The sequence below is a fragment of the Cetorhinus maximus genome, chromosome 16 (genome assembly GCF_964194155.1).
Source record: "Cetorhinus maximus chromosome 16, sCetMax3.hap1.1, whole genome shotgun sequence".
In the NCBI taxonomy this organism is placed as follows: domain Eukaryota; kingdom Metazoa; phylum Chordata; class Chondrichthyes; order Lamniformes; family Cetorhinidae; genus Cetorhinus; species Cetorhinus maximus.
The window spans coordinates 81,145,183-81,270,342 of record NC_135894.1 but is presented as its reverse complement, the minus strand read 5'-3'; the positions used below and the strand labels follow the sequence as shown (position 1 = coordinate 81,270,342).

Here is a 125,160-nt window from a genome sequence, read left to right as displayed (position 1 = left end):
AAAATTTATGCAGAGAAACACCTTTGACCACAAGTCCATCAGGCAGTGGTCTGCACGTAATGTCTTAGAGGCCCTGCGGGAAAAGGAGAGGGTGGATCCTGTGGGATGGTTCCCCGAGCAGACTGTCAAAGTCTGAGAATGCTTCATCGCCAGAACTTTCCAACAAGCACCAAGACGTAGCTTGGCTGGTGGTGAGAAAGGCCCTCCTCGTCAGATCCTTCCAACACGCCAGGAGTCTCACCCCCTCTGCACGTTGCCCTCGAGGTGGCTGTGGTGGGGACGAAACCGTTGTTCACCTCCTTGTGGATTGTGCCTTTGCAAAGAAGGTCTGGAGAGAGATACAGTGATTTCTGTCGAGGTTCATCCCGAGCAGTTCTGTGACACAGGACTCTGTGCTCTACGGGCTGTTCCCAGGGACACACACCGAGACAAACATCAACTGCAGCTGGAGGATCATCAACTTGGTGAAAGACGCTCTTTGGTCTGCCCGAAACTTGTTGGTCTTCCAGCGGGAAGAGTAGTCCCCGACCGAGTGTTGCAGACTGGCACATTCCAAGGTCCAGGACTATGTGCTGAGGGACGCACTAAAGCTTGGGGCAGCTGCCGCAAAGGCGCAATGGGGAAAGGTCGCTGTCTAAGACCTTTCTGCCACTGTGCACCGAGGGACTGGGAACTGTTGAGAGCCCCTCGGGCTGCACAGCTCAAAATGAATGTATGCAGTGAATACTAATTGTATTATAATTGTATTGAAGCACCTCAGAGTGCAACATGATGTATGTTGATAACTCCAATACCATTGTCTGATTGTCTGCATTGACCAGATTGAAATGATTGTAATATTCATTGATTGTATTGATGCACCTCGTGATCCATGTGTAAAAGTTGAATCTGATTGTACTTATGTGATGGTGATTTATAAATGGTTTGGAATGTTCTTCCAGATATTTTATGAATAAAGTATATTTTTCAAAAAAAAAAGCTGATGGAATTTAAACTAAATTAATACGTCTGGACATAGAAGCTGTTCTCAGTAACGGTGACCACTGTCAATTGTTGTAAAAACCCATCTGGCTCACTAATGCCAATCTGCCATCCTTACCCCAGTCTGGTCAACATATGACTCCAGACCCACAGCAGTGTGGTTGACTCTTGGATGCCCTCTGCAATGGTCTGGTAAGCTACTCAGTTCAAGGGCAACTAGGGATGAGCAACAAATACTGGCACTGCCAGTGATGCCCACATCCCATGAAAGAATACATAAAACATCGCCGTATCCTTGAAAAAAACTGAAAATATTGGAAACGCTCAGTTGGCCAGTCAGCTGTGATGGAAAGGGGAAGGTTAATGTTCCAGGTTATCTATTTTTTTCCTTCCCACGGTTCTCTCTGACCTGTTGAATGTTTCCAGCATTCTCAGTTTTTATTTCAGATAAGCGGAGTTATCTAAAAGGGAAATTTTCCTTTAAGGGAGCTGCCAGTCATGATAAACAAAAGTGAAAGCCTTTGCAATCTCTAACATATGCATTTACTTTTTTTATAATAAAAACAAAGCACCGGAAAAGCTCAGCAGGTTTGGCAGCTTCCAAAGAAGAGTCATGTTGGACTCGAAACGTTAACACTGTTTCTCTTTCCACAGATGCTTCCAGACCTGCTGAGGTTTTCCAGAACTTTCTGTTTTTATTTCAGATCACCAGCATCCACAGAATTTTTATAATTTTCTTTAAGTCAGCCAGGTCAGAGATATTGGGCGGAATCTTCCATTCTGGAGACTAAGTCTGGTGGCGGGCTGGAAAGCCGGTGTGATTCCCACTGTGCTGCAAGGTGGCTGAACACATGTGACCTTCTGCTTTACAGCTCATTAATTATGCATCCGTGAGGAGCTCGGTGAATCTCGTGGCAGGGCAGGCAGGAAGTTGCCTGCCCCGCCTTTACCTCATGGGGTCAAAGGTCCGGGCACTATTTTTAAATGGCACCCAGACAACCATTCACTCACTGCAGGAGCTCCAGATTCTGCATTAATCAGAATGTCTAAGAGGAGAAAGCAACCTTCGCCTCGCAGTTCAGTGATACCCCCCTGGAGACCCTCCCCCAGGCTGTTCAGGAAAGGCAGGAGGTGCTCCTTCCAAGGGATGGGAGCAGGATGCCTTTCCAACTAACTATGGTGGCCTGGGAGGAGGTTGCTGGAGTGGTTAGTGCCAGTGGGGTTCTAAAAGGACCGGCCTGCAATGCAGGAAGAGAATGAATGGATCGGGTAAGCGAAACATTGATTCACTTCAAACTCACATTCTCATAAGGGCATCAGGCAGCAGAAGGGTTAGAGTGCACAGGGATGTCACACATGACCAGCGGATGGGACATTAGCACTGAATGTGTGCTAGCCACTTTAAGCTCTCCATCCCATATTAGTGCCTGGACAAACGGATTCTTAAGCACTTACTGGGCATGGATCAGCAGTGGCAATTTGAGCCACTCATTCACCCAATGGCCTCACAATCAGTCCTTCTGTCTTTCTGTACGACAAGATATCTCATAACAAGAGAGATCATGCAAAGACGGGAGGTAGCACCCTGGAAATCAGTCCCCTCAGTACTTTCGAGGATCAGGCTGCAGAGCTGGTATGAGAGGAGAGAGACCTGCCAGCGTGGAAGGCAAGATTGTCCTCCCCCAACAGCCCAGTGAGAATGCATCCAGTATCCATCTGCAATATGTGGGCAATGATGTGAATATTCCTGTTCTCACTCTTGTTCCCTTCAATGTGGATGTTCCTAAATCCATCGTTAATCTGACCCCTCTCCTTCTTGTGGCCACATACACCTTTACTTTCAGAGACCCCCTTACTAGACCACCCAATACTATCTCCACCATGACCTTAGAATTAACACTGTACCAGATCCAAATGCCTCCCCTGAATGTGACTTTTTCCTATGTGCCCCAGTATTATGCACCAAACCCCCAGGACCAAATCCTTAGATGACTGACCACACAATTCTGTGCATGACCATCACTGCCCAGCGAGGCCTTCCTGCACCCAAAGCCACAACCAAGGCATGTGTGCCATGGAGAGCCCTCTAACATGGCCCAAACAGTGTGGCCCCATTTCCTGGACAGTCTTTCACCCTTCCCCAGTCATTCTCTTAAACATGCACCCTGGGCATTCTTTTACCCTTCCCCTCTGGTCCTTACCCCCAGTCCTGCCTCCATCTCACCCCTCACCATTGGCTATGCCTCCCGTGCCCAGCCTTGGTGCAGCTTGTGCTGCAGGTACCAGATCTGTATCAGTGATGGGATAAAAGGAAGGCAAAAGCAGCACCTAGAGGACTCCAAGTCGAGGATGAAGTGAAGCTCGCCAGGTGCATGCAACTTATATACAGTCGAAAAATGGAATGTTCTAATTAGCCACTGTCAGGGAACTTAATTTGGAGAGGGGTGTGATTCCAGTGAGTTGGCCTTTTAATGAGCATTCATGACATGCTAATGATGCAAATGTGGTTCCCGACATTAGTCAGCCGGAAACTCGACCCACCTTTAACTCGCCTTGAAAATTGGGAAAACAAAATTCCAAACTATTTTCCCACCATCAGGGAACTGATTTTTTGATTCACGCCAAATTAAGTGCCCCCACCTGTCACAATTCCCACTGCTGGTGGGGGCGGAAGATTCCACCCATTGAGCATGATATAAAAATACAATTTCTCCCCTCCATTCTTTAAGGCATTGTATTATGCTTATGTAAGCTGGACAATTTACAGTAGCGGTTTTCTATGTGGGCAATAGACCCTAGCCATGTTGACACCCTCTCGAATTAGTCATACACCCTGAAGATCCCCATCATAACCTAATTATGCCTCATCTGAAAGGCCACACCTGTGAGTTGAAGCTGCTTCTGACAGTGCAGCATTCCCTCAGTACTGCACTGAAATGTCAACCTAGATTAAGTGCTCAATTCTCTGAAATGGTGCTTGAAACCATGTCCTTGTGCCTCAGGAGGCAAGATGGCTACTACTGAGCCAAAACTAACACCTTCTATCGACCTTGGAGACCCTAGGATCCCTCATAAATGCCCTAAGGATCCAGGGATCCTACTTTGAAAATGTGTGCCCTGCAGTAGAGGTGTCCAACGTGTAGCTCCATTTATCTGGTCTACAAAGCCCTTGCTGATCTCTATATCTTTAAATGTTTGCATGCAAAGTCAGTTTAGACTTCAGCTCAGCTTCAGTTCTTTAAAATTAGACTGGAGGCAAGGGAAAAAGGGAAATGTGTGAAAATAGCAGAACTGGGTTGACACAGCAGAAAGTAATTTCACAGAGGAACTTTATTGGCATGGGTAGAGAATGAAAATTTTCATTGTATCAGCTTGGTTTGGATTTTAAATGTTTTCTGATTGTCAGTATTCTCTGTTCTTTTCATCCCCAATGCAGCCATACCTTGCCCCATTTTTAATGGTGTCTGTAGCTGTACTAGTGGGTTGTTTAAAGTGTGAGATAAATGAAAACATATTAACTATATTTTGGAACAGAACATAAATAAGTCTCATGTAAAAAGAATGAATCTTGGCAGATGTGCTCAGAAACAAAATAGCTTCTCCTGGCAATATTTGATGTTGGTTTTGGAGGGAAAAGAGCCTCCATTTTAATTTCACTAAGCTAAGCAATAAACCGTGCATTTGTGAGGTGTGTTTCATTTGTGAAGAGTGAATTTGTTCCATCTGACTGGGTTGTATAAACTTGCCTCTTAAATTAGCAATTGTCCTCTTACTTTGTCAGGAGTGGTACGATTGTCATGCTGAATTGAATGGACAATAAACCATTTGATATTCAACAATCATACAATGACATAGAATTTACAGCACAGAAACAGGCCGATCAGGCCCAACACTTTACTACTGTTTACGCCAGGTTATTGATAATGGGCCAGTTATATTAAAATTATTTCTCCCCCTCCATTCCTTAACGCATTGTTTCAGGCAGGGGTATCCTTTGCAATTTCTAGTAGGGTTACAAAGTACTGCGAAGTAATTATAGCAGAGAAATGGACCATTTGGCCCAACAGCTCCATGCTGGTGTTTATGCTCCACATATGGCCTCCATCCACTTCATCTCACCCCATCAACATATTCTATTCCTTTCTCCTTATGGACCAATCTGGCTTACAATGCAGACTGTCCCAACACCATTAATGCTGACATTGCAAGGCAGCAAACCTCATGTAGGGCAGAATTTTCTCCTGCCGGGCGGGCAGAGCTGGAGCGGGCGCGGACCTGATCGGCGCCCGCGATTGTGTCTGTGCTGCCATTTTACCTGGGCGGGCCAATTAAGGCCCACCCAGCGCATTTGCGACTCCCGTGGATAGCGGAGTGTGTGGGCGGCGGCGGGTGTGCACGGACTGCCGGGTCCAATGGTGACCCGACAGTCTGTTTAAGGGAAGGTCTGGCAGCCTCCTGTAGGCTGCTCACAATGGCCACTTCGAGGTCACATTGCAGGGGGTTGGCTGAGCAGGCCAGGCTGGAGAGAAGGGCAGAGGAGCAGGCCAGGCTGCAGGGTCTGCCACAGGAGCAGGGCAGGCTGCAGGGTCTGCCACAGGAGCAGGGCAGGCTGCAGGGTCTGCCACAGGAGCAGGGCAGGCTGCAGGGTAGGCCAGCAGGGGGGCCAATGCACCCCTCACCTTTCAGATGAATGTCTTGCTGCCCTCCTCGAGGAGGTAGCAGCATGGTGGGAGGTGTTGGTCCCCCAGGATGGGAGGAGGAGGCCCCCCCCACATGACCAAACGTGCTTGGAGGAGGTGGCGGAGGTGGTGAGCTCCCGTGTTGTGGTGCGGCGCACCTCGATCCAGTGCCGCAAGCGCTTCAATGATTTGTTGCACTCTGGAAGGGTGAGTGCCATGTTGGCGTTGGGCATTTAACCCAGCAGGTAGCCTTAGCCTTTAAGGACCGCCCCCCTCAAGTCTTACTGTCGTGACTGCATTGAATCATGTTGGGCATTTTTCCAATGCTGGTTGGGCAAGCAGATAGTGCCCATGCTTAGATCAGCCATGAGGAGATGAGTTCTCCCCCGCACCATGTGTTGCTCTTAGTCACAAATGACTAGTCTGGGGGCAACCTGCAGGAGATGCAGCTAGGTACATACTTAGAACTCCAACACATGTCCTATTCACAGTGATGAGATAGTGGAAGGGGAGCCTTAAGGTGCCGTGGCCAAGAACCACCTGCTGCCCTTGACGCTGCTATGGGAACAAAGACCATGTGTTTCCTAAAGTGATGTATGCAGAATGTGTCCAAGGTGGCCGTTGGCGGGGGGGGGTTGGGAGCAGGCATACTATCTTTGTGTGACTGATCATCAGGGGAAAGGAGGCACTGGAGGCCTGATATGTGCCACTGTGGTTGAGGTTCAGCATGTGCGAGTAGAGTCCGTGTGCAATGAATGATGTTCTCTGTTTCTCAGAAGAAGAATGCTCATAATGCGGCTGAGTGTTCGAGGACTGGAGGTGGCCAGACCCACCTCATGATGTTAAACTGCTGCAAACAGGAGGCCCTGGAGCTTGAGAGGCACCACGCACCCAGTTCAACTGGTGTTGGTGAGGCTCGGGTGGAACGGCCAGGTATTTGAGGCCAACAGTGAGATCTGCAATGTCCTCCCAACATCCATAGCACCGATGATTGTTTAATTTGTTATTGCTGCAACATTGCTCGGTCACAGAGTGATAGAGGTGTGGATCATAGAATAAGGACCTTTGGCCCTTCAAGGATATGTGCGTCAAACACGTTCCTAAGTCTCTTGATCCCATTTCCCAGCACTTATGCCCATGTTCTTGTATGCCATGGCATCGTAACTGCACATCCAAATACTTATTACATGTTGGGAGGGTTTCTGCGTCCACCACCCTTTGAGGCAGTGAGTCCCACATTTCCAACACCCTCTGTGTGCAAAAGTTGCTCATCATGTCCCCTGTCAACCTCATGCCCTTTACCTTAAATCTATGCCACCTGGTTACTGATCCCTCCGTCAAGCAGAAAAGTTCCTTTCTGTCAACCCTATCTATGCCCCTCATAAGTTTATACCCCTCAATCATATCACTCCTCAATCTCCTCTGCTCCAGGGGAAATAACCCCAGTCTATGTTATCTCTCCTCATAAGTCAAACTCTCCAGCCCAACCAGCATCCTGGTCAACAACCTCTGCACTCTCTCCACACCAATCAAGTCCTTCCCATGAAGCACATTTCAGAACTGCATGCAGAACTATAGCTGTGGCCCAGGCAGTGTTTTCTGCACTTGGAACATTACCTCCCTGCTCCTATGTTCTATGCCTCAGCTAATAAAGGCAAGTATGGCATTTGCCTTCTTAAACACCTTATCTACCTGTCCCGCTACCTTAAGGGACCTGTTGACATGCACAGCAAGGTCCCTCTGATCCTCCTTGCTTTCCATGGTCCTACCATTCATCGTGTATTCCTGTGCCTTGTTTGTCCTGCCCAAGTGCATGACCTCACACTTATTCACATTACATTCCATTTGGCATTCATCAGCCCATCTGCCCAGCCCGTCTATATCTGCCTGTAATGTAAGGCTATCCTCCTCACTATTTGCCATCCCACCATTGTTCGTGTCCATTGGTTCTGGGAGGTTGAGCGCATAATGAGCCGGGGGAAAGGGATTAAGTGTGTCACTGTGTGTGCGCTAACTGATCCGCTGTCCTTGTTGTTCATTTCAGTATCATCAGAGCATGGCTGCCTGATGGGACTGCAAATGCCTCCTCTCAAACCTGAGAGCCCTCAAATGTCACCTGCATCACACCATTTTTGCGAGGCAGGCACCAGCGCAGATACTAGCACCTCGGTGGGCATTGGAACATCAGCTAGTGCCCTGGGGCACAGCTGGAGGAGCTGGCAGAGACAGAGAGTGCCGATGGCACCAGCAGTCAGAGGACCAGGCATATGCTCAGTCGGTGTGTGATGATGTGCCTCTGGAGTCGTCCATGGCACAGCAGCTGCAGGAAATGCGGCCGGGTGTGCGGGAGCATCTGGGAGTGATACACGAGGCTGTGCTTTGCTTGGTGTCCGTGGTGGAGGAGTCCACGCGGAGCATCACTGATGCAATAAGCCTCAGGGCAGAAATGTTAATTGTCCATCCAGCGGTGGGGGCCTGATCGCGGGCGGCCGACCATTTCGCAGTCTGCCTGCCGCGCCCGCCCGTACACCCGACAAGGGAAAATGCTCCCCCAAGTCCCTGAGGTGCTCTTCTCGTACGGCTAGAGCGATGTAGCTCTACCACTGGAGGTTCCTGAACAGGATCGGCAGGATCTGGAGTTGCACTATGAGACTCATCATTGGAACCAGGCAGTTCAGGATTTAGCAACGCTCCTGAAACACCTGGAATGTCTGTTCTAGGTTGATCACAAACCTCAGAAGTCGACGGTTCAGCGTTAATCACAAGTTGATCAGTTAATTGTTGGAAAGTCTCTCTGGCACGGATATGATCTATGTGCTTATGGATGATCCTATCTCCCACTTGTACTTGGAAAGATAATGGACCAGTCTCTGAAACAATGGCTCCCGGAGCACAGACAATCCTTCCAGAACACATTCTGTCATGTTCCGAGGAGCAGTACTGTCACTTGCTTTAGGATTCAGTGCTTTTATTCTAGTTCAGTGAGCTTCAGTGTTGGATTTACATTTTCCAATCTTATTTCTGTCTTTTCTTTCTCTGTCTGCAGCAGAGCTTGTCCTTGTCCTTCACTTTGGTTGGCCAAGTCTCTCTCCGGTGAAGTCTTAGCTTGCTTCAGTTCTGTAATTGTGCTAGTCATGGCTTCATTATCCACTCACATCTTGGAAAGTTCCATGACTTTTCCTTCCAAGGCCTCTTTTGTTTCATTCAGCTGGTTCTTCAGTCTCTTTCTTGTATCTCTTTGCCTCCTCCTGGACTAAAGAACATTGCTGAGTCTTCTCTGTCAACTGTTTCTTCAGTTTGTTCAGAGTGGCATTAAATTCATCTTGTTTCTCTTCATAATTTTCCAGAGGAACAAACTTAGACCTGAGAGATCCTTGTAGCATGTGAAGGCTCTTCTGTTTTCCTAACTTACCCCGAGAACCCATGTTGTATCTTCTTAGAAGTTCTGGGATTCCATCTGATTTTGAGGCGAAACATCCCAGATGAGTTTGATCTTCTGTAGCCAATCCCAACCTAAAAAGACTGGGTCCCTCTCGGGACATTGTGTTGGGAACCTGACATAATCCCACCCACTTCCAGTTTGACCCAGTTGGGTTTGCAGACCACTCGGGAACTACTATGCAGCTTTAATAATTAAAATATTCAAAAAGGCAATTAACTGGGAATTTGAGCCAGTACATGGATTTCCTGAGCTGTCAGCAACTCACTTACAGGAATGCTGAGAAAGCACACACATTTCCCATTGGTGCTCCACTTTCCCTTTTATAGATAACTCCTCAGGCTCAACATTTACGTTCATCTGAGCAGAGTTTAGAGTATCCTGCGCCCTCCAAAGGGGACTCTCCACTGCTGTCTCTGTCTTCAACATCTGCTCCTGCTCATATGTGATGTGCTCCTCACCATTTGACAACCTAGCTCTCCCTACTGCACTGCACTGATGAAGGATGCACATGAGTCATGTGACAATGTATCCTGAGAGCGTTTGCCCTCCACTGAGGACTCCTTGGCCTAGTCCCTCGTAAGGTCGTCCATCACCCTTTAACCAACTGTGAGAGGTTAAAAACATGACTTAGTGCTGATTAAGGGTACAGAGTCAGCATAGTGCATATCATGACATTTCTATAACTGGTGACATCAAATCAACATGGGTGACCATTAAGTGCCAAGTGGCAGTGATTATCTAATAATCAACAGGTCTCTTGGTCATCTCTGTCTCTTCATCACTGAAGCCTACTGTGTGTGCCGCCCTGCCTATCTCTAAGGCATCCTCCTCCATTGCGGTCAGGTTGGTTATGGTTGCAAGTCCACCCTGGTTTTCTGACCCTTTCTGGAGTTGTGGGCTCTCCTCCTGCAATGAGAGAAAGCAGAGAGTTACAAGTGTGAGAAATAGAGGAATGTGTGTTGAGGATAGAATGGGAACATTTGAGGAGGGAGACTGTGAACGATGGATGTGAAAGGCCCATAGGATGAGGGTTTGTGTGAGTGTTGACTATTCAGCTGGAGATTTGAGGAGGTGCCTGGAGAGAAAGGAATGCATAGAATGGCAGGGTGTGTTGGTGAAGTGTGCTGTGCAGAGAATGCTAGGGAGGTCAGAGAGTGTTGGATGCCACTTGAAAGTGGTATTCCACTCACCTTTCTTGATCTAATGAGGTTATTAAACCTTTTCCAGCAATGAATTCAGGTCCTAGGCACTGTACACCTGCCACCCAGTTCTGCTACTTTCAGTCACAACTGCTTTGTTTGGTTGGCTGGCCTCGTTCTGCTGTTCATACAGAAGAGAACCTTTGTTCTGGTCCTCACTGTCCCCAGCATGATCATCATGGGTCAGAGAATCAGGACGCAGCCTTCCCACACCTTCCTTCCATTTTCATGCCTCCAGGTCCTTCAGAAACAATGTTTCCTGAAGCTATTCTGGTCCCTAGCAGCATCTCTTTAAATGGATAGCCCTCATTGACAGCTAGTGTGGGTCATGACACCTGGAAGGCAGGGTGCTAATGCGGTGTCTGAGGGCTACAGCAAAACCCGCTTCAATTAGAAAACGGGTACCTGACCTTCTACTGGCCTCCCTGCTGCATGTGGCTGGATTCAGTTAAGATTCCGGCCTTGGTTTATGTTTATTAACCAAGAAATTGGAGTTTTTAATTGGAATTAGGAGGTCCTTTTACAGAAACTGGACTGTGGGGTATGACTATGTCACCTGTTGTAATTCAGAATGGTTCTATGCATTTTTACCCTTCAAAACTCCTGTTTATTTCCTCACCTGCTATAGATCACCTCTGCTCAGAGCTGTAGACCCTACGTATGAGATTTTCAGCCAAATGCCAGATACCTGAAGCAAATTCGCAAGCAGCCTTTCTCCAAATATATAATTCATTTTCTGTGACCAGTGTTTTATGCTCTTCCCCGTGGCGAGTTTGGAGGAGGGGAGGACATTTCATCGGGCACCACCTTCATTAAGCCCATGGCAGGAAGGCCCATGGATAGCCTTTCCACATCACTGCCAATTGAGGTTCTAAAGTGGACAATGTCATGATATGGCAGGTGGTAATTGCTGGGCTGACCAAATACCAAAGGGAAACTTGGCCAAGCTATCACAATGATTTGCAATTTGTATTTTTATTATGAGAAGGTATTTTCACTGAAGTCAGAAGTAAAGATTCCACTACCACTTTTGGAGATTTTAAATATTAATTTAAAACATTATTAACAAAAGAAAAGAAAAATTAAACACACAAGATTATAGTTACACAGTTAAATTTAGTCTTACAACATTTTCTAAAAGACTTCTACTTAACTAGACTTCCAAAGTAAACACCCTGTTTCAGGCAACAGTCCAAATAGATTCTTAATCTATAAAACACCCAGTAATATTACCGCAAGGCACCGACTGTTGTGATAAGGGAGGTATTTCACAGGGCTTCCCTGTCACTCGACAATTGAAATCCAAGGCTTGTAACAAGACCTTGCTTTCTGGAACAAACAAACACTTATCTGGGGTGGCTAGAGGCTGCATTCCACAGGTCTGTCTTCGCACAGTCCACCCTCAATATCTCACAAAGCCACTCATCTCATACAGCTTTCAGGAAAAATAAACTTAATAACTTGCCTTATTTATTTATGATTTTTCAGTTGTAAAACTTCCTGTTTTACCTCTTTGAAATTCAACAGCTAACAATTGACCCCTCACTTTCCTCCTAATGCAAATTCCCATTCATATTGTACCTACAGGGATCTCATCTTAGCTCGTCCATCTCTATTTCAAAATGCCTGCTTTTACACCTAACCCCTTTGATGATTTAAGTCTTGCAGTCTGACTGTATTCAGTTTAATTAAATTAACCACACACCCCCAACACACACAGGCTCCACAAGCCTGCTTCACAGTATCCCACAGTAATATTGGAAGAGATTTATATTTTCGTTACAATAATTCATGCCCAATTAAGGGCCTCATACCACTGCTACTGATATTAAACCAGCAGCGAGTGGGCCTGTTGCCACACAGGCAGCATGACAAGCAAATCTGTGTGGTCTTCTGGCGAGGTGGGGGGGGTGGGGTGGAGGTGGAGGGGGGGCAGAGGCTCCCTCGTTAAAAGGCATTCAATGCCTGATCAAGTGATCACGCATCGGGAGTGGTGGGGTGGTGGAGAGTGGTGGTGGTGGTCACTGAGAGCCAACCTGTTGCCTTGCTGATGAGCTCCCTCCTCCATGACCCCTGCCAAGCGAAACCCCTCCTGCCATCATTCACCTGAGTCCAGGGAGCCAGTGAAAATCCAGGCCCCTGTTGGGTGCCTTTCCTGCAGCATCCACCGCCTTCCCGACTTTGTGGCTGAGCAAAAGAGCTGCTGACCTCTGATTGGCCAGCATCTCTCGGTGGGCTGGACTTTCCGCCTCCAGGGTCCTGATCCTGTGTAAGGGTCGCCAGTGGCCTCTCCACTACCTGATTGGCACGTAATACCGGTGGACCTTCCTAGGAGGAGGAAGCATGTCTCTCTCACTGGCTCCTCAGCTGGCAGCTGGGACATCCATAAAATTCCACCCCCCCCCACTGCCCCCCCAGTATATTTCATCTGTTTGCCTCTCTTGATTTCTTTTTTCCTCGCCTTAGAATCCTCTGCTGTTGATAGGCCTTTCTGAATGTTAATTTCTCTTTTTGGTAATTTGAAGCCTTTTTTCTTTCTCCATAAGGCATTTTTTTCAGCCCACCTTCCTATTTTGTGCATCATGTTGCTCTTTTACTGCTGTCAAGTATCTCTTTTAATTACTATTTATTGCTGAAAAAGGAGACATGTCGAAGCTTTTCATCTTGCACTTATCAGGGCACTTCGCAAGAATACCATAATAAGGGGAAAACAGCAATCTGTACTGTGTACGAAGAGAGTGCTAATTGGTTGGAAAGTGGACTCTGATTGGTAGAGGCATTGCCATGGGGAATGTACTAGTGATGGTGACTGACAGTTAATTGCCAAGCATTGTTTGAAATTTAAATCAGGCAGCTTGGCCCTGATTGGTCAAGGCACTGCCCTGAGGAATGAGTCAGCGAAAGGCTGTCACTTACTTTGTTTAGCTGAAACAGGCACAATGCATGTACAGGTTCTTTTTGTATCCAAAGAACAGGGCCCTGTGCACTTATATATGTAGCTTGCATGCATATGTGCCACACTGCGATCCCGACTGTCAATCTTAAATTGGTTGTCAGCATAATTTTTAGCACATTGAAGATTATTTAGCAAATGTTGTCTAACCGCTGAATCACATTTAATGTTGGACACTGTGTTTTGAGTTTTGCAAGCATGGGCTGGTTGGATACGGTCTGTACCCTGCTTGTTGCAAACAGTGGCTGGGACATGCTATTTGCTACAATCCACCATTCTTTGGGACTTACACCCTACATACCTAGCATCACACTGGCACTGAAATTCATATACCACATTACTCATTTGTGTGATAGGCAGAATGTGTTTTTTGCCTGACGTCAGCATCCTGTTAGTGGCGAATACCACTTGTGTTGTGATTGTATAGTAGCTAGCTTCACCCATTGCTCATATTTTTTAGATATGGCTTCCAGGGTAATCTGGGCCAAAAGTGACGGCTTTAGGCCCGTTCATACATTTGCGTGATATACAGCGCCAAATGATCTGATCAGGGTAGCCATTATTTCACAGGATGCCTTTGATGCCCTATTTCAGCATCAAGCTTGTATGGTGAGCAAATAGATCAGGCCTTATTTACAAGGGTGCCAATAAGACCAATCTTATAGCGTGTGGAACTGTAAGAATCCCAATGCATATATTGATCAGTAAAGGTAGGCTTGCGGTAGACCGTGGTAGAGAAGCCCCTGGCAGATTTCTCAATTAGTACTTTAAGGAAAGGGAGTTCATTTGACTGCCCCATTTCAAAGGTGAACTTGAGTGCAGGATGGAGCCCATTAAGACATGTAAGGAAATTATTACAGATTTAACTATAGCGAACGTATCATCCACATGTCGTAAATATGTGAGGAGTAGGAAGTTAGGTGTCATTCCATCGAAGAGACGTTTCTCATGGAACTCAACAAAGTTGTTTTGCAAGAGCTGGGCCTAGAGTAATACTCAAACTCTGTACTACCAAATTACTATTTAATTTCTCCAAATTATTATTAAGCAAGATAATAAACATCTACTAGTATCAATGAGGAAAAACATTTTCTCCTGTGCTTTCCAATGTTATCACAGGACTTTTTGTCTTTATTGTATAATTAGCTACAGTTAAAATGGACACTGCTTTGCTCACCCTGGCGTAAAGTGGAAGACTGGAGGCATCCACTGTGTGAAAAGAAACAACATTGTTTTGGTTTGACATCAATTTAAGGTAAAGACATTGTACTTTTAAGCCCCAAAGAATTCAGGATATTATCAGAAAAAGTGCAATTTCCTGTTACTGTCAGTAATATCCAAGTGAGCTATCATATTATCAGGAAGTCAGTTGTTTTGAGAAATTGGGTGGAATCTGCCACTGCTGCCAGCAGCAGGAATCATTGTGTGTGGGGGCACATTTGGCATGAAGGAAAAGTCAGTTTCCTGCCGATGAGAGATTAGTTTGGAATTTTGTTCTCCTAACTTTCATGGTGGGTTAAAGGCAGGTTGACTTTCCCGCTGATTTATGTTCGGAACCACATTTGCATCTCATGAATGCTCATTAAATGGCTAACTGGCCAGAATTACATTCTCCCTTAAGTGCCCCGCCAGTGGATAATTAGAACGGTCTGTTTCCCGATCATATATAAATGGTGTGCTTCACTTCATCAGCTTGATGCTTCTTTCACCTACCTTTAACTGTGTTGCTGCGAGATTTCGGGTGCTTGTTTCACAAGCTGTGCCAAGGCTGGGCACAGGAGGCAAGACCAGAGGGGAGGGGAAAGACGGAGGTAGGATTAGCAGGGGGTGGTGGAACATGGGAAGAAAGGGGGAAGATGGGGGCAGGACTCGCCGGGGGGGGGTGTGGTTTGGTGGGAGGGGAGAGCATGGTGGTGGCGGGGTAAAAGGAACAGAGTGGAGTAGTGAAAGACTGACCTGGGGCAAGAGTTATAAGACTGTCCAAGGTGGAATCAGAGACTGTTCTGGGGTTGAGGTCATGCTGTCGTGGGCATATTGAACAGACTGTCCTAGGGCTGTCTGGGCCAAGTTAGAGGGCTATGCATGGCATACTGGTTTTGGTCCCAGTCTTGGGCATGGGTAGGCCTCTCTGGCCATTGGTGGCCTAGGCTGTGGTCAGTCATCTATGGAATTTAGTCCTGAGGGTAGGTATGGTACATGCTAGAGCCACAGTTATGGTCAGGGGAGGCACCTGCATCCTGTAAGCTGGGAGCTGACAAATTATGGTGTGGGGGCATGGGGACATCAACATTAAAAGCTTCAGGGGGGAAGGACAGGAATATCAACATTAATAATGATGGGGTCAAAGATAATAAGGGGAGGTTGGAGAGTGATAGGAGGAAGGAGAATTAGGAGGCGGTGAGGATGGAGGAGAATGGGAGGGACCTGGTGGGTGATAGAGGGAGGTTGGAAGCTGGTCTTCCACGTGACTATTAGTAGCACTATTTTTGGCTTTACCTTCCAATGATTCAGTTTGAAAATCAAGTTAGAAAAATATTGGTCAGGGAGGGGTCTCGGGGCGTGTGAGAGGAGTTCAGCACAGCAAATCTTGGCCAATTGAAGGGGTATCCTGTAACTGTCCTGCTCAAACCATGAGAGCATGGCTCAGTTGAGTGCTGGTCTCGAGGACCTCATGCATAATGAATGACCTTGGCTCCTCTTCTAATGATGCGCATTCAGGTGAGAATCCACTAAGTTTAGGTACTGTGCTACATATGGTCTTAATTGGCATCTGATCCTCACAGAGGCATGTCAGAATGGATGCAGAACCAATGGTCATGTCTGCTACATGGGGGCAGCATGGGCCCTACAAGCCTACATCTTCTCAGTGCATTGGTTATGGCATTCAAGGCACCATGCTTGCAATCTGGACAGAAGTGCAAGGATTGGGTATTCATAGTCGTTGTAAAGGCCACTGGAGGACAGCCAACACAGCGCTGACTGGGGCTCCTAGGTTTTGGGTCTTTTAACCCTAATTAAGACGCTCATGTGAATGCGCAGTCACGTCTGAGGGGAAATCTCAGCCATGTGTGGTCTTCCAGGATGATATTATCCTGCAAGGGTTGGCTTTGGTATGTGATGTGCAGACTGAGGGAAAGTCAAGGGCTGGAGAATGCATAGCTGCCTTGTATATGGAGGAAGACAAACCAACGAGAACTAACATTGATTACACAATTGCATCGATTCACAGAAACCAGGAGGAGTTGAGAATGCAGGCTGCAGGCAACGCTGCCTTCTTGATACCTTTGCTGCAAATGAGGAGAAGAAGGGCCTGTTGCTGTTTGGCACAGCTCAGGGAAGACAATCGCCCTGAGGAACAAGAGCCAGTATGATGCAGTTCAAAAATCAAGGTAGAAAAATATCGGTCAGGGAGGCGTCTGAGGGCATGTGAGAGGAGTTCAGCACAGTAAATCTTGGCCGATTGAAGGTGCACCCTATAACTGTCTTGCTCAGACAATGGGGAGCGTCACCCAGCTGAGTGCTGGACTCAAGGATCTCATGCGGAGCCCCAGAAAGACCCAGGTGCTGTTGAGGGACCAAGTCCATGAAAATTTATGTCAAGGGTCAACGGAAGACGTTGCTCACACATGGAGATGGGAAAAAGACAGTTCCATTGACATCTTCGCTTGTCTAGAGATGTGGTAGCTCATATTTGCCACATTCTCCATGAGGAACTCAAGTCGCACAGACTGGGAGGGCGTCCAGTGCCAGTTGCATTTAAGGTTACTGCCACACTCTACTTTCTTGTCAATGGATCCTTCCAGGGCTCCAATGGGGACGTCTGCGGAATCTCACAGTCCGTGATACATAAGCGCATAAGGGAAGTGACCAATGCCCTTTACAATAAAAGCTCACCATTACATGTAGTTCCGCATGGATGAAGCAAGGTTGGCTACCAGAGCTGTGGGATTTGCATCAATCTCAGGCTTGCTGCAAGTGCAGGGTGCCATCGACTACACACATATGGCCTTGGGAACCCTGGCAGCAGCCTCTGAGATTCATTAATAGGAAAGGATTTCACTCTCTAAATTTCCAGCTTATTGATCACAAAAAGCAGATCATACATGTTGGTGCTAGCTATCAGGGACCTCTCACGACCTTTACATTTTGAGTCACTCGCAGGTGCCACAGATCTTTGAGAACCCTCAGTGCATAGAAGGTTGGCTGCTCAGTCATAAGGGGTGCCCACTAAAGACATGGCTAATGATGCCTGTTTGTCATCCACAGAGTGCATCTGAGGAGTGATACAAATGCTGCACATTCAGCCACAAAGTCCTTAGTAGCACAGACTATTGGCCTCCTAAAGATGCGTTTCAAGGAGGTTCAGCAGTTCAAGAAGGCAGCTCGCCACCACCTTCTCAAGGCCAATTAGGTAAGGGCAATAAATGCTGGCCTACCCAGCAATGCCTATATCCCGTAAAATGAACAAAAAATAGGATGTTTGGACTGATCAGTTGGGGGTCTCCAATACTCACCACAGAGGTCCTGCATCATTGTTGTTTGCTGCGCCCTGCACAACCTAGCGTTGCAAAGGGGGCGCAGTGCCAAAGAGAAGGACGTTAAACATGATGAATTTGCAGACAGCCAAGATTCAGACGAGCCACATGAGAATGCCATTGGATGTGAACGATATGGAAGATGTGCCCATTACAATCTCATACCTACAAGATTCCAGAAGGAATAAGGTGAAGAAGACAAGTTTATATGAATGCAGTTCTCCTCATGCTTCATGCAGAGAAGATAATAAGACCTTCGTTGTCATCTTCAACACCTCATGAAAGGTTATCAATCTGAAAATGATAAAGGAAGAAGCATAAGTCACCTTGAGCCCTAACCATGAGGGCATCCTTGGAAGCACAGTATCCTAGGGAGCATATGGCTGCTGTGTAATGTGATAAGCACTCCACTAGCGGACACCCTTAAGCAACTACATATAGTGCAGTCCTTTCAACCATGGAGCACAAAAGTTAGTGCCCATGGCATCCTTCAAGAGGCAGAAATACGATTGCACACATCAATGCACTCATGCAAGTGTGACAGGAGCTTAGCAATGTGGCTCTGAGAGGAAAAACTGCTTATTGCTTGACCATTTGAAGATGGAGTTACATCCGGACAGCAGCATCTCTCCAAACTCCAGCTGTCACGCATGATTAATGCAGAGGCCGCATCTCGATAGTAAGCCCTAAGATGCCATTGGGCATCAGGACACAGTGATCTGTAACATGACAGATGGACGCAAACCTACAAGTTAAGTTAGTATTGTACTCACACAGAATGGTTCAGCAGGACCATTGTGTGATTACTGTCAATCACTCATGAACCTGCACTCATTGGAAACCTGCCAAGTTTACATCCTGCATTGCCTTGGCATCTGGGAGGGATGTTGCCCACTCAGTTTTGACATGGCAGTCAATGATAATTTACTCACTTCATATATATTGATGAGCACTCAGGAGGCGTCCTGGAGGATTGCTTTCATACCATTACAGTTCTCAAAACAGTCGATCTCACAAAGGTCAATCCTTGCTATTGAACCCTAAAACATTGCACAGTCATACAATGAAATCCCATGTCGATTGGCGTTCTGTTACCTCACAGAGGGATTCCATCAAGCAACGCTAGGCAGCCATTCAGGGCAAAGTAACATCCTCACGGGCTATTGGACGATTTCATCAGGATGCACATTAGTGGGTATGCTCTTACTGAAAGCTCTCTGAAGGCACAGAGCTGCCAGGGAGCTGAAAGATTTTAAAATGAAAAATAAAGATTTTTAAAATAAGGGAAATGTCCCCAGATGTGAATCAGTCACATGAAGAGGGACATGTTAAAAACGAGTTTAAAAATTTTTAATTGTGTTTTTATTCAGTTGGAAACCTCGCCCCGCTCGTGGATGAGGTCTCGCAAAAAATGCAAAGGCTACCTGGCCTATTCGCCTGCCCACCAACCATAAGGTTGAACTGGCAGCGAACAATTCAAAATAATTAATTGATTAATGGGCTTAATAGCCCTCTTAAATGTCGGCGGGTGCTCTGCCAACTCTCGCGTGCGCCCACTGACCAAAATATTGCACGAGTGCGCAATGGCATTGGGACGCTCGCCCCACGTCATCGCACGCTATTTCACATTCAGGCGTGTCGGGCATGAGCCCACACGCCAAGTTGAAAATCCTGCCCTTGATTTATAATCATCTGAAATTGTATATATGTTAGTGGATTCTTTAAATGTTTTTCTGTAAAAAGTAATTGTAAAAAACTAAAGGCAGAAGTGTGGTAACTGGATGTATAGTCACTCCCTTCTGTCAATCACAGCTCACGTGATGTAATGTAAGTGTTCCGGCCAGTGAGCCCTCAGCGCAGTCAATCCGCGGGGCGAGGCTGTGCCGATGAGAGCTCTGGTTGAGCATGCAAGCACTGAAAATATCTCTGTAATAAAGTTTAACTGTTTCTTGATGAAACCTGCCTGCTCCATAGAGTCATCACAAACCTTGTCAGCCTTTCTGAGCTTCTTCTTTCCAATTCCCACTGGTGCATATTTCTACTGCAATATTATGGCATTAATTACATTTTGATTCTGATTGATAATTGCAAAATTATGTAATCTTGCTTCATGTAGACAAAGATGGCTTCTGCAAACTTTTCTGTTCTTGCAGTCGCACAGTGGTTTGTATGCAAATTAGCATTTCCAGTTAAAAGATACAACTATACATCGTTTGAAGTATTTCAATAGGTGTGCACCAGCATCGTTGAAGAATGTTAGAGATAGCCAATAGATTATGTTAGATTCAATTCTTTTTTTTTATTCATTCACGAGATGTTGGCTTTGCTGGCTGGGCCAGCATTTATTGCCCATACCTAATTGCCCCTTGAGAAGGTGGTGGTGAGCTGCCTTCTTGAACTGCTGCAGTCCATCTGATGTAGGTACGCCCACAGTGCTGTTAGGGAGTGAGTTCCAGGATTTTGACCCAGCGACAGTGAAGGAACGGCGATATATTCCCAAGTTAGGATGGCGAGTGACTTGGAGGGGAACTTCCAGGTGGTGGTGCTCCCATCTTCTAATATTTCAGAAAGATTTGCGGGCTGAACAATAGTCCAAACGCCCATGATGTGAACTCTTCTTACATTATCATTACACCAGCTGATTGTATGGATTTGTGGAATCCCGCTCTATGAGAGGGAGCTATGCACACCCACCGGACAGAAGCATCGCCATGGAATTCAGCCCAGAATTGAAAGTTGGAGTTTTGGGTTTGAATGCTGCACTTTTCTAGTTCAAAGGGAAGAATGTTTTCACTAAAGGCCCACTGCTGCTTTAGGGAGTTGAAGGGAGACATACACAAAGGACAATTTCAATTTCTCATAAATGGTTACATGATAGCATTACCAGAAACGTAAGAGCAAGTTACCTGTCCTCTAGATTTGGCTATTGTAAACTTTGAGAATCCAATATCAACATGACTTGAAGCTCCAAATGCTTCATATTATTGAAAACTCTGTGTACATACATTTCAATATAAACTGTTATCTGAACTAATATTGCAAAGACTGAAATGTAACTCTGTTAGTTACTTTTCTTTGTTTTGGATCTTGTTTTGTTTTATGAAGTTCTGATTCTCATGGTATTGTGGGTGATAACTGAGCAAACCTCCCAGAGAGGAACATTAACATATTAAATGCAACAGGTCAAGACCATTTAGCTAAATACCTTAAGCTTTCCAAAGTTGCAGAAATGCAAGTGGGGTAACTGAGGAAGCAGACAGAGGTTGCTATCGATTGATTTGATCTACAAGGAGATCTCCAACAAGAAGACTTATGTCTCAACATTAACATCTTGATATAGAAGGCTTTGATTCCAGCCTGAGCTATTAAGCATTGATATGGCAACAATTCACCTCACCCTCTGCTTAAATGCTAGAACTAATTACTGATCCATATTTTGCTAGAGCATCATCGCATGATGTGCGCCATTAGTTAGACTTTTCCCTCACCCTTCAGTGGAAGAAAATTTTGTCCTCCAAGTTGCTGGGAGTACAAACTCATAACATCTGGGACCTTGGTGAACAAGAGGACTAACATTCTATCACCTTAATCAATGATATTTAAAGATTGAGAAAGAAACAGAGGTAAGGTGGAGAAGGAAACAGAATGAATTAGGTCAAATCAGGTGCAAAAAGAGAAATAAAGAGAGGAAAGAAATATTGGATGAAGTGAGGGAAAAAGATGCAGAAAAAAAAACCAATTTGCAACACCTTTAACAACAATTTCCTGCCTGTAGGGACTGAGACTCTAAAATTTAAATTGTTCCCTTTCTGGCCCAGAGCAGTTGCATGGCATTGCAGGAACATAAATCTCATCATTAAAAAAGGTGAGCATGTTGTTAGGGGACAGCCCAAACATTCTGCAGTGAGCTTAATTGGCAATTAATGAGGGCGAGCAGCCATTTTCATTCTGACAGCACACACTCGTGCCTGATGAGTAGACATTTAAATTGTAACTGAGTGTAACAACTTGCACCACTCAGCGTCATGCATGGAGAAGGTGGGAACTAATAAAGTAGTAATGTTGGGTCTTAAAAACGGAGATGAAATAATGCTGCAGGAGACATGAAAGGCTATAGAGCTCCATGATGATGAATAATTTTACGAAAACCTCACGGTCATAAAATAAAGGCTATTGCAAAATGCACTTAGGTGAAAAGACTCCAACGTGTGCCGTGATAAATACTTATAGCATTCACAAAGAACAGACTTCAGTGTGGTGACATCAGGATAATCATTAACCTTCCATGAACAATTCTCATGAAGTCATGTTAGGTTTACATGCATATTATCCAGCCATTATTTTCATAAAGGAAGTGCCTTTTTTGATGTCACTGATGTGGAACTAAAGATGACTGACTTTGATGAGATTGCTTGAGACCTCGTGGAACTGAGGGACAAGATGTGGGATAATTGGGGGGAGTGCGCATTTGGCACCCTTGAATGAACGCAGGACACTGCATCACATCCATGAGTCATTCAATACCTGAGACTTGGAGAGGGATAAAAGTGAAATATATTTACAAAAATGAGAAGTATATACAGTGATTCAAAACCTGTGCCACCATTGTGCATTCACAACTTCTTAATTTTCCTATCTCTACCTCCATGTCTTGGTGCAGTCCTGACATCTGCAACAGAGGTGGAGGTAGCCTGCTGACTGCTATTTCCTGTTGTCTGAGATTACTTTGGCATGCGTCCTCTGGTGCCCCAAGCCCTGGAGGGCCCTGGCCTGCTAAGGGTCTCCTGCTCTGGGCAGGTGGGCCCTTCTCAGCCTGACCCACTGGAGTTGATAGGGTCACAGGCAGAAGGAAGTTGGAGTGGCAGAACACCCTTGAAAATTCCTGGGTGGATTCTCCTAGGGTGTCTGGTTGGTGCTCCTCCTTCTTTGGGTGCTCGAGGGCCCCTCCCTGACTTCCTGAGGAGAAGGGGCACCTGGAGGGAGGTCAAGGTGCCCCATTCCCCTCTTGCCTAGCTACTGTTGGAGTGACGGAGTGCAGGTCTGAGCGCAAATCCAGCAGGAACTGTGCGTTCTGCTGGACCTGGGTCTCCAAGGTGGCCGCCACTCTTCGCATGGATACTTTGGTGCGCTCGCATGCTGGAGCCATAACATCAAACAGAACGTGGACAGGCTCCTCCATCGGTCTTTCCAGTCTGCTGACAGACTTTGACAACCCTACCTATCTTTGCATCTCCAGCATTTCTTTCAGGGCCGATTGCAGAGGCTCATCATCAGACTTGGGTTCTGCAGGGCCTGGTCTCCAGCAGTCCTCTGAGTGTCAGAGACCTTACCTGACACTGTCTCCACCTGCTGTGCACATGTGTCCGTGAGGTGATCACCAGATTGTGAACCTGAGCCAAACCAAGAACGAGGATCTCCTGAGGTGTGTGTAACTGCGCTGGTGGAGGTTGCAGGTGAACGCAGTGATGTGTCTTCCTCGGATGCTTCTTCAGAATTCTCATCTGGGGTGGTCTAGTGGCTGGGGCTGAGGTGCTTGCTGGAACTCTCTTTATCACCCTTTTCTTGCTGGTGGCTGGAATAGAAAGAAGAGATAATTAGTGATTGACTAGGCATTATAGGTCACTCATAGTCATTTTCCAGATGTTGTCAATGTATACTCGATGGACTCTCACTGGCTCGTTGGGGGAAGCCGATCTCACCTTCTGTGTAGGAACAATCTCGGTCCTCTCCAGCCAGTTCTCCGCTGGTTCCTTGTACAGGAGAGTGCCCTTAACTCTGGCACCCTCTGATCATTGATCTTTCCCTATTGTGGGAAATCTTTTCCTGCATAAAGACAGATGGATTTCCTGTTAGCACCATGGATGAAAGAGCAGTTCAGAAGTGTGCATGCATGTTGTGTATGCTGAGCCTTCCCCAGTTTGCCCAGGATCATGCATGAAATGGTGATCTTAAAGTGGCTGGCAGACATTCAGTGCTGATTTCCCATCTGTGTTGACATCCCTGTGGACTATAACCCTTAAACTGCCTGATGCCCATGTGAGAGTGTGAGTTTGGAGTGAAGAGAAGATTCACTTACCCTGGCGGAGTGGATCAGATCTTTCATCCCTTTCCCGCAGTGCAGGACAGTCCTTTTTTTTGAGTGGTACGGGTGCTGATCTCCCTGGTGACCTCCTCCCAGGCCGGCATGATTAGGTTGGACCTCCTGCTCCCATCCCTCAGAAAGAGGACCTCCCACGTTTCCTGGATGCTCTGGAGGAGAATCCCCTGGGAGGTCTCGCTGAACTATGGAGTGGAGGGTTTTGTTCTTTTGGTTGCCACTGAGAAGCAGAAGTTCACAACACACCTGGGCTGCAGTGAATGAATATCCGCCTGGGTGCCATTTAAATATAAATAGGGGAGATGGTGGTGTAGTCACTGGACGATTGGTCCAAAGACCCAGGGTAATGGTCTGGGCACCTGGGTTCAAATCCCACTGTGGCAAATAATGAAGTTTGAGCCACAGAAAAGTTATGGTGCAGAAAGAGGCCATTCAGCCCACTGTGTCTGTGCTGGCTATGAAAAGAGGGAAAAAAAAAACTAGCTGCTCATTTTTAATCCCCCTTTCCAGCACCTGGTCTGTAGCCTTGCAGGTTATAGCATTTCAGGTGCATATCCAGGTACCTTTTAAATGAGTTGAGTGTTTCAGCCTCAATCACCAACTTAGGCAGTGAATTCCAAATGCCCACCACCCTCAAAAAGTTTTTCCTCATGTCCCGTCTAATCCTTCTACCAATCACTTTAAATTTATGCCCCCTGGTAATTAACCCTCATCCAGGGGAAACAGATTTTCCCTGTCTACCCTATCTAGGCCCCTCATAATTTTGTACATCTCAATTAAGTCACCCCTCAGCCTCCTCTGTTCTAAGGAAAACAAACCTTGCCTATCCATTCTTTCATCATAGCTTCAAATTTCAAGCCCTGGCACCATTCTTGTAAATCTTCTCTGTACTCTCTCAAGAGCAATTATGTCCTTCCTGTAATGTGGTGACCAGAACTGTACACAAAATTCCAGCTGTGGCCTAACCAGCATTTTATACAGTTCCATCATTACATCCCTGCTTTTGTATTCAGTATCTCATCCAATAAAGGAAAGCATTCCACATGCTTCCTTTACCACCTTATCCACTCTCCTGCCACATTCAGGGACCTGTGGACATGCACTCCAAGGTCTCTCACTTTCTCAACATCCTCTCATTTATTGAGTATTCCCTTGCTTTATTTGTCCTCCCCAAATGCATTACCTCACACTTTTCGGGATTGAATTCCATTTGCCACTTTTCCACCCACTCAGCCAAACCATTGATATCATTCTGTAACGGTTCAAGAAGGCAGCTCACCACCACCTTCTCAAAGGAAATTATGGATGGGCAATAAATGCTATGCTAGCCAGTGATGCTGCATCCTGTAAATGGTAAATGAATATTAAAAAATAATAATTCTGGAGACAACAGCTGTCCTCTTCACTATCAATTACATGGCCAATTTTTGTGTCATCTGCAAATTTCCCAATCATGCCTCCTGCATTTATGTCCAAATCATTAATATATACAACAAACAGCATGTGCCTCAACACTGAGCCCTGTGGAACATCACTGGAAACTACTTTCCACTCGCAGAAACATCCATTGAGTATTACCCTCTGTTTCCCTTCACTGAGCTAATTTTCGTCCAACTTGCCACCTTCCCCTGTATCCCATGGGATCTCACTTTTCTGACCAGCCTGCCATTTGGGACCTTGTCAAATGTCTTGCTAAAATCCATGTAGACAACATTGACTACACTACCCTCATCAATCTTCCTCAAAAAATTCTATTAAGTTAGTAAGTTAGTAAGACACAATCTTCCCCTAACAATGCAAACTCAGCCCTGTTGACCCTGCAAAGTTCTCCTTATTAACATCTCGGGGCTAGTGCCAAAATTGGGAGAGCTGTCTCATAGACTAATCAAGCAATGGCCTGACATAGTCATACTCACAGAATCATACCTGACAGATAATGTCCCAGACACTATCTCTTTGTCCCATCCCTGGGTATGTCCTATCCCACCGGCAGGACAGACCCAAGCAGGTCATCATCCTGAAGCATTTTAGTGCAACAAGTGGGTGTCAGAAAGTCTACTTGATCCCTGCCAGGAGGTGGTGGCCAGACTGAACGATGCCCACTGCACCTGGAAACAAATACAGGAGAAGACAGCACACTTTAAGGGATCTGACAATGTAACACAATCATTTACCAGGTAGATGGCACATTCCGCAAAATGTAACCAACCTATCCACGTTTACTACTTGCCCATACCATGAGACTCCCATTCAATGTCTACATTGCTTTCTGTTGCCACACTAATGCGTCTAGAAAACAGTTATGGTGATCTGTCACCTAAATGCAAAAATCACATGCTTCTGTTAGGTCCTTTGGTATTAGCTGAAAACAGCTCTTTCCTTAACAGCTCACAAAGAAAGAACATGTATTTATGTAGCGCAACTCACAGCCTTAGCATTTCCCAAATCACTTTACAGACAATTAAGGGCTTTTGAATTGAAGCCAATGTTGAAATCTGGTGGTTAGTCATACGAACAAGGAGCAGGAATAGCCCATTCGGCCCCTCGAGCATGCTCCGCCATTCAATAAGATCATTGCTGATCTGATAGTAACCTCAAATCTGCATCCCGCCTACCCCCGATAACCTATCACGCCCTTGCTTACCAAGAATATATCCACTTCTGTCTTAAAAATATTCAAGGACTCTGCTTCCACCGCCTTTTCAGGAAGAGAGTTCCAAAGACTCACGACCCTCTGAGAGAAAAAATTTCACCTTACCTCCATTTTAAATGGATGACACCCTATTTTTAAACAGTGACACCTAGTTCTAGATTCTCCCACAAGAGGAAACATCCTCTCCACATCCACCCTATCAAGACCCCAAGACCCCTCAGGATCTTACATGTTTTAATCAAATCACCTCTTACTCTTCTAAACTCCAGCAGATACAAGCCTAGCCTGTCCAACCTTTCCTCATAAAACAACCTGCTTATTCCAGGTATTAGTTTGGTAAACCTTCTCTAAACTGCTTCCAATGCATTTATATCTTTCCTTAAATACGGTGACCAATACTGTACACAGTACTCCAGATGTGATCTCACTAGTGCTCTGTATAACTGAAGCATAACCTCCCTACTTTTGTAAGCAATTCCCCTCACAATAAATAGTAACATTCTATTAGCTTTCCTAATTACTTGCTGTACCTGCATACTAGCCTTTTGCAATTCATGCACTAAAACACCCAAATCCCTCTGCATCTCAGAGCTCTGCAATCTCACACCATTTAGATAATATGCTTCTCTTTTATTCTTCTTGTCAAACCAAGGAAACATCATTGAGGTCAATATAAACACAAAAGCTAATTGCCTTATTTTTCTATTCTATCTATGCATCACAATTGAGAGATTAAGTTTCATTGGAGTCTAGCTAATTATGTATTGTCCCCACTGGCTCTGCCACAATATATTAGTGTCCATATTTTATGTTGGAATAAGAATTGCACATGGTGTGCAAACATATTATTTATGTCCGCTGAGCTGTAACAACTAAAATGGCTGTTGACAATGTGAAAATGTACATGGACAATGCTAAGTGTATGAGTAATTTCATATTATCCTCTGTTACAGGTTTTGAGTCTGCCTCAGATATTCTTTCAAGTATAGGAACAATGGTTACTTCTGTAAGCAGTTTGCAGAAGCGTGCCCGTATCACTTAATAACTAATTGTAGCGTAACCCAAGTGTGTAACAATAGGAGCCCCTGGTGTTCTGAAGTGGGTTTTGGCCTCTATTTTACTGTAAAAATAATAGCGAGGCTAGCAGCACTTGGCATTATTACAGGGTGAATCTGAGTGACTTCTAGTGTTTGCAAATGCTCAGTTAAATGCATAAACCGGAAGTTGTCAGAGATATCCTACTATCCCTCAAGATGCATTGTTGCAGTGCCCTATTGATGGACTCAAAATTGACATGATTGCAATGGTGTGAACTTGGATGCTGAACCATTCGTTCAACAACAAAGGTGGTTGCAAAAGTTGTGATAACAACTGAAAAACCTTCCTCACCCTGAAAAATTAATTTTACAAGTGCCGGTCCTCATTGCCTCAGAAGAAATCAATGTTGCAAATTTAAAACATGTATTTTTTTTAACAAGTTTTTCTGTCTGTCTGTTTTATCTCTCTCTTAATTCTACCTGTCATTCCCAATGTTTACCTTGCTTTCCGTACTTGATATGAACCTAATTTATATTTCCGGCATGAGACTTCCTGGTTTGGGCTCTGTGAGGAACTTGAATCTGGTTGGTTAAAGAGCATCACTGTTGCTTACCTTGTTCACAGATGCCACAGATCCCCTGTAGAAAGCATTGTATTGAAACAGATACTGGATTTATAGAAGTCTCTACTGACAAGTCCGTGTTAGTGAGTTGAATGGTGAAAGCCGTACTTTTGCTGCTGAAAGTAAAATTCAGACCATTGGGTCTTTCTCATGTGTCCTCATAGGTGTTTCTCCAATTTTTCTGATGGTGCATCGGAGCATTTCGGTCAGAGGAGTCCAAATATGAATCATTAAGCTGCTTTATTTTATAGGCAGCAAGTGAACCTACAAGGTCACAGATGTATCAAGTCTCAACCGATTACAAAATCTTCCCCGAGAACAGTTAAACTAAATTATATCAGCAGTTTTGCTTAATCTTCTCTGATCAGTCTTTCTGATTTTGGGCTTAGGGTTCAAGAGGGGTGAGATTCCCCTTGCTAGGACAGGCTGCCTCCCCTGGCTTGTTTGACTGGCTGCCCATGTTTCTTTGTCTTTTTTGCCTGTGTATCCAGCCTGTGAAAGGGCCATTATTTTAATCATTCCCTGATCAATCATATGACAATAAAGCCAGCTGCCTATACCACCTCAGTTCAGGTGTGAGTTTAAAGAAAACATCCTCTGTTCTCAAAATGAGTAAGGGACATCCTGATTTAAAAGACCTGGGATTAACCTTCATTTTATCAGTTTGAAATAGGTTGTAAACTGTGATATTCTACATGGTAAAAGTCTTTCACTTCCTTGAAAAAAATTGTGTGGATTGAGTTTGTTTTAAATAACAACTCTTAAACATAGCTTGTTTGAAATTTGCTTTCTGTGAGGAGAACAATTATGAAAAATCTTAAACAATGACTTTCACTGAAGAAAAACGATGACTTTGTGATGTATAGTGCTCAGGTATTTTGCACAAATAAAACAATTGCCTGAATTCTACCAGCAAACAAAACAGAGAATATATATACTAGCAATGATATTGGAGATACATCACTGTTTACCTTTGGAATATAGCTGAAGTATTGTGATTATATTTACATAACAAGGATTCCACAAAACTGTTTCTAACCACAGGTATTACAATTATTTGTTTTTAACTTGTGTTGACAAAACGTGAAGGAGTTTTGCATGCTCATGGTGAATTATTTATTGAATTCTTCCATAATGGTCACAGCAGGGAAAGTACTAAATCACAAAGTCATCTCTTTAGTTTCAAATATACCTTAAATAATAACATTTTAAATGATTGGAAGAGCTGAAACAATTTGATGTGCGTACACATATGTTAGTAAAGGTGGCAGCACAAATATGTAAAGCTGTAAAAAAACAGAGTTCTTGCTTTTGTATCTGGAGGCATAGAATACAAAGAAGAAGAAATGTTGAAAAGAAGCAAAATACTGCAAACGCTGGAGATCAGAAATAAAAACAGAAAGTGCTGGAAAAACTCAGCAGGTCTGGCAGCATCGGGAGAGAGAAACGGAGTTAACATTTTGAGTCCAATGTGACTCTTCTTTGGAACTGAAAAAAATGAAGTTGGAGAAGATGTCAGTTAGGCTACAGTTAAAGTACTGTGTACAGCTTTGGTTCCCATTATACGAAAGATAACAAAACAATAGAAAAAGATAGACTAATTGACTACCCGCTGCTGTTGGGTGGGTAGCTGTTGCCACTGCAACCTGCACTGGCAAGATTGCTTGGAGGCAGGAATGCACCAAGGAGCGTTCAAATTTTGCTCCCAGTCCCACCTCCAAGCCCACCTTCATGGGGCTGGGAAGATTCTGCCCAGAGCTTCAATTTAAGATAGTTAAAAGGATAATTATAATGACTATGAAGACAATAGTTTAAAATGACTACTGCTGATACTACTGATGAACATTTAGTAGGGATAATTTTAACTTTTATCACTGTGTGAAAAATGCATGAGTGACAATGAACTAGAAGTCCATTTTATAGCCCGCATGATTTTGTTTTTCATTGATTTCAGCAGGCTGCCTATCACATGTGTTTCACCCAATATAAGTTAAAATCACCCACTATGTGTTTGTGTAACATTCCTCCATCTCCTATTTTAATGCATGAGTTAACCCATGTATTTTCATAAAATAACCAATGAAGGAATGTCATACAAATGCGTTGAGCATTCATCTGCTAATATCCTGGAAGTGTACGAAAGAGATGGAAGTCCTTTGGCCCATTTCTCTGTTATCTCATACCTTCATACCTTCCATTGCTTTAAATATTTATCTGATTTAACCCTAAAAGAAACAATATTCTCTGCCTCAACCACTCTTGGTTGCTTATATGAGAATGTTATTTGGTCAAGTGTGTTATGTTTGCAGTTTATCAGCTAATACCATGGTTTATGCTTTTCAGTTTACAAAAGAAAAAGTTGGCTGTCCAATGCACAGCGGTGCTGCAATGTGAAATGGTGAAATTTAAAAAAAATGTTCTTGGTCCTGCCCCCCCCCCCCCCCCCCCCCACCCCCCCAATTGGTGGGAGGTGTGATGTTTTCATGCAAATTTGATAGGAGAGAAATTGTTTTTACAATATCTCAAGTCTGTGCTACTCTTCTGCACTCTTCATGGCGTTGGGAATAGTAAATGGTGTGTGAGGACCTGGGAAATTAAAAAAGAGGGGAAAAATTAAAGCAAAGAAAATGTATAATATTTTAAAACTCCTTAAGGCAATCTATAGGGAAAATTAATGTGATTGTACACTTGACTCCAACCACATTGTCTCAAGTTTGAGTCATGGGGCTGCCAATCATTGGAAAACACTGCAAATGCATAATTTTGCATTGTTCTCTGCGTAGCCACTGGATAAAGTAGAATTTGACAACAAACTCTTGAATTGCAAGTAAAGGGGCAGGTAGTAGGCAAAGATGCCATTCATCTCATCGTGCCAGTTGTTCATGGAGTGACATTGGGAACAGTGATGGTGCTGATACATTAAGTAGCTGCAGAACTACCAAGGCTTGGGGAGATTCAAGTATGTGTAGGAGTACTGCTGGAGTTTAACCAGTGAAAACTGTGCAGCTTATCAGAGTTAGTTCTCATTGTTTGTCCAGGTAGGATTACCCTACACTTGGAGCTTTGGCTTGCAGGGTTACTGAGAACCAAGTTGAAAGTCCCTGGTCTCCAGTGATAGGTCTATTTCTCAGGCTCCCCTAATAAGCCAGGCTGGCTAGTCAATCATCAATACTATGTACTGTAGACCAGTTGGGTTTAATATCTACCATTGCAATGTGTGTCATTTTGGATTCTAAAGAGGCCTTGCTAATGTTCTCCTCTGACTCCACTGCTTGCCTCTCAAGTTGAACAGTCACTCAGTGTAGGGCATTCATCTACTCAGTCACCAGGAGAAATTTAAAAACAATGGCAGGAATTTTCCGGCCCCATTGGCATTGGGTGTCCTGGTGGGCATGAATGGACAATATGGCGAGAAGGCCAAAAATCTGTTTCACACTGTTGTGAAACCGGTTTGCAATCATCCGCTCCACCTGTCAATCGTGGGCCGCCTTTCCCACCATCGAACGTTGGGAACCTAAATTCAATGCATTTGCATCTCTTCATCTTGCCAGCCCTCCAGAGTCAGCCCCCAACTCTGGATCATCTGGGCTCATGCCAATGTGTTTCACAACTAAAGGCATCAAGGGGTATGGGGAGCGAGCAGAAGTATGGCGTTGAGACAAAGGCTCAACCATGATCATATTGAATGGCAGAGCAAGACAAAGGGCCAAATGATCTACTCCTGTTCCTATTTTCAATGTTTATATGTTTCTATGAACATAAGTGACGTGCACCTGATGAGCTGCACTTCACTCGGTACTTTGAGGTTTGGTTGCCTACCTTGCATCGGGCAGCACTCACGGTCATCAGCACCAGGCTTTGCAGGCAGCACCACATCACTTTTAGGGGGGCTCACGGGCAGGTCTTTACCTACCAGACCAGCCATAAGGCAGGGGTGGTTTTTCAATGGTTGCAGGGCTAGGGCAGTACTGGGGAAGGGGGGATATCCCAGGGTGTGTGTGGAGGCACATGTTGATCTGTGCAAATGGCCTCAAGAGGGTGAGGGCTGATGGGGCAGTCTTCAGAGGAGATGAGGTCAGATGGAGATGTGAGGGTGTGTGTGAGAGAGTGAGTGGTGATGTCCCTTGAGCTGGCAGTGAGTGAGATGCCGGTGAATATGTGATGGGCTTGTGAGGGTGTGAGTATGGAGTGATGAGATGGTTGCCTTACCTTGGCTGCATGGATGAGATCATTCATCCTCTTTCTGCACTGGATGTCCGAGCTCTTCTGTGCAGTGTTGGCACTGAGCACCATTGCTACTGCCTCCCAAGCCGGAGTGGTGACACTGATGGGCCTCCTCAGGCCACAGCGGGGGTAGAAGACTTTGTGGTGACCCTCCATGACGTCCAAAACTTTTTCTAGGGCCGCTTCAGAAAAATGGTGGGCTGCAGTCTTCATGCCTTTTGGGCCATGTCTTCTGTGCAGCAATCTAGTGCTGCAAGCATTGAGAACTGTGTGCACAGCTGCAGTTCAAATATGGCACCTGACGTGAGGAAGTAGCGAGGTGACAGTATGGCGGGTGAATCGGAGGAAGCCCGCCAGCAAAACGGTGTGTTTCCCGTGACTGCATATATTATGAGGCGGGAAGGGGACGATACGGCGTGAAAACCCGCCATTGCGGCTGGTGGGTAAAATGTTGTTTTGCACGCCTGCTACCTCACAGTGCAATTCTGAGACGATTTCGCCCAATGTTTTGGGTGTTGCCCTTGGTTTGGTGGTAGTAATACTGCCTGTGGGCCAGAAACCTGTACGTTCAAACTCCAATCCAGAGACAAGAACACACAATCTTGGCCTGCAAAGTAAGAGGTGTCATCTTTTGGATGGGATATTAAACCGAGACCCTGCGTGTATTCTCTCATATAAAAGATCCCATGGTCCTGTCCAAAGAAGAGCAGGGGAGTTCTCCCTGTGACCTGGCCAACATTTATCCCTCAACAAACACCAGTAAGATAGATTATTTGGAATTAATTTCATTGCTGTGTTTGTGGAGCCTTGCTGTCCACAACTTGGCTGCTGTATTTCCCTACATTACAAGAGTGAATACACTTCAAAATACATCACTGGCTTTGAAGCACTGTGGGACATTTTGAGGGCATGAAAGGTGCATATTAAAATAAAGCTCTTTCATAACACATAAAAGTCAGATTGAATTTGTGTATTGTTAGAATTATATATTAATATGTAAAATAACACATTTTCTGTATGGACAGGTCATTAGAATTCCAGTGTCAGGCCTTCACTACACTGTTACCAAACTATACCGTCAGTGCAAAATCTAGCGTTGTCAACAGAAACAACATGTTTGTGTACAAGACTAGGAATTTAGGGGTTGAAAGTAGTGGGTGATCTTATATGCAAATGATCACACAAATATTTTTACTCTGAAGAGTACATTTGCCACTAGTCCAATCTTGCTCTCTCTACTTTGGAAATTTCAGTGCTGCTCACCTCTCAGAGCCTCCCAGTCATTTGTTCTCTTCTCTCTCAGTCTCCAGATTTTCTGCTCATCTATCTCAGGTTCCCTGATTCCTGCTCCCTCTCTGTGAGCTGCAGTGGAACAGTTGCTATGCATTAAATCAAATTCCCTTTGCAAAGCGTGGTGAATGAGGGGGCACTTAGATTATAGCTTATTTCAGGGCTTTGGCTGGAAAGAAGTGAGGTGATCTCACACATGTGTCAACTTACATACCAGTACAGTATATATGCTATTGTTAATAATCTTTTTCACGTGACATTAAAATGAGTTCACTTGTCCCAAAAACCTCTATAGGAATAAGGTGCAGAAAGGCACAGAAATCTTGCAAACCTGGTAGAAATAGAATTGAATATGTTACAATCATGTAAGTGTTATATATTTTGCTAATAGTCATTTGGTGGTACAAAACTTCAGTGTTGCTGAAAATAGAGACATGTTGTTGAAGCTTTTCATCTTGAACTTATCCGGACAGATGCAAGAATGCCAAATTTCAAAGGAACAACAATTTATACTGCATGAGACAAGGGGTGCTGATTAGTTGGCAAGCTAGTTGGCTCCGATTAGTCAAGACATTGTCATGGGGAATGCACTAGGGAGCTATTGTCCCCTATACTTTTGTTTATTCAGAAAAGGTGCAATGTCTGGACATATTCCTTTTGCTTTCATTGGACAGGTCCCTCCATATGAAATTATGTAACTTCTAGCAAGTGTAAGTGCGATCCTGGCTGATAATTTTACTTTGGTTGTTAGTGTCATTCTTAGCACAGTCGGGATTGTTCAACAAATGCTGCCCAATCATGGAATCACATCTAACGTTAGACATTATGTTCTGAGCATGGATTGGTTGAGTATGGTCAATACTCTGCCTATTGCGAACAGCCGGAGGGACGGGCTGTTGGGATTCTTGTGCCTGTCCTGATGAGTGCAAGACAAAAAGCTTTGACAGCATTTCCCTTTTGTTCAACAATATATGTCACTGTTAATGCCATTTTGAGGTGCTGTAAATTGAAAAAAATACCCTGATTTTTGTAATGTGATATTTTCATGCATGAAGCCTTGAAAGTTACTATCATGGACTAACATTCTCTTTCAAGCTATATTCCTAACCAAACATTTGCAGTGAAGCCACTTGATTGTCCATGGTTTGGTGAGGTCACATTTTTCCTCGTCCATATTTGAAGTTTCTACGTAAAGATAGCATTAAAACAGAAATAAAAGTTACTGAAATGAATAAGGGAACTTCTGGGCTTGAACATTCCCCAAACATGTGCATAAATAGATAATTGCAAACACAGCATCTGAGTTGCACTTTTTGACTGTCCAAAAGCGAGTTTGCTGCATGGCTCCTAAACATAGATGAATGTAACAAAAGAACTGTTGGCCTCAGAAGGTAGAGAAGTGATGTCATATTGAAGATCGGGAAAATATTCTGCAATGTTTGTGACATTTGGCACCGAGTATGCTTTTAATTTAGAATCGCCATTTAACAGAGCCATATTTAAGAATGAAATGTAAAATGAAAATCCAGTGTTATTCTGCAAGGATGACTTGACAGCTGTCCCAGCCGTGCTGTATATTGTAATGTTTTGCAGTGGATAGGCATTCGCCTCAGGATTTGTCACACAGAGCTTTTTCAGGCCAAAGATTATGAGATATTCTGTGAGTACAGCATTGCGGCTGCACAAAGAAAGCCTGAGGTTTGGAATCGATGAGTAGTTCAGCAGCAGCCCCACTGTAGCGGTATCTGACACCCACACGACTAATTCATTGCCATAGCTGAAGTTTGGGCTGGCTTTGTTGATATCTTTAGAGTAGACAGTCTTACAGTTGCACGCAAGGTTGGCAAGAGCAATACTGCAGTCTGGGATGCTGGAGAAGCAACTGCAATTGCGGAAGTTGCTCTCTTTTTGAAAGATGAGTGTGTGGTTATTGCTTCTTACCACAGTCACACATACACAGCACCACAGTGCAGCAAAGAACACCAGCTGGTTTGACACAGCACCAGTCACCTTCATGTTTGCAACATAACGTTATACAACCTGACAGAGATTTTCCATTCTTTCACAGTGCCTGAAACAAACAAGAAAATAAATTGTTGGTAACTATTTCTTCATCATTGTACATTTAAGAATAAAACAGAAAAAAAAATCCTCTGTCATATGGTTGGAGGTGTGCAATCAAGCAGTTCTTTAAAGGATTTATCTTACCAATCATTCAACTCCTAACTCAACCCCATCCTCCAAATTAACTCTCCAAAACTTGTGCATTTCCAGACCTCTGCAAATAACACTCCTTAGGCTACTTCTGTGTGGGAGAGACAAGGGTAATTGATTCCTTGAGCCCCATTCCCTTCCATTGCAAAATATACGGACTGCCCAGTACCTTCCCTGTGGCTCACTCAAACCTGTGAACCATGTGAGGACTATTGGGTACAAGATGTGTTGTCATCAGTTTATTTCTTTAAAAATCTAACTTTTCATCTTCAATCTCAATTCTGCTTTGAATTATATGATCTTAGTGGAGGTGGTGATGGGGCAACAATTGACTTCAATGCCCTGAGAGGAAATCTCAGGCAGGGCTCCTCTTCCTGATCATAAACCACTAACCTATGGTAGGAAATGGACTTGGGCATAGTGTTATGATTAGAAGACAGGAAGGAAAATATGTATATCTATATCATCCTAGCTCCTTTATAAACATTATTTTTTTTAAAATGGACAAAATGGCTGGACTGATAAAATGGCCACATGTTCTTGTAATTCTGGAAGCTTCTGAGCAGTTTAAACATGGACAAAGGCTAACTAATCAAACTCTGGAATGTAACACTTCTTGCATTGTATCAACATTCCAGCCAAGCCAACACAAAGTGCTAGTAGATGAGGTGTCTGCACTGCCAGTGCTGGATAAAGGCAGAGCTATTGGGATCCTCCTCTCACACATTGTGATAGTGGTTTTACAGTTACCTGCTCAAAACACAATAGGTTGTAACAAGGGCCTCAGCTGAATAATTGGCTCGACCTGAAACCACCCTGTCACGTGACCGAGACTTGAGCTGTTTGAATTCCTTTCATTATACAGCTTTTGAATTTTATCTTCAGTTGTGATTTAACCTCAGAAATGAAAAGCGGCCTGTCTCTGACCTCCATCTCTCCCCATGTCTGATTTCCAGAAAGAACACTGTATTTCGCCTACAAAATGAACTAATACCCAGGACATAAGAATACTTTGCTGCATCTAGAATGGACTCAACCTGCAACTGAGTTCCTAGGACCAAGATGGGGAATTCTGCTAGACAAAGCCACATGAAAGAACTTTCCATGGTCATTGATTTTGGACTCTGGACTCACATGAAACCATAATTTTTATTTTTAATCGTAGTCTATGCCCTGAATCCCTTTCTTTCTCTTATCCCTCTTTCATTATTTGAATGCAAAAGGGGCAGATGTTGAGAAACTCCTTCCCGCGTTTTGTGTGTGTGTGTAAAATAAACTGCCCCTCTTATTTTACCTTATCTCGAGTTTGCTGTGGGGTTATTAATAGAGGATTGAATCACTCCAAAACCGAAGGTTTGGGGAAAATTTGCCACCACTTACAAAGGGGGAAATCAAAAATCAAAAACATCTTTCTGTTTATGGATGGGTAGTGAGTGTAGAAATCATGGCTGTTTAAATTAATACCCCTCCTGCCTGTAACAATAGATTCAGGCTTGGCTGTCGGTGACACCCTATCTACACAGTTGTATAGTGTGATGACAGGCACTGTTTGTTGTAAAGTTGTCACACTGGCTCCTGTGTCTAATTTAAAATTTGTGAGATATGCCAGTGTTCCAAAATGTGAATCTGGGATCCTTAATTTCTCCCAAGAAGCATTGTTGGACTTCTTCTTGGTGTGGCTCATCTCTCTCATGGATTGGGATGTTCTGCACGTCTCGAGGTTTTGGACTTACACATTTTCTCCAAGGTTTCCCAGGCGGTTGCTGTGATTACTAGACACTGCTCGTGCCTATGAGTTCTTTTGGTGCTGACATGATCTGCCACCATCTTGTGTTTTGCTTGGGTATTGCTTTCCTTGCCCTAGAGTCTCCTTGCCCTTATGTTGCTTTACAATCTGGACTGTTGGGGTTACTCTGTACCACTTTTAACTTCACCACACAAAATGGATTGGTTTTGCTGGTGAACCTTTGATTGTCTGATGATTTGGATGGCTTTTTCTAAAGTCAGATCTTCTTTAGACTGGAGTACATCTGAAGGAGCATTATCGGCCACTCCCACTACTATTTGGTCTTTTATGAGCTCCGACTTAAGGTCACCATAGTCACAGCCTTCAGCCAATCTGTATAACTCATTTATGAAAAGAGTCTACGGGTTCCCTGGACTTTTGGACTCTCTTGTTAAATTTTGCTTGCTCCAAAATTTTATTGCTTCTTAGGTTCAAGTATGTGTGAAAGGACTTCATGACCTCTTCAAAGTTATTGGAAAATTAATTTATTCCTTGTCTGTCAATTATGACATCAGCTATTGGACCTACTGAATATAATAGTATATTCACTTGTTCAGTCTCTGTTTTCCTATTCAAGCCTGAATCTATAATATATTTTGAAAATATTCTTCTCCATAATGCCCAATCTTGTGCCAGGTTTGGCCTTTCTGTATGCCTTAATTGGCCTGGCAGTGTTGATGTAATCCATTGCTGTTTTCAGTACAGGGGAGTACAGCTTTAACTTTTTGTTTTAAATGGCAATGCAATAGGCATTTTTTTCTTCCTAAACTTGTCAGGATTTGGTGGGCTCCTATCATGGTTATGGAGCTTCGGCGATTCTGCAGAAAATCTTTTGAACAAATTGTTTTGGCCAGCTGGTTGCTTTCCTGAACTTCTGCTTTTCCTTTTGCTCTGACTTCTCTTTAAAATTTATTCTTTTGTTCACATGTGGTTGCCACGTGCTATGGTGCCGACTTTGGATCCTGGCTGCAGTGTTCTTCAAGCTGTGCTCATTAAAACAATCGGTCTGCCAGTGCTGCCTGATTATTGTGCTGATTTTAGAAGCTTATTTCAGCCTTTGCTCACCCTTTTGTGATCTGGCTAGGTCCTTTGACTCTGCTTTCAATCAGGTCTTGAAATGGACCTCCACGTGCTCTGGTTGAGTCATTTTACTCTGCACAGTGGGTATTTCTTCTGCCCCTCACCTCCACACCTGTAATGGAGCTTCTTAGGAGATCTCCAGCTGTGTATTCAAGGTCTTCAAGTTAGGTGCACTTCTCTCAGGTCAGATTGCAGCTTCTTTACTTCATTCTTAGGGATTTTTGTGTCATTCACCTGCTGCCACCATGTTCTATCATGAAGAGTTCTAGAGGTTTGTATGGTTGAACAATAACATTTATTAATAACCCATAGCTATATAAATATATACAGGATAGAGTCTTGACTAGGTGCTATCTTCATGCCGACTCCTACCAGACTCAACACTGCACTCTACTACTCCCATGTGACTCTCTACATCATAATGTGGGTGGTACTGTTTCCTCAGTCTTACGTTAACCCTTATAGTCCCGAGCACCCTAATACTCCACTGTTCAAGCTTATACATAAAGAATTAAAGGATGGGTAAACTATTAAATCAACACCACTATAAAATAGATTTGCTGGTCACTGTCATATTGCAGTTTGTGGGAGCTGAGGTCATGAGAGAAGTTATAAGGACATAAGAGTGTAAAAATAGGAGCAGCAGTGGAACGTTTGATCCTTCAAGCCCGCTTTGCCATTCAATAAGATTATGCTGATATTCTACCTCAACTCCACCTTTCTATCTACATGTCCCTTGATTTTTCTAGTATCCAGAAATCTATTGATTCCTGTTTTGAATATACTTGATGATTGAACATCCATAGCCCTCTGGGTAGAGAACTCCAATGATTCACCACCCTTTGGGTGAAGAAATTTCTCATCCCAAGTAGACCTAGTTCACTCAATCTCTCCTTATAAGGACAATCTCCCTTCCCAGGAACAAGTCTAGTGAATCTTTGCTGCACTCCATCCAATGCAAGCATATCTCTCTTTAGGTAAGGAGACCAAAGCTCTACACAGTGCTCCTGGTGTGGTCTCACCAAGCCTTGGCACAAAGAAAGCAGCCCACAAAGATATAGCAGTCTCTGTGATTTCTCCCTCCCCAACGTCAGTCTAAATCTGGTGCTAAGTCAAGGAGATCTACAGGCATCGAGCAACAGTGATGACAAGCAGAGTAAGCAGCCAATCACATTGAACTATTCTCACTGACAGCAAGCCAGGAAGTAAAATGTGCCTAATTTCTTTATTTTAATTAAAATTTTTACAGAGCAAAATAAATGATTGGGACAAAGATACAGGATTAAGATAGAAGCTAAAATACCTTAAGAAAACTTTAAAAGAAGATTTAAAAAGTGATTTTATCATAGTGAAGAAATTTGACATTCCACACATGTAAGTAAGGCTCTTCAGCAATAATTATGGACTTAGTGTGCTATTAAAAAGTCAGTTACACCTCACGCAGCAAGGTGTAACTTTTTTAAGGGCTGGATTTTACAGTCCCTTACCAATGGATTTGAAGATGGGGGCCTCGTAAAATCCAGCAAGTGGGCTTCCCCCCACACCTACCTGCCTGCCCCCGACCTGTATGAAATTTTATGGGGGCAGTGGAGGTGTCGGGCAGCCTGCTCACCCTTCAAGTGGCCGATTAAGGGCCTCATCCTACCCCACCACTATTTTACCCACAGCAGGTGAAGGCCCATGCCAAGTTGGTAGCCCAGCAGCTTTAGGTGTGTGAGCAGGGGGGGCTCCTTTGAAGGTCCCCTGTGCCCATTGGAGGCACTCCCCCACCCCCAAGATCACACTTCTGCCTATACCCTCCCCCACGGCCTCTGAAACCCAGCCTCCTATGCCCCTCACAGGAGCCTGCCGGCCAGATCCCAGCGAAATCCCTTCCACTTACCATGGTGTCCGACTCCAGTGATGATTACCATTGAGGACTGCCTGTGGTCCCAGCAGTGGCCATCACTTCTGCCTGGCATTGTTGTGATTATATCCAATTGACTGGTAGCTCCTTGAGTTGGGACTTCCTGTCCCTGATGGGTGGAAATCCTGCCTCCAACCTATTACTGGCCAATTGGCTGTTAAATGACAGCGGGTCAGCCATTCTTCCCGAGGGAGAGCTCCCCTCCAACCTTTTAGCCGGTGGGGTGGGGGTGGGGTGGGGGGGGGGGCGGTGTGGTGGTGGGAATTTGGGGACTGTGGTGCCCTGTAAAATCCAGCCCCAAGGCTTTTTACAGTGAGGCTAATAGTTTCAAAAGGCAGGTTTTCAAGTGTGCAGTAATTTCAATTTGAGTGCAGTCTGGGGTGATTACAACAGTACACCCTATGGGGTAGTGTAGAGTCACTGACAGCAGCTTCTGGATTTCAGTGTTTTACTGCACATGTGCAGACTTCAGGAGGGCTTTCAGTTTCAGAGAGGAATGATGACGAACGTTGACAATTTCAGATTTATTACTACTGCAAATTCCACACCTTTTATTTTTGGACAGGGGATAGTGTTGTTAAATGTGATCATAATCTTGCAGCTAATTCATGGGTTTTTAATTGGCTGGGTTGGGGAGGGGTTGCAGTAATTTTAACCTAACCTGCCTTGCAGAAAACTGATGGGATCAGATTGTCCCCTCGCTTTTATTGAAGTCAGTGGGAATTAGCCAGTTTTATTTATGTTTGGACAACTGTAGAAACACTAAATGTTAAATCCCTTTGTTTTCTCCTGCTTGGAACTGGGACATTAGGAACATAGCAACAGATTGCAGTCTGGGGCTCTTGGTAATCTGTTACAGCAGGACAAACTCAGGATGGAGTTGTCCCAGATTTGCACTAAGTGTGGCAGCGGGCGGGAAAAAATTCGCTTTACCCACCAGTTGCAATGGCGGATTTTCACACCATATTGTCTGCTTCCCACCTCATAAATTATGCAGTTTCAGGAAACACACCGGATCGCTGGCGGCCGGTCTCCAATTTGCCTGCCATGCCATTACCTCGCCACTTCCTCGCTCTGGGCAACATATTTAAAGTGCAGCCATGCGCATGCTTCTCATTGCTTGCAGCCCAGAAGGGCACCGGTGAAGACATGGCCCCGAAAGCCAAGAAGAGTGCAACCCCCCGATTCAGTGACGCACCCCTGGAACGCCGTCTGGACGCCGCGGAGGCCCGCTGCGATGTCCTCTACCCCAGCTCTGGCTGCAGGAGGCCCATCAGCCTCATCACTCTGGTTTGGGAGGTGGTGGCTGCGGTGGTCAGTGCCAGTGCTGCACACAAGAGGTCGGCCATCCAGTGTAGAAAATGGATGAACGATCTCATCCGTGCTGCCAGGGTAAGTCAACCACCTCATCACTCTCAACTCACACACTCACAAGCCCAGCATATATTCACTGGCATCTCACTCACTGCCAGCTCAAGGGACATCACTCACTCTCTCACACACACCCTCACATCTCCATCTGGCCTCATCTTCTCTGGAGATCGCCTCCTCATCCCATCCATGGCTCCACTCAGTACACATGCATGCCTGGCATCCTTCCTATTTGGCCTGGCATGCACCTTGCTCACACTCTCTCCATCTGTCTTTATGCAGGTCAAGATCGCACAATCACCAGGAGAGGTCCCAGACCTGGGGGTAGGGTGCCGGACATCAAGGTCCTCACTCCGTCCCAGAGCTGCACGTTGGAGCTGGCCACAGAGGACATGAACCGTTCCTGCGGTGACGGTGAGGTTGGCGGTGAACACCCATGTGAGGATCCTGCACCACATCATCCCTCTGTCAGCACTACCCTGGGTCCACTGTTTTATGTGTAACGCGGCTGCCAAGCACTTTCTCTCCTAAGGACATCTGCCACGTCGCCCTCAGGCAATCTTGAGCTCGACTCCAGTGCCGAGAGCACCTCAGATGAGGACCCTGAGGACAGCACCGTTGAAGACCCATCACGGCGCTCACCCACACCCTCCACCAGCGCAGCGACACACACCTTGGTGGGGCCTAGATGTAGAGCAGCCTCAGGATCACAATCTGGTGAGCACAGCACACAATCTGTTCCACAGCAGGCAGAGGCAGAGAGAGCCGAGTTCACCAGCACTCGGGGACTGCTGGAAACAAGGAATCTGCTGAGTCCGAGTCAGATGATGAGTCTCTGGACTCGGTCCACAATCAGTTGTTGCAGCTGCAAAGACAATCACAGGAACATCAGGAAGGGATGTCTGGTGCACTCCTCAGATTGCAAGGGATGATGGAGGTGATCATTCGAGGTGATAGCGCCGGCATGCTGATGCACTGAGGTCCATGGCAGACGCCGTTGGAGACCTTGGTCCAGGGAATTGGCCCCGCATTGCTGCGCAGGCTGAACTCTATCACTGATGCCATATTTGGCCTCCAACAGTGTCAGCGCGAGAGAGGTCTGGGTCAACTCGATCTCACTCCAGCTTCCCCTTCTCCTCAAGGAGTCAGCCAGGGGCCATCGGACACCCAGAGGGAGGAGGACCAGCAGCTCGACACCCCAGGGCCATCCACCCAAGTGACTCCGGAAGTGTCTGGCCGATCCAAATCCCCTCTTCCTATGACCCCATTATTTCCAGCTCCGCAGGCTGAGGAGGGTGCACCTGGCCCACAGCAGGATACCCAAAGCAGGCCGGGGCCCCTTCAGGTCTCGGCCCTCCAGAGGACTACATCCAACGTCATCACAGACAACAGAGTGTAGCAGTCAGTAGGCTGCCTCCACCTCCACTGTAGATGCTGGGGAGCACCGATATGTAGCGGCAGGGCTAGGAAGGTTAAGAAGATGTAATTGCACCGTGTGGGCACAGGTGTTAATAACTTGTATTGTAATTATTGTAAATAAACTGCCAAGAATGCCTCCTTGCCTATGGCTCCTTGTTCTGATGAGTAGTGTTCATGTCATTCAGATGTAAAACTTGGCTCCTGCACAAGATAAAGGCAGGTGTCTTGGTCCAGGGCCTCTTCCCCGTGCTCTGCACAGCCTTCAGACCAAAGTGATGGTTCAGCCTCACACTCACTGGACACATCAGTGATGCCTGCACCTCAATGGTGCTTGTCATTACTGCCAGAATGTCGTGGGCAGGCGTCACAGAGTTCCATCATTCTTTCTGTGTGCTCTCAGCACCTTTGAGGTGGGGCTGGCCCCCCCATCTCTTCAGCATCTGCGTGCTGGCCACTACTTGGATGGCCAGAGTTTAGGGCGCTCACTGGCTGTCTGAAACCCCACCCACCTCCGCCCCGCTCCATTTGCCAATTAGCGGCCGCTTTAGCCACTGGACTGCACGCTGTGATCTCAGCTCAGGCGCAGGCATTCTCATAAACAACACTGCAAGGCTGTGCTATTAGCTTGAACCATGAGGTTTACTGGTCCAAACCTTAATAAATACATTGCAAGGGGCTCTAAGCACCTCCACCAGTGACTGTTCCATGGCCACCTCTTGCAAGGGATTCTACAACTTGCCCAGTTGACTAATTGTCCTCCTGCCTCTAAAACATTAATTTGCAGTCTGCGTCCAAGGGTTGAAAAGCTCTGGAGCACTTGGTAGCACATTCATGCTTTTGCGTTGCTTGAGTGGGCAGAAATGCTTCAGAGACCTATCTCCAAGCATTCAAATGGAGCTGCTGCTGAACAGTCTCAGATGCGGAAGAATGCTCACATTTGACAAGCTTTTCCAAGTGTGTAGCCACTTCCCTCATCCTCACATCCCCCTCTGCCATTGTCTGCCACCCTGCACACCACCCCCCACCCCCCCACCCCCACAACCCCCCACCGGCATGTGCTTGTGTACTTCCTTCCGTCTGTGCTGCTTTGCCCCCACATACGGCCTAACCCACACTGGAGCCCTTGTCCCGGCACCTCACTGAAAGCAGCTGGGAAAAGGCAATTTGCCTGTGCCCCCCTCTGAGTGCACAAGGTTGTGTGCACTCGCCTCCAAGTTCCTCCCGACGTTCAGGTCGCCAGGTGCATGGCTTTTAAAAGCAGTCGTAAATCACGCCGTCCTGAAGTCACGCCAAAGTGGGAGGTAAATTTGACGTGGGGGATGATTCCAGCGTGCAGCCACAATGATGAGGTGTAAATGCATTAAAATTAAGTTCCCGACGTTGGACAGCGGGAAGCACCATTGATGGGCGGAGCAGACGATCACAAACTGGTTTCACGCCAGTTTAAAACTGATTGTTGGCCTTCTTGCCATAGTTTCCGCTCACGCCTGTCATGATGTCCGCCGCCAACGGAAGTGGACGATTCTGGCCTCAGATTTATCTCAGTGTGATTTGAACCTATTCATAGAAAGAACTATTCTCAGAATAAGGGGAAGGCCATTTAAGACTGAGATGAGGAGGAATTTCTTTACTTAGAGGACGGTGAATCTTCGGAATTCTCTACCCAGAGGGCTGCAGTGTAGGAGCTGAATCATCGAGCATGTTCAAAACAGAAATTGATAGATTTCTGGATACTAATGACATCAAGGGATATGGGGATAGCAGGGAAAAATAGCGTAGAGGTAAATAATCAGCCTTCAGCCTGTTTGAACGGCAGAGCAGGCTTGATGGACCGAATGGCCTACTCCTGCTCCTATGATCCTACAGTACAATTGCTTCTGGAATCAGTGGCGTGGGTGAGCTATCTTTACTTCGATCTAGATACCAACAGAATCCACCCACAACATTTGCTCTCCATATAGTTATCTGTTTCAACACAAATCTGAATTTTAACCAAAGGCGTGACTCCATCCCACTCCAGCAAAATATTAACCAGACTCAGAAAACATGCTGTTGACAGTTTCAAAGGTCATCCCCACCGTTACCTCAAACAGAAAATGCAGAGGTGTGATCACCATAGTAGCGACGTTTTATGAGCTGATATTTCAACCTTCAAGGACAGTGGCGAGAACCATTGTAATTGTTCCTTCGGACAGACTGAACTGTATCCACAAAATTACCTCAAGACAGTCATTTAATAACACTTGTTCCAGTCCAAAAATAAATGGATTAATAAATATAAATCTTTTGCAATTTCTATAATAAAACGTTTTGTGAGAAAATTTCAAAAACGATCTTGCCAGTTAAATTTATATTATAGTAGACTCACATGTGTCAAGGAGATACAACAGTAAGAAAAAACTCTTCATGCCATTTCTTTTTGTTTCTTCAACTAGTCATTTTTTACAACAAGATTCCAACTATATGCCATATGCCTCCTTGAAATATTCAAGAAAAGCATTGATGTGCATTAATTAAAGGCCACAGGGTTGATCATTTATAAATACATTGACAATTCTCTAACATACCCTGTGATATTTTCATAAGAAAGGACTGGCAATAAGGCTTCATATGGTGCCATTGGCAGCTGAGCTGTCCAGAAGGGGTCATAATTTTAGTTTTATCATTGTCAGGGATGAATTTTCATTTGGTTCCAATTCCTTCTCTTGCTCTCCTGAAAGTCAAGGCTTGTGTTGGGTTGTGGTTTCCTGCTGCCCTATGGTATCTAGGCCAAGTGGTCACTGTTGACACGTGAATTATATGAGAGATCTTTAACTGATTCTTGGCAGAGCATTTAGACATGAATGCTGAGCCCAGTCCTGTTCTCACCCAGAATCTGTACAGACAATCACATGTAGCGATTGTGACCTGTAAGACCATGCCCTAACTAACCCAACTGTCAAATTTCAGCTGCTGTCCTGGTTGAGGTCAGTCAGTTCAGCACAGATCATGGATACAACCTGGGACCTTCCCGATTGTCATGGCTTACTGCCCTACAATGCAGACTATTCACCTACTGAGCCGTCAGTATGAGTGGAGTGAAGACTTCACGCAAGTTAGGAGCTTTTCACTAAAGCTCCTAATCTTGTGTAAATGCTTTCCATTGGATAATTTTCAGAAAGGCAATATATTTTGATGAAAAAAATCAGCACACAAACAGGTGAAAAGGTGAATAGTTGTGAAACATCAATTTTGTCAAAAGCATTAACATCCAGTAAAGTCTGAAACAAACTGAAAGAAGGAGGTGTTACTTCTGAAGTTTGAATCAGCACACACCCCAGGCAGCAAGATTCACAAGCAGCACATGCATAATAGAGAAAAAGCATATGACTTACATTATGCAGATAATACATTGTTAAATTCTGAATCAGCCATCATCAGCATAGTCAAATAATATAAAAATATAGGTAGAGCAGCTTAGTTAACTCATCAGACGGAAGAATAATTTTCTCCAATTGCATCTGCTTCTTGTTGCATGATTATTTAATTACTGCTTCATAGCAACCTGCTGGCAGCTGGTTTATGTGTCTACTGTGAAATGTATAGGGATGGTTCCAATTACACTGTTTTCTGTCTTAATCCAGAAAGCAGACTACTGTACTGAAGCTGTCGTGGCTCATAGCTGTTGCAAATGTGTTTTTTTAATGGTATATAGGTGGGAGCCAAAGAAGACTATTTGTTTCTCCTTTTTTTTTTGCAGTTTCCTGCCAATAGGTTTCTACAGAGAGATTTTGGCAGTTGGGGTAAATTTCTGCAGTGTGCTGTTTGTGTACTCCTGCTGCTGATCAGCATTCTCTTATTCCTTGATTCTTGGCAATCACCAGGCCAAGACACAGGGGAAGAGCAGCAGTCAGCAGCATGAGCACACAAACTGGAACAGATCCACGTTGTGAGAATATGAATAACTTCAAAATGGATCAAGTTAGGAAAAACACTCTGAGAGATTGAGGCAGGCTTCCATAGCTCCCACTAATGTTCCAGAATGGGATAATATTTCAGCTTTAACGTTAAGGTTAAAGTTACCCATAGATTCTTAGAGGGCAGAATTTTGAGTTCGGCGGGCCCGGGACCGTCCGGGAATTGGACCACCGCCCGCGATTGGCCCCCCCACCCCCCTCCCCCCCGACCACAATTTCACGCTGGCAGGCCAATTAAGGCCCATCCAGCGTGAAACGCGGCTCCCCACTGGTCGGGAAGGGCCGAGCGGGCCGCCGGGTCCAATGGTGATCTGGCGGCCGGTTTAAGAACAGCCCAGAAAGCCCCTGGAAGGCTGCCATGGAAGAACGTCTGTTCTGCATTAGCTAAGTGATGGAGTTGAGTGCGGCTGGAGATGTTAGGCGGGAGGGCAGGTCTTGCGGGCACTAGGCCCCCCCCACCCCATAGACCTCAGTGGTGCTAAAGTCTGAGTACCAACTGTCAATGATGCCGGAGCTGGCCAAGGGGGTGAGCCCTAGCTCCTTGGACTGAGTGCCTTGCGGCTCGAGGGCCACGACTCGGATATGCCCTGTGAGGTGTTCCTCAGTTGGGGTTGGCCAGGCTGCAATGGCGCTGCAGGTAGAGAGTGGACTAATCATTGCTCCTCTATCCTTTCAGGAGAAGACAAGTTATAAGCAAGCAGAGAGGACATGTACAGGTGGAGGCCCGCCAAACCTACTGCTACTGACAAGTTTTGAGCAAGATGTCCTTGAGCTGGAGAGCCGGCATGCTCCAGATGCAACCAGGCATGGAGAGATGGGGATGCCAGACAAAGGTAAGAGTGCAGTGCACCGAGGTGAGAGTTGCAGATTGTGCAACCATTCTAGTGTAGTATCTTCATTGATGGGAGCCTCAAACCTGGAGCCCCCATTGAAAGATGATGGCACCATAAGCAGATCTCCATTGTCTCACCAGGGTACCTGGCATGTACAGTGACGGTGTGATGACTTTAACTAATGACATGTCCTTGTTCTTCCTTTTAGATTCGCCAGCATGCACTTGCTCTCTGGACCCCAACGGGCCACCTCTGATGCAAGAGGACCACCAGGCTTCGTTTGCACTGCGTATCACCTGCTCTCTGAACAAGGCACCAGCGCAGATACCAGCACATCGGTGGGCATTAGATCTGCAGCTAGAATGTCGATGCACATTGGTGAGGGTACTTCACACTCGCTTGAGGTGCAGGCAGACGCCGAGAGTGCCCGGGTCGACGGCAGTCGGAGGACTGGGGACCAGGACGATGCTCAGTCGAAGGCTGATGATGAGCCTCTGGAGTCGTCCATTAGACGGCAGATGCTGTATGTCCAGCGGGATGTGCGGGAGGATCTGCCGGAGATCCATGAGGGTCTGGGTTCCATGGTCTTCGTTGTGGAGGAGTCCATGCGGAGCATGAGCGCTGCATTGATCCTCATGGCTGAGTGCACTGCTTTGTCCATTGAGAGCGTGGTGAATCTCATGCTGAAGGAGCACTGGATCAAGGCACCCCTGATGTTCCTGCCTCCCTGGAGGTTACCAACATCTGCCTCCACACCCTCAGCGTTCTCCTCACCATGCTCCTCTTCTACTGGAGTCATCACCTGTGGCCTTTCCAACTGTGTCAAGATCCTCTTCCTCCAGTGGGTCTCCCCTTGCCAGTGCCAGATTGTGGAGAGCGCAGCATGCAAGCACTATCGGTGGCACCCTCTCCGGGAGGTATTGTAGTGCACCAGGCATCGGAGGCACATCTTGAGAAGACCTAGGGTACTGTCTACCACTGCCCTTGTGGAGGCATGACTCCTGTTGTAACGTTGCTCTGACTCTGTTCTTGGGTGGCGGAGAGGCATCATGAGCCACTTCTTCAACGGATAGCCCTTGTCCCCCAGCAACCATCCATCCAGCCAGGCTGGAGCACTAAAAAGCCTCAGCACCTGGGAGTGTATCAGGATGTACGCATCAAGGGAGCTGCCAGGCTACCTTGCACAGACTTGCAGAATATGCATCCTGTGGTCACAGACTATCTGCACGTTTATGGAGTGGAATCCATGTTGACAAAGGCACCCGGCTGACCCGATGGCGCCTTGACAGCCACGTGTGTGCAGTCAATTGCAGCCTGGACGCGGGGTAACCCAGCAATCGCTGCAAAGCCTCTGGCTCGCTCAGCCTGGCTGGCCTTGTCCGTATGGTAAAGAATAAAGCTCAGTACCCACCTGAACACCAATAAGTCCTGAAATGAAGCCTGGAAATGCTAACAATGAAGCCCTGAACAGAGATGAAGCTGCCAAGTACCAATAAGCAACCAGCAGCAACTATCTCCAAAACTCATCACTACTCATACTAGCAATGCTGACCCTTTTTGTCCTGCACTTGGATGGGGTTTAGCAAATTGTCGGCTGTCCGCCTGCCCGCTTTACCCATTTGACTAGTGCGAAATCGCACGGGCAACGTAAAATACAGCTCAGTTGCCTTTTTAATGGCCTTCTGGCCTCATAATTGATGGCGGGCGCGGTTCCAACTCCCAGACCGAAAAATCGCGCAAGTGTGCAATGACGTCAAGACGCTCACCTGACTGGATTACCAGTCCAGTGACAATGCCACCACCTCCCCCTGTAAATAGTTTAAATTTCAGAGTACACACCATTAGAATTAAAAGTACGCAAAAAATTGTACAATCTGGTTATTTTTGAGATGTCAATAAGCTTATAAACAGAGTCAACTATTTAAAGGGTCATCATCACCATTTTGGAGATGGATAGAGCCCAAAAAAGATTTATGGCCTAGGGCTATGCCCAGAACATGGTAGTTTCATCACATGCAAGTGATAGAAACAATATATTTGTGACTCATTTTCATAACACAAGTTCTGCCAATGTGACACAATGATATTATGTTGAATTTTTCCAAATAACTTGTGTAACAAGTTATAAGGTGTAACAGCATCCTTTAAAAAGCAACTGACTATGACAGTAAAATGGCCTTGTTCTGAATTTTCAGATTAAATTATGCTACTTTAACTTGCACATAGGAATAGGAGTAAAACATTCAACCCCTTGAGCCTGTACCACCATTCAATTAAATAATGGCCGATCTGTACCTCAGTCAATTCATTCATTTTATTCCACATCCCTTGATACCCTTATCCAACAAAAATCTTTTGATCTCAATAATGAACTATTTAAATTGACCCAGCATCTACAGCCTTTTTATTAACTGAATAGCAATTGTGATTAACTATGTGCAGGTGGAGGGCACTGATCGGGTTGTTACTTGAGCACATCTAGACACTTAATGACACTAGGGTGAAGGTTGAATTAGGAGCTATACTGGTACTTATAATGTTTCACTCTGTGAATAAATCTAAATTGAGTAAAGATTAGCTCTGGTTTCATCCTTCCCCAACTGGCTATCAGAAATTGAACACTTGAGGGAGAGACTTCCAAATTCCCATTACGCCTTGTGTGAAAAATTCCTTCCTAATTCCACACCTAAATGGCCTGCTTCTAATTTTAAAATTTTGCCCTCTTCTGGATTTCCCCCACCAAAGGAAATATCTCTCTTTACAGTAGCAGTTGTAGCTCAGAGGTTAGCATGTTGCCTATGAGTCAGAAGGCTGTGGGTTTAAGTCCTACTCTCAAAGACAAAGTTGGAGGTATCATCTTTAGAATGAGATGTTAAATCAAGGCCCTCTATCAGGTGGATGTACAAAATCCCATGGCAATATTTTGAAGAACAGTTCTCCTGGGTGTTCTGGACAATATCTATCCCACAGCCACTAAAAATAAATTAACTGTTCATTATCACATTGCTGCTTGAGAGACCCTGCTGTGTGCATTACAAAAGTGATAACACCTCAAAAGTATTTCATCAGCTATAGAGCACTTTGAGACATCTTAAGGTTGCAAAAGGCGCCATGTAAAATGCATTCTTTCTTTCCCTTTTACCCTATTGAATCCTTTTATCATTTTAAATATCTTGATTAGGCCACCCATAATCTTCTATATGCTCTATATGCTCTATATTTTACAACCTGTCCTCATAATGTAACCCTTTAAGTATAATTTTGGTGAATCTGCACTGCATCCCCTTTAGCCAATATCCTGAGGTACAGTGTTAAGATACTGAAGACTGTGCAATCATCAGCGAACATTCCCACTTCTAGCCTTATGTTGGAGAAAATGTCAGTGATGAAGCAGTTGCAGATGATTGGCCTGAGACACTACCCTGAGGAACTCTTTCAGTGATGTCCTGGGACAGAGATGACTGGCCTCCAGCAACTACAAGTATCTTCTTTCGTGCTAAGTATAACTTCAACCAATGGAGAATTTTCCCTTTGATTCCAATTGAGTTCAGTTTTACTAGGGATCCTTGCTGCCACACTCAGTCAAATGCTGCCTTGATGTCAAGGGCAATTACACTCACATCACCCCTGGAATTCAGCTCCTTTGTCCATGTTTGTACCAAGGCTGTAATGAGGTCAGGAGCAGTGGCACTGGTGAAACCCAAACTGTGCATTGGTGAGCAGGTTGTTGCTGAATATGTGCCACTTGATAGCCCTGTTGACATCACCTTTCATCACTTTCTTAATAATTGGGAATAGACTGATGGGGTGGTAATTGAGTGGATTGTATTTGTCCCTTTTTGTGGATAGAACATTCCTGGGCAATTTTCCACATTGTTTGGTTGATGGCAAAGTTGTACCTCCTCTTTTCCTAATAACTTGAAATCCTCATCCTTAATTTATCTTTCTTAATTTTCTTCATAACCTCAACCCGCGTACAATGTTTACAATCTCCACTCACCTTATAGCTCACTTTGAACATTCTGTTCCTCTGACTCCATCCTTTCTTCCTCCCTCTCCTTTGCACCAACATTTGTGGCATAGGGTTTCAGCTTTCTTAGTCTTACTCTCTAGAACCGTCTCCTCAAATTTTTTGACTTCACTTTTTCGTTAAAAACTTCCTTAAAACCCAGTTCTTCAATTAAGCTTTCCTCCTAATCTCTGCATTCCCCAATCAGCATCCATTTTTCTTAGGCTTACTTGTGTTGCCTTAGTACATTTTCTCAGATAAAGCAATATCTAAATAAAGCTTGTTGTTATTATGTCTGTAACTTTGTTTTCATGATGTGCTTTTCAGGCTTCTCTGTATCATATTCTTTTTCTTTACATGTCCATAAAGAGTGGAGGGAAAGCATCTCACAACACCTGGCATCACTCACTCCACCTGGTGCAAGCAGCAACATATCAGTTTACGCCAGGCGTTCTACCTAGGTTGCACTTTGGATTGATTCCACCATAAAAAGTGTGGAAAAGCACTCTGCTGATTGCAAGGCTAGTTGGCATCCATCCTCAGCTGCAGGGTCCTAAGATCAGGATCATCATGGACCTTGTGTTTAATACGAAGACACTGCTAACATTCTCTGGAATCATTAGACAGTGTGCCAAGAAAAATTTGACAGAAAAGTGGATGAGTCCACATGTCCACCTCAATGCAATGTGCACAAGGGTTTTCCATCACTGGGGTCCACCATGGAGTGTGTGCAAACTGCAGAGGTATAGGTAGCCGAGTCCCCAATGTCAGGAATCCTTTACATGGTGGGAGAATATCTGCTGAATAATTACACTGCTGTTATGAAGTCCCTGGGCTTCATTCTCTAAGGGACACTTATTTCACACCCCTTCGTGGATCGCCATCCTGATGTTGGTGGAGGGGCTGGTGCGCTCCAGCGATCCCTTGAGTGATGCAGCCGGATCTCCTTACTCTTGGTAGGGGCACCCGTGGCAGCAAGGTTGGGAGGAGGTGCCTGACAAGGTGCAATCCAAAAAGCTCTCAATGGCAGAATAAACATAAAAAGGCTGTGTGTCTCACTGGCTGAGAAGGCGGAAGAAGGCTACCGTGGTGAGGTGATCCTGGTCATCGTGGTTTGACACATCACCAAAATCTGATCAGCAACCCATTAAGATTGTGTGGACAATGATGGCGCCCCAAGGTCCCCACATTAAACTAAATCATGTACAAGCTTCTATTGGGGTCCATTTGCCAAGTCCTGTGACGATGGACGATGGCAACTGGGACAGGATTGCGACCTGGGAGTCCCTAGTCAAGAACCTGCAGACAGATGACAGATGCGTGAAGGTCGTTGAACACTTGTGTTGTGACTGAGGTGTCGTTGGGCAGTAGTATCTGTGACTGAGCAGCCGTTTTTAGGATACCCTCTGCTCACCCCAAATGGGAAGGGGGATAAAAAGACGTGACACTTTCCCATGACTGGGGAACCGCAACCTGCGGGATCACCATCTTTGTGGTCAAAGAAAGAAAGTTTTAAATTTTGCAACTTTGAATGTTAAAACACTCATGGATAATCTCAAGAGTGACCATCTAGGAAGATGAACTGCAATCGTACCACATGAACTATCAGCACTTCATCACGTCATCAGCACTTACGCCCTGACCCTCAACTCCGATGAAGACGCCAAGGAAAAGTTCTATTCTCATCTCGATAGATTCCTCATTGAAATCCCAAAAGAAGAAAAGATCATCCTTCTGGTGGGCTTTGATGTCCAGGTCGGCCATGACTCTGATGTCTGGATCGGAAAAATTGAGAAAAATGTGTTGGGAGAAGCTAATGGAAATGGTGTCCTCTGACCGACAAAGTGTGCTCAGCATGCTCTCATTATAACAAACACCCTCTTTCACCAGAAGGACAAATAAAAAACCACATGGAGAAGTCCTAGATCAAAGCATTGGCACTTTCTCAGATTATGTCACTGTTAGAGTCAAAGATAGAAGTGATGTCTTTCTCACTCGATCCATGTGGGGGACTGTTGCCTGCTGGAAAGATCATAGAGTTGCTCTATAGGTGATAAACATCCACCTAGCACCAAGTCATCTCAAGGCCCTAAAGTCCAAGATGAAGAAGGTCAATGTCTTAGCCCTAAAGCAGCCTGACCGGAGAGAGCAATTCCAAGTGCACCACACAACCAATCTGGAAAGTCTTCACATATTCAACTCAATTCCAGAGCAGTGGGATCAAATAAAATCAGCTGTACCAGATTCTTGTGCCCAGACTATTGGGTTCGAGCACCACCATCACCAGGACTGGTTCGATGAAAATGATGCTGAAATATGTGACCTCTAAGAACAAAAGCTTTCACTGATTGGCAGAGCAACCCAAGGTAATAAGTCAAGAAGGTGGCATTGTGATAGCTCAAGGCTGACACCCCAAAAAAAATCTGGAAGACATGGGACATATGGTGCAAAGAGAAAGCCTGAACGATCCAACAATATGCTGACCATCATGACATGTGAAGCTTTTTTGAAGCCACCCAGGCCACGTATATGCCAAGGTCAAATGGATAAAATCCTTTTCATTCACAGGATGGTGTTTCTCTTCATAAGGATGACAATGCCATCCGTCAATGCTGGAAAGAACATTTTCAACAACTCCTCAACCATGGACCCGCGCACAGTAGCAGCTGATACTCTCCAGCACCATGTGGTAGAATACATGAGTGAACCATCATCGATGGGAAGAGCTGCAACAAGTAATCAAACAGAGGAAAAACAACGAAGCCTGTGGTTATGATATATTTCAGCTGAGGTCTTCAAAGCTGGTGGGCTTTTTATTAACATCAAGACTCTTTTCATTCTTTGCACCCACCACCTCCCCTCATCTCCCAACCACCCACCCCACAACTTCAGGAATGCGACAATTGTAACAATCTTCAAAAAGGGAGATAAATTATTCTGTGGAAATTATAGAGATATTTCCCTCCTGACCATAGCAGGAAAAATCCTGACATATATTTTCCTGAATCACCTACTTCCTGTGGCTGAGGAAATCCTCTCTAAGTCATGGTGTAGCTTTAGACTTTCCAGAGGAACCTCTTTTTCTCGACTCTCAAATGGCCAATGATCCAGGGGAGGACAAAGAAAACACTTCTGCAAACACTCTGAAGCTCTCTCTCATTGACGCTGAGTGACAATGACATTAATGATTGCGAGGAGCTTGCTACCAGTTGTTCAAAATAGTGTCAACTTGACATTGAGCCTCATCGTGCTTTGAGTCACAAAGTCTTAATGATGAGGCAGAACGGTGGCAGAAAAGGAAAGAAAAAGAAGCAAATCCTGCACTCCAGAATGCACTATCTCATGGGACACCCTGCCCCATGTACCGAAAGATTGGTGGGTCAAGATTTGGCCTGTACAGTCACATGAAGACCCATGACAGAAACTCACGACCCTGAATAGACGTCATCCTCAAATCAAGGGAAAGCTGGTGGTGACTACTCCTCTCAAACTTCAACTTTCTGGAGGTATGGATTGAAAGACCCATTTCAAAGTCCGTCACCAGACTTCTTACTCAGAAAGCTGTTAGCATGCAGGATGGGACATTACTGGAGGTTGCTGACTCATAGGCCAACATGTTGAAAGACCTCTTTAGCCTAGCTGCTCAAGTGACATTAAATGTGCCTGAAAGCAATTAGGACCAACAGCCACCACCACCATTACCTAGGATTCAGTAGAAAGTACAGCACAGCAATAGTCCATTCAGTCCAACCGGTCTGTGTCATTGTTTATGCTCCACACAAGCCTCCTCTTCTAACCCTATCAGTTGAACCTTCTATTCCTTTCTCCCTCTTGTATTAATCTAGCTTCTCCTCAAATGCATCAATGTTAATCACCCCAATTACTCCTTGTGATAGTGACATCCATATTCTAATCACTCTCTGGGTAAAGAAGTTTTTCCTGAATTTCCCATTGGAATTATTAGTCTCAACCTTATATTTATGGGCTCTAGTTTTGGTCTCCTCCATGCATCCACTCTACCTCTAATCTAGTGAATCCTTTTGTAATCTGAAGGGTTTCTATCAGGTTGGTCTGCAGCCATCTCTTCTCAGACATGGCAGTAGCATTGCAAAGAAATCTCAATACAGAGAGGCAGAGGGCTATCTGAATGCCATGATGTTGAGACCCAGCAGCCAGCCATCTAAATTCCTCCTGTTACTAAGGAGCATCCAGTAGAAGAATAGGATTAGGTCCTGGAGCACACAAATCACACACCATTAGAAAAGTCAAACGAGGTTAAAAAGCATTCACCACATGTACCTAGCATAACATTTTATTGTACCGTACTTCAAGCATATTTGGAGACTTTTCTTAGGATGGTGGTTGAATTAGTCCTGGGGCTAATATGAAAAATTGTGTATTTGACTGGGAAATGTATATAATTACAAAAATGAGCCGACCAAGGACATAACATTGAGTGGCTGAATTTGGGCAGGATAGGGGTGCTGAGTGGGGTGGTGGTGGGAGGGGGTGGGGCTGTTAATGCATTGGATAGATGAGGCAAAGATATTGTCCATTACAATGTCTAGAAGAAGAGCCGAGCAGAAATATGGTGAAAGGACATCTGATATGGAGGCATGATACTCAGTTTGAAGGTAACTGACAGAGTTTGCAGCATGCCATTCCTTGCTATGCTATTTTAGGTAGGTGAAAGAACGGTTATCCTGATTTGACAGCAGTACAGTATATTTTCAATCAATCCAAAGGGCTGAAGTAACTAACACAACTATCAAGTCCGAATGACCCTTCAACAGAAGGTTCTGTTGAAGGGTCATTCGGACTCGAAGCGTTAACTGTGTTCCTCTCCACAGATGCTGCCAGACCTGCTGAGTTTTTCCAGGTATTTTTGTTTTTGTTTTGGATTTCCAGCATCCACAGTTTTTTTGCTTTTAACACAATTATCAATACTTGGTTTAAATTTCAGGTTGGTTGTAGCAGATGCAAAATTTGCAGCTGGCTCCCTGGTGGCCTGGGCCTATGGAGGCAGTTGTTCTCAGCCATCTTCAGGTAGTCATGTCATGATCTGGAGGATGGTTTATGGAATCATGATAGGTGCAGCCAAGCCACAGTAGCCTAGATATCTGCTGATCTCCCTTGTGCGTCTTCATTCAACTTGAGTCACTTCAGCTACAACATGTTGTATTTTGGGGCATATTGCAGCCAAGTCCCCATCATAAATTTTACTTTCATTTGTTGCTGCCATGGGACTCTTCAGCTTGCAACACAGTTATGTTATGACTGCCCAAGCTTCCGTGGTGGTTCATATTGAAAGATTTTTGTAAGCCATTTTTAAAATCTGTTCCTGTTCTGCAAAAGTCTTATAAATGATTCAATTAAAGCCAATTTTCCACTGACTTAGTGGGACATAAGGGACTTTTTTTTAGAGTCATTTAAAAAAAAACTTTCCAACCCAGCCCAAACTGCTGCCACCCATGCCAAATGTTGTTGTCCAAACCTGGGCCTTTCTGATCCCGAGGTACTTGAGGGTATCCTGCAGTTTCCTTCATTGAAAGTCAGCAGCCATCCCCAGCCTCTGATCCTCCAAGCTCTGCAAACCTCAGTTCATTGAAAACTCTTCTGCCTGTGTCCTATTCTTGCACAGGTCCTTATCCATGGTTTCTGTCATTGCTGACTTACTTTGGCTCCCTGTTCTCTAATGCTTCCAATTTAAAATTAATATATTAGTTCCTTCATGGCTTTTCCCCTCCCTATCTCTGTAACTTCCTGAGTTCAACAGCCTCCTCGAACTGCACTGGGTTAAAAACTCCAGCATCACAGCTACAAGACTACTGTAAATATCCTATTTTTCAAAGCAGTGGCTTGCAATTTGAATAAGGGAATAGAAAGTGGGTTGTTGCTTTCATGATCTGTTCAAACCCCAAACATGCAGCTTTTGTTAGTTCAGTGAATACTGGGCTTTATGGTTTGTTTTCTTTCAATTAATGAAGCCCTTGGTATGTTGTTTGTGGAATATATTTCATCACCATGGTGATCTTTTGCCGCTGGACCTCCTTCATTTGCTTTCCCAAGTGGAAATCTAATTTTCAGTTTGGTTCCTGCACTAAAAAACTCTGCATAATATTATCTGCTTGCTCATGACACCGCTTGTGGCTAGTCTGGAATCCGAAACATTGCTGCGGTGTTTAACATGGTCCCATTTCAAGACAGGGAGTGGAACTGAATGGAGGGCAGACAAGTGGAGCATGGGAGGGTGCTGGGGAGTGGAGCACAGGAAGCGGGGACCTGGGGAATGGAGCATAATGGGATTTAGGGGTGGAACAAAGCCAGGAGTGAGAAGTGGGGCACGGTAGAAGTGGTAAGGGGGAGAGACTGGAACAAAGAAGTGCAGACAGGGGATGAGACCTTGAAAGAAGTAGGAGCTTACCTATTCAAGCCAGCACATCACAGCTTCCAGTTTGTACCTGTTCATATAACTTAAGGAATTTTAAAAGATTTATAGCAAGACTAACCAGTCATTGAGCATGCTGAGACTTGCTTTTTAACCTTGGCCCTTTCAATGGAAAGCTATTGAGAATAAAAACCTTAGGGGAACCATTTTAGGAGTAATTAGATTTTTAGAAATTATATAAGACATCAGAACGAGTAAAAGCATGAATTCCAAAACTTCCTGAGGTAACATTGAAAGCAAAAATATTATATGAGCTGATAGCTTGGAACTGCAGCCAACAAGCACAGTATGTGAGCTAACACATGCATACAGCTGAGGAGAAAACTTGCAATGGCCTGCTTCTCCTGCCACCTCTTTACACATATATTCTTCATCCTTCAGCTGTGATTAATGAATCCCCTAAAAATATAATTCTCCCTAACACTTATGGACCCTGCCTCAAACCGAAGGACACAAAAGAAAACATGGCACAGCTCAAAATGTTGGACATGGAAATTCGGGCAATTTTAAATAACCTGACAATATTTGTTAAATAGCCAGTGTCGTTGGACAATTAACTGGTTCAGAACTCAGGCGGTATTGCCAGTGGGATAGTATCTTCATGTATGCCTACAACAACACATTTACAAAGATTCATCTAAAACAATACCTGTGTATTGCAGTGGGTTATCACAACATTTGGGATTGTTTAGAATGATGGCTCTACTAAGCAATAGTGCAATGAGTTTACGAACTGTGGATATCACAGTAAAATTTTGACCCTGAATAATAGGGAATGGGTAGAGGTAAGCAAACCCTCTGTTAAAAAGAAAATAAAATCACAACTAAAAGAAGTGAAACAACTGCACCTTATTTTGAGTTAGAAAGCATTTACATTCACAAGGAACTTTGAATTCATCTTTAATCCTAATTGAAAGCAAAAGCAGAAAAGTCATTGGTTCTTCTGATTTCATTAGTGATTCATTATAATTATAATAGAAATTGTCATGTCTTTTCAAGTGCTCTGACGTGAATTGCCATATTTCAATTGCATCAGCTGCAAGGGCGAAGAGGTTATTTAGGGTATGCTGACTTGGATGGGAGTTTACTAGGCTTTCCACTCTCCACTGATTTGTTGGCAAAGCCACCAGCTGTCATGACTTTATGTACGAAAATATTTTCCCTTTACATCCTTTCACCTTATGAAAACTCTTATAACTGTAAAACGTTTCCAAACCCATCGTGCTAACCCCACCTACTGTCACTTTGCCAGTCTTCCTTCAGCTGCTGCTCAGTATCCGATTCTGCCCACCCCTCATCCCTTGTAAAATTCCTTGGGACGTATCACTATATTGTTGTATAGTAATGCAAGGTCTGTCAGCAGAGGAATGGAGCCTGAGCTGTCAGATAATTGATTGTGAATATGTGTTCACTAGCATGTGCAAATCTCACCTGTATCCATGCAGAACCCTGACAATTTGGGCTAAATTGGATAGCCCTTGAAGTCAGGTGCAGAGATCGTGATGTGCGATTCCCACACATGTTCAAAGTGATGCAGGCAGCACATAAACTTTGTGCTGCGTGCTAATTATAATGATTTGTGACATGCAGCCCAGCACTGAACACATGACTGAGTGGTTGCATGGCTGAACATGGGCCCAGGTTCATGTGAGGCTAACATCACTTAAAGCTAGCCTGCTCTACTTAAAGTCAGACTGCACCCCTAAAAGGTGAGCAGCACTCTGGCTGCAGCGGGGACTGAAGTTGCTTGAAGAAGAGAGTAGAAGACCGGAAGGAAGCAGCAGAAATGGCACAAAACGACAGAGAGCGTGCCCTAAGGGTCTTGGAGGCTGCACTGTAGACATTGGGTGGAATCTTCTGCTCTCTCTGGTGGTGAGCTTGGAGGTGGGAAGGGCATTTAATTAGGCAGAATGGTGGCGTACTGGAACCCTGTCACCTTCCCATCTCTGCCAGAATTAAGTTCTGGATGGGAAGGCCCATGGTCAACCTTCCCCATCAGCAACTGATGCCCTTTAGGTCGCCAATTAATGACTAGTTAAGGGCCTCATTCTGCCATCACTGGTATTAACCCAGCTGCAGGCGGGCCTGTCACCATGCGATGTGCATGACAGCTAAAACTGTGCAGCCAGCTTGTCACCTCCAGGGGGACTGGGGTTCGGAGAGGGGGAGGGGTGTTCCTTTGATCGGAGGTACTCAGTGCGTGATTGAAGGACTGGACATCGAGAAGCGGGGGGGGCCTGAAAACCACCCCACTTCCCTTGATGCTGACCTCCCAGCAGCCCTCTCCCTGCAACCCCCACCCCACAAAACCCACTTCCCACCCAGCATTACTTAGCTGTGACCTGGGTCACTCCGTGATCCTGGGACTCCAGTAGGTTTTTTTCCAGCAGTAGCCACACTGCCCCCTCCCCCACCCCCCCCACCCCTCACCCAGTGGCGCTGCTGGGCACCAGAGCTGCCAGCCTCTGATTGGCCAGCAGCTCTCAGTAGTGAGACTTCCACCCCCAGAGTCTTGATTCCAGGGGAAGGCCAGCTGCTGGCCTTGCCACCACCTGATTGGCTTGTGGTTTGGTGGGCTTCCCCGAAATGATGCAGTGAGGTCTCTCACCAGCTCTCCAGCCAGCAGGTGGGACCTCCAATGCCTCTACAAGATTTTACCCTTTGGTCTATGATGTGGGCAGGGAGCTGGGAGTTCCTCATCCTACAGGGGCCGCGACGCCCTCCAGACAAGTGTTGAGAAGGTAGTGGGTGATGTGGTCTATGCCGGTGCGGGGCTCAGGATGCTGGACCAAAAGGAGTTCAATGAACCCCCACGAGTTGTCAAAGTCAGTAAATGCATCCTCACATTCCATATTCTACCAATTGCAGCACTGACCTCACACACTGCTCTGTTCGCCTGACCTACTTCATTCACCAACCAACAATTAATTTTAACCACAAGTGAAATCTAGCATTACGTCACCCTCCTTCACTTAGCACTGCTGGAAGCTGCACACTCACATCTTACAGCTTTCACACACTGCCAGCTCATCAACTGTGGCTGGCACATCACTCAAACACATAGCACCACACTCACTGATACACTCCCCTCTCTTTTGCAGAACAAGATGGCCCATAATAGACAGAAGCAGCAGCTAAACAATGTGGGGCAGGTATGACTGAGCGTTCTGGCCCCCTGGAGGAGACGGTGCTGGAGTAACTGGAGCTACTGTCACTGAGGCCGTGGCCAGCAATGCCACTGAGGCCATCGAGGATCATTCAATCTGACTCTCATACTGGCATTATACAAATTTTAGAGGGTAGAGTAGAGGCAGCATCTGCACATGGTGAGTATCTGGGCATGAGTGGGCAGCAGCCAGGGCAGGGGGAAAGGATCACGAGGCTGCCAGCTCCCCAGGGGGTGAGGTCACACGTGAGCTCTGTGCAGAGGACTTGGATGAGGAAATTGATTAGGTGTTTTATAGGAAAAAGCTGACGGACATGTACAATGAAATGCTTGTTGCTTTGGCTGGTCTTCCAAAAGATCTGTTGTCACTGTCAGGGAGCATGGAGGAGTCTGGATCCAACTTGGCACAGGGCTTCATGCAGAGCTTGGAGCCCATCCTTTTCAGTGTGGAAATGGTGACCAACACCATGACAGCATCTCCAGGCCCAACCATGATGTAGCCCCTGATGACTGATCTCTCAGCTTTCATTGCAGAACAGGCAATGAAAGCTGAGAGATCCACACAACATCTGAATGCTGCAGTGGAAGCTCAGACTGACGTCATGAAATCTCAGTTCAGTGCTATGCAGGGTAAGACTGCTGCCATCATGGCTGAAGATACCAGTGCTCAAAGGGGCTTTCACAGCAGCCCAGAAATCTGTGCTCCAGCAGGATTGCTAAGGGTCCACTCTGGCAGAGTGGTGGTGGCTCTGAGGAGCCTGAATCTGCTGCCGTCTCTCATGATGGCATTTTCTCCATCACTGCCACTCCACCAGTGCCATTGCTGTTGACTGTCAGCCAGTCAGCCCACAGTGCTGCCGCCCATGCTGAGGTGGAGAACCCTGAATCAGTGTCTTAAAGGTCCAGAGCTACTGAAGGTGTTCTGCAAGGCCATATGACTGTCCCTCACTGAAAATCAGTAGCTTTCTGCCAACCATGCTGCAGTCATTGGGTTAATACTGTATAGAGGCGCTAGATCAGGGAAAGGCTCTGCAAGACAATCACTAAGGGAATGCACAAGGGTAAATGGCTGAGTACTGAACTGAGCATTGGATGCTCTGTTGAATAAAATTGATATGGTATAGTTGTTTTTGTTTCAGAATTGTGATTGAAACGATGTTGTGATGGTCCATCACAGAGCGATGGTAATGTGTGAAACTGATGAATAACAGGGATCTGGAGTTTACTTCAGGGCAGCTAGAGTCTGATGACATATACACAGGCAGCCCTTCCAGAACGTGGATGTGTCAGCTTCCTCCTCCCTTTTTTCTCCTCCTTCTCTTCCCCCTTCTTCCTCCTCCTCTTTTTCTCCCTTCTCATGCACGCTCCTCCTGTTTCTGTCTATTTAGAGAAAAGGGAATGAAGTCCTGTATCCTGCCATACAAAGCATCTGTTATGTCCCGGATGTAATGATGGACAATGAACTGTAAGATGGGAAATCATGTTTAACCAATCTATTGGAGTTCTTTGAAGAAGTAACATGTGCTGTTAATAATGGGGAACCAGTGGATGTGCTATACTTAGATTTTCAGAGGGCATTTGATAAGATGCAACATCAAAGCTTATTATGGAAAATAAAAGCTCATGGTATAGGGGGTAACCTATTGGTATGGATAGAAGATTGGCTAGCTAACAGGAAACAGAAAGTCAGCATAAATGGGTCTTTCTCTGGTTGGCAAGATGTAATGAGTGGTGTGCCACATGGATCAGCACTGGGCCCTCAACTCTTCACAACTTACATAAATGCTTTGGGTGAAGGAACCGAAGGTATGGTTGCTAAATTTACTGATGACAAATGCAGGTAGGAAAGTAAGTTGTGAAGAGGACATAGGGAGGGTATAAAAGGATATAGATAGGTTAGGTGAGTAGGCAAAGATCAGGCAAATGGAGTATAATGTGGGAAAATGTAAAATTGTCCATTTTGGCAGGAAGAATAAAAAAGAAGCATATTTTCTAAATGTAAGAGATTGCAGAGCTCTGAGGTGCAGAGGGATCTGGGTGTTCTAGTGCATGAATCGAAAAAGATCAGTATGTAGGTACAGCAAGTAATTAGGGAAGCTAATAGAATGTTATTGTTTATTGTGAGGGCAATTGAATACAAGAGTAGGGAGTTTGTGCTTCAGTTGTACAGGGCACTGGTGAGACCAATACTGTCTACAGTATTGGTCTCCTTATTTAGGGAAGGATGTAAATGCATTGGAAGCAGTTTAGAGAAAGTTTACTAGGCTAATACCAGGAATGGGTAGGTTGTCTTATGAGGAAAGCCTGGACAGGCTAGGCTTGTATCTGCTGGAGGTTAGATGAGTAAGAGGCGAAGAAGGGAGTGGTACAGAAGGGAGGGACAATGATATCTGGGGTACTGGGACAAATTGGGATGAGCCGAAACTGTACAGAAGGCACAGTCTTCACCTGAACTGAAATGGCTTCAATGAATTTGTGGAAAGGATGAATTGGATAGTGGAGGAGGATTTAGACTTGTAAAACTGATACAGCAATTGTTTTACAATAAAGATGCATGAGTTTGCGAGGTCAATTAATTATTCAGTTCACCCACTGAGGACTGAAGCAAATGCAGATCATACAGGCCATGTGGATGGGATATCAGCAAATTGGGGGACTTTAAGAGCCAATGCTATACATTCAAGCAGCAGACACAGATCTCACCTCCTGACTCTTCAAAGCCTGTCCACCATCTTACATCTGGACTACTGTGTACTGTACTGATCTCCTTATTTAAGGAAGGATGTAAATGCACTGGAAGCAGTTCAGAGAAGGTTTACCACACTAATACCTGGAATGGGCGGGTTGTATTATGAGGAAAGCCTGGACAGGCTAGGCTTGTATCTGCTGGAGGTTAGATGAGTAAGGGGTGATTTGATTGCAGCATATAAGATCCTGAAAGGACTTGACAGGATGGATGTGAAGAGGATGTTTCCTCTTGTGGGAGAATCTAGAACTAGGGGTCACTGTTTAAAAATAAAGGGTCGCCCATTTAAGACAGAGATGAGGATTTTTTTTTCTCTTAGAGGGTTGAGAGTCTTTGGAACTCTCTTCCTCAAAAGGTGGTGGAAGCAAAACCTTTGAATATTTTTAAGGCAGAGGTAGATAGATTCCTGATAAGCAAGGAGGTGAAAGGTTATTGGGGGTAGGCAGGAGTATGGAGTTGAGGTTAAAATCAGGTCAGTCATGATCTATTGAATGGCGGAGCAGGCTTGAGGGGCCGAGTGGCCTACTTCTGTTCCTAACTCGTACGTTTGCTGTCACCTGGTCTAGCCTGGAAGGCTCCGAAAAAAGTCAGGACCATGATCACCTTGATGACCTCTGGCAGCGCCATCCTCTCCCTGCTCTGAGGTGCAGGTCCGGTTCCAAAAGGTGCCAGGGTTCTGTGATCACTGACCACTCCCTTGGTAAAACACAACAGTCAAACGCTCTTCTCCTGGCTCAGATTCAGGTAGAAGAAGCACTCCCTGAAGAGCATAGGGTCTTCCTCTTTGTTCTCCTCTGCCCACGTGCAACTTGTCTCCTTTCCTGCCTCTGCTCCATCTTCCTCTGATCCTGCAACCTAAGTGTGACCACAACAAAGCTCCATGACTGGGAGTAAATGGTGTAATCAGAGACCTTGCAGGTGCAACCAACTCCTTCCCAATATCCAGCAGCACTTTTTCCAGATTTTACCAACTTTTAAGAACTCCAAACACCCAGTACTTCCACAAACCCAGTAAGAGCCAGTAGAAATAATAAACAACTAACCTGTAATTTGGATGATGATGCCTTTAAATCATGCTCAGGGAGGCAAAGTGGGGGGAAGGGGTCTCTCGTGCTGCTAAACATTTTTTGAGCTGTGAGTGTGAGAGGTCAACGACTGGAGTGGTGAGGTCATAATGACAGGCCAGGCATCAGATCATCGTTAGATGCTGAGTAATGTAACGATCTGCCCGCTCTGCATACATTTGGCACATGCATGTATCGCATCCCATCCCGCAAAGGCCCTTAACAATATGATGTTCTGCGCGGTTTGCACTGGAAGTGGGTGGGAGCAGTGCAGATGCCAATTTTCTCCCATACCAGCAGCTGTAGTGCTGAAACTACCAGTACTCAGTGGGAGAGCCTTTTAAATTCTCCTCTGCAAAGAACATTAATTAAAATGCACTCATTCGAGGCCTGCGTTGATGCATCATGTGTTTTCTTTTATACGAAGAGTACATTGGACAGTTTAAGAAGTTTATGGGGTTTATTGCCTAATTTGCACATCATTGTAAGTATTGCCTCCTCCCAACATGTTGGAGAATTTTGAAAAGGAATTCTTCAATGTCTTATATGCAACTCTGTGCCCTGAGAAATTTAATTAAAAGAAAGCCAAAACACGAACGTCAATAGATTCACAGGTTTGTTTACTTCTGTTTGGGTATGTCTTCACTGTTTAGGATTTTACAGCTGCCTGTAATCCACCACCTTTGGCATTCAGTCAGTGTTGGCCTGTTGGTTTGACTGGCAGACTGCTCCCTGGGATGCAATTGGTTTTGCCAAGTTGTCCTTCCCTAAGTGAGGCAGACTACTGGCATATAGTTAAAAACAAAAAACTACTGCGGATGCTGGAAATCCAAAACAAAAACAGAATTACCTGGAAAAACTCAGCAGGTCTGGCAGCATCGGTGGAGAAGAAAAGAGTCGACGTTTCGAGTCCTCACGACCCTTCAACAGAACTGAAGGGTCTGTTGAAGGGTCGTGAGGACTCGAAACGTCGACTCTTTTCTTCTCCACCGATGCTGCCAGACCTGCTGAGTTTTTCCAGGTAATTCTGTTTTTGTACTGGCATATAGTGTTTTGTATGGCAATCTGGCCAACAACAGGTCAGCGGCCTGAGGATCGATGATACTGAACATCATCTGAGGCTGTTTCTTTTTAACTTGTGGCCATCAGAGGCTGGATCTCCATCACAGCACAAATATAGCTGAGACAGAGCTGCCTTTGTGCTTCTGATGTCTTATGCATAGCTGTTCTATTAATAACTGTTGCCTCTTTCATTTCCCTCTGTATTTTCCATGTAGTCATTCAGCTTTCCTGTGGTTTAACTCTTCACAAAGCCTGGTGTTGCTTAAACTTACACAAAACCTTTAGAATGAACGAGCATCTTCGTTGGAAACCTAAATTTGCTGGGATTCCATCCATTTTCACACCACTTCTCCTGGTGAGGGTCGTGATGGCAGTAGGTTGAGCAGGGCCAACCAGTCTTCCTGTTCCTCGGCCAGATTCCAGCTCCTCCTGGGGGATCTCCCAGGTCAGCTGAGAGATGTAATCCCTCCAGTGTGTCCTGAGTTGGCCTCAAGGCGTCAAGGCCTCAAGCCGTGCCCGGTACAGCTCTGGCGGGAACCAACCAGGGGGCATCCTTATCAGATGCCCAAACCACCTCAACTAGCCCCTCTTGATCCAGAGGAGAAGCGACTCTACTCTGAGGCTCCCCCAGATTGCCAAACTCCTCACCCTGTCCTGTGGAGAAACCTAATTTCCGCCACCTGTACCCGCAATCTTATTTTTTCGGTCATTATCCATAACTCATGACCATAGGTGAGGATGGGGACGTAGATTGACCAGTAAACTGAGAGCTTCATCCTAAAACTCAGCTCCCACTTCACCACCATGGACTGGTAGAGCACCTGCAAAACTGTAGCCGCCGCACTGACCTGCTGGTCAATCTCATGCTTCCCCCACCATCACTCACGACCAAAATGCTGAGATACTTGAACTCCCCTACTAAGGGAAGCTGTTCCCCATCACCTGGAGAGCGCAACCCACTCTTTTCCAGGAGTGAACCCTGACCTCAGAGTTGGCGGTGCTGATCCACATCCCAGCCGCATTGCACTCAGCAGCGAAACGCTCGAGTTTCACTGGAGATCACAAGAAAAGAAGCACAACATCATCTGCAAACAGCAGAGATGCCACCTTCAAGCCCCCAACTGTACCTCGGCTGTGCCTTGATATCGTGTCATGGGATTATTAGTCAATATAAATGCATATCATGTGAAATACTGACAATTACTTTATGCCATTCAAATTTGGAGTAAGGTTTTTGGATGCAGTATTATTTGAACCTCAATAAAAAAAGGGCTAATATTAGTCTTCTTAATACTGCGTAACTTCCAGATTCCATTCTATCTGTTTGCATGGGACATCGTGGGAGATAGTGACTGAAGGAATGCAGGACAATATCTTGGAAGCAGCACAACCTGACTGATTGCTTGGATGGGCAGAAGTCCCCGACATGAGGAGATCAGAAAAGAAAAGAGCGAAGTTTTTTTAAAAAGCTAAATCCCAAACACCTGACTATAAATCTCTAAAACCTTAACCTTTTAACTTTTTAAACCAAGGTTGTCCTAAAGCTCATGATTTTTTTCATTACAGACTTTAGAATATTCCCCGTTGTATTCATAAGGAAAAATCAGAAACACTGGGGCTAAAAAAATCTGCTCTTGTTTGCAGGATGCAAAGGGTCAGGAGGAAATTCAAGGGCTGAAGTGACATGGACCTACTGCCTGCGGTTTCTTTCCAGGCGGTGCAGTGAGAAGAGAGGAGGTTCTTATGAGAGGGCCTTACTATGAGGCCAAAATAGAAGTGACTAGTACCCATGCTGTTCCTTCTGCTTTTAGCACCATCATGTGCTTAGACACTTAAAAAAATGCACACAGAAGTCAGTAACAGTGCAGGTGCAGCAGAAAGCACTTCCTGTTATTCTTAAATCTGTCCATGTAGTGATTTGGTAGGCATTTCTCTTAGCTTTTTTCATTTTCTTTTGTTGCATTTTTACAACTGCGCTGCTTTTATTGAATTGTGTTTTAATTTGGACTTTCCCTCTTACCATCTACATACAAGGAAAGGTTTATTATGATATGCTACAATCTCCATTGGTATGACGGGCACTTTTCTAAACGCCTCTTGCCCACAAGAAGCTACAAAACAATTGGGGTTTCTAAAAAGTCAGGTCTTCATATACTTAACATGGTTTGCCCACAATGGTGGGTTCACAGATCCTTTTGGAGCCCCTTGAGCATTCTTTAGGTATCTACAATTAACCAAGGGTGCCTTTCTACAGGTTAGCATATTGCTTTCGAGGTGGCATCTGTCATATCAGCAGAAAAAGTTGCTGCGAGTGGCTAGACATTGAAGCTGCACATGCATTCTCAAGGGCAATTAGGGATGGGCAATAAATGCTGGCCTAGCCATCGATGCCCACATCCCACAAAAGAATAATAGAAAGAAAACAGTGACATTCACACAAATCGCATGCCAAACTGGGCAGCATTAAATGACTGTGGCCTCTCTCATTATGCCAGGAAACTGGTGTAGTCTGGCTGGTAGGGTTGACAAATATGTTAGGAACCCCATTACACCTTGGTTCCTGCCCTTTTTGCATCTATCAAAAATGACATGGGAACTGGTAGCATGTGCATAATCCTGGAACTCCCTTCCTAACAGCACTGTGGGTGTACCTACACCACATGGACTGCAGCGGTTCAAGAAGGCAGCTCACCACCACCTTCCTGCCTTTTCAATGGCAACTAGGGATGGGCAATAAGTTCTGGCCCAGCCAGCGAAGCCCACATCCCATGAATGAATAAAAAATGATACACCATGTATAAAATGCTATGCAACTAAAGGAAACACGTCATATATATTTCCTATCATTTGTGTCCGAGCAAATCTGGGTGTAAGAGATAACTGTGCATCCCTGAAGTCTTGCGTCAGGGATAGATACAGATTTTAAAATACCCAGTTTCCTGAAGGTGATTGCTTGCAACATGTACATCTAATTTTGTAAAAAGGGCCTCAGACCCTATCTACAATTGTTAAGTGTTTAATCCCTGCTTCACAGACTTGCCTTGAATGCCTATGAAGGAATGTTAATCAATAGCCCATTGAAACATCGAGTCATCGAGGTCTACAGCACCGAAAAAGGCCCTTCGGCCCATCGAGCCTGCGCTGGTCAAACAAGCACCTAACTATTCTAATCCCATTTTCCAGCACTAGGCCCATAACCTTGTATGCCATGACATTGCAAGTGCACATCTAAATTTTCTTAAATGTTATGAGGGTTTCTGTCTCTACCACGCTTTCAGGCAGTGAGTTCCAGATTCTCACCACCCCCTGGGTGAAAAAATTCTTCCTCACATCCCCTCTAATCCTCCTGCCTCTTACCTTAAATCTATGCCCCCTAGTTATTGATCACTCCACCAAGGGGAAAAGTTCCTTCCTGTTTACCCTATCTATGCCCCTCATAATTTTATACACCTCAATCATGTCCCCAGGGAAAATAACCCCAGTCTATCCAATCTCTCCGCATAACCGAAACTCCAGTCCAGGCAACATCCTGGTAAGTCTCCTCTGCACTCTCTCTAGTGCAATCACATCCTTGTTATAATGCAGATTCCAGAATAGATTCCAGGTTGGGCTCAGGCCCAACCATCTTCAGCTGCTTTATTAATGATTGTCCTTTCATCATAAAGTCAGAAGTGGGTATGTTCACTGATGATTGCAAAATGTTTAGCACCATTCACGACTCCTCAGATACTGAAGCAGTCCATGTCCAAATGCAGCAAGAGCTGGACGATTTACAGGCTTGGGCTGACAAGTGTCAAGTAACATTTGCGCCACAGAAGTGCCAGACAATGACCATTTCCAACAAGATAGAATCTAACCATTGCCTCTTGATATTCAATGGCATTATCTTCGCTGAATACCCCACCATCAACACCTTGGGGGTTATCATTGAACAAAAACTGAACTGGACTAGCCATATAAATACTGTGGCTACAAGAGCAGGTCAGAGGCTAGGAATCCTGCACTGTGTAACTCACCTCCTGACTCCCCAAAGCCTGTCCACCATCTACAAGGCACAAGTCAGGAGTGTGTTGGAATATTCTCCACTTGCTTGATTGAGTGCAGCTCCAACATCACTCAAGAAGCTTGTCACAATCCAGGACAAAGCAGCCTACTTGATTGGCACCTCAGCTACAAACATTCACTCCATCCACCACTGATGCACAGTAGCAGCAGAGTGTACCATCTACAAGATGCACTGTAGGAACTTACCAAGCCTCCTTAGACAGCACCTTCCAAAACCATGACCACTACCATCTAGAAGGACAAGGGCAACAGATACGTGGGAACACCACAACCTGGAAGTTTCCCTCCAAGTCACTCACCAACCTGACTTGGAAATATATCACCGTTCCTTCACTGTCGCTGGGTCAAAATCCTGGAACTCCCTCCTTAACAGCACTGTGGGTGTACCTACACCACATTGACTGCAGCTGTTTAAGAAGGCAGCTCACCACCACCTTCTCAAGGGCAATTAGGGATGGGCGATAAATGCTGACCTAGCCAGTGAATCCCACATCCCATGAATGAATAAAAAAATGTGAACTGTCTAAAATGGAAATTGCATGTTCCAGTTGCTAGACTACTTAACAACCGCTACCCTAGTAAGTTCAACCAAGTCAATTAAGCAAGATCTTCCTTTCAAGAAGCCATATTAAACTTTACTATTAACCCATTTTCAATCAGTGCCTAGTGTATTTCTCATGATTGCTTCAACATTTGTCTATAACTGAAGTCAAACTAACGGGCTTGTAATTCTCCATTTCTGAATTATTGCTTCTGTTAAATACTGGATCCCCTGTGAGTCCCTGGGAAACTAGACCCTATCTAATTGTCCCAGACCCTACCTAATTGTTAAATATATGAGCAAGGGGCTTCCAGGGCACCAATCACTCTTCTTTGAACACTGTTCAATGAGTGCCATTGAAGCCAGCAGCCAATCTGTTATGAGACCCCATTTTCTAGCCAGGGCTTTATCTGCACTGTTTGGACACTTTCAGCCTGTCAATGGGGATGGAGTACATGTCGAACAGGCAAGCTTTGTGAGAAGTAACCTTTACAACGTTGAAGAGATACCTGACACTGTGGGCTGTTATTGTGTTGCCAGATTCCTTTTAAGTATGTCATCTTCTTTTCCATCTGTTTCTGAGTCCTGTAGGTTGTGAGCACAGTGCTGACCTTGTTTACCACATGCGGCCAGGATTTGTGCAATGACCTCTTTTGGGGAAGGTGTCCTGTATCATCCATCAAAAATTGTACCAGTGCTGTTTTATGTTTTGTGCCTCAACACTGGATTTCCATTCACTTCTTATCTCCCTACCACTTGTAAGAAGTGACAGCTCAGCAAAGAATTCCCATTGATGTTAATGGAGAACACTCTGAGATGATGGCATAGTGGTATTGTTGCTGGACTAATAATCTAGAGACTCCAGGATAATGATCTGGAGACCTGGGTTTGAATCCTACCACAGCAAATGGTGGAATTTGAATTCAGTAAAAAATCTAGAATTAAAAATTTAATTGATGACCATGAAACCATTGTCAATTGTTGTAAAAACCCATCTGGCTCACTAATGTCCTTTAGGGAAGGAAATCTGCTGTACTCCTTACCTGGTCTGGCCTGCATGTGACTTCCAGACCACAGCAATGTGGTTGACTCTTAAATGCCCCGCTGAACAAGGGTAATTAGGGATGGGCAATAAATGCTCGCCTAGCCAGCGATGCCCACATCCCATGAATGAATAAAAATGCTGATGGAGCTGCATTTTCAGTGTAATCTTTCTGGAACAAGTAAATCTGACACGGAATTGAATATTGTGAGATGAGTTCCTGGAAAACCAGACTTCTTGGTCAACCTCTGTGTCCTACTTTTGCCTTGATTTTGCATTAGTCCCCATGTCTTGCTGATAATGATGAACCTGATGGGGCTCCGCTATAAGGTACTCTCAGCCTTCAAGATAACTTAAGCATGGCTTTGAGATGCTAATTTGAAGCTAGTAGCTGCATGGGCCTTTGCTTCTGTCTATGGCTGCTGCTAGGGGATTATCAGCAATGGCTGAAGATGGCAGCCTTCCTTGTTCTTGCCCATCCCCATTCATTATATCCAGTGAGAGGGGAATCATGAAGTGTAAGCCTTATAAGTTGCAATTGAATAGTAAAAAAAAATGATCAGGGCAACTTACTGTGATTTCTTCTCAATCGGACAAACCTGGTTGGCCTTTAGTGCCTTCTTTAAATGGTCTCAGCATACTTCTAAAGTATTGCCAGCAAACAGGAATGTTACTTATTGATTTCCTATTAACAGCTAATTTACACTGTATGTGAAAGAAGGCACTCATATTCTGTGCAAATCTGGATAAGAAAAAACCGCAATGGGCAGGAACTAATGGCTTCTTGAAATGATTTATTGTCCTCTATTTGCACAGTTCTTCCTGGTAAAGCCAATTTTGTTGCACTAACCTTCAAGTTTATATTGTTATAGGAAGAACTATCAGTGAGGACTGGGATATAGGTGGTCTCCCTAAACAGGAAAGATTGTTGCATCAATAACCTATCAATCTACTTTCTCTTTTTACTGACACGGCCAGCTCACTGCAACAATGGCTGCCACAATGCTTAAATCGGCTCATTCTGAGATCCTGTGCTCCCAGAGCTGGACTTGCAGGGAGTGCAGGTGGGATCATTCGGAATCCAATTTTGTAGCTCTTTCTCCAACCCCATTCCTTTTGAGTCCACTTGCCCCAGGCAGATTGTAAATTTAAATTTAAATTTTGATGTGATTGGTGCAAGATGTATACAATTAAATTGTTAATACCTATGAACTACTCTCCCATTGCAATATCAAAGTCCTTAAATTGTTCTACATTTTATGTTAAATACCAAAACCTCTTTCAGCCTTAACAAAATTAAACTCCTTAAACAGAAAGGTTAGAGTTCTGGCCATGTCCAGTGCTACAAATGCATTATTTTTATCTTTGTTTTAAGTAACAAACAATATTGAAAAGGTGCCATGGACATGGAATGTCAGTGTTGCCATAGTGAAGATAAATGCAGAACATGCTCTTCCAAGAAATGACGCTGCTTAAAAACTTCCAGCATTGCATAAGTGATATCTGAGAGGAGCTTATGTAGTGACTCAGACTGTTGATTTAGCTATGCATGAACAAACATTTGATTAAATACCGTAAAGAAATGTGATTGTGATCTAAAGTTACAAAAGAGTAGGTTGTATCTGATCTTTCCAGAGGGTGGAAATATTTTGTTAAACCTTTAATTTTCATAACTAATCTGGTGCAGATTTGAACCAGTTTGTCATGCGTTCCTTCAGATCAACTGGAGTGACCACTCCAAATAGAGATAAAAGCAAAAAACTGCGGATGCTGGAAATCCAAAACAAAAACAAAAACAAAAATACCTGGAAAAACTCAGCAGATCTGACAGCATTAGCGGAGAGGAGCACAGTTAATGTTTCGAGTCTGTATGACTCTTCAACAGAACTAAGGAAAAATAGAAAAGAGGTGAAATATAAGCTGGTTTAAGGGGGTGGGGGGGGGGGGTAGGACAGGTAGAGCTGGATAGAGGGCCAGTGATAGGTGGAGATAACCAAAAGATGTCATAGACAAAAGGACAAAGAGGTGTTGAAGTTGGTGATATTATCTAAGGAATGTGATAATAAAGGTACAGATGGCCTTAGTGGGGGTGGAGGGGGGGTGGAGGGGGGGAGTGGGGGTGTGGGGTGGGGGGGGAGGGATCGAAATAGGCTAAAAGGCAGAGATAAAACAATGGATCGAAATACATTTAAAAATAATGGAAATAGGTGGGAAAAGAAAAATCTATATAAATTATTGGAAAAAAGGGAGATCGGAAAGGGGGTGGGGATGGAGGAGAGAGTTCTTGATCTAAAATTGTTGAACTCAATATCAGTCCAGAAGACTGTAAAATGCCTAGTCGGAAGATGAGGTGCTGTTCCTCCAGTTTGCGTTGAGCTTCACTGGAACAATGCAGCAGGCCAAGGACGGACATGTGGGCATGAGAGCAGGGTGGAGTGTTGAAATGGCAAGCGACAGGGAGGTCTGGGTCATGCTTGCGGACAGACCGAAGGTGTTCCACAAAGCGGTCACCTAGTCTGCGTTTGGTCTCTCCAATGTAGAGGAAACCGCATTGGAAGCAGTGAATGCAGTAGACTAAATTGAGGGAAGTGCAAGTGAAATGCTGCTTCACTTGAAGGGAGTGTTTGGGCCCTTGGACGGTGAGGAGAGGGGAAGTAAAGGGGCAGGTGTTGCACCTTCTGTGGTTGCATGGGAAGGTGCCGTGGAAGGGGGTTGAGGTGTAGGGGGTGATGAAGGAGTGGACCAGGGTGTCCCGGAGGGAACGATCCCTGCGGAATGCCGCCGGGGGGGTGAAGGGAAGATGTGTTTGGTGGTGGCATCATGCTGGAGTTGGCAGAAATGGCAGAGGATGATCCTTTGAATGCGGAGGCTGGTGGGGTGATAAGTGAGGACAAGGGGGACCCTATCATGGTTCTGGGAGAGAGAGGAAGATGTGAGGGCGGATGCGCGGGAGATGGGCCGGACACGGTTAAGGGCCCTGTCAACCACCATGGGTGGAAAACCTCGGTTAAGGAAGAAGGAAAACATGTCAGAGGAACTGTTTTTGTAAGTGGCATCATCAGAACACATGCGACAGAGGCGAAGAAATTGAGAGAATGGGATGGAGTCCTTACAGGAAGCGGGGTGTGAGGAGCTGTAGTCGAGGTAACTATGGGAGTCGGTAGGCTTGTAATGAATATCTCCAAATAGAGAGGTGACTTAAGGTAAGCTACTGCACCCCTAGCAGTGATATTAGGGGCGTAATGCACCCTCCAGTTTGAGGTGATGACCTTAGTCTTGATTTAAGCACATAGTGGATGCTGGCATGTAGCTCCACACCCGCACCTAGAGGTAAACTATTGGGCTCCTTCCGCCATATCGAAGTTTAATTTGTGGATTGTTATTCTTAATGTTGCCATGCTAGCATGGAAACTGTGCAAAACCTTTACTTTAATGAGCCAGCCTACCAGTTTCACCAGACAAAATATTTCCTAATCTGTTTGCGCATTCATAGATTGATGGTTTCCTTCAGGAGTCAGAAGGTCAGTGGTGAAGGAACTCATTGGCAGCCTGTGCAAAGATTAAAACAGATCATTTAAATTTCTTATGCTCTACAGAACCATGGTAACTGATGGTACAACTCTCCAGAGCATAGTAACCCTGAAATGATGGTCTGACCTAAGTGCATAAGAAACAAGAGTAGGCTAGATGGCTCCTCAGGCCTAGTTTGCCATTCAATAAGATCAAAAAGAAAGAAAGACTTGCATTTATATAGCACTTTTCACCACCACCAGACATCTCAAAGTGCTCGACAGCTAATTAAGTGCTTTTGAAGTTTTGTCACTGGTGTAGTGTGGGTAATATAGCAGTCAATTTGTGCACAGCAGGAACATAATGATCAATTAATCTATTTTAGTGATGTTGATTGAAGGATAAATATTGACCAGGAGTCCAAGGATAACTCTCCTGCTCTTCTTTGAAATAGTGCCATGGGATCTTTTATATCTACCTGAGAGGCCAGATGAAGCTACAATTTTACATCTCATCCAAAAGACGACACCTCTGACAGCACAGCTTTCCCTCAGTACTGCACTGAAGATCATGGTTGAACTTTTACATCAACTCCACTTTCCTGCCCTATCCTTAGATGCATTGATTCTCTTTTAGCCCAAAAATCTATTGATCACAGTATTGAATATACTCAATGTCTGAGCATCCCTCTAAGGTAGAGAATTCCAAATATTCATCACCCTCTGAATGAAGAAATTTCTCCTCATCTCAATCCTAAATGTCTGACCGCTTATCTGATGAGACTCTGACCCCTCGTTCTAGACTCTCTGGACAGGGGAAACAGACTCTCAGTGTCTACCCTGCCAAGCCTTCTAAGCATTTTATACATTTCAATAAGGTCAACTCTCATTCTTTAAACTCCGAACAATATAGGCCTATTCTACTCAATTTCTCTTCACATAACACGTGACTCATCCCAGGAATAAATTTAATGGACCTTAATTGCACCTCATCTAAGACATATCTCTCCTTAGGCAAGGAGGCAAAAGCAGCACAGTATTCCAGGTATGGCTTCACCAAAGCCCTACATAATTGTAGCAAGACTTCCTTATGTTTACATTTCAACTCCCTTGCAATAAAGACTAACACACCATTTTCTTGCCTAATTGCTTTGCTGCACCCACATGCTAACTTTCAATAACTACTCTACGAGGCCATTCAGATCACTCTGAATACCAACGTTTACCAGTCTCTCACCTTTAAAAAAGATTCTGCTTTTTCATTCTTCCCACCAAAGTGGATAATTTCACACTTCACAATGCTATAATCCACCTGCCCACATGTCTATATTCCTTTGCAGCCTCTTTGCATCCTCCTTAGAGTTTACTTTCCCACCTAGCTGTCATCTTTATGTCAGCCATAGCTTGGTTGGTAGCACTGTCCCCTCTGACTCAGAATTTGTGGGTCAAGTCCCACACCAGTGCAGTACTGAGGAAGCTCTGCGCTGTCAGAGATGCTGTCTTTCGGATGACATGTTAATCCAATGTCCTCTCAGGTGGATGCAAAAGATCCCACTGCACTTTTTCAAAGCAAAGGAGTTATCCCTGGTATCCTACACAATATTTGTCTCTCAATTAACATCGGTAAAGCAGATTATCTGGCTATTATCACTTTACTGTTTGTAAGAACTTGCTGTGCGCAAATTGGCTGCTGTGTTTTGTACATTACAACAGTGACTACATTTCAAAAAATAATTAAGTGGCTGACAAACACTTTGTGACATCTGGTGGTAATGAAAGACACTATGGGTAGAATTTTCCACTCAGCATGTGGGCACGTGCTTGACATGCTTGAGCATGAAGTAGCACGTGATGGTGTCAGGTGAGTGTTCCGGCGTCATCGCGCACTCGCGCGATATTTCAGTCAGCAGGTGTGCGCGAGAGTCAGCAGCGTGCCCGCCGACAATTAAAAGGCCTATTAAGGCCATTAAAGTATCAATTAACAGGAATTTTTTGCTGCCCGTACAACCTTATGGTTGGCAGGTGGGCGAATCGGCCAGGCAGCTTTTTTTTTACATTTTTCAGGAAATCTCATCCAAGGGCGGGATGAGGTTTCCATAATTAAATTTTTAAAAAATCTATGCACGGAATTTTTATAACGTCCACGCACAGGTGACTCATTCTGATGCGTGGACATTTTTTCCAGGTTTTAAATTCTGTCTTTATTCATGTTAAATTTGTCAGCTTCCTGAGGCAGCTCTCTGCCTTCAGGGGGCTTTCCTTCTGAGCTCCCCCACACCTGCGCTGACTTCAGTGCCTACCTTCTTCCCACCCCCACCCTGGCAGCGCTGAGCCTTTCAGCGTACCTTTCATGCTGGCTGGCCGTTAATTGGCCAGCCAGCGTGAAATCATGGTCAGGGGCCGATCGCGGCCTGTTCCCCAGCCGTTCCCGGGCCTGCTGATCGCGGCCGCCGGCCAACCTGAAAATTCTACCCTATATAAATCCGAGTCTTTTTTTTTTAGCCTTACATTGTCAGCAAACTCAGTCCTCTCATCTAAGTCATTGATATACGGCAGGATTTTCTGGTCCCGCAAGTGGCAGGAATCGCTGTGGGAGGGACAGAAAATCTGGAGAGACAGCCAAATGTCCATTGACTTTCGGAGGGAATTTCCAGTCCTACCATGGGCGGGACAGGAAAATTCTGCCCATAGATTGAGTTCCAAGTACCGATCCTTGCAGCACAGCACTAGTCAGACTCTGTCGTCCTGAATGTGACCCATTTATTTCGACTCTTTGCTTTCCGTCCATTAACCAACCTCAGTCCATGCTAATATGTTACCCCAACCCTATGACCCCTAATCTTGTGTAATAACCTTTTGTGTGGTACCTTTTTGAATGCCTACTGGAAATCCAAATATACACATCTACACGTTCCCCCTAATCTACCCTGCTAGCTACACCCTCAAAAAACTCTAATAGATTTGTCACAAAACTGATTTCTCACTTTTCATAGAAGTGTTGACTTTCCCTAATCATACTGTGATTTTCCAAGTCCCTATTACCGTGTCCTTAATAATAGATGCTAATATTTTCCCTACTACTAATGTCAGGCTACCTGGTTATAGTTCCCTGTTTTCTCTCCCCCTCCTTGGACAGCAGGGTTATGTTTGCTACCTTTCAGTTGACTGGGAGTGTTCAAGAATCCAGGGAATCCTGGAAGATCAAAACCAATGCATCCACTATCTCTGTCGTCATTCTTACAAAACATTAGGGTGTAGGCCATCAGGTCCAGTGGATTTGTTCATCATTTAGTTTGATTACTTTCTCTCATACTTTTTATTAATTACTTCAAATTTCTCACTTTCACTAGACCCTTGGATTCCCAAAATTTCTGGCATGTTCTTTGTGTCTTCTACTGCGCAGGCAGACACAAAATATTTGTTTAACGTCTCTGCCGTTTCCTTATTCTCCATTATAATTTCTCTTATCTCTGCCTCGAAGTGACCCAAGCTTATTTGCTTCCTTTTTACATACTTATCATTGCTCTTGCAAGCTGATTTTATATTTCTTGTTAGCTTACTCTCAATTTCTATTTACTCCTTCTTTACAATTTCTTGGTCACCCCTTTGCTTATTTTTAAAACCCTACCAATCCTCAGGTTTACTGTTCTTTTTGGGAACATTGTAAGCCTCTTCTTTTAATCCAATACCGTACTTAACTTGTCCGATTAGCAATGGCTATACCAATTTTTCATTGTTTTTTTTTACTTCTCATGTAAATTAGTTGAAAACTATGAATAATTCTTTAAATGTTTGCCATTTCTTAGTTATCATATATTTTAATCTAATTTCTCAATCTATCTCAGCCAACTCACCTCTTGTACATCTGTAATTGGATTTGTTTAAATTTAAGACCTTGGGCCAAATCATTGCATGGGATTGGGAAAACCTAACCTGAGCATTTTTGCAGCTCTCAAACTGCACACCCGACTCATGTGTGACTTCATACGCCATTTTTGTCTTTTCATACAGGGGCTGAGTTCACAGTGCATTTTACGAGCCACGATGGCGTCCCTGAGTGTGAGTGCAGAGGCGGGCTGGGTAGCAGGCCTGGCTTGGTTCTCCAACACAGCAGCCAAGCTTCCAACATTGTTTAAAGGTCCCCTAAACTTCACCCCTCACCTCAAACCCCATGCCAGCCCATTCTCCCTCAGATCACCAATGCCACGCCATACCCCTTCTATGCTCCCCATCTGTCCTCCATGCCTCCTCAGCTCTCCTATGCCCCCTCTATGCCCCCCATGTATCCTCAATAGCCACTTTATATACATTGCTCAGGAGCCATGCAATAGAATGGAAATTATTTTGAAATCATTGGAAAAAATTAAACCTCTAACAATCTTAAAAACAAACCTGAAGGCAAACATAGTATTATGACATTGTGTTTTGAGGCATGGTTTGTATGCTGCCCATTCCAAACAGCGGCTGGGACATATTGTTTGATATGATCCACCAGTCTTTGGGATGTACGGCCCTTGTAAATAGGGCCCGAGCCATTTGCTCACCATGCAAGCTTGATGCTGAAGTAGGTCTGAATCAAAGGCATCCTGCAGGATAATGGCTAACCCGATCAGATCGTTTCGTGCAAACTCACGAATGGACCTAAGGCCGTCATTTTCGGCCCTGAAAAGTGCCCCGCCTACCTCAGGTTACCCTTGGAATTCCTTGGAAGGGCAAGGAATCTCAAAAATTTGAGCAACAGGTGAAGCTAGCTGTTTCAGGCTGCTACTATGCAGGAGCAACACGAGTGGTATTTGCCACTAACAAGATGCTGCCATCAAGCCAAAAAGACGTTCTCCCCATCACACAAACGAGTAATGTGGTATATGAATTTCAGTGTCAGTGTGGTGCTAGGTATGTAGGCCGTACGTCCCAAAGACTGGCAGATTGTATCAAACAGCATGTCCCAGCCGCTGTTCTGAACAGTATTATGAACCATACTTAACCAGCCTGTGCTTGCAAAACTTAAAACACAGAGTCCAAGATTAGATGTGATTCCGCAATTGGACAACATTTGCTAAATGAACCTCAATGTGCTAAGAGTTATGCTGACAACCAATTTAAGATTGTCAGTTGGGCTTGCAATATGGTACATTTGCGTGTACTGGAAACTACATATGTTAATACACAGGGCCCTATTCTTTGCAGACAGAAAGAACATGTACACATATTGTGCCTGCATCAGCTAAACAAAATAAATGACAGCCATTTGCTGACTCATTCCTCAGGGCAATGCCTTGACCAATCAGGGTCAAGCTGCCTGGTTTAAATTTCAAACAATGCTTGGCAGTTAATTGTCAGTCACCATCAGTTGTGCATTCTTCATGGCAATACCACTTGCCAACCAATCAGCACTCTGTTCACATACAGCATAAATTGTTGTTTTCCCCCTTATATTGGCATTCTTGCGAAGTGTCTTGAAGAGTGCAAGACGAAAAGCTTAAACTTGTCTCTTTTTTCAGCAATACGCATTAAGAACACTTCTACATTACAATACAGAACCTAATAGTGACACTTGAAGGTTTGAAAATATTTTACACTTATCTTCCAGATTGTTCCCAGTTCCTCTGCAGGTTTTCCATTATCTTCACGAGCTCTCAAACCTGGCATGTTTTTAACAGGCTTCCAAAACACTGCACCACCAGATAAAAATGGTGTGCAAAAGAAAATCCAATGTTCTTCCCCCATTTAAAATGGAGACCTGAGTTTGGGGGTTTGTGGGAGGGTTGGTGTACATCTTGTACACTAGGAATGCCTGACCCTCAAAGATGCCAGAGGAAAGTAGCACGGGGTTGGGAATGTGGGGGAAAATTGGATTTCCTTCAAAAAAGCTAATAGGTCATTCACACGTGGAAATATGTCTCCGCACCCAAATTAGAATTTGACTCTTTAATTTTGGACTTAACCACATCGTTCTAAAACTTAATATGAAATTCTATAATATTATCTTCCCTGGAAGATATTTTACAATAAGATTACTTATTAGCCATGTTTCATTATACAGTGCTTGATTCAAAATAATCTGTTTCGTAGTTGGTTCCTCAACATATTTTTGTAGAACACTGTCTTGAATGTATTCCAAGAACTTGTTCTCCAAGTTACTTTTGCCAATTTGGTTTGCCCACTCTATATGAAGATTCAAGTACCCCAGGATTATTGCATTACTTTAGTTATATGCAGGTCTAATTTGCTGACTTCCGCTTTGTTCAACATTATGATTACTGTTGGGCAGGGTCTACAAAATTATTCCCACCAGTGTTTTCTGCTCTTTGTTATTTCTTAGCTCCACCTATTTTAATTCTACATCCTGATTTTCTGGGCAAGATTCTTTCCCTCTCCTGCCATGGGAACATACAGGAGTAGGCCATTTAACCACTCAAGGCGGTTCAGCCATTCAATGAGATCATGGCGGACCTGTGACCTACCTCCATGTGCCTGTCTTTGCCCCATATCCTTTAATATCTTTGGATAACTGTTAGATCCTAATTGCCAGTTCGTTGGATCCTGTTTGCATGCTTGATATAAGGAGTGGCCGATTTGGTACTAATGATAGGGTTGAGTAGCAGACACTTCAAAGGTAGAAACTTGGTGTTTATTTACAAAGGTATTCAGCAGCAACTAAACATGTGCTAACACTTCAAACTCTATCTCTACACTACTCTTGCTACTAACTACTGACTACAGACTCCTAACCACAGAGGTGGCCTGCGCTACTCTGCTATTGGATACTAAGAACATGTGATCTTCCGTTATAACATTCTTCTTAAAGGTATCTTACACATCAGATTACCACAATAACAAAGATCCATCTATATCAGATTTAAAATTCACTATTGATCTCACGTTAATTGCTATTTGTGGAAAAGAGACCTCTACCACCCAATGTATGAAAAAGTATTTCCTAATTTCACTTCTGAAAGGCCTTGCTCTAATTTTTATACTATGCCATCTGGTACTAGATTCCCAACCAGTGCAAATCAGTTTTTCCTCCATCTACCCTAACTGTTCCTCTTAATATCTTGTGAACTTATCTCATCCTTCATTATAAGACCTACCCCACCTCTTTCCAACTTTACCTATCTTTTCTAAAAGTCATGATGGGCATGGACTCGATGGGCTGAATGGCCTCCTTATCTGCCTGAATGAGCCTATGGCTAGGATTTTTAGGATGGGGGAGTCTCTCTTCCTGCTATCTGAGGAGTCGGCGGTGACTGCATTGCTACTGGCAGCCCTGCAGCCAGTTAATGCTCTGATGTGTGTTAATTGACTGGAGATAGGACTTCCACCCCTCAGCCGTGAGGAAGTCCCACCTCTGAGAGCTGCTGGCCAATCTGATTGGCTGGCAGTTCCCAAGTCCCAGCAGCACCAGAAGCTGCAGTGGACAGGACTGGGACTGGGAGCAGTTCCCAGAGTCTAAGTCCCAGGAGTCTGGGACCAGGTAAAGCCGGGGTCTCAGGGCGGGGAGGGGAGGTGTTGTCCAGGGGTTGGGCCGACGGGAGGATGCTGTTGTTGGTGAAGAGGCCAGTGGGGAGAGAGCACTGCAGGGGCCAGACCTTTTTGGGGGGCTGGGGGGGCAACCGATGTTGAAAGGAAGCTGTTTATGGAGGTGCCCCTTCCTCCCAGAACCCCTTCCAGCACGAGGCCTGAGCAGGCTCACTTTTTGGGCTTCCCCTCTGCCCCTGAGCTCCTCCTGCTAACCTAAAATTGAGGTTGGGTAGGAAACAGCTCTTAAGTGGTCTTAAGGACCTCAATTGGGGAAAGGGCAGACAGGGCCAGGCCTTGCCCGCCCCATCGTAAATTGTGTAGAGATCGGGTGGGCGGGAGCCCGATGGAAGGCTATCTGAGGAAGTTTGCAGACCCAAACTGCCTGCCAACCCTCTGGTGGGGGAACATAAAATTCTGCCCTATGATTTTAAGGCTATGACTTATAAAAGACAAATCAAGTTTGCCATCTTAAATGCCTTAAGTTTCATGAATTTGGCAACAAACATGATATCCCCCGTTGATGTTTCGATGAACTGAAGAGTTTGCTTTCAGGGAGAAAATTGTTACAAATGGCAAGAGCTACTTTTGTCAGTGAATCTCAGTCAGTCCTGCTCTCTCAATATTTCACCATAAATTGGTTCTCTTTGCTGTGAAAGTGTTTGTTTATTGAATATGTCCCATGCATTCCTGGGAATGGATTCAGGCTGAGGCTGGCGTGAATTTGCTGCTGTAGTCTGCTAAACCCATCCATAGTCAAATGTTAATCATAACAGGATACTAAGAGTGCTACTGTATTGGAAATTACGAAATAAAATGGTGGATTGATGGCGATTGAAAAACAATGCCTTACCGCTCACTTGTTGGCTGACCAAATGGTTAAATATTGAAATGGTTTCAAACATGGAAACTGAAGATAACACATTGCATCTCCACAATGAGCCAAACCATCTGGACTACACAATGTGTTCAAACAACTACAGTGAGTGAAAATGTTCCCAAAATCTGGAGCACAAATGAGCCAAGAAGTAACCTGCTTGCCCTTATTTACACTCATTTTATTATCCCATAAGGATTTTCCACTTAGAATCTGTGATGATAGTAACACATTTCGTATTTTGTTATGCAACATAAAACACATAAATAAGTCATTTACTGTTTAAATAAGCAATTCCTCCATTCTGATGCAATGGAACCCAATTAAACAGTTTGCCTTCTTCTCCAAAAAGCGTTTTCTAATTTTTAACTCTGAAATGTTGATCATGAATGAAGCACAAGTAACATTAATGCATACAAAAGATCTAACAAAAGCATTAACACCTAAAATTTGAGGTAGTAGATTCGGGCAAAAAGATACTTCACTTACCTTTTGCTATGTTTCGTTTGCTCTAGTCAGCCTAAATCAGTTTTGTGAACTGTATTTTACCTCATGCCTCACACCAACTATCCCTTTTTGACAAGACTTGTAAATCTAGTAGTGAAGGAATGCGCTTTCTGATCTTGGACTTGCTTCTTTCAATGCTCACTGGAGGCCGTAACCCCCAGCTGTTGCCATAGCAACAGTTTGAAGAAGAAGGGCAGCCCAAGGCTCACAATTTAATTATTAACACAGCAGGGAGACAAGTATCCTTCATTTACTGTAACTGCTTCGAACTTCCTAATTTACATTGCCACAGACTATTAAAATTGTGAAGTTCATTTAGAGTTTACAGTACACAACAATTTTACTAATCGAGCTCAGTCAAAACACATATAGTCACAAAGACAAAGAGAACAGTAGCAATGAATTATATGAGCATGACTGAAATTAATTAACGTTGTCAAGGGTGGGTGTTAATTACAAGGTTAGGTTGGAAAAGCTGGGGTTGTTCTCCTTGGAGCAAAGGACATTGCCGGAGATTTGGGTGTAAAGATTAAGATAGGCTTAGATAAGGTAGACAAGGAAAATCTGTTCCTATTAGCTGATGGTGCAAGGACTAGGGGCCACAGATTTAAGATGTTGGGCAGGAGATGCAGGGTAAATATGGAAAAAAAAATTTTTAAGCAGCAAGTGGTAATGACCTGGATCACTCTGTCCACCAAGGTGGTGAAAGCAGAAACAGTGAGCAGGATTTTTCGCACTTGCCCGCTGCCGCGATCTTCCAGTCCTGCCGCAAGTCAATGGACTTCTGGCTGGGGCACCGCCTTGCCCGTGGTGGGCCCCACCCGCAAAGGGGCTGGAAAACCCCAGCCAATGATTTCAAAAGGAAATTGGATGGGCACTTGAAGGAAATAAATGTGCAGCACTATGGAGATCGAGCAGGGAAATGGGATTGACTTGATTGCTCTGCGGAGAGCCGGCATAGACTTGAGGGCCAAATGGCATCCTTCTGTGCTATAAATGACTCTATGACTAGGACTCTATGACTATGAAGGAACTAGTAAAATTGACATCAATGAGAGATTAGGGATAACTGTCCAGTGGCTGGAATAATACTTAGCATAAAGGTAAATTGGAGATCAATTATATCAGCCCAGGTACATTGCTGGAGGAGCTCCTCAAGGCAGCATTCAAGGCCCAACAATCTTTAACTGTTTCATCAATGACATTCCCTCCATCATGAGGTTGAAAGTGGGACAATTTGCTGATGCTTTCACACTGTTCGTCTCTATTTGCAATTCATCAGATGATAAAGCAGTCCATGTCTAGATGCAGCAAAACCTAGGCTAGATAAGTGACAAATAACATTCATGCCACACAAGTGCCAGGCAATGACAATCTACAACAAGAAAGAACCTAACCATATTGCTTTAGCATTCAGTGGCATTGCAATCACCAAATATTCCACCATCAACGCTTTGGGGTCATCATCGGCCAGAAACACAACTGAAACAGTCACATAAATGGCTACTACAGCAGGTCAGATGCTGGGTATTCTGTTGTGAGTGAGTCACTTCCAGACTGCCCCAAGCCTCTTCATTACCTACAAAGCACAAACCAGAAATGTGATGGAATGGTACCTACTTGCCTGGTTGAGTGTGAAGAAGAAAACACTGATAAAGATTAACAACATGCTGGACAAAGCAGCCTGCTTGATCTATCCATCCACCAGCTTAAACCTCTTAAAAGATTGAGGATCAGGGCCAGAGAGATTGGATGGTCAGGACAGAAGTTACGGTGGTCTGTTGTGGGGTGTGGGGATGTGAGAAATTGGTGGCAGATTAGGGGAGTGGTGGTGATTAATTTGTTTAATATAGATTCTGAAGGAGCATTCCTGTTCCTTCTGGCTCCACGATCAGGTAAGTTATTTATGTTAAAAGCAAAATACTGTGGATGCTGGAAATCTGAAACGAAAATAAAAATAGCTGGAAAAACTCAGCAGGTCTGACAGCATCTGCAGAGAGGAATACAGTTAATGTTTCGAGTCCGTATGACTCTTCTTCAGAACTGAGGAAATATAGAAATTAGTTGAAATATAAGCTGGTTGAGGGGGGTGGGACAAGTAGAGCTGGATAGAGGGCCAGTGATAGGTGGAGGCAAAGAAGAGATTGACAAAGATGTCATTGACAAAAGGACAAAGGGGTGTTGTTGGTGGTGATATTAGCTAAGGAATGTGCTAATGGTGATATTAAGGATAGAAAGCAGGATGAACAAGGTACAGATAGCCCTAGTGGGGGTGGGGTGGGGGGGAAGGGATCGAAATAGGCTAAAAGATGGAGATGAAACAATGGATGGAAATACATTTTATTTATTTTTAGTTATTTATGTTCTTGGTTAGGATCAGCAGGTGATCCCTAGCTTGGGTTTCTCTGAGTGCAGCTAGAGCTCATACCTGTTTCAGGCGTGGGTAAAGGATGCATTTTTGTCTTCATTTTTGTCATTATGATTGGTGGTGCACTTCTAATTTGGAACATGCATACACCTCCTGCCCATCAAACTGGGGCTTTAGTATCAAGTAGCACTCAAAAATTGGGTCAGTTTTGAGGCTAACATTTTAGGGTAATACCTTCTCGGTTACATTGTAAATAAATAATGATTAAGTGCAAGAGAATTCCGTGACCATCACTCTATTATTACATACTTTTAGGTATAATAAATTGTTTTTTTTTACACTATAATTTAGTGAGGAGACTAGGACAAATTAGGTACTAGATGTTGTTTTCAGTGGTATTCCTGATATAGCAAATTGCCAGGTTTCCTACATTAGAACAGCAACTACCTGTCACAAGTGCCTAATTGTCTGTAAAGTACTGGAATGTCCTGAGGTATTGTAATGTGTTATATAATACAGGACTTTCATTCTTTATAGCATCATGTGGAGGAACATGTGGGCACTAGTGACAATATTATAAGAATCAACATGATCAGCTAAACCAAATTTGTTGAGAATGCAATGCTCATCACAAATCCTAGATTTCAAAAGAGCTTGATTTACAAAGGTGCCAACGCCCAGTATCAAGGTCTTTTACAGCTATATTAGTAGCCAAGGAACATTAAGTATTCCTGAAGACAGAGTAATCTGGCTTCCAGGATATGGCAGAGGCTTTAGACAGTTATTTGCATCAATCTTCCCTGCAGCAGTCAATAGTGAACTACCATTGACATATTATAGTGTTGATGCTAAAGTTGACATTGTTAAAGTAATGCAGACATACTCCTGGCTAGAATAACGGGTCTCACAACACCCAGACAGCTAACTTTGATGGCATTCACCCAACAATGCTCAAAGAATTGAGAGGCAATAGGGATTCAATGGAGCTTCTTATTTCTGTATTGGAGAAATTTGAAGAGTTGAAATTTGATGAGTTGAAGTTGAGGAAACTTTACACTTAAAAGTACCTGAAAGCACGAAGGAAAATGACTGTCAGACCCATATCCTGCTTTGCCTTGCTACAGCTAGTGATCCATTTAAGTAACTCTGGAAATGCATGGCCATCTCCCAATTTGTACTGCTCATAATTTGTGAAGGGAAGTAGTGTTGACAGTGGAGATTGACATGAAAATCGTGTTGGAATCTAAACTGTATTATTTGGCTCCTTGTTCCACATATTCATTAGGGCTCTGCATTTTTCTGGTGGAAATGCTGACCATCTAATCAAAGTCAACCTGAAAATGAGAACAGACAGAAATCTAATAGTAAGTTGGTGGGCCTTTGTTTCGCAATTTCTGTTCCATCCAATTAAAGACAAGACTTGAATGTTTCATAGACTTTGAAAACAAATCTTTAAATAGTATTAAATTATTTGCCAAATTTCAAAGGGAGCAACAATTTATGTTGCATGAGAAAAGGGGTGCTGATTGGTTGGCAAGTCGGTTCTGATTGGTTGAGGTGTTGCCATGGAGAATGCACCAGGGAACAATTGACCTCACGCTTTTGTTTAATTCAAAAAAAGGCTCAAAGCCTGGACATGTTCCTTTTACCTGCAGAGGACAGGTCCCTGCATATGAATATATGTAGCTTCTAGCAAAAGTAAGCAAGCCTCACTGTGAGCCCAACTGATGATCTTAAATTGTTAGTGTAGTAGTTAGTGTAATTCTTAGCACACCTGAGATTATTCAGCAATTGTTGTCCAGTTGTGGAATCACATCTAATGTTATTGAAGAAAATGAGGAAATGTGAACCCATCATTGAAATGGAGCAGTCTAAAAATGTTCCTTTCCTCGATGTGCTAGTTGAGAAATTTGCTAATGGGTTCTCTACTCCTGTCTACCACAAGTCTTCACTGGTCAATATACATGTTGGCATTCCTACAGCTCCCTTGTGCATCCTCCATGGCAACCAGAGTCGACCAGAGTTGACTTGTCAACCAATCAGAACCCCTTTTATCATGCAGTATAAATTGTTACTGTTTGAAATTTGGCATTCTTGCATCTGTCCTGATGAGTGCAAGACAAAAAGCTTCGACAGCATGTCTTTTTTTTCAGCAATACTCAAATTCTGTACTGCTCCAGGCAACTACCTGTAAACTTTTAAGTGCTCATATATGTGAGTAAAGCTGCTTTTGGTTGAATTTGACACTGCTCTAGAACAATCAATTAGAAATTAAGAAGCAAATGGCATTGGTGAAATGCTTGCTGGAGTGTGAAGTTGGGTATTCAGCCAGTTGGAACAAGGATGAGTGTTGGCTCTTTACTGCCATAATTTTCTTATCTCCCTGTAAATCAGCTAAATGTCAATCCCTATAAATGAGATCAAAAGTTTCGAGTGTTTAAAAAGGACTCTGCTTTTGTAATAATAGTTTGTGCTATAATATCAAAACCAACACAATTATTAAACCCTTACTTCCTTAATTTCAAATTAATCTAAAGAACAAATTAATGTTTTAAATGAAAATATTACCCCTCGTTAAACCACTTTGGCAGTAAATACAGGAAACAATGCCATAGCCATAACGTTATTGTTGTGGTAATATAATCAGTTCAATGATATGGTAGATGAAATTCTGTTAATTTAGCATCTTAACCAGAAATGATCTTTCATTAATGTTTGTGGCTAATTTTCAGCTAACAACATGCAGCAAAGATAATCGGGCAGAACATAAAAAGTGGCCAATTTGCCACAGTCCTTTTTGCACTACAGTCCAATATCAACTTCACTCCCTAAGTTTCTCCAGTCTGTCTTTAAACCTCAAACCTCTGACAGTAGGGTATCAGCCTTGTGGCTCTTCTCTGCACTTCCCCCAGTTGTTGAATGTCTCCCTTGTGTCTCAATAACCAGGGCTGGACCATTTGAAGGTTTCATCTGACAAGGGCACCATACATTTTGATCCTAATGCCCTTTTGTTGTGAAAAATAAATCACCTGCATAATTCTGTTAGTATTGGGAGGTGGGGCAGCAGAGAACTTTTTTCAGTGCTTGGCATTGAATAAATTCACTACAACCAGTTCATTGGAAGAGGATATGGCAATTTTTACTACGTTAGAATTTGAACTCCAGTTTCTTTGAAGATACAAGAGAGCATATATCAACATGTGCTTTGTAGCTCAAAAACCCTGTGATCTCTTGTACATAGAATTCCAAAAAGCATTTAATAAAGTTCTGCACGAAAGGCTATAAGTGATAGGGATTCAGGCTGAAGCTTGGGGAACAGATGAGAAATTAGCTAAAAAGTGGAAAATAGCAGGAATGATGTTGTTATAGTGAAGAGCTATGGACAAATGTAGAGATCTACACATAGAAAAATTGATGGGCAACACACATGCTCTATAAATGGTGCTGAAGCAGCTCAAGACAAATGAATATATACATGAAGGCCTTCAACAAGGGCTTACACAGCGCTTGGATGTCACCTTAATTTTTAAAAATTCTTTCATGGGATGTGGGAGTCAATGGCAAGACCTGTGTCATTATCCACCTCTAATTGCCCTTGAGAAGATGGTGGTGAACCACCTTCTTTAATCACTGCAGTCCATTTGGTGCAGGTATATCCACAGTGCTGTTTGGAAGGGAGTTCCAGAATTTTGTTCCCTCTTGACATTTCTGTAGTGGTTTGGTACAGCTGATGGCCTGCTAGGCCATTTCAGAAGGCAGTTAAGCATCAACCATATTGCTGTGAGTCTGGACTGACATGTAGACAAGACCAGGTCAAGATGACAGATTTCCTTCTCTATAGGATATTAGTGAACCAGATGAGATTTTGCGACAATCAATAGTAATTTCATGGTCACCATTACTTAGCTTTCAATTCTAGATTTATTAATTCATTCAACTTTTGTTAATGAATTGAACTTAAATTCCTTCAGCTGCTGTAGTGGGATTTGAATCTGTGTCCCCAGCGCATTAGCCATGTCCTCTGGATTACTAGTCCAGTGGCATTATCATTATTCCTCACAGTTGATACTTTGTGAGATGGGGAGAATTTAATCAGTGCCAGGGAGTATGGAAGGCAGCATGACATTTGGTCAGAGATCCTTCAGTAAAGCATAACATTGGAGGGAAACAGAGCCCTTGATGGGGTCCTGTTTTTTCATATTCTCACCATTGGCCAATCCACCTTAGACAAATAGGGCTGAATTTTATGTGCCATCGATAGCCGTGTTTCCCCCTTCGTTCCCACCCGCTCCCTCTTTTAGACTGACCCTTTCCCCACCATTGTCCCTGTCTCAAATGCTCCCAAAACCTCCTGGCCCAAGACCTCAGACTTCTCCAGGGATCCTAGGCTTGGGCTCCACTCCTCAGCTGCCACTAGCGCCTTCCTGGCACTGCCAGGACTGATGGAGTTGCTGGCCAATCAGACCTGCCCCAATGAGGGATGGAAGGCCCACTCAGCCCTGGTTAATGAGCCATGCAACACCTTACGGCTATGGGGCTGCTTGGCATGTTGTTGGTTGGCTTCACATCGACGTGGTTTCCAGGGCATTATTATGCATTATTCAGCCCACAGGAACAGGAGTAGTCCATTCAGCCGCTTGAGTCTGTTTTGCCATTCTATTAAGTCATTGTGAACTGTTCCTCAATTACATTTGCTCACCTTCGCTCCACATCCCTTGACTCCCTTACCGTGCTCTACTTACATTATCTGTTATAATGTCATTTCTGCTGCCTTTGCAGCCACAAACCCATCATGATTTCTTAATTTCTTGAGCTTATGTTTTTTTATTATTCATTCAAGGGATACGGGCTTCACTAGCTAGGCCAGCATTTATTGCCCATCCCTAATTGCCCTTGAGAAGATGGTGGTGAATTCCCTTCTTGAACCACTGCAGTCCATGTGGTGTAGGTACACCCACAGTGCTGTTAGGAAGGGAGTTCCACAATTTTGACCCAGCGGCAGTGAAGGAACAGTGATATATTTTCAAGTCAAGATGGTGTGTGGCTTGGAGGGGAACTTCCAGGGGATGGTGTTCCCTTGTATCAACTGCCCTAGTCCTTCTAGATACTAGTGGTCGTGGGTTTGGACGGTGCTGTCTAAGGAGGCTTTGTGTGTTCCTACAGTGCATCTTGTAGATGGTACACACTGCTGCCACTGTGCATCGGTGATGGAGGGAGTGAATGTTTGTGGATGGGCTGCCAATCAAGCGGGCTGCTTTGTCCTGGATGGTGTCAAGCTTCTTGAGTGTTGTTGGAATTACACTCAACCAAGCAATTAGAGAGTATTCCATCATACTCCTGACTTGTGCCTTGTAGATGGTAGACAGGCTTTGGGAGTCAGGAGTCCTAGCCTCCGACCTGATCTTGTAGCCACAGTATTTATATGGCTAGTCCTGTTCAGTTTCTGGTCAATGGTAACCCTCAGGATGTTGGTGGTGGGGGATTCAGTGATGGAAATGTCATTGAATGTCAAGGGGCGATGGTTAGATTCTCTATTGTTGGAGATAGTCATTGCCTGGCACATTTGTGGCATGAATGTTACTTGCCACTTATCAGCTCAAGCCTGGACGTTGTCCAGGTCTTGCTGAATTTGGACATGGATTGCTTCAGTATCTGAAGAGTTGTGAATGGTGCTGAACATTGTGCAATCATCAGCAAATATCCCCACTTCTGACCTTATGATGGAAGGAAGGTTATTGATAAAGCTGCTGAAGATGGTTGGGCCTAGAACACTACCCCGAGGAACTCCTGCAGTGATGTCCTAGAACTGAAATGATTGACCTCCAGCAGCCACAGCCATCTTCCTTTGTACTAGGTATGACTCCAAACAGTGGAGAGTTTTCCCCCTTATTCCCACTGACTTCAGTTTTGTTAGGGCTTCTTGATGCCACACTCAGTCAAATGCGGCCTTGATGGAAAGAGCAATCACTCTCACCTCATCTCTGGAGTTCAGCTTTTTTGTCCATGTTTGAACCAAGGCTGTAATGAAGTCAGGACCAGAGTGGCCCTGGTGGAACCCAATCTGAGTGTCAGTGAGCAGGCTATTGCTAAGCCAGTGCTGCTTGACAGCATTGTTGATGACCCCTTCCATTACTTTACTGATGATGGAGAGTAGACTGATGGGGCAGTAATTGGCCAGGTTGGATTTGTCCTGCTTTTTGTGTACAGGAAATACCTGGGCAATTTTCCACATAGCTGGGTCGATGCCAGTGTTGTAGCGGTACTGGAACAGCTTGGCTAGGGGTGCGGCAAGTTCTGGAGCACAAGTCTTCAGTTCTATTGCTGGAATATTGTTAGGGCCAATAGCCTTTGCAGTATCCAGTGCCTTCAACCGTTTCTTGATAGTACATGGAGTGAATCAAATTGGCTGAAGACTGGCATCTGTGATGCTGGGGATCTTTGGAGGAGGCCAAGATGGATTGTCCACTCGGCATTTCTGGCTGAAGATTGTAACAAATGCTTCAGTCTTATCCTTTGCACTTATCATTGAGGATGGGTATATTTGTGGAGCCTCCTCCTCCAGTGAGTTGTTTAATTGCCCACTACCATTCACGGCTGGATGTGACAGGACTGCAGAGCTTAGATCTGATCCATTGGTTGTGGAATCGCTTAGCTCTGTCTATCACTTGCTGCTTATGCTGTTTGGCATGCAAATAGTCCCGTATTGTAGCTTCACCAGGTTGACACCTCATTTTTAGGTATGCCTGATGCTGCTCCTGGCATGCCTTCCTGCACTTTTCATTGAACTAGGGTTGATCCCCTGGTTTGGTGGTAATGCTAGAGTTGGGGACATGCTGAGGCATGATGTTGTTGATAGTGGTTGTAATACAACTCTGCTGCTGCTGATGGTCCACAGTGCCTCATGGTTGCCCAGACTTGAGTTACTAGATCTGTGTGAAATCTATCCCACACAACACGATGGAAGATACTCTCAATGTGAAGACAGAACTTCGTCTTCACAAGGACTGTGCTGTGGTCACTCCTACTGATACTGTCATGGACCAATGCATCTGCAGCAGGCAGGTTGGTGAGGATGAGGTCAAGAATGTTTTTCCCTCTTGCTGGTTCCCCCACCACCTGCCACAGACCCAGTCTAGCAGCTATGTCCTTTAGGACTCAACCAGCTCAGCCAATGGTGGTGCTACCGAGCCACTCTTGGTGATAGACATTGATGTCCCCAACCCAGAGTACACTCTGCATCCTTGCCACTCTCAGTGCTTCCTCCAAGAAAGAGTATTGGTTCATCAACTGAAGGGGAGGGTGGTATATAGTAATCAGCAGGAAGTTTCCTTGCCCATGTTTGACCTGGTGCCATGAGACTTCATGGGGTCTGGAGTTGATGTTGACAACTCCCAGGGCAACTCCCTCCCGACTTTATACCACTGTGCCGCCACCTCTGCTGGGTCTGCCCTGCCTGTGGGAGAGGACATACGCAGGGATGGTGATGTGGTGTCTGGGACATTATCTGTAAGGTATGATTCTGTGAGCATGACAGTGTCAGGCTGTTACTTGTCTAGTCTGTGAGATAGCTCTCCCAATTTTGGCACAAGCCCCCAGATGTTAGTAAGGAGGACTTTGCAGGGTTGACAGGGCTGAGTTTGCTATTGTCATTTCTGGTGCCTAGGTTGATGCTGGGTGATCTGTTCGGTTTCATTCCTTTGAGACTTTTTAGCGGTTTGATACAACTGAATGGCTTGCTAGGCCATTTCAGAGGGTATTTAAGAGTCAACCAGATTGCTGTGGGTCTGGAGTTTCATGTAGGCCAGGCCAGGTAAGGCCAGCAGATTTCCTTCCCTAAAGAATATTAGTGAACCAAAAGAGTTTTTACAAAATCTACAATGGTTTCACGGTCATCATTAGATGTTTAATTCCTGATTTTTAAAATTGAATTCAAACTTCACCATCTGCCATGGTGGGATTTGAACCTGGGTTCCTTGATTACAAGTCCAGTGACAATAACACTATGCCGCCACCTCCCCTTAACGTAATGTTGACACATTACAAAATTTGGGACAATAAAGAAATATCAGTTTTGAACGTAGTACACTTTTTTGCCGATATCTGGAGCAGGATTTTCCAGCCCCGACACTGGCGGGCATCGTCACGGGTAGTACAGGAAAATTTGGAGAGCCGTTAAAAGTCAATGGTTCTCCAAATTTTCCCGTCCTGCCTGTGACGATGCCTGCTGGTGTTGGAGCAGAAACCGTGGCCCTTTCATAATTCATGTTTTAGAATATAACCTTTAGGGCAGAATCTTCGGCTCGGTAAGCATGGGCGGGGCCCACTCGCCATGGTGTAAAATGACGCGCGGTGACATCGGGCGTGAGTCCCAACATCACCACGCGTCATTTAGATTTTCAGTTCGGTGGGCGTGCGCCCGAGTCGGCTGCACGCCTGCCAAACTATCAAAGGCCTATTAAAGCCATTTAAAAAGCCAGTAAAGCAATTAGCTGGGCTGCCCGTCCAACCTTAAGGTTGGCGGCTAGGTGAAGAGCCCAGGCGGCCTTCGCATTTTTCACGGAAACTCATCCACAGGCAGGATGAGGTTTCATGAACGTTTTTAAAGTGTTTGAAAATTTTTAAATTAAATAATGGACATGTCCCAGCTCATGTGACAGTTTCGCATGAGGGGACATGTCCTTAAACTTTCTTTTTACCTTTCTTCAAAGTTTCATAAGTGAAAGTAATCTCCCTGTGTGCCTCAGGGAGATTTCTGCACTCCTTCGCACGCATGCGTGAAAGAGCGCGGACCCTGACTCAGCCTACTCCCCCCCACATGCACAGGGAGTAGTTTGAGTTTTAGTTTTAGGAATTAAAGTGTTAAGTGCAAGATAAATGGAAACATCTTGTTAAGTAATTGATGCACATCTCAAGTAAATGCAATACAAACAAGTTTGGAGATAGTTACAGTTAAAAGCTAACCTATGTTTATCTTACAACATCAGAAGTAGAGGTGTGAAAGCAAAAAACAATGAGAGATCTTTTATCTTAGATAATGGACCCTGGAAATCGACTCAATAAAAGATTTAAATTATGTATGTTGTTCCCAAATGAAAAGAGGACGGGAGCAATTGATCAACAAGGGAGTTCCTTGATAGGGACAGAAATTTTGGAGGAAAGGTCGTAAACTCCATTAGCAATATAAATTATTCATGTGGTTTACAGAATCAAAGAGTTGTGTTAAAGGTAAAATAATTAGTTTACATTTCTGTTTGAGAACATCCCAAAGCATGCCACGTTATCCTGGAGTAGGGCTGTGGGGGTTAGAACCCTTAGTTTAATTTAGCTAGGTGTTTCTCACAAAAGGCATTTGCAGTTTTGGTTTGGTATGGACTGCGGCTCACTGAGTTGGGAGAGCCAAAGGAGATGAATGTTAGTCAGGCCTGCACTTCAAGCAGAGAAGATACTAACTTAATTGCTCACAATGCAGAATGTGGTGACAGCTGAAGCACAGATTGGTATTTGTGAGGGGGAAAAAGGCTGACAGATTTGCCTAGTTTGAAGCTAGAAGGAGAAATCTACAGTGGTCTTCACAGAGCCTTGTGACAGCAAGCAGTCAGCAGAATTAGCTTGGAAGGCTGTGAGAAGGCAGATGGGTACCTGCTGGCAAACTGAACAAGGAACTGAGGAGTTCACGGTTGTGAAGGGAACTTTTGGGGGAAAGTGAAAAGTAGAACTGAGTTGATAGCATAAGAGTTACAAACTATAGTGTCAAGTTAACCGTGCTTGCTTTGTTTAATTCTTTTTTATATACAGTGAAGTTTGTTTTTGTTTCAAATACATGGGGCAGAATTTTCCCCCTGTTGGGGGGAAAATTCAGGAGCGGGCACGTGCAGGTGCGCCTTCAATTGGTTCCCCCGATTGGGGCACGCCGCCATTTTACGTGGGCAGGCCAATTAAGGCCCACCCAGTGCGACGTCCGCCAGGAAGCGCTATGCGCTCCCTGTGCAGGTGGGGGGGAGATTCCCTAAGCCGAGAGTGTGCTCTTTCGCACATGCACGCAAAAGAGCGCACTCATCTTCCTGAGGCTAGGTGCTGCCTCAGGGAGATTGGCGCCAAATTCAAAAACGTTAAAAATGGAAAAATAAAATTTCCCTGACATGCCCCTCATGTGACACTGTCACATGAGTTGGGAAATGTCCATCACTTCTAGTTAAACTTTTATTAAATTTTTAAAAACCTACATGAAACCTCATTCCGCCCGTGGTTGAGGTTTCATGCATTCTCTGAAACCCGCCAGGGCTCCCGGCCTGCCTGCCAACCTTAAGGTTGGACATGCAGGTCCCTTAGCTGCTGCAATTACTTTTTAATTGACCTCAATTGGCTGTTGACAGGTTGGCGAGCGCACAGCTGATTCGGCTGTGCCCCTGTCAACCTGAAAATTGAAATGGCGCGGGGTGATGTCGGGAGTTCCGCCCAACATCATCCCACGTCATTTTATGCATTGGTGTGTGGGTCCCACCCTCCGCTCACCGACCAGGAAATCCTGCCCATGAAATCTTGATGCATAGTTCTTTCAGTTAATCCCTGTGTATTTGCATTTATCTTTAAATGTTAGCCACCTTGAACAGGATTGTAACACATTGCAAATAAATCATTGACATTTCGCCCTTCTCTAGCGGCATAAGACTGAATTATAAACTGTTAGAACCTAACTAAATAAAAATTATTGAATTGTTGTGAGCAATCTTGGTATAAATGTATCAGACCAGAGTAACCCACCCACCTCTTTCTTATATTATTCTTTTCAAAGCCATTGACAAGGTCAGTGTGCATAAATTGATCGGCATCTCACAGGAGGGAAACCTAAAAGTTAAATTAAATTCTATCTAACTGTGAAAGTAAATTTCACACAGTTGCATAAGGTCTTAGAATCCATTATTGTTAATGAAGTTAAATTGTTTATTAAACTCTATGGAGATATTAACAATGTGTACCTGTGAAGACTGCAGTTACTTTGATTCCTTTAATTCCTGGAACTTATCTCCAACTGGATTCCCTCGCTCTAGTTTCTATAGTGGTCATAATGGCTACAGAAATATAAAACAACAAATCATCTGGCTATCTCTGTGAGAAACTTCCACAGGCGATCTGCTTGTATTGATTAAAAATCAAGTGCTCCACTAGATGAAGCTTTGGACTTTGATTCATAAATTGACAGAACTCAGTGTGAAACAAGCAGAGCTTTTGTTCTCCATCAAATAGGGACATTTTTTTCTATGTACGTAACATGACAAGTAGCATGGGGTAAATATATTAGAAATAACTACAGCTAAGATGGAAGCTGCCTTTTCATACTAAACTACAAGATGGAGCCCGCAGTCCAGTGCTCTGCAGGAATGATCTGACAATATATTTGCCACCTTGTAGAGGAGATCATGGTGGACATTTTACATGGTTTCTGTTGTGTTAGACCAGAATTAAAGGGTAATTGTTAGCTCTGGGGCATGCAAGATTCAGTTCACAGGAAATCAGCCTGTGTGAAAACCGTTGTGGTCACAATTTCAAACCATTGGAAGGAAGTCTAAATGATAAAATGCCTTGTTGAAAATAAAATAACCTTGGACTGTTTGGTAATTGGAAAGCAATTACTACCACTACAACATAATATACCTAATCCAAAATTGCAGAGTAAATATCCTATCATTTAACATAATTCAACATTTATATTTTGCTGATGCTGCTTTTTGGTTATATGACAGGATGTATGTAACAGCAATCTAGAGCTGTCTTTCAATTTCCTGTGATTAACTAGAATCTGCTGAGCACATTGCCTGGTATAATGCACTGATCCTATAGATAATTCAATCATGAACTTTATTTGGCCATTTTTAAGGCTCGGTGCACTGAAGTACCAAGATGAAGTGTCATCTTCTATTTAACCAAAACCGAAGTTACCTTATACCAAGAAACCTGAAATGAGATGATTATAGAATAAACAGTCCAATTTCATCAATTTTACATACATTCTGAAAGAGGGTTGTAGGATCCCTATTGGATTCATGGGGTGAAAGCTGGTTATGGTCCATTTTCAGGGACATAGCAGACAAGTGCAGATGGTGTGCAGGCCCCAATTGGGAGGCCTGAGATCACTCAAAGTTGGAACTTGGGCCTCATTTCAATTACTTGGGCAGGCTGCCGGCACCTATCAGGCCTGCAGAGGTAACTGGCCCATTGCTAAAGTTCCAATTTCAGACCACCTGCCTCCCTGGCAAAGGCTCTTAGAGAAGAGTGGAGAAGGACGAGAGGGGTGAGCGGATCATGGACTGCCAGTGACCCTCAAAAGTGTTGAGGAGCCTGGAGGTGGTGGATGTCTTCTTATAAAAGCTTACTTGGTGATGGTAGCCGGGCCACAGTCATTGCTGAAGAATCCTGAGTAGAGCAGATTGGAGCAGGCCTGGAGCCTGCTGCTCCATTCATTGCTCTTCAATTTAGTACATGGGCCTTGAAACAGGTGTTAGATCCTTCATTTATATATGTAAGGGGCCTAACGTTTGCTTCAGGTGGGTACCACAAGGGCTGTACCTGGGCATCTGCATATGCCAATATGATGGCATCTGTATCCCTGCACTACTTGAATGTGGGATATTACTCAATATAGCTGGCCCTTGTTTTGCCCATTTTCTGCACATAAAATGGTTTCAGCTGGGTCCAATTTCTACTTCATGATTTCCTCTTGTGTCTGCAATTTACCAATTTCAGTTCTGCTAACGATAGAACATAAGCAGAAAATATATACTTTCCCATAGAGAGGGACTTAGGTAAAATTGCGTCTCTGGAAGAATATTGGTAGAAGCCTGGGAATATTTTGCAAACTTGGCCTAGCGGCAAGAGAGTGAGAGAAGTACAAAATAGCATATATGTATCAGCTTACTCATTAGATCTAAAAAGAGAATTGCATCCTGCTCCTGTTCAGTGATCTTATATACAAATAACTAGAGAACAGATACTCAGTTATAAAAGCAATTTTAATGAAGAAAGCAGATGATGGCATGAATTGACACCATGAAAGTTAAAGAGGGTGAAATTCAGGTCCATAGTGGCACTGGAGACAACGCTAGGGACCCCCGAGTGGGGTACACTGTGCCTCCAGCCATGTCCAACACAGCTGGCATGGTGCCATTCATTCTGGGAAGGGCACAGGCAACACCTGCTTGCACCAGAAGACTCTTAACTGGTGCTGTCATGGCACCAATCAGCTGTATCAGCTGATTTGACCATCTCTTCACAAACATGGGCCGTGAAGGACCATTCAACCTGTTCTCTTGTCACTTACCAAGGAGTGTATGTTCACTTGTGAAATGGGCCCAGCACTGGCATTATTTAAAGCGCCAGACACCCAATTCACAGGTAGGGTAATTTAGAGTAACCTCTGCTATTGCAATTGGAACGTAGGAACATAGGAACAAGAGTAGGCCATTCAGCCTGTCAAGCCTGCTCCACCATTCAATACGATCCTGGCTGATCATTCACTTCAGTGCCTTTTTCCCACACTATCCCTTTATCTCATTGGTATTTAGAATAAGCACATATTTATTCAAATGTTAGAATATAATTACTGTGGAGTGTTTTTAGAGGTCTGTGGTGAGTTCCTGGATTTGACAGGGATTGTTGCTGCATCCCCACAAGGGCTGCAACTGGTGTGGACGCAACAGTGGCAGTGCCTCTGATTCTGCAGCATGGCAGGCAAACGGAGCAGAAGCTGTGGAGAGGTCAAGGTCTGCACAATGCCCTCTGCCAACTTAGAACTGCACTTTTGTGGAGTTTGGTGGAGTGGTGGATAGGAGATGTCTTTTGAAGATGCATTCACTGACTGTGACAGCCCATGTGAAGTCATTAGACTTCTTTTAGGGGATCAAAGGTTACAGGGAGAAGGCGGGAGAATGGGGTTGAGAAATTTATCAGCCATGATTGAATGGCGGAGCAGACTGATGTCTGCTCCTATGTCTTATGGTCGTATGGTCTTTTAACTCTGCTGCCAGGTCCTCGATGATAGGCTCTGAGAATTGAGCTCTGTCGGCACCTGCTCCCAATCCCTTCTGGAAATGGTCCTTCGGGGTCTCCTAGCTCCCAGCCCTTCCTCACTGAAACATAGCCTCTTTCCTCATGAGTACCTCCACCACGAAGACCTCCAGTGTCACATCCAGGAGCCCTATCGCTGCCCTGGTGTTCCATTTCTCATTGGTCAAAATTGCAGCACTGATAATTGGCAGCGGCCTTCTGAGATTTAGTGCAACCTCTTTTTAAGGACTGCCTTTAAGAAGAGCAGACTGTCATGCACTATGTGCCCTCCACGAACGCAGCTCGACGCCACCCCACACACCCACCCCTCCTCACCCCGCCACCTGCTGAGTGCTGAAGCAGCCAGCAGTGCAGACCCCATTTGGACCAAAACTACAATCAAGTAAATGAGGAGGCAGCAACAAGTTTGTGTACTGCCTACCTCCATGACAACGGGTGCAAGAAGGTCAAGAATCACAACCAATGTGTCCAAAAAACAAAAAACAGCTTGGACAAATTTCTAGCCTAAGCAGTTTATAACTGTTATATGAACCCTGAGGTAAGAAAGTGCTCCCTTTCCCATTTTCCAACTTGTACATGTTGATGTTCAGGTGTATAAGGAACACAGAAAATTAGCATGTAGGTACAGCAAGCAATTAGGAAGGCAAGTGGCATATTGGCCTTTATTGCAAGGGGATTAGAGTGCAAGAATAAGGAAGCCTTGCTACTATTGTACAGGGCTTTGGTGAGACCACACCTGGAGTACTGTGTATACTTTTGGTCTCCATATTTAAGGAAAGATATATTTGCTTTGGAGGAAGTAGAGTGAAGGTTCACTACATTGGTCCCTGGGTGAGAGGATTGTCCTATCATGGGGCACTGAGTAAATTGGGTCTTTATTCTCTGGAGTTTCGAAGAATGAGAGGTGATCTCATTAAAACATGCAAGATTCTGAAGGGGCTTAACAGAGTAGATACTGAGAGGCTGTTTCCCTGGCTGGGGGTAATCTAGAACATGGGGGCACAGTCTCAGCATAAGGGGACAATCATTTAGGACTGAGACGAGGAAACGTTTCTTCACGTAAAGGGTTGTGAATCTTTGGAATTTTCTACTCCAGAGGGCTGTGGATGCTCTATCGTTGAATAAATTTAAGGCTGAGACAGACAGGTTTTTGATCTGTCAGGAATCAAGGATATGGGAAGCAGGCTGGAAAATGGAGTTGATGCCAAAGATCAGCCATGACATTGGATGGTATATGGTCTACTCCTGCTTCTATTTCTTATGTTCCTAAATTAATAAATTTGAAGTAGATGCTTTAAAAGGTTAATTTTCAAATAGAAAACTTGGCTCAATGATTTCTTGTTTCTTTTAAAACTGCATGGAAACTCCCTAGTACAGCTGATTCCACTAATGAGGGAACGTGGCAAGGAAACTCTTCTAACAACCATGCAGCTGTAACAGCTGAGGAAACGATCAATTTCACGATTTGAAGAAACAGGGTCTTTCAAAATGGGAACGTTCGAAATTCAGTACATCTAATAATTGCTTCTTGAAAGAAATAGTTGAATTGTCCTTGAACTGCTATTCTAGAGGCTATTTAACTTGTTTGGGCAGCTGATGACCCTACTTCTCCAGCACTTCCCTGCTTTTTAAAAAAATCTTTCATAGACTATGGGCATCGCTGGCTGGGCCAGCATTTGTTGCCTATCCCTAGCTGCCCTTGAGAAGGTGGTGGTGAGCGGCCTTCTTGAATCGCTGTTAGGGAGGGAGTTCCAGGATTTTGACCAAACGACAGCGAAGGAATAGCAACATAGTTCCAAGTCAGGATGATGTGTGGCTTGGAGGGGAACTGTTGATGTGTTCATGGGGGATAGAAGTGATTAAGGCACACCATCAAAATGGAAGCTGGGGGGGAGAAGGAGTCAGGTAAGAAAATTATTTCCAAGTTGTTGCTCAGAAGACAAGAAAGAGAAAAAGCATCCAGCAGTAAATAAAGTTAAAATTAACAAAGTTAGTGGAAAAGAGAATAGAGAAAAGTAAAACAGTAATGAGTTTACACTTATTAAATGTAGTTTTCAATTCCAAAGTAATCTTTGTAAAAGAAAGCACTTGCATTTATATAATGTTATTCATAACCCCAGGATGTCCCAAACACTTTACAGCCAATGAAGTACATTTGAAGTGTAGTCACTGTTGTAATATAGGAAGCATAGCAGTCAATTTGCATACAGCATGGTTACACAAATAGCAATGTGATAATGGTGCGATACTCTGTGTTTTGTGATGTTGATAGAGGGTTAAATATTGGCCAGGATAGCAGAGAGAGCTCCTCTGCTCTTCTTTGAAATAGTGTCATGGGATCTTTTCTGTTCCCCTGAAGAAAGCAGATGGGGCGTTTGTTTAACATCTCATCCAAAGGACAGCATCTCCGACAGTGCAGCACTTCCTCAGTACTTCACTGGAGTATCAGCCTAGTTTATGCACTTAAGTCTGTGAAGTGGGACGCAAACTCACAAACTCCTGAATCAGAGACAAGAGTTGTATTTTAAGGTTTATAATCATACTAATGAAACAGTATTATTTCCGTAACATTAATGTTTACGCCAGTGGTGGAGATTTTAACCTTCAGCGGCCAACCGGCAGAGAGCATTAGTTACAAACCTGTGCCAAGATCAAACAGGCCAAGATCATTTTGATGCCAGGGCCTCATCTGAATTGAACTGGCAAGCATAGGATCCCACTTACCATTTTGGGAGACAATGCTTTGTTTACATTCCAACCAGATTTCCTGAATTTCAACTCAGTTATTTATATCTGGGTGACTTGATTGACATTAGTGAAGCAGTTTGGTTCTTACAACAATCTAGAAGCTTTATTAGGCCTCTGAGCTGCTAGTTCAGTACCAGAACTACAAGGCTACTGTATCCAATTAAGCGGCCAGGAGAAACAACAGCCATTGGTGGGGTCTAGCCTGACAGGATTGTATCAATGTTCTTCATGTAAAAACACAATATGCAAGACTTTCCCCAAATTTTTATTTTTGACTGGCCGTTTTTAAGGAATTTTTAAATAAATTGCAGAGTGCAACTCCACTGCAATAGATTAGCTGCTAGCTCTTTCAGTTATGGTCAAGCATGTGGCACAGATGAACTTGAGCACTGTGGTTTGGCTCATGTGCCAGGCGAAGTATTTATTATGCATTACATAATGCAGCAAATTGCTGGAACTGAGTTTGAGGGTGTGTTTAAGAAAGAATAAAAGAACTGGCGTTTATAGGACATTCCAAAGTGTTTCAAAGTGAATTATTTTTGATGTGTTGTCACCCTCAGTCTGTGGGCTGACAAGACAGCAAAGCCTCACAAATGAGATATACTGCAAATATAAACTGGCAATGCAAATCTTAGAGCAAGGGCCCAGGTTGACTCTGGAGTGAAGCGGAATAAGATTCCGTGGATGGGGGTCGGGCACACAGCTTCAGTTAGAAACTGAATCTTGTGCTGCATCAAATCCAAGCACTTTATAAACTCACTTAGTCTCGGTGAGGATCCTCCCTTTTCCATTTTCCAAACATTTACATCTTTAACTGGTGGAGCGCTCTGCCCACGCCCCAGGGCTGCATCCAGGGCTGTAACAGCTGTCTCCTGGGCTAGACTGTTCCAGTTCCAGTCAGGCAATGTTAGCACAGTTCTGCCTGACTGGAGCCCAGATGGTAGACACCAGGTTCAGTCTGGTAGCTTTCCTGTGAAGATGCAAGTCAAGACTGCTTATCAGTTAATTTGCCTCTCATGATGTTGCTTAATTGTAATTACTTCCTCCCAATCCACTGTCAGTCAAGTAAGCTTTTCTTGGTGCTGCTTTGGTTTAATTTTCTTCTGTCAACTGAAGAAGGCTGGAAAAAGTTTGAAAACAGGAAGTTTTGTCATTCTGAAACATATATTCCACTCATACACTCAGCGAGAGGCTGACAGATGCAGGCGAACTGCTAGCTGGGGTGTTCTATTACACAGGATGTTCTTGGCACATCCATTAAGGGTGGTGGAGAAACATTAGATAACAAATCTAGACATGAAACTTTAAGTATTTTTTACAGCAAGGCATATTTGAACCAACCTTACTTAATACAGTACCTTAAGAGAGTCTGCAGTTTATAAATTATGAGATGAACATTAACAAACACTTGCACTGCAGTACAATCATTTGGAACAAAGGTGTCATTTTTGAATTAGTTAATCCTGTTTGGTTTTGCTTTTCTCAACAAAACTGGCTAATAGATCATTGCCTTCTTTTTGATAAATGCATCAGGTGTTGTGCCTTTTCCTTATGGGCATCAAATTTGTTTTGTGCCAGAAAGCTATGGCTGGAATTTTCCTCCCCCATTGGCATCGGGTGTCATGGCGGGCAGTGGTGGGGGAGCAATATGGGAGGAAAGCCAAAAATCAGTTTTGCTTCGTCGTGAAACCAGTTAGTCATCGGCCTCCCAGACCGTCAATGTCGGGAACGTAATTTCAATGCATTTGTATCTAATTATAAACCCTGCTCGCCGGAATCACCCACCCACCACCCCCAGGTTGAATTTACCTCCTACGTCGGCGTGACTTCAGAACGACGTGTTTCACAACAGCAGCTAAAAGGCGTGCACCTGGCGAGCTGAGTTTTGAGGGAAACTTGGAGGTGAGTGTACACTCACTTTTTGCAGCGCTCGTGAGGGTTGCTTGTTCGACTTCAAGGAAGAGGCGCCGGGCATTCAGGCGAGGGCACAGGCAACTCGCTTTTTCCCGGCTGGCTGACAGTGCGGTGCCAGGGCGGGATGCACTGTGTTTGGGGCGAGTTGGGGGGTGGTGGCGAGGCAGCACGGTCTGATGGTAATGCACAAGCACATGCTGGGGGTGGGTGGTGGAGCAAAGCGGCCACACATTAGGGAAACCTTGTATAAAATGAGAATTCTTTTGCAGTTGAGACAGTTCAGGCGCAGCTAAATTGACATGCTTGGAGTCGGGCCTCTGGCTTATCTGCCCATTCAAGCAACACAGAGGCATGAAAGTGCCAGTGTCAAGAACCAATGTCTCCGAAGACTGCGCATGTCTAGGGGACTGGTCAGTGACATCTGCCAGCTGCTGCAGGATTTGGCACCAGGGGGACATGGAGGGCATCCACTGCCAGTGGCTGTGAAAGTGACCGGGGCGCTCAATTTTTATACCAGTGTCTCCTTCCAAGGCTCCACAGGTGACCTCTGCGGGATCTTGCAAGCCTCCATACACAAGCACATCTAGGAGGTCATGAACGCCATATTCGAGAAGGGACACACCTTTGTGCATTTCACCCAGGATCAGGTAAGCCAGGAAGCAAGAGTGCTGGGATTTGCTCAAATCTCTGGTTTTCCACAGGAGCAGGGCACCATCGACTGCATTCGTGTGGTGCTTAGATCTTTGTGGCAACAAGCAGTGCAGTATGTGAACTGCAAGAGCTTCCGCTCGGTAAATGTTCGGCTGGTCTGCAACCACAGCAAACGCATCCTGCAGGACTGCGCACAGATCCCAGGGAATGTCCATGACTCCTACATTCTCAGTAGGTCTCAGATCCTTGACATCTTCCAGGGTCCACAGAGGTTGTAGGGCTGGCTCCTCAGGGTCAAGGGCTATCCACAGAGGATGTTGACTGATGACACCCATGTGGCGGCCTCAGAGTGCAGCAGAGAGAAAGTACAACAAGGCTCATACTGCAAATCGCACTTTGGTGGAGCAAACCATTGGGATGTTGCAGATGAAGTTCCAGTGCCTGGACTAGTCTGGTGGAGCCCTGCAATACAGTCCACAGAGGGTGTCATGCATCATCGTCGCCTGCTGTGCCCTTCACAGCTTGGTGCTGCAAAGGGGAGAGGAGCTGCCTGAGGAGGAGATGGAGGAGCTGCACGTCTCCTCCGATGAGGAGGATTTCAACGTGAATGAGGTCCTCGAAGGTGACAAAGATGACCATGAGGCCCTCGCACTGGCCAGACGAGGCAGGTTCATTTGGGAGGCCCTCATAGCTGCTAGATTTGTGGAGGAAGATGAGGACATGCAGTGAGGAGACTCCTTAGATCCTCACATTGCATCTGTGAACGTTTGACTCCTGTCAGGTTGATGACAGTGCACACACCCTCTGTGATAATGCTTCTGTCATGGAGAGGCAGCGGATGTCCATAGTCCCTATATTCCAGGAGGATGATGATGACATGCGGTGGGGACACTCCACAGATCCTCACAAAGCTTGTGTTGAATGTCTGACTCCTGTCTCGCTGATGGCAGCTTGCTTGCGCTCTGTGAACAGGGTCATGTCATGGAGATGCAGCGGGGAAATTTAAACTTCTCCTGATCCTATGGCATCCATCGTGAACTGAGCCCTTCAGGACCATGCAGTCACTGGACACAGATGCTGGTTAGATGGGGGCCAGCCGCACCTCAAATGTGCTGAGAGCACACAGAGAGAATGATGGAAGTCTATGCCATTCTGGCAGCAATGATAAGCCTCATCGAGGTGCAGGCATGACTGAAGAGTCCAGTGATTATGAAGGTGCACCATCAGTGTGCTGGGAAGGTTGCACAAAGCACAGGGGTGAGGCATTGGACTAAGACACCTGTCTTTATTTTGTGCAGAAGCCAAGCTTTCAATTCAGACTGACATGAACACTGCTCATCATAACACGGAGCCATAGACAGGGTGACATTGTTGGGAGTTTATTTGGAATAGTCAACATTATGTACAAGTGATTAATGCCTGAGCCCATGCAATTAAACTACATTTTCTTAACCTTCCTAACCCTGCCGCTAAGTCTTGGTGCTCCCCCGACATCCACAGCGGAGGTGGAGGCAGCCTGCTGACTGCTACGCCCTGTCTGTGATGACCTTGGTGGGCATCCTCTGGAGGGCCAAGACCTAGAGGGCCCCAGCCTGCTTTCAGGGTCCTGCTGTGTGGCATTGGCACCCTCCTCGGCCTGTGGAGCTTGAGTTGCTGGCGTCACCGGAAAAGAGTATTCGGATGGGCCGGACACTCCTGGAGTCAGCTGGGCAGATGGCCCCAGGGTGTGCACCTGCTGATCCTCCTCCCTATGGGTGCCTGAGGACCCCTGGCTGACTTCTTGAGGAGAAGGGGAAGCTGGAGTGAGCTTGAGCTACACTGCACCCCTCTCGCTTGGGCCCTGCTGGAGGCCAACTATGGCGTCAGTGATGGAGCTCAACCCGTGCGGCAGTGCAGGAGTGATGTCCTGGACCAAGGCCTCCATGGTAGCTGCCATCCTACCAGTGGTGACCTCGGTGCGTTGGCATGCCGACACTATCACCTGAGACTGAAGGCAGACGGACTGCTCCATCATGCCTTGAAATCTGAGGAATGCAGCGGCCATCCTTTCCTGATGTTCCCGAGCTTGCCTTTGCAGCTTCAGCAGCTGAGATATGACCGAGTCCAGAGGCTCCTCATCTCAGACGAAACAGATTTCTGGCCTCCAGCAGTCCTCCGAGTGGCGGAATCTGGGAAGTCCCTGCTGCCGCCTGCTGCGGATCACAAAGTGCGATGTGCTCTCCAGATTGTGACCCCAAAGCTACTCTAGAACTATGTCCCACTGCGGTGTGTATCTCTGCGCTGGTAGAGGGTGTGGGCGAGCGCTGTGATGGGCCTTCAATTATGATGCCATCAGTTTCTTCCTCTGAGGTGTCTTCGGGGTTTGAGTTGAGGACCTAGGTCGCGGACCCCCTCGGCTGCTTCCCAGATGTGCCTGCGATAGCAAGGAGAGAAATTAGTGCATGGTAGAGTACTCTGGAACAGGGGAGCTCACTCACAGCATGGTTGTCTGATGGATGTTGCACTGCTGGATTCTCACTTGGTTGAGCACCGCTGACCTCGCTGTCAGCACATGGACCGGTCCAGATCATCGCCGGCCAGCTGGATGGCTCTATTTTCAAAGTCTGTGAGGACCTTGATGTCAGGCATTCCTCCACCAGTCTGTGACCTCTCCCTTTTGTTGTGTGCCAGCTTGTCCTGCATGAGTACAGATGGAGAAAGTGTAAGTAGGACGTCTGCCAGGCCAGATGATAAGGATGCCTGGCATGTGTGGGTGTTGAGTGGTCGCACGGACGGATTGCGGGCAATGAAGGTTTGTGTGAGAGAGTGAATGGTGATATTCCTTGAACTGGCAGTGAGTGAGATCCCTGTGGATGTGTGATGGGTTTGAGAGTGTGTGAGTTGAGAGTGATTAGAAGAGTGACTTACCCCGGCATAACGAAGGAGATCATCGTCCTCACTTGGCATTGGGTGGCTGTCCTCTTTTGCAGGGTGTTGGCGCTCACCACCGCTGCCACTGCCTCCCATGCTGGATTGCTTGCTGGTCTTCACTCAGACCAGGGGTAGAGAACTTCGCGGCGGACCTCCACTGCAGCCTGTAGGTGCCCAAGGGTCACTAAATTTGGGGCACAATCTTTCCTCCCTTTGGCAGCCATGAGTTTCCAGTAGCTTCCGATGACTTAGAGAGAGCTAGCTCTGTGCAGGAGTGCCCTTTAAATATGGTGTGTGGATTGCTAAAGGCCTGAGGTGATGGAAGGGCGGGTGAATCAGAGCCAGTGATCCGGCATGTTTCCCAGGAATACATTATTAATGAGGCAGGGCATGCCGGGAACAGGCAATACAGTGCCAAAAACCACCATTGCGGCCGATGAGTAGAATGTCCTTTTTCCCACCTGCTACTGCACTTAGTACAAATCTGGGATGATTCTGCCCTACGTGTAGAACTTTAGTTGTTTTCCAGGAAAGTTTGCTTTGGCCTGTTGCAAATGAGTTTTTCCATAATCTTCATAAAGATTGTAAGAATATATGTATGAAATGAGAGAGGCCTTTTGGTCTGTCAAGTCTATCTTTTCACAGGCCATGCACAATCAACTTTAGAGTTTATAACGCTCCTGTGAAGCACATTTGGGGCCTTTTTCTACAACTTCCAATCCTGCCCTAACTAGTTTAGATTTTAGGATCCAGATTGCCATTTTAATGTGCGCATACAAGGGTCAGTGAGGGAACGTTTAGGAGACACTAATCATTGTATTGCACGTTTTAGGATGATGATATGAAAGGACGATAGGTAACCCAGAGTAAGAATAATTAACTGGACGAGAGCCGATTTCAATGGGGCAAGAACGGAGCTGGGCCTGATAGACTGGAATGAAAGATTGGCTGGAAAAACTGTAGCTGAACAATGGGCTACTTTCAAAAAAGAATTGGTTCAGGCACAGTCAAGGTATATTCCATCAAAAGGGAAAGGTAGGGCAAACAAATCCAGAGCTCCCTGGATGAAAAAAAGAAATAGAAATTAAGCTAAAGAAGAAAAAGTGCACTAATGACAGGTGTCAGGTGGAAATACAATTGAGAACCAAAAGGAATACAGAGGGTTCAGAGGGGAGGTGAAATGGCATATCAGAGAAGCAAAGAGGGATTATGAGAAAAGACTGGCAGCCAACATAAAGGGGAATCCCAAAGTCTTCTATAGGCATATAAATAGTAAGAGGCTGGTAAAAGGAGGAATAGGGCCGAGTAGGGACCTAAAAGGGAATTTACACATGGACAAAGGGGCCATGGCTGAGGTATTAAATGAATACTTTGCATCTGTCTTTAGCAAGGAGGTAGATTCTACCCAGGCCATGGTGACAGACAAGGAAACTCTGTCACCAGAAGGGTTCAAAATCAATAAGGTTGAAGCGTTGAATAGACTGTCGGTATTTAAAGTTGACAAGGCACCGGGACCAGATGCGATGCATCCAAGGATATTAAAGGAAGTGAGAGTAGAAATTGCAAGGGCACTGGCCACAATCTTTCAGGATTCCCCAGACTCAGGGGTAGTGCCAGAGGACTGGAGAATTGCAAACATTACGCCCTTGTTCAAAAAAGGTTGTAAGGATAAACCCAGTAATTACAGACCAGTCAGTTTAATTTCAGTGGTGGGCAAGATTCTGGAAACAATTATTTGGGATAGAATTAGTAGTCACATGGCAAAATATGGGTTGATCAGGAAGATCCAGCATGGATTTCTAAAGTGGAAATCATGTTTAACTAACTTGCTGGAATTTTTTGAAGAGGTAACAGAAAAGGTCGATGAGGGTAATGCTGTCAATGTGGTGTACATGGACTTTCTAAAGGCATTTGATTCAGTGCCACACAACAGACTTGTGAGAAAAGTTATTGCTCATGGAATAAATGGGACAGTAGCAAAGTGGATACAAAATTAGCTGAAAAATAGGAAGCAGAGAGTAATGGTCAATGGATATTTTTTGGGTTGGTGGAAGGTTTGTAGTGGAGTTCCCCAGGGGTTGGTATTGGGACCCTTGCTTCCTGATATATATTAATGATCTAGATCTTGGTGTGCAGGGCACAATTTCAAAGTTTGCAGATGATACAAAGCTTGGGAGTGTTGTGAACTGTGAGGAGGATGATGTGGAACTTCAATAGGACATAGGCAAGTTGGTGGAGTGGGCAGATAGGTGGCAGATGAAGTTCAATGTGAAGAAGTGTGAGTTGATGCATTTTGATAGGAAGAACATGGACAGACAATATAAAATACACATTTTGAAGGGGGTGCAGGAGCAGAAAGACCTGGGTGTATATGTGCATAGATCATTGAAAGTGGCAGGACAGGTGGAGAGAGCATTAATAAAGCATAAAGCACCCTGGGCTTTATTAATAGGGGCATAGAGTACAAGAACAGGGAGGTTATGCTGGATTTATATAAGACACTCGTTAGACCTCAGCTAGAATATTGTGTACAGTTCTGGGGCCACATTATAGGAAGGATGTGAACACATTGGAGAGAATGCAGAAGAGGTTTACAAGAATGGTTCCAGGGATGAGAAACTCAGCTATTAGAATAGATTGGAGAGGTTGGGACTGTTGTCCTTGGAGAGAAGGAGGCTGGACAGAGTAGATCGGGAGAAGTTGTTCCCACTCGTAAAAGGATCAAGAATGAAAGGGCATAGATTTAAAGAGATTTGCCAAAGAAGAAAAGAAAACATGAAAAAACTTTTCACACAATGAGTGGTTTGGGTCTGGAATGCACTGCCTGGAAGTGTGGTGGAGGCAGGTTCAATTGAGGAATTCAAGAGGGCATTAGATGACTATTTGAATAGAAACAATGTGCAGGGATACGGGGAAAAGGCAGGGCAATGGCACTAAGTCATAATGCTCATTTGGAGAGCTGGCGCAAACACAATGGGCCGAATGGCCTCCTTTTGTGCGTTAAAATTCTGTGATTCTGTGATGCACATTCCTACCAGTTCCTGGGATGATGGGGTGAAGGGGTGCAGCTAACGTATGTTTTGGTTAACATTTTTGGGGCCCAAAGGGGGAGGAACGCTCTGCAATTCATAAAAAGTAATGAAAGACGTAAGCCTGAACCTCAATCATTGGCTAAGTACGAAGTTAGTGATCCCGGAACTGACTGACATGAATCTCTCATGTTCCAGCATGGTTACTATAATAAATCAAAAACATCTGTCCATCAGGCACTGTTTGTTAACTTTGTAAACTGGATCACAAGACAAATACTAGAAGACAAAATAGTAAGTTTCAGCATTGGCATGTTATCAGCAAGATTCCAAATAAGTCCTAAAGAATATACTGTGAGGAACCTGTTTTTGGAAAATTTGAAGGACATTGAATTTTAGACGTTCTCCCTCCTGAGTTATTTTTAAGTCTGCAATTAATTCAGGGCTTTGAATAAGCCGTTCTGCAAGAAACTACGGATCAGGATAGATGTCCAGCGGTGAATATCTGGTGAAGGAAGAGATACATACCTAAGTTAATGAAGAACTGCTGTTGTCAGGCTAAAGACTCTTGCTGATTGGTTAAAAACACCTGGCCTGAGAGCAGTATTCTCTGAACATTTTATTCTTTGAAACACTCAGTCGGAGAGAGTGTGTGCGCGCCTTGGAAGCAGGCTGTAAGACCCTTTCCTTCTCTCTGCCCCGCCCTTGTGTTACGTACACTCTATAGTGAGTTTAACTTTCATTAGATACGTTTCATCAGAATAACTCATCTATTTTTTGTAAAAGTCCGCAAAGTTGTGATAAGTAAGAGTCATCAAGGACAGTTGCACCAAAAATCTGTCTGAAAGAACTTCCAGATCTATTGTGACCAGAATTCTGTTAGATCAACAGAGTTGGGATCTTTTCTAATTTCATTCTTTTAAAAGAAACGTTCCCATACTCCAGCCTCTGCAGGGGACTGTGTTTGTTTTGTCCTGTTTTGTGTTTGTGTATGTTGGGGTTTGAGGATCTGTTTTTTTTTGAGGAAAGGGGAAAATCATTACACTTCTAAACTACAACTTGTATGTTAACCAGTTTCGTAACTTGTTTCAAAAAAGACAGTTGTTTTATAATAATCAATTTTTTTGAGCGTTTACTGAAAGAAGCCTGGTTAGAGTCTTTTTATACTGGGAATAACAGTATCAAGGTAAACAATTGGCTAGTTTTGTGGGTGAGTTCGAGATGTAAACTATTGTTATGACCTGTGGAGAAGTGGGGCTTGAATTGACTGCACACTTTCCCATCACAGTCCATAAAAATGCTAAATCAACAACAACTTGAATTATACTGCACCTAGCAAAATGAAACAAAGCAGTTCACAGAAACATTGTCAGACAGTATTTGACTCTAAATCACATGGAGAAATATTAGGAGAGGTGAACAAATCTTGCCCAAAGACATAAGTTACTCCATAAAACTTACAGGAGGAGAGAGAACTGGAGAGGTTTAGGAGAGGAAATTCCAAACTTAGAGCCCAGGCAGCTGCAGTTATAACCACCAAAGGTGGGGAGCGAAGGAATTCGGAGATATGCAAGAGACCAGAATTAGATCTCAGAGGTTTGTAGGCTGGAAGAGATTACAGAACCACGGAGGTGCAAGGCCACAGGGGAATTTGAACACAAGGATGATAATTTTAAAATCAAGGTGTTGCTGGACTGGGAGCCAATACAGGTTATCATGCATAATGGTAATAGGGTAGTGGTACTCGATGTGAGTTAGGGTATGACCAGCAGAGACTTTGATGAGCTTAAGTTTACAGAGGGTGGTAGGCAGGTGGCCAGCCATTTGAATAGTCAAGTCTAGATGTAAAATCCGTTCGTAGATTACTAATCTTGTATTTAGCCACTGACTGAAGTTGAGGCTCATGCATTTGCTTTGTTTTATGTTATGAGAAGCGTTTCTTCTCCTCTTATACCCACAGATGCGAGTTTCAGTGGTCGATAGGTTGAGACAGGGTGGGGACGGGTGATGTTATGAAGATGGAAGTAGGCGGTATTTGTGTTAGAGAGAATGTGGGGTTAGAAGCTGAGAGGACACCAAAGTTCTGATGAGTCTGGCTCAGCCTCAGAGAGCGGCCAAGGAAGAGGCTGCAGTAAGAGGCTATGGGACACAATTTGTGGAGCTTACTGAAGATATTGACTTTGGTTTTCCCAATATGAAATTAGAGGAAGTGTCTTCTCATCCAATATTGTATGACAGTTGAGCAGCACGACAATTCAGAGGCAATGGAAGAGTCAAGAGAGGTGGTCAAAAGGTCAGGCTAAGTGTTGCCAGCATTCATATGGAATCTGATACTGGCCCCGCTTTTCCTGCCAAAATAATTTCAGATGAGGAGCAGATGGTTAGCTGCAAATTGCTGTTTAAGTTGCACTGATCCACCATTAGCTTCATGGAAATAGCACCTCGCTGTTTGCCTCATTATTGAATTTGCTGTATTTATGCAACAGATAAAAAGTAAACTCACTACAGAAACTTAACTCTTGCCATTTCAAATCTAAGTATCCTTTTAACAATACAATAAGTATTAATTACTGACAATCAACCTTTCTGGCACTAAAATTTTTTTTTTTATAAATGTGGAGACTCATTCCTTTAGGTTTTAATTGTTGGAGTTTTTTTAAAAGTTCAAATTTAAAATTCATTTAAAAAAATTTCATTTCTGTCCCTTTTTTCTTCATCCAATCATCCTTTCACCTTCTTTTCTTTTTCTGCTTCTGATTGACATTGAACTCACTCATTCTATTTTATACTTCCTTCTCTGTCCTACCGAGGGTAATTTCACAACCTTTCAATTTGATTGTTGAGGGAGATACTGTCATGACCACGAATCCTATCCCCGAATTACTTATGGGCATATTGAACATTTAAGTAAGACATGTGTTTTTAAAAAAATGACACACAAGCAAAAGCTGACAGACTGTAAGGTAACCACTTTCTGGAAAATTCCTATGTGGATTGCTGGACCAACTAGTTCAGAGAGAACAGAATGTCGCACCTAAAAGGTGTGACACAGCTACTTCAGGCAGGGGCACTCAAAGGAAACTTTAATCTCCTGAGGTTGCGGAGATAATGGAAAATGATTACCACCTCAGCCGAAACCACCTCCTGTTGAGTTATATCCCGACTGTGAACATGAACTGAGTTGAAAAGAAAACAGACTGGGTGAAATACATGTATGTTTTTTTCCCCTTCCAGGAATACACAAGGAAAGAGGTTTAAAAGAAAAGCCAACTGCAACCCTAGCTCTGTGTGCTAGTCTGGTGTTCTGCTCTGGTGTGTGGGTGCTGTGAAGTTCACAACTGAAGAATACCAACTAGACATCCCTGCATTTGCCAGTAAAAAAAACTCACTGATTGTTGGAAGCAAGTCACAAGTCAGCGAAGACACAGTCGAAAAGGAAACAGGACAACTCCTTTCAGCTAAGCTGCAGAACCAAAAATCTCCGAACCAGCTGCTCAACTGCCAAAGTCAGCACTACGGGAATCACTCCAACTTAACGGGTGTAACATTTCACTATCTACTCCTAACAGACAAGCCAAAAGACTGATTCGTATATCTTTTTAATTTTTATTTTTGGACTCAATTTCTCATTTCTAACCTGCGTGTAAATGTGCGTTGTGTTTTTATTATTTTTCTCATGTTTAGTAACTAATAAACACACTTTCTTTGTCTCAAGACGACCTGGTTAAATTGGCTCTTTTTAAAGCACAAATACATTTGGACTGGGAAAAGGCCTCCTCGAGGGAAGGGGTCCTTTTAAAATTAACCTTGTTGTGACCAACTGAGGTGGTTGAATAAAGAAAGGGAGCCAGTTCATCCCTCCACACCCGGGAGCATAACAATTTGAGGGAACCTTGCTCGGGGACTGGTAGTAACAATACACAGTTACTTGCCCTGTTCACTCAGATCCCAGATGTTCTCTTTTCATCGCTGTGAGCTTTCAGCAACTTGCTGAATGAAAAACCTAAGTGTATAAGGGCAATTCCAACCAACAGCAGGTGCTGTTAGATTCCCAAATACAGCAAAATTCGGCCATTGTGTTTTCAGGTGATGTCTTCGAGGGGCAGCATGTAGATGAGAAATATGAGGGGGCCAAGGGGACATCCTTGGGGACCCCCGAAGTAATGGTCCAGGAACAGGAAGAGAAGCCATTTCAGATGATTTTCTGGTGATGACTGGAGAAGTAGGAATAGAACCAGGCAAGGACAGCTCCACCTAGCCGGACAACATGGGAGTGGCACCCAAACAAAATTTAAGTTTGGAACAAATATAAAACCTGAAAATTATTTTATTCTCGCTTGTACAGTACTATTTTGCAGCACAATGACTCTTTACAATTTTCTTGGAGGAAATGAAGTAATAAAGTGGAGAAGTGCTAGGATTCAGGATAATATTTACCTTCAGTTTGTGGCTTCTAGCATTATATCTATTTGTCTCCCTCTAGTGTACAAAGAGCAGTACAGCAAGGTTGATTTTGAGCCGAATTTGTGATCCTTGACCATCTACATTGGTGCTACAGTACTGAAGCTGGGATCAGCTAGAAGAGATTACACTGTAAGTGGCAGTGACACAGTAAGAAAACGATAGCTGTACAAACATGCCAAACAAAACAATGCGGATGCTGGAAGTGTGAAATAAAACCAGATAATGCTGAAAACATTTGAGTTCATATTTCAGAGCGCCAAAATCGGCAGACCACCTGCCATTAAAAAAAAAGGCCTCATTAACAAGTAATTAAGCTTGTTTGGAAGCCAACTGACTGAAATAAAATTTCACCTCTGCCATAATGGGCTGGGTGCGTGGGAAACATGGTTAGCGGGAGGTACGTATTTTTTCAGGCACTGTTGAAAAATGGGATATAAAGGCTGCAAGTGGGACTAAGCCTGACCTCAGTAGAAGAGCCTGTTGCTGAAGCTGTGAGACTTAGCTAGTGTTGCAAATGTTAGCTTTCATAACATTTACACCTACGTCAGGGCATTTGGTCAGGGAAGGGGGCAAAAGGTAAGTGCTCTCATCATTACCGAGCCCGGCACTATTTGTGCTGCAAATCTATGTCTGATATGGGAATTGTCCATCCTGTTGGAGACACCGCCTCCTGTGAGGGGGAGACCAGCTGGCCAGGGGCAGGTGTACCATGAGGTGCAGGAAGGTGGGCAACCTGCTGGGGAGTGAGGGGCTGTGCAGGGGAAGCAGCAGCAGCAGGCAGAGTTAGGTGAAGGCCCTACCCTGTCAATGGCGTGTACAGAGTTAGGATTCCTTTGCTTGCAATGTCTGAACGACAGTGTCTCCGAAGGTTTCCCCTATCAAGGGTGACAGTCACAGCCTCTGTGACATGCTCTCTGGTTAGATAGCCGTGAATTGGGCGTCCAGCCAATGCCTGTAACTTTAAAAGTCATTGTGGAATTGAACTTCTTTGCCTCTGGGTCATTCCAGGCAGCATGTGGAGACCTTAATGGGATCACCCAGCCTGCAGCCAATTACTGCATTAAGGTATTCACAGATACCATATTTAGGCATGCCCAATGGTATATCCCTTCTATATGCTACAATGCTAGATAAGTGAAAAGAGCCAGAGGCTTTGCGGCCATGACTGGATTCCCATGGGTACAAGGGGTAATTGATTGCGCTCATGTAACCAGAAAAGCACCAGCTGGACAGCCAGGGGCATTCATAAACAGAAAAAGATGCCACTCAAGGTTCAGATTGTGTATGATTACAATCAAAGAATAATGCGGGGGTGTGCTCGTTATCTGGGTAGCAGCCACGATGCATACATCCTTAGACACTCCCAGGTACCATGGATGTTCACCGGTCTGATAGCTGGCAGCTCGACGATAAAGGATGCCTGTTAAAAAGTTAGCTGATGACTCCAGTATTGAATCCATGGATGGAGCTTGAGCGTTGGTACAATGGTAGCCACGCATCGACCAGGGCCATCATTGAGCAGAGATGTGATCCAGATGTCTGGACAGATCAGGTGGCACTCTCCAAGGTGCACCTGTGAGAGTGGTTGTTATTTGCTTTGTGTAGCATAACCTGGCCCTCCAGGTGTCGGAACCCGCTCAGGGGAGGAATTGATAAAGACAGCCCAGTCCCTGATGATGATTCCCATGAAGAGGGAGAGCCACACCAGGCAGCTGTGCAAGCCGCTCTGCAAGAGGGTCCAGATGCCCGCGAGACAAGAGATGCTCTGATACTTCAAAGCTTCCAATAGCAGAGTGTCTCCAGCTCAACAGCACCTTCTTGACCCTTGGCATCTTCTCCTGTGAGCTTCCAGTCATCAACACCAAGCCTGCTTAAGGGCAATGTGAGTCACCAAATAATGTCAAGCGGAGGGACCCACATGATCATAAACTCTCATAACAGCAGCTTAGAAATCCAGTTCAAATCTATCACATCGCACAGACATAATGAACAAATGTAGCTGGAGAATCATGTGAAAAATAATTTGTGTTCACAATAAATGAAAACAATGTCAAATTTCACAAATAAGAGAGGCACACATCTGCACCCATGTGTGACTAAAGTAAGATTTTCTTGATTCAATTGCGGGTGCCTGTGGTGTGGTGCTCCCGCCTCGCTGTCAGCTCTGCTAGAGACAACCTGCTGGCCCTTACAACCTTTTGCCTGGGATGACTTTGGTGGATATCCTCTGGTAGCCTGAGGCCGTGGGGACCCAGCATGCTGGGAGTCTCTTGCACTGTGATAAGACACCCATCTGTTTCTGTGGCAATCAGAGGCAACTGTGCCAATGGGACAGAGAGGCTGTCCCCAACAGAAGTACCCTGAGAGATGCTCCCCGATGGGTAATCAGCTGCTGATCACCCATTGCTGTGGGGTCCATTTGCTCTCTCTGCTTTCCTGAGAGGGACCGGGACCTGGATGTGACTCCAGGCTCTTTGCCCCGCTCTTGCCCTGGCTCTGGGCCCCAGAGCTCTGAGACAAGGCAATGGAGAGCAGGTCTGAACACATATCCTGTATTCCTTCAATGATCTGCTGGGTTTGGCCCTCCAGGACAGTTGCCAGTCTGTCAATGGAGGAAGCCATGCACTCTGTTAAGTGGGTGGCCTGGCTGGATTCCTCCAATGCCCATGCCAGAACATGCAATCCCTCTGGTATCCCTGCCACATCTCCACGAACCTCGCGCTGTCCGTCTAGCATCTGCTGCCTGACAGACGACTCCAGAGGCTACTCATCAGCCTGGGGCTCAGCATCTAGGTCACCTCCAACACTCCTCTGACTGCCAGAGGCCTTCTCTATCTCAGTCTCCTGTGACTGTGAGATGCTGTCACCAGTGTGTCCATCCATTACAGCCAAAAAGCTCATACACACCAAGGTGCGTGTATCTGCACTGTTATGAGATGTGGAGCTAGGATGTGACGTTGTACCCTCTGAGGCTTCTTCTTTTTCCTCAGAGGTTACAGTCAGTCCCTCAGGGCTTTTCCATGCAGATGCCGATGTTGCACCTGGCGGGGAATCAAAAAGGAGAGTACAGGCGAATCTTTATCCTTTGAGGTGGGTTTGCTGAGACACGCTTCCTCACTGCAAATGCTGGAAGCATTGGGAGATGTTAACCAGCATTTGAACCCTAGATCCTTCAACATAGAGGCACATCTTGTTCACTGAATTCAGCAAGCTTCAAAGTCACAGACCATCAATTCTGCCTACCTGCCAGCTTCCCCAGTTTCAAGAACACTCCCCTCTCCAGCTCCTTCAGTACTGTTTTCTGGAATTATAGATATGAGACCTTGGAATCTCACCACCCAGAGGCCTTCCTCCTACCTCACCTCAATCTATGGCCCAGCTCCAAGGACCAACTCCAGGACTGCCTTCACAATGACGGTCAGGATGGCCAAGTTTGGTACCCTGCCTTTGGTCCTGTTCTTCTTTATGGCATTGTGCGCACTCTTCTCCTGAAAATAAAGTGGGGAATTGTAATGATGATGCTGCCCTACAATCATGCCTTCAAATGCGTGGCTAGCATGTACTTTGTTGGCAGCACACACTTCTCAATGCACTTTGCCAACTAACAGGTGTTGCAGTTCCCAACCTTCAATAACCCCCAATGCCATGCAGGGTAGCATGTCTGCACCATGCCACCTTATATACTTGGGCAACACACAAGGAAATCCCATATTTGACCCACATCACACCCTTCCATCTCCAGAATGGTGAAATATTCATCCTTGCAGATCTGTAAAGACCATAGAGCCTTTTCCAGCACTGCAGCCAGGATCATTGGATGACCCCCAAGACTGCTGACCTCTGCTGTGGCCTCTATCCAGGCTGCTTTTGACTGGCTGGGTGATCTCCTCTTCCCATCAACGGACATGAGTACCTCCTGCCTATCGCCTACAGCCTTGAGGAGGATTCGCAGAGACTCATCATCAAATCTTGGAGCCGTCCTTGGTCTTGTGCCCTCCATAGCTCCCATTCACACTGCCATCTGTGGACGGTTAAAGGGCTGATTTCCAAAATCTCTCAAAACATTTGCTATTCATCAGGGGAATGGGCCAGCTGCATTCACATGTTCTTTCTTCCCTGGCAAAGGTCCTGAATGCTTCAAAACTGGTAAAATGGTCATCCACATGTATAACCAAGTTCTTACCTATTGTGGTAGTTCATTAGCGTTTAAATTCTGCCAAACAAAATTCCTCAGTGTCCAAAGAATGCTTTCAGGTGCAGATGCCGTAGTCCTGTGCCAAGGATGCCTTTAAATGGGTAGCCATGAGCTGCTTTCAATCCATGGCCTGCGCACTCTGTCCTCGGACGTCTTGCCTTTTGTGGCTGATTGGGCATGCTGCCCACCATTGCTCACTGCTTTTGGCCAACTCCCCACTGGGTGGCCATTAATTGGCCACTACATGTACCATCCGGCAGCTCCCAAAGGTGGGGGGGTGGGGGTGGAGGGGAGAGTCAGCAATCCAAGCCTTTCCAGATTGGACTTCCACCCACCGCCGAGTTATGTACAATTCAGCCCTTGGAGTAGTAGTGCCACTCCATTCCTTGGACATAAACTTGTCGGTCACTGGGTTTTTCTGGTGTTCTTGTCACCCAAGCAACCTTTGTGAATGCTGAAATGTGTGTTAAAAATATTGGCAGCCTTTGGAAAGGCTCATAACATTTTTTTCATTAAACGCGTCCTATGCCTCTACATGGCTAATATCCTTTAAAATTTGCCAATCTTTTCCTTGTAAGAGCTCTATTACAAGAGGTGCTCTGTTAAGGTGTAAGGATGGGGAGCATGGGATAGGTACAGGCTTTGTTTCTATGTAAAAGATGAGATGAAGCTTAGGGAATTAAATAAACCTAGATTTAGCCAGAAATTAAATACTGCAGATGCTAGAAACCTGAAATAAAATAAGAACATGCTGGAAATACTCAGCAGTTCAGGCAGCATCTGTGGAGAGGGAAAAAGTGTTCAAGTCGATGACCCTGATTGTTTGTGGAAATACTGTTGCTGCAGGAGTCAGATGCCGGCAGCACCTGTAAGGAGACTGGCAGCTTCCAGCAGGCAAGAGATGTTTTTCCATTGAACAACCATGAGGAAGGCTTAGATTGTTTTACTGGGAAGAAGGTGCAAGGTATTTATGCTTGGAGTCAATGGCAGCAGCCTCTGAGATTTCAATGAGTAGACTCTGAGGCAGGAACTTTCGCGCAGACAGAGGGGCTCCCCATCTTTGTGAAAATGGTGCCGGAGGCTTGAATTCAGAAGCCCCACCCTGAACTCAGCTCCCATCTTTTTCACAGGGGCAGAGAATGGGGGTGGGTCAAACATTGCATATCTGCGGTTCACAAAACCATTTGTACATGCTAAAGTATAGCTGCCTTCAGTCTAATTTGATTTTCACTAGTGGGGTGTCCAAATCATGACTTGTGTACTGGTAGGAGAAGGCCTAAACTTGCTGGAGTTATTTAGAAAGGTCAGGTACCCTTTTGGAGAGGTAGGGTACCCTTTTGTATATAGTCCCAGGACACCCTTGGGAGAGGTCAGATGCCCTTTGGGAGAGGTAAGGTTCTCTTTGGGAGAGGTCAAGTGCCCTTTGCAGTTGTTAAAAGTAGACATAAATATGCGTAAGTGAATAAACTCACTGGAACTGTCAAAGGGAGCTGTCAAAGGATCTGTCAAAGCTCATTGGAATTGTCAAGTTGTCAATGAATTTAAATTTTCTTGCCTTTAAATAAAAAAAAGCAGTTTTCTGGTTAAAAAGAAACCAGCGCTTGCTATTTCACTTTGTCTGTTGACATAAGCCTGAGGGCTATCATTACAGGTTTAATACTGAATGATTTTGCAACCTATCATTATCATAGTGGGTTGCCTGTCAGTTCACAGTTTGATTTACTGGTTCAGGTGCTTATTAAGTCTTTGGTGTGGGGCTGTGAATGCAAATGCTTGTTGTGATAAGGATTAAGTGGTTGAAGGAATTTAAATGTAGTGAATGGGTTTTATCAATGTGAGTATCTTTTTAAATAGTGAATTCATTTATAGACATCTAAAACTTTATTTTATTTCTCCTTAGCATGTGTCCTGAGGTCTGCCCATGGTGGAGAATAGGTGAGTTGGCACGGAGGGTGTAAGCACAGTGGGTAGTGGGTGGGGGACATGGCTTGGCATGAATTGGTACTGTTGGCATAGGGGCTATAAAAGGCCATAGGGGATTGATAGAGGGGCGCATGTTGACATGGGGGTGTGAGAGGCTGTGGGGTGGTTGGGGGTGCATAGGTTAGCATCAAGGTTATGAGGGGACATGGGGGTGGGTGAGCGTGCATAGGTTGGAATGCAGTGTATGGGGGTGTGGATTGGCATGGATAGGGCATGGGCAGTATGTGGTGGTGAGGAGGTATGAGGGTTAGAGTGCTGGTTTGTGTTTTATTGTTTCCTTTTGAAGCTGGGACAAAGTGCTGGATCACCGAGGCCAGCCTTTCCACCAGCCTGCCTCTGCACCTGGCAGCCCCATGACTCCCATAAAACCCGGCTCCTCGGAACAAAAATGTGAACTTCTGGACACTTTCTCCCAAGTCTGATTTGCGGAGCCGGGAATTCTCCTGACTGTGCTCCCTGAACCTGGAGCGAAAATTCAGGCCTGAGTCTCCCAAAATCCCGGAGTGGTGTTGTAAGTGTCTGGTTGTAAACAGTTGTGCTATAAACTGCCCATTTACTTCTAAGACAACAAGGAACTTGGAGTCCAGGATAGCAAATCTGTGTTTCACGTTGCCATAGGGAATGGGGTAGAGGAAGCCATTTTTGAGATCAGGTTACAAGCTCTCCTGCAAACAATGGATATCACAGACTGAAAGCAGTTCTGTGTGGTCAGCTGAGAGAAGAGGTTGTTTAGCTTTGTGAACTATCACAGTAGGATATGGGAGGGAGACTAGTCAAAGAGACACATCCTGCAATTATCTAAAAATTCCAGGAGATTAGTCCTGGCCAAGCCAGGGAGAAGAAGAATCTTTGGAACAGGCTTTACTGCTGGTGGTAGATTTAACAACCTCTCTGAAAACAGAGGCAAGCACGCAGACAGTCACTCAAAGTTCCTGCTCGGCAAAACGGAGATACAGGATTTTATTGGAAGCTGGGAGCAACAGTGGGCTGTTTGCTAAAAGGACTGTAATTCTGTGGAGAGTGTGATGGGTGATAAATATGAAAGGTGAACGTTCCTCTCGATAGTTTAAAGCTTAAGTTGCTTATAAAAAAGAAAATAGTGTTTAGTCATTGGCGCTTTTAGTCATTTGTTATTTTTAAAATGTGAAATCTTGACATGTTAACATCTTAGCTGTTAACTGGAAGTTCAAATTTCTTTTAAAAGTTATGGGCCTCTACAGGGAACATAATATTATAGAACATCATATTACATCTTTCAGAAAAACCTGAAGGTATTTCATTTACAAATAAATTTCTTTCACGTGCTATGACAATGGGGAAAAAGAAAAACTTGCATTTATATAGTGCCTGTGATCACTAGGCATCTAAAAGCACTTTACAACCAATGAAGTACTCTTGAAGTGTAGTCGTTGTAATGTAAGAAAGACAGCAGCCAATGTGTGTATAACTTTCCATAAACAGCAATGTGATAATGACCAGGTTATCTTCTGTTGTGATGTTGATTGAGGGCTAAATATTAGTCAGGACACCAAGGAGAACTCTGCTGCTCTTCTTTGAAATAGTGTTATGGATCTTTTACATCCACCTGAGAGGACAGACAGGGCCTGGGTTTGACATCTCATTCGAAAGGCGGTGCCTCTGACTGTGCAGCACTCCCTTAGTACTGCACTGGAGTGCTAGCCTTGATTTTTATACTCATGCCCTGGAGTGGGACTTGAGCCCAGAGGTGAGAGGGTTACCAACTGAGCCACAGCTGACATACAACTGTGGTTATATAAAGAAAGTGACATCCATTGTGTGCTCAATTTCCAGATTACACCAGCTTTTGCTGCTGATTCAGGAAGAAACATTGGGTAACATAAGAAGATAAGAACTAGGAGCAGGAGGAGGCCATTTGGCCCCTTGAGCCTGCCCCGCCATTCAATAAGATCATGGCTGATCTGCCCCAGGCCTCAACTCCTCTTTCTTGCCAGCTCCTCATTGCCCTCAACTCCCTGATATT

At 44.6% G+C, this 125,160-nt stretch overlaps 1 protein-coding gene across 6 annotated transcripts; it reads right to left on the bottom strand.

The window, feature by feature from the left end:
* Positions 1-33,378: 33,378 nt before the first annotated feature.
* Positions 33,379-105,118, bottom strand: LOC144691760 (exosomal polycystin-1-interacting protein-like). Of its 6 annotated transcripts, XM_078560199.1 has the most exons (3): positions 104,773-105,118; positions 38,779-39,058; positions 33,379-35,784 (listed from the first exon to the last, which is right to left on the bottom strand). In XM_078560199.1, the coding sequence occupies exon 3, from the start codon at positions 35,727-35,729 to the stop codon at positions 35,061-35,063; it is 669 nt and encodes a 222-aa protein (XP_078416325.1). In that variant the 5' UTR covers positions 35,730-35,784; positions 38,779-39,058; positions 104,773-105,118; the 3' UTR covers positions 33,379-35,060. The 6 variants fall into 6 exon arrangements, with proteins under 6 accessions (XP_078416325.1, XP_078416327.1, XP_078416329.1 ...); XM_078560201.1 differs by lacking the exon at positions 38,779-39,058; XM_078560203.1 differs by lacking the exons at positions 38,779-39,058; positions 104,773-105,118 and adding an exon at positions 84,818-84,941.
* Positions 105,119-125,160: the final 20,042 nt, after the last annotated feature.

Bases quoted from the DNA above. Each gene is read 5' to 3' on its own strand.
- LOC144691760 (XM_078560199.1), bottom strand. From the start codon at position 35,729: ATGAAGGTGACTGGTGCTGTGTCAAACCAGCTGGTGTTCTTTGCTGCA.